The sequence below is a fragment of the Nicotiana tabacum genome, chromosome 22, assembly GCF_000715075.1.
Source record: "Nicotiana tabacum cultivar K326 chromosome 22, ASM71507v2, whole genome shotgun sequence".
Lineage (NCBI taxonomy): Eukaryota > Viridiplantae > Streptophyta > Magnoliopsida > Solanales > Solanaceae > Nicotiana > Nicotiana tabacum.
In genome coordinates, this window is record NC_134101.1 from 7264498 (window position 1) to 7408101 (window position 143604).

Genomic DNA, 143604 nt, shown 5'->3' on the forward strand with positions numbered 1-143604 from the left:
AAATAACGCATAGAACTACGAATCAGACACAAAATCAAAGGAAATTTTCAAGAAAGCTTTAAAACTTCTATTTTCACAACCGAACATCCGAATCACGTCAAATCAACTCCGTTTCACACCAAATTCGACAGACAAGTCATAAATATTATAGTGGACCTGTACCGGGCTCCAAAACCAAAATACAGACCCGGTATTAACAAAACCAAACCTCGTTTAATTCTTAAAAACCGTTAAACTTTTAGACTTTCAATTTTTAACAAAATATCATAACCCGAGCTAGGGACCTCCGAATTTGATTCCGGGCATACGCCAAGGTCCCAAATTACGATACGGACCCACCGGGACCGTCAAAATACGGATCTGGGTCTGTTTACTCAAAATGTTGACCAAAGTCAACTCAAATAAATTTCTCAATTTTTAACATAAAAACTTTCCGGAAAGATGCCCGGACTGCGCACGCAAACCGAAGAAGGCTCAAACATGATTTTTAAGGCTTCGAATCACAAAATTAGATTCTAAAATATAAGATAACATATCGGATCATCACATATCATTTTATTTGTTACGCGGCTTGGGTAGTTCTTTTTTGAGAGTTCGTTCTTTCTTATGTGCCATATTCAAGTTGTAGCTTGTTGACGCATCGATGGTGTCATACGGGATCTTGGTCAATGTTTGAGGTGGCTTATTTTTTGAGCAGCTTGTACTAGGTGAGACGAGGTTATTGGGCCTGAAATCGGTACAATCAAATTTGTGTAAGGTGTATTAAAGAAAAAGTATATCTATTCAGTTCAGAATGAGGTAATGGTTCTTGTCAAGCGGATGAGTCCTGTGAGTTATTGATTTGACGGGTAGTTACGAGTTCCTGTGTATCTATTTCATCGTTACAGTATTATGAGGATTGAAATCGGGCTTATATGTGTTATGAGGTATACTACGGGCGTCGAATCGGTGAATTTGCAGTTGTTGTGCCTGGAGGAGGTTGCCTTTTGCAAGTAAGTATGTAGTGCATTGCCTGATGTCATCACGGGTGCATGATCATGTGTGGGTTCAACGTGTGGAGATTTATACGATGTTCGTATGTTAAAATATAGTCTTGCTGGGAAATTCAGAGGTTGGAATTTGGTTCTAAGGCTTATTGACTAAATAAAAGGGAGGATCTTCAGTATTGCTCGAGCTAATGTGCTTATCTAGGTTGTGGTGGCACGGGCAGGTGCACGAGGTGTTAAATAATGATTTTGGACAACTTCGGAGCAGTTCTTGGCACGTTCGAGGACGAATGTATGTTTAAGTGGACGAGAATAAAATGACCTGACCGGTCATTTTGAGCTCTAGCGCGTCGTTCGGCAGTATGAGGCCTTGAGTAGCTTCAATTCAGGCATTATGACTGGTGCGTGTGGTCGGAATTGAATTTTGGGAAGTTCAGAGTTGATTCAGATGGAAAATTCTAATTTCGGAAGCTTTAAGTTGGAAGAATTGATCAAGGTTTGACTTTTGAGTAAACGACCTAGGAATAATGATTTGAAGGTTTCAATAGGTTCGTATGATAATTTCGGACTTGGGCATATGTTCGGGTTGAGTATCGGGTCGCTCGGGAGCATTTCAGTGCTTATTATGGAAGGTTGGCATTCTAAAAGTATTAGGATTTCATAAGTTTGGTTTGAAATGGATTTTGATTTTATCGATATCCGTTTGGATTACGAGACTTGAATAGGTTTGTATCGTGATTTGTGACTTGTACGCAAGATTTGGCGTCATTCCGGGATGTTTAAGTATGATTCGGATGCGTTCATCGAAGTTTGAATGTTGAAGTTTTAAAGAAGGATTTTGATCGTCGATTAGTAGTTTTGATGTTGTTTGGTATGATTTGAGTCCTCGAGCAGGTTCATTTCATGTGATGGAACTGATTGGTGTGATTGAACGGGGCCTGGGGTGTGATTCAGAGTGGTTTCAGACTATTTTTTCTTGTTATGCAACTGTTGGCGCTGGTGTCTAGTGTTGTTCTTCGCAAACATGAAGGGTATCTCGCGTTCGCGAAGAAGAATTTTAGGCTGAGGTATTTTTGTTCTACGCGAATGTGACACAGGGGTCGCGAACGCAGAAGAGGATTGGACCATGCCTACGCAAACGCGACACAGTGGTTGCGAACGCGAAAAAGGAAGGGAGATGGGGGGCTGGAAGTGTTTAGCTTTCGCGAACGCGGTTGTGTGACCGCAAACGCGAAGACGAATTTTGAGAGGCAATATTTTTAGCCTTCGCGATCGCGAAGGTATTCCCGCGATTGCGAAGAAGGACGAGCCTGGGCAGATTGTTTTAAGTTCGAATTTTTGCTCATTTCACTCATTTCTCTCTTGGTTTGGGCGATTTTTGGAAAGCTTCAAGGGGAGATTTTCATCATCTATTGCAAGGTAACTAATTCCCGTATATTATAAGTTAATTACACGGATTCTTTAAGGATTTAACATGAAAATTTATGAAAAATTATGGAATTTTGAAGAAACCCTAGAATTTGGTAATTTTGAATTTTGACCACGAAATTGGAATAAATCATATATTTGAGTTCGTATTGTTATGGGTAATGTTTATCTTCGAAATATTTTGGAATCCGGGCACGTGGGCCCGAGGGTTGACTTTATCGACTTTTCGAGCGGAGTTGAAAATTGTTTAAATTGATTAATTGTGGGTATTAGAGTATATTTTAATTGGTTTGCATATTGTTTAACTAGTTTTGAAATGATAGCCATCGGTTTGAGGTGTTAGAGAGATGTTGGAGCCGGTTATGGAGTTTCGGAGCGAGGTAAGTCTCATGTCTAACTTGTGAGGGGGAAACTACCCCTAGGTGATGTATTTGTTATATGCTACTTGTTGCGGGGGCTACGTACGCACAAGGTGACGAGAGTCCTTACGTAGCTAGATTTATGTTATGTTCGGGTAGACTTAGGTTCTCGCCATTCTATAATTGTACTATTGGAGTTATCTTTGCTCGCTTAATTCCTTTATTTTACGTTACAACTTGAGATTAGACTTGCGTAGAGTATTAGACTTGCTATTGTAGAGATTTAATGTGCTACTTGATTTAGCCGCGAATAATTGTGCTCCCTTTATGAATTTCTCCCACGTTGTGCATTTTCATTGAAAAGTTTCCTTAAAGTTCATAACTCACATATTTATTCGTGAATGGGGTCAATAACCCATTAAAGCTTCTTATTCTAATGGGAGTCGGGTCGTTAGATGCATCTGGTTCGTGTCGTTCGACCATCGGTAGTGCACATTATGATGGGGTTGGGTCGTTCGCCTCCACAGGATTATGTATCACACTCTCATGGGAGCGGGTCGTTCGCTTCGGCAGTATAATAGATGTATCTATGGCTCGTGTCGTTTGACCCTCGGCAGTGCACACATTATAATGGGATAGGGTCATACGCCTTGGCATTTCTATAAAACACTCTTATGGAATCGTGCGTAATACCTGATAAGAAACCAGTGTATCTATGAGTTTTCCTGATCTGAACTGTAATGACCTATCTGGTGAGGTCCATTATGTACATACACTCCGGTTGAGGAGGTAACTACTAATCGAGAGTTTGAGTTCATTGTTGAGAGGAGGATTGTACCACGTATTTATACTTGTTTATTTCGTTTATTTACTCTTCCTCATACTTGTTTACTTCTTACTATACATGATTTATTGGACTACTAGTAAGTGTCGATGTCGACCCCTCGTCACTACTTCTTCAGGGTTAGGCTAGATACTTATTGGTTACGTGTTGATTTACGTACCCATGTTGCACTTATTGTGCAGGTACATATATGTCTGGTGGTCTTTTGGGCGCAAAGGCGCAGCTATTGCAGGGACTTTACGTTGAGTTGCATTCCATGTTACGATCCGCAGCATACAGAGTCTCCATCAGAGTTATTTATTTTCTCCCTGTAATTAAATTGATCAATCACCGTTGGCTTATCTGACGGCGGTGTTAGGTGCCATCACGATTTATAGTGAATTTTGGGTCGTGACATATATCATCTCCTTAAAAATAAAATAGAAAATCTAAGGTTCTTTTTTTGTACATATAAGAAAATGACATTATATTTTAGACCGTCTAAGAAAAAAAAGAGTGTCACAAATAAAGCTAGATCGAGATCGCGACTCACTTTGTTTAACAAAACAAAACAAAATAAAAAGCATATTCAGATATTCTATACAGCCAAGTCAGTACTGTGCATATCAACTCCTAATCACACATAAATACTTAAAATAAGACACGTAAGCATTCTTTGAATGTATAATGTGATTCAGGTATCGAATGCCAAGTGTGTTAATATTTTGACATCAGAATCGTGAAGATAGTAGAAAACATAAGCAGATCAATTAGCCCTTTCTTTTTACCTACTTCACTCAAAATTAACAGCTAGCTACTACTAAAATGTAACTCTCCTTGCAATTTACACCAATTAAACAATCTCAGTATTTAATAGTATTTCTCTTCTTCAGTATCAATATTAAAACTGCAATTTCTCTTCTTTACGATCTATATTTGTATGCTAATTCTATTTGTCAATATCCATGATCAGAATTGCCTTTTACCTCTATCAGCTCCAGCTCCAGGTAATTGATAATCTTTATCAGACTCATTAGTGTTATCTTCAGTATCAACATTGTCACTTTCACTATCAGCAATTGTCCTTTTTTCAGTACTTCCAAATTATCAAAATAAGGTCATATTTCCCTTTTTGGCCTCGGCTCATTAATCACGATTCCATTACGTTTTCCTTCACTGCCATATTTGCTTCCGGTTCCTGTACTATCAATTTTCTTACTTCCAGATCCTGCTAAGAAGGAATTTTTGAGTATTATCTTTGGCTTTTGTGCCGGCTTGTGCTGTTTCACTTCCTGTGGTTGTTGCACAGTTAAGGGCGTTGGATTTTCCCCACCTATAGCTATTTGACCTAATAATCTGTTCATGTACTTTTGCTGGCAAAATTAAGAACTCATCAGATTTAATTTTGGGCTTGTTTGGTTAATACATGTATATAATAGTTGCCCAGATTATGAGATAGTGAAAAGATCTAGCCTTGCATTTTAAAGAATCAAAGTATAATTCTTGAAAGAAATGTGCATACCCTCTGCCAGCAATTGATGATCTCTTCTCCTCAATTACATCATAGAATCCTGAAGGAGGAATCTTAAAAGGTATTCTTTTCATAGAAACCAGTCTATGCAACATTTCTAGTTGCTTTTCTCTAGCCACTCGTTTATCCATCTTGCGTTGTCCATTGGCTATCTCAGCCCGTGCTTGATGATAAAGTTCATTCTGAGAATCAAGGTCATACTTCCAATCTTTAGCTGAATTGTGAAGAAGTTCCTCCTCAGCAGCAGGGCTACACTTCATAAGTATATTATAACGCTCCATACATTCAGATGCTCCACGATGCATCACTTCTTCAACTGTTCCCCATAGTGGGGTAAGGGCCCTTCCAAATTTTATTAGTTTACCATAGTAGGGTAAGGGCCCTTGAAGGAAATGTACGTACCTTTTGTCAGTATATGATGATGATCTCTGTGGCTTCATGTTTAAGGACGCTGGATTTTCTCCACCTATTGGACATGATAAATCTATTCCTGCACTTTTGCTGCCAAAATCAGAATCCAAGAACTCATCATATTTAATTTAGGGCTTGTTTGGTTGCATGTATTACATATAATACTTGCACAGAATTCAAAATTTCAATATGTACACTATTTGGTTATCAATTTTGTTGTACAAGTAATATTACATGCATAATATATCCCTCAAGGTGTAAAAACAACTTTTTGAAAAAAGTAAATAGAAGACATATATTTTAATCCTACATACGTACAATTAGTGCTCTCTTCTCTCTCTTCGCTCTTCCACTAACGGTCACCATCCACCTACCCGCCAGTGCTCGCACCACCACCGGCGGCCGCCGAAAAATACAGGTAATTAACCCTACACTCTTTTTTTCTCTCTCTCATCCTTTCTTCCGCCCTCCTTCCCCTGTTCCTCTTTTCCGTCCTCACTGCCTTTCTGCCCCAAACCCAAAGCCGCTTGTGTTTCTTCCTCTCCCTCTCTCTTTTTCCATCTTTTGTCTTCCCCACCCTATCTCCCTTGTTCTCCATCTGTTTTTTCCCTCTTTCCCGTCCTTTTAAGAAAATCACCGCCACTCAGATCTGAGCCGAGGAGCATCGCCGCTGCTCTCCATATCTTATCCTTCAAGTGTGGCAGGTTATCAAATTGCTGGCGAATATCAGCAAAGAGGCGAGTGGAACACTCGTGCTAGCAAAGAATAGCAAATAACAGCGGCCGCAGAGGCTTGTGGGAGTGCGTAGAAGGTCAGTATTATAGCAACGCCTCGACATCCAATTGGTGATCCAGGTTCTATCCACCCAGAGTTGGTACATCCGGATCTCCTGTCTCCTTTTGTCTTTCATTCTTGCGAGTTGCAGAATTGCTTTAATTAACAGTATATATTTGTTTGTTTTTAGTTTCGCGCATTAGTCCTAGTGGAGTACTTATCTGCTTGCTTGTAGTATCGACGGGGTGTCTTAGTTTAAATATTTTACATTGCATACTAGCTTGTCGTTGCTTTATTCTTAGTGTGTTCTTGTTTTATTACATTCTGTGCACCTGTTATTTTATTGTTAAATCTTATTACTAATACATTTCGTTCACCTGTTACTTTGCTATTAATCTATTTATCTCAATAGTATCTTTCGGGTACTTAATCTCACATACCTTGCTGCTACTATCATTCCTAGTTTAATAGTCCTACTTCTGTGCCTTTTAGCTTATTAGTTTGCCGTTTCTTCCATGGTAGTTCCTGCTTAGAATGTATTAGATTATAATGGTTGTACTAAACGATGGCAGGGTAAGGTCAAGTCCTCGGGGGTGGGAGGGGGGTCCTCAGGGGGGTGGAGGGGTAGGGGAAAGTGGGTAAGGATAGTAAGGATGCCTCGAGTTTGCGAGTTGGGTCTTGGATTATGGGGACTTTGACGAGAAATTCTGCAGAGTTATCGAAGATTTTTCATAAGAGGAAGATAAATATAGCTTGTTTGCATAAGACTAGATGGGTGAGAGATATGGTACGGAATGTAGATAGGTTTAAGTTTTGGTACTCTGGATACATGGGGGGCAAGAACGGGGTAGGTATTTTGGTTGATAGGGATCTTCGGGAGCTAGTGGTGGAGGTTAGGAGGGTGAACGACAGGTTGATGAGTAAGCTAGTTGTTTGGGGTTTTAGTCTAAACGTGATTAGTACGTACGCATCTCAAGTGGGCTTGGACGAGGAGGTCAAAAGATGTTTTTGAGAGGATTTTGATGAGGTTGTACGTGGTATTTCGCACACTGAGAAGATTTTCTTAAGAGGAGATTTTAATGGCCACATTAGGGCGATGTGAGGAGGCTACGATGATGTGTATGGCAGTTTTGGTTTCGAAGTTAGAAACAAAGGTGGTACGACCCTACTGGATTTTGCTAAGGCTTTTGATTTGGTGATAGCTAACTCTAGTTTCCCGAAGAAGGAGGTGCATTTGGTCACCTTTCAGAGTTCGGTGACCAGGACCCAGATTGATTATCTACTTTTTAGGATAACTGATAAAGGTATGTGCGGGGACTGTAAGGTCATCCCGAGTAAGAACCTCACGACTCAGCAAAAGGCTTATGGTCATGGACTTGGAGATCATGAGGAAGCGAAGAAAAAGGGCTGTGTTTGGTTTACCTAGGATCAAGCGGGTAGCTTTGACAAAAGTTAGAGCACATGAGTTGGGGAGATAAGTTATTGGCTATAGTATCATGGAGGAGGAGTGCGGACGCGAGTAGTATATGGACCGCGACTGCAAATTGCATTAGGGAGGCTGCTACTGCTAGAGAGGAATTGGGGGTCTCGAAGGGCTCATCTAGCCATAAAGGGGATTGGTGGTAGAGTATTGAGATTCAAGGTAAAGTGGAGGCCAATAAAGCGGCATATCTGAAGCTTCTGGAGAGCGTGGACGAGGAGGCGAAGAGGACGAATAGGGAGCAGTATAGGATGGCTAAGAAGAAAGCGAAGTTAGCAGTTACTGCGACCAAGACTATTGTGTTTGACATTTGTATGAAGAACTCAGAGGTAGAGGAGGGGATAAGAAGTTGTACAGGCTAGCCAAGGTGCGAGAAAGGAAGGCCGGTGACTGGACCAAGTGAAATGCATCAAGGACAAGGACGGCAAAGTTTTTTTCGATGTGGCACTTATTCGACGTAGATGGTAGACTAACTTCCATAAACTCTTAACGACGAGGGGATAGGAACATTGAGCTAAGCGACTTAGAACACTTTGAGTGTTATCGGGACTTTGGTTATTGTAGGCGTATAAGAGTCGAGAAGGTTGAGGGGGCTATGCTTAAGATGGGCAGGGGGAGTGTGACCGGCCCTGAAGAGATCCCGGTAAAATTTTGGAAGAGTATGGTTAGGTGCAACCGACAACGCTATACCCATTTGAATTATTGTTATGTCAGTTAAATGCAGGAGACTTATTTATGGGCCCACAAAATGGGCATAACGCGTTTATATACCGCGCTATGCACCTGTATAGTGTGGTTTACAGTGGCGTTATATACTTTAACAGCCAAAACTCCGTTAAAGTATAACACTCTTTAAAAGAGCACTATATATAGAAAGGTCACTCGTTTTTTTAAACACACATTTCCGTCACATTTGTTTAAACGAAACACAAATGGATTTTGGACTCCGTGGGAGAGGGGGTTAGATGATAGGGAATAACTGATGCGTCTGTATTTGTTTCCTATTAAATGCATTAATATAGTAACGATAACAATAACAAACTTACAAGTACAAGTGGGGTTCCTAAGAGGTTGTTTGGTATAATGGTAACATTAATTATGAGATAGTATAAAGATCAGCCATGCATTTTAAAGAATCAAAGTATAATTCTTAAAAGGGGTGTGCGTACCCTCTGTTAGCAAATGATGATCTCTTCTTGAACGGTAGAGGACTACTTGCTTCAATAGTCACTTGAGTATTTTGACTCTTTATTCCGCAGCTAATAGCTAAATCAAGAAAATTATTATTTTTCTAACTCACTCATAAATCAAACTACAGAATACTACTAGTAATATTTAACACATCCAATATTATCAAGAAAAATTAAGCTTTAATTCCTCTTCTCCCTTCATTGTCTTGAGTTCTTTTTTCAATATACTAATGAGGGAAGTTGGAGAAAGTCATGAGTGGCTCTAGGGTAAGGCCACTAAAGCTTATGCTTTAGGCCCCCAAGAGTCAAAAGGCGCCCCAAAATCTTTTCTATTAATTATAATTATTTATATTAGTGAGATTTTTTTTAAGTTAACAAAACATTAACATTTTGTTTTAATACACTAAGTTGGTTCTCGTTATCAAATATGTTATTAGTAAATATGAATATTTGAATAATTTAACTCAAAAATTTAAAATATTAGACAATGTTATACTGTGAAATACTTAAAAGAAAACTTAAAACCTTTGAAAAAAAATTTGTTAAGACTATACAGTTTTTTCTTAGTTATCTAAATTAATCGTGTCTATTTGTCCAACCGTTGTCACATTACTAATGTTATTTCCTCGCATATTCTTAAGTTTTGGCTTTAGACCTCCGATTTTATTGAGCTGACCCTGAGAAAGTTACAAGAAAGTATGGTAAAAAGAAAATTGGAATCACATATCATGAGTCATGAATAAGCAAAATTAATAGCTTCGCTATAGAGGTCCTGGGTTTTCTTGTGAAATTCTGAGATAAGCAATGCCGAAGTTCTTTTATTCTCTTCTTCTTCTTTTCCAGATTCTGAGTTCATCTTTGCGTTTATCTTGATCAGACATTTTGATGAGTTTCTTGATAAATCCGGGTTGAAGAAGTTCTTATGAATTAGATGATGAAGAAATGAAGACGCATAGAACAAGAAAGAAAGAAAGAGAGAGAGAGAGAGAGAGAAATGGAACTGTTATTTGTACGAATATTTATAAGTAGTGGAGTAACTACTTTTCGTGGACGGTAGTAGTATTTGATTGCGTGCTGCATTATGAACTTATGATCACTTATTTATAATTTTTATTTTCTTTTTCTTCTTCTTTTTATTTTTATTGGTTTATTTGTAGTTTTATTTTAAACTCATATAGAACAAAAGAAGTTCAGCGATAGTAAGATTTCTTGCCTTATTTTTTCCCCCTATAATTTCTATTGCTTTCTAATCATGATTTGGCCAGTGGTACTAAAGATTAGCCGGTAGAAATGACACTAGGTTGTCACTTTTTTTAAGTCTGATATTTAAAATATATCAATAACTTATAATGTATTTAAAAATTAGTCATTTCGTCAAAATTAAAAGGCTAAGTATTCTGAATTTTTGCATCTTAAATTTTTGAGCTGCTATTTTTTGAAATTCAAGATTTAGTGTCCTAAATTTTTTGAGCTGCTAATTTAAAATTCAGGATTAAGAGTCCTGAATTTTTTAACTGCTAATTTAAAATTTATGATAAAAGATTCGAATTTTTGGACATAATTTTTGAACTTTAGGACACGATATTCTAAAGTTTAAACCTTAAGGTTTATATTTCACGACATTGTGTCCTAATATATGAGCAAATTAGCTAATATTTAAATACATTGTAAATTGTGGATATATTTTAAACAAAATGGAAGCAAAACTAGGCATTCGGAATTTATTTTTCAATTGGAAGTTGTACATCTAATGAATAATACCTGAGTCACAACTACGACGTCAGAGGCAAACTAAGGACAACAACTTTGCGATATTGTGTCAATTCTAATTTATTTTTTTTTTGGTAAGTAAATTTTTTTATTACCGAGTATAATTATGTACAAGGCTCAAATTAGAACATCAACAAAAAAAAACTCTGGCAAATTGGACATGAAGTCTCAACTGCCAGGCTCTTCGGACTTCCCTACTACTTTTTAATCCACTAAACTAAAGATAAAAGTTTAACCCCTTGAGAGTTGAGTCTACTGGCTATCTTGAGTTTTCTGGTGCCTCTGCAGAACATAACTAGCACGACTAATCTAAGTATCCCATCCACAGTCCTCTGCTTGTCTTGGAATAATCTAAAGTTTCTCTGTAATATATACAGCCTACTAGTGACATTCTATAAATTTTTGTTATAGCCTGCTTCCCCTTCATTTCTTTGTTTGCCCAGTCAATCTCTTCTTTCCATTTCATTACTGGCCTTATTTACCTTTGCCACTGTAATAATCTTTCCCAAATTTCTTTATACATCCTGCACTCAAAAGATAGATGTGTGACAGATCTATTCTCCTCATTACATAAGCCACAGACTTGATCAATTGTCATACCCCATCCAGCTAGCTTATCTTTGGTGTTGATCTTTCCCTGCATTACAAGGTTCATGATAAAGCACCATCTTTGGACAACATAATTATTGCATGTTAGTCTCTGTTGCGGAAGCCAAATGTATATAGTGTGAATGAGTCACAACTACTATACCAAAAATTATGACAATCACTAAATAATAAACAAGACAATAAGACAACAATAAAAGAACACCAGAATTTACGAGGTTCGGCCAATTTTGCCTACTTCCTCGGACACAATCAATATTTTATTCCACTCCAAAATTACAAGTGAAATAATACTAAAGAGAGAAGATACAAATGCCTTAAGAAGATAAAAAAGGCAAATGAGAGGTGTATCTAAATCCTAAACATTAGGCCTCCTTTTATAGGGTGAAATTCCCATTCAAAAGTGTCATCCACCGATGTGGGACTTTTGACAATTTCAACAAATCTCTACCTTGGCAAAATTCTACATCTTCAATTTTCTCTCAATAACAAATTTTGGTTGTGTCTTCATCTTCAATCTTTAGTGTTCAACAATGTTGATCAAATCCAAACAATGTTGAAACTTGACCGCAGTCACCACTTTTGTCAACATATCAGCAGGGTTCTCCGTAGTATGAATTTTCTTCACCGTGACTCCACCTTCTTCTATGATTTCTCGTACGAAATGATACCGAACATCAATGTGCTTTGTCCTTTCATGATAAACTTGGTTCTTCGCTAATTGAATAGCACTTTGACTATCACAAAAAATTATAATATTTTTTTTGTTCAATACCAAGCTCCTTTAGCAACCCCTGAAGCCAAATTGCCTCCTTCACAGCCTCTGTAATAGCCATGTACTCTGCCTCTGTTGTAGACAAAGCAACTGTTGACTGCAAAGTAGACTTCCAACTAACTGGTGCCTTTGCAAAAGTAAACACATAACCAGTAGTTGACCTTCGTTTGTCCAGATTACCCGCAAAATCTGAGTCACAATATCCAACTACAGACCGATTGCCTTCCTGCTCAAAAACTAACCCAACATCTACAGTACTATGAATATACCGTAGAATCCATTTCACAGCTTGCCAATGCTCCTTTCCTGGATTATGCATATATCTGCTAATAACTCCAACGGCTTGTGAAATGTCAGGTCTCGTACAAACCATTGCATACATCAAGCTACCAACAGCATTTGCGTATGGTACCCTTGACATATACTCCTGTTCAGTTTCATCCTTTGGCGACATAGTAGTACTTAGTTTAAAATGGGGAGCAAGTGGCGTACCAATTGGCTTAGTCTTCTTATCTATGCCAAAACGTTGTAGTACTCTCTTAAAATATTCTTTCTGAGATAAACAGAGTTTCTTTGAACGTCTATCTCTTATTATCTCCATGCCAAGAATTTTCTTTGCCTCACCCAGATCCTTCATCTCGAACTCCTCCTTCAGTTGAATCTTCAACTTATTAATTTCTTCCGAATTCTTGGAAGTTATCAATATATTATCAACATATAGGAGAAGATATACAAAGGAACCATCATTAAGTTTGCGCAAATACACACAATGATCGTATTTGCTTCTCTTGTACCCTTGCCGCAATATAAACTTGTCAAATCGCTTGTACCATTGTCTAGAAGATTGTTTCAATCCGTACAACGATTTTTCAAGTTTGCATACCATATTTTCTTTTCCAGCAACTTTGAATCCTTCTGGCTGAGTCATGTAGATTTTCTCCTCTAAGTTTCCATGTAAAAACGTAATTTTTACATCCATCTGAACTAGTTCCAAATCCAACTGTGCTACCAAAGCCAACATAATTCTAATGGAGGAATGTTTTACAACTGGAGAAAATACTTCATTGTAATCAATTCCCTCCTTTTGAGCATATCCTTTGGCCACCAATCTTGCTTTGTAGCGAACATCTTCTTGGTTAAGAAATCCTTCTTTCTTTGCAAATACCCATTTGCACCCAGTTGCTTTCTTTCCCTTCGGGAGATTGGCCAATTTCCATGTATGATTCTGATGAAGGGATTGCATTTCTTCATTCATGGCAATCCTCCACTTATCTTCTTCTGAACTTTGGATTGCGTCTTTATAAGTGGTAGGAACACCATCAGCTACAATTGAGGTTGCACAAGCAACCGTCTCTATGAGACGAACAGGTTTCGTTATTGTCCTTTTTGGCCTGCTGGTTGCTATTGATTCAAGTTGTTGTCGAGATTCCTGAGTTGGAATCTCCCTCTCTACTGGCTCTTCTTCCAGAGGGTAATCTTCATGAGTTTCCTCCTCTGCTTCTTGTGTAGGAAAAATAAATTTTCCCTCAAACTCCACCTGCTTTGATGCACCACCAGTTTGTTTGACATCTTCAACTGTCACCTTATCTGTTATGGCAGATTCATCAAAGGTAACATCTCTGCTGAATATAATATTCCTTGTCTCTGGACACCATAAGCGGTATCCTTTGACTCCAGAAGTAATCCCCATAAATATAGCCTTCTTTGCTCTCGGATCCAATTTTGACTCTTTCACATGATAGTATGCAATTGAGCCAAACACGTGCAAAGAGTCATAATCTACAGCAGGTTTTCCATACCATTTTTCAAATGGTGTCTTGCCATCAATAGCAGCAGATGGTAGACGATTAATGAGGTGGCATGCATATGTAATTGCCTCAGCCCAAAATTCTTTGCCCAAGCCAGCATTGGACAACATACACCGTACCTTCTCTAGTAAAGTCCGGTTCATACGTTCTGCCACTCCATTCTGTTGTGGTGTATGTCTGACAGTGAAGTGTCGGACGATGCCATCATTTTCACAGACCTTATTGAAATGATCATTTTTGTATTCACCTACATTGTCTGTGCGAATACACTTGATCCTCCTGCCTGTTTGATTCTCCACCATCGTCTTCCATTTGAGAAAAATTCCCAATACTTCATCTTTCCTCTTCATTGTATACACCCACACTCTTCGGGAAAAATTATCAATAAAGGTTACAAAATAGTGCTTCCCACCCAATGAAGGTGTTTTGGAAGAACCCCAAACATCAGAGTGTACATAATCCAAAATGCCTTTAGTATTATGGATCGCTGTACCAAATTTAACCCTTGTCTATTTCCCTTTGACACAATGCTCGCAAAACTCCAAGTTGCAAGTCTTTACACCTTTTAACAATTCTTGATCAGATAGAGCTTTCAAGGATTTCCCTCCAGCATGTCCCAAGCGCATGTGCCATAGCCTGGTTGCTTCTACCTCTTTGTCATCACTTGATGTCACTGTTGCTGTCCCAATAACTGTACTACCACGATAGCAGTACATGTTATTGTTCTTCCGATTGGCCTTCATTACCACTAGTGCACCGGAGCATATTCTCATCACTCCATTTTCTACAATGATTTTGAACCCTTTTGATTCTAGGGCTCTTACAGAGATGAGATTCTTCTTCAAACCCGGTACATATCGAACATCTGTTAATGTTCTGATCATTCCATCATGGCTCCTTAATCTTATTGAACCAATGCCATATGAGGTAAGAGGGCTGTTATCCGCTGTGTGGATGACTCCATATTCTCCTTCTTGAAAATTCACGAACCAGTCCTTGTTGGGACACATATGATAGCTACAAGCCGAGTCCATCAACCATATGTCTGATGATGTTGATAACTCTGTTGTAACTAATGAGAAGTCTGAATCATCACAATCAGCTACATTTGAATCCATAATGGCCTTTCTATTGTTATGTCTGGCCTTATTCTTCAACTTCGGACAGTCTTTCTTCCAATGCCCCTTTTCTCGACAAAAGGCACATTTATCTTTGCTGGGTCTAGATCTCAACTTGGATCTTCCCTTCTTAGTCCTCGTTTGATTTTGAGGACGACCCCTCACAATTAGTGCTTCTCCTTCTCCGCCCTTATGTTTTTCTCCCTTTCTTTGTTCATAGCTGTACAAAGCCGAACAAACTTCTCTGAGAGAAATTTTGTCATTTCTATGGAGTAGAGTAGTTTCAAGGTACTCGTACTCATTAGGAAGTGACCCCAACAACATCAAGGCCAAGTCACCATCATCAAAAGTTGCATCCATATTTTACAAATCTGTGACCAACTTATTGAAACTGGTGATATGTTCATTCATTGTGGTACCAGGAACATAGGTGAAGCGAAACAGTCTCTTCTTCATATACAATTTATTTTGACTGTTTTTCTTCAAAAATTTATCCTCCAGTGCTTTTCATAATTTACTTGCAGAAGTTTCCTTTGTGTATGGATATTTCTGCTCTCTAGCAAGGTAGGATCGAATGGTACCGCAAGCAACACGATTGATAATTTTCCAATCTTCTTCTCCAATAACATCTGGCTTCTTTTCTTCAATGGCAAGATCTAGCCCTTGTTGAAAAAGAACATCTAGAACCTCGCCTTGCCACATTCCAAAATGTCCTGACCCGTCAAAAATTTCTACCGCAAATTTCGCATTTGACACAATTCTTGTCATAAGCGAAGATGCCAACGATGACGTATTATTGACACTTGATGTAGATTCTTCTTGTTTACTGTCTCCCATTTTGACACAAATATTATTTAGTAGCTGACGACACAAATCAAGATTATTTCCTTTCTGGTGTGGAAGATCAGACTAAGCTGCAACCACAGAGCATACTCAGACAGAACCTTGACTCAGTTACCAAGATAGATCTTTTCTGATGTGGAAGATCAGACTATGCTGCAACCACAGAGCATACTTAGACAGTACCTTGGCTCTGATACCAATTGTTGCGGAAGCCAAATGTATATAGTTAACTCCCAACCGATGTGGGACTTTGGCATTTTTTCAACAGTCTCCTCCATGGGACCTTTGGAAAATTCCCTCTCAATTTCTGAAACATCTTTTTAATGGAAAAAGAGGCTATCTGTACTAGGTCATTGATCTCCATTCTAGGACTTTCCACATAGTTTTTAGCTTTTAAGATCTTGCTTAGTACCCATGATCCTTGTTTTGCTTCTACTTCCCATATTTGTTTTCCTTTCTCATAGTATATATGAACCCATCTCACCCAGAGTTCATCTTTTTTGGTATACAGATTCCACAATAGCTTTGTCACTGCTGTTATTCCAAGTCCCTACATGTAATACATTGAAGCCTCTAGTTGTTCTAGGCTAGCAAACTTTATCCTATATTAGTAATACCCTCTTAGATACCTCAGTTGTACTAGTCCATAGGAACCTTCTACATGTACCTTCAATCAGTTGCACAATTGTTTTGGGAGGACAAATATTTGGGACCAAAATACTTGGATAGAAAATTATATGTTCTTGATCAACTGAAGTCTACCAGCATACGACAAGTATTTGGTAGCCATGATGTTAATCTACCTAGTATCTTCTCAATAAGAGGATAGCATTGTATCAAAGATAATCTCTTAGAGCTCAAAGGTACACCGAGGAACCTGATGGGGGCTTTCCCTTTTGTAAATCCCAAGGTACTCAGAATTTCCTCTTGAACTTCTCTGCCAACTCCCCCAAAAATAATGGAACCTTTATTATTGTTAGCAATCATGCCATAGCAATTAGAAAAGTTAGTGAAGCATTTGAGTAATAACTAAGCATATACCACATATCCTCTACTAAAAAAAGTAGCAGATCATCCACAAATCCAAGTTGAATTATTTGTAGTTTGGAGCATTTGGGATAGAAGTTGAAATTGGGATTGTGCCTCAATGTTTTCAATTGCTTGTTCAGGTACTCTATAGCAATCACAAATAAGAATAGAGATAGTGAGTCTCCTTGTCCCAAGCCTTTTTTGCCTGGAAATGGAGAACTAGGTTTCCTGTTGATAATAATAGAATAAGAAACATTGCTAATACATTTCATGATCCAGTCCACAATCATAGCAGGAAAGTTAAGATTTGTTAGAACTTGTTCTAGGAAAGGCCACTCCACAGAGTCATATACCTTTTGCGTATCCACTTTAATCATGCACCTAAGTGAAACTCTTTTTCTTACATAGCCCTTAACTAGTTTATGGCTTATTATGATATTGTCGGAGATAATTCTGTCGGGAACAAAGGGTGACTGACTTTGTCAACTAAGTAACCCATAACACCTTGCATTCTCTTAGTTAGGACCTTAGAGATAATCTTATATAGTACTGTACAACAAGAGATAGGCCTAAATTGTTTAACTATGGATGGATTTTTCACCTTAGGGATTAGGGTAACACTGGTACAATTAATGGGTTGGTATAATTATCGTGCCTCGTTTTCTCGCAAAAGTGGGTTTCGAACAAAATAATTAAGATCTTATATGCATGATCTCTACCCATTCATGCAAGAGATAAATATCCTAGTTTCCCCCATTTTCACTAATCCTCAACTATTTGCTTACTGTTATAAAATAAAAGCAACTTAGTAAAACATGAACAAGACATGTTGTTATGAAATAAAAGCAATTTAGTAAAGCATGAACAAGAAATGGAGATAGAGAGAAGGAAGAGATTTTCTTCTTCAATTGTGTGTATTTTCCTATCTATTACAAGGCCTTTATATAGGCATAAAAAGTGAAGAAAAATATATCATTGAGTATGTCATTAAGCATAGAAATATGTCATTAAGCATTTGAGAAGATCATGGAGGAAGAGTAGACATCCACCATAATTTGATTTTTCTTATAACACTCCCCCTTGGATGTCCATAGATAATGTACCTCGTTAAAACCTTATTAGAAAAAAAAACCTATGGGAAAAAAAATCCTAGTGAGAGAAAAAGAGTACACATATTTAGAAATACGCCTTTTGGTTGCCTCGTTAAAAACCTTGCAAGGAAAACCCAGTGGGACAAAACCTTGTAAGGAAAAAAGAGTACAACGCGTATTAACTCCCCCTGATGAGAGCATCAATTCACATCCTTGAGCCTTCGCATCCCAATCTTGTACACTAGTTTCTTGAAGGTTGACGTCGGTAGAGATTTGGTGAACAAATCAGCCATATTATCACTTGAACGGATCTGTTGCACATTGATATCACCATTCTTTTGAAGATCATGTGTAAAAAATAACTTTGGTGAAATGTGCTTTGTCCTATCCCATTTTATGAATCCTCCCTTCAACTGGGATATGCATGCTGCATTGTCTTCATACAAAATTGTGGGTGGTTTGTCACACTTCAAACCATATTTGTCTCGAATAAGGTGTATTATAGACCTCAACCATACACATTCTCGATTTGCTTCATGAATAGCAATTATCTCATCATGATTAGATGAAGTAGTCATGATTGATTGCTTAGTCGATCTTCAAGATATGACAGTGCCTCCATATGTAAACGCATAGCCTGTTTGAGATCGAACCTTTTGTGGGTCATATAAATACCCAGCATCGGCATAACCAACAAGATCGGGACTGCAATCATTTCCATAAAATAATCCCATACCGATAGTCCTTTTTAGATACCGCAATATGTGTTTGATTCCATTCCAATGTCTCCTTGTAGGAGCAGAGCTATATCTTGTTAAGACATTAACTGAAAAAGTTATGTCAGACCTTGTAATGTTAGAAAGATACATTAGTGCACCAATTGCACTAAGATATGGTACGTCGGGACCAAGAAGCTCTTTATTATTTTCATGAGGTCGGAATGGATGTGCTTTATCCATATAAAATCGCTTTAAAATTATTTTAGTGTATGTTGATTGATGGACAAAAATTCCATCTTTCATATACTCAATTTGTAGACCAAGACAAAATTTTGTCTTTCCAAGATTTCATTACAAATTCTTTCTTTAGATAGTCTACTACTTTAGGAAGCTCTACTGCTTTAGGAAGCTCCCTAGGAGTTCCAATGATATTTAAATCATCAACATACACGGTGATTATAACAAATTTAGATCCAGATATTTTTATAAAGACACAAGGACAAATTGAATCATTATTGTACCCTTCTTTCAACAGGTACTCACTCAGACGATTATACCACATGTGCCCTAATTGTTTCAATCCGTATAAGGATTTTTGAAGCTTTATTTAATAAATTACTTGGAAACCTTAATATACTTCAGAACAATTTAAATCCTTCAATGATTTTCATTATACGCATATCACGTTTTTCTTCTATTGCCAGATTAAAACCTGAAATGGCGACATCCACCACAGGAGAACATGTCTCTATATAATCAATGCTAGTATATTTGCAAATCTTCTTGTGACACAAGTCGTCTTTATGTCTATCGACTTGACCTTCTTCTTTTTTCCGCACAAGAACACATTTATACCTCAACTGGCTTTATACTTTCAGGTGTTGGGACTATCCGTCCAACTTCATATTTTTCATGTGAAATCAATTTTTATTGCGTATTTTTTATTTGGCCAATTATTTATCTGTCCAAATTTCATGACAGATTTGAGCTCAAGATCCTCATCAATATTAATAATATTGAGCGCTACATTATATTAACAATATCATCGACGATCATTTTATATCGGTTCTACTATTATTCAATAAAGACATAACTTATTGAGATCTCTTTATCTTATTATTTTCAGGTACCTGAGCCTCTCCCATGAGGTCTTATGAAGTGTTATGTCGTGGTGCTCTTCTAGAGCACCTGCCTCCTTATTATGACCATCTTGAACATTTGCTCATCTCCTTCTTCAAGGAGTTTTATCTTTGGAACCGATTAGTCTATTATGCTTTATGCATGCCATGGACTCTATTCATTATGAACTTTATTTTATTTGGAGTATTAGCAGTTGAATATGACATTTAGCTTTGGGTCAGCAAATACGCCCGATAATATTTTGCAAATGAATTATCAATTGAACTTCAAGTTTATATTTTCTCGTACGAGGATCTCGATGTACTCATAATAATTCATTACATGCATTACTTTTTCAGCTGCCCATTTTCTCCCCCTATTGTTGGGATCACCAACACATATCCCTAGCCTTATTTGGGGATCCATCTTTGTGCACTGTGGTGGAACAATTAAATCATATAGCACATTCATATTTCTAGATGGAAATTATTTGGTTCCTGACCCTGAACCGATTGTGATAGGGAGAACTTATCATAACTTGGCTAGATGCTTACAAGTGCTGTTGTATATTAAATAATACATCAAATACCAAATTTTATTTTGGCAATTTTGTTCTCATAACTAATGGTTTAGATATAATTGGAAGCATACAATTTCTACTAAACCAACTTGGATTTAAACCAGTATTATCAAGATAAATCATCATAATTTATATTTTGGAACTGTGCTCTAATAATTTGAGCAATCAATCTTGCAAAAGCCTAACTACAAGTTGATAACAAATGCACATATGACCATAAAATAGATGCATCTATTAAAATCATATAATAGTAAACGGTACACATGGAAGGTGACTGGGCCCATATATTTATCACCTTTTATTCGTTCCAGAAATCAAGGGATTCAATCCCTAACCTTAACTGGTATATCATGAGAATAACCAGCACAAGAGAATTCTTGAAGAATCTTATATTTCTTCAATATATGCCAATGTAATTCTCAATTAATTTTTTCGCATCATAATTTAACCGAGATGGTTAACCGGTCATGCCAACTAATATTTATTTCAGTAAACTTCTAGTTTACTTGTGGCTTGTGATTGCATCATCATGCTTATACTTGTGTAGTACAAATAAAAGAAAAGTCAGGTAACCTTTCATATTTACCCGGTATGATTATAGTAATATAAAGATATTCAATCTTCTTTTCATTTATAGTCTCAATATGCCAACCATTTTGGCTAATATATTTGTAAATCAAAATATTTCTTTTGAGACTTACTACAATATTAATGTTATGAACAATTTCATTCATCCGGGTAGTAACAAATTAGTTCTTTCAGAGCTCTTAACTATTTTTGTACTACAAAATCTTTTGTCACACCATCCATATAAGGAATGTCTCCTTCAGAAAGAGAATCATATCATAATAATTGTAATGTTCAAAATCATCACAAGCAAAATAATTTCTTGCTTTAATTTTGCTTTTAATAACTTTCATAAGGCATGACAAAATATATTTTGGCGTATCATATGCATGCGACTAATGATATATTCATGTAACTACACAATAATATTCATTATCTTTCTTTGTCTCAAACCTCCCTTAGAGGCGAGTTGTAGTATTTATCCAACTATGCACAAGTACATTATTATGCATAATCTTTATCATATATATATATTTTCACATTCACTTTCAGGAATGAGTATGCAATCTCAATGTTTATCACAAGTCACATTCTCTTCAAAGAATTTCTCTCTTTTTATAATTACCATAGTGATAACTATTATTATTTTGGCCTTTCGCATGCCCACATTCATTGGTCAACTACTTTTCTTTATTTAGACTTATCATGCACTGCTATCACATTCACTTCAAGAATGGAGCAAATCAAGTGGGACAAGCTTCATGTTTTTTCATGAAAATTATATTATTTTTTCTTTAGTTATTATTATTATTATCAATATGGTGCATTAGGACTCAAACCCAATGCCTTACCCATATAAAGGCATGCTAGGCCATAATGCGTTGGAACTTGAATCCAACGTCTTTTCATCAACATAGTGCGTTGGGACTTGAATCCATTATCTTACCCTCAATCTTTGGCATAATGGGCCAAAATTCACTAGGACTCGCACTCGAGCCTTTAAAATATTATTACTTCATAATTATAGGCATAAGTAAATTAACTTTCAAGAAGACATATATAACTATTTCAATCTTGAAACAGTTCCTCTGCAACAAAAATGCTAGTTAGGATATATGCCATTTTTTTTCAAATGATACACTCACTTTTATATTTTAATAAATTAATTAAGGGAAAGGTGCAGATAACCTATAACTACTTATATTTCAAAGATTATAAGAACTTCACCAAAAAAATTCAATACGGAGGAATGAGCCTTATGTTTCCAGCAAAAATATTTAAGGCTTAATGCATAACTGTGACTATTATAAATTATAACTATAATGAGTTTATATTGATTGTATATTCGAATGCCAAATTTGCAAGGTACTGTAAAATTGCCTACATATTTGATAATTTTGCTTTCAATGAAATACATCATGTGATGGTAAAAATATTATTACTAAATTACCTTAATAATTATCTATCATAGTATGTAAAAGGTCAGAACATATATATATATACGTTAGAATATTATCTTTGTCCTAAAATAAAAGCAATTTAGTAAAGCATGAACAAGAAATGGAGATAGAGAGAAGGAAGAGATTTTCTTCTTCAATTGTGTGTATTTTCCTATCTATTATAAGGCCTTTATATAGGCATGAAAAGTGAAGAAAAATATGTCATTGAATATGTCATTAAGCATAGAAATATGTCATTAAGCATTTGAGAAGATCATGGAGGAAGAGTAGACATCCACCATAATTTGATTTTTCTTATAACACTTACAAGTTATTACAGGCCCAGGAAGAAATAATATAATATGACAGATTATATATTGAACAAATACAAGCCCAATGAAGCAATTATATGCCAATACGAAAATAACCCATGAATGTCCCTAGGCCTTCAATAATCTTACTGTTCGCGCAACAGCAGATCCAAAACCATTTGCTTACCAAAGTAACCTGAGTTCAATGCTCAAACCCAACATGTATGGCCCAACATCAGGCACAAAATGTGTGACTCACTTACCCAATTGGATGCCAATTTTAACCATACAAATGACAGACTACACAGAAAATTAATTAAGCAAACTTGAACTCCACACACACTTAATTCTTAAAACTGTAACCAACAACAATTCTCTCCAAGTCATATAGACAAGATCACATGAGGCATTCACAAGGAACACATAAGATGGGTTCATGCTTATATTTTCAGAAGCAAAATTAAAGTAACAGGAATAGTCATCACAGAATAGCAAAAACTACTTCAAATAAAGTTCCAAAACAAAGCATAGTCCAGAACTAGCCTAAAGAACTTTAGGCATGAGATTTAAATATGAAAATCTAGTAGAATCATAGACAACAACAAGTAGAGCACAACCTTTACATGGTATGTCTAATATGAAAGCCATAACAGAACAGGTTCACGGTCAAACAATTACTTAATTGAGCAGGGGAAACTTTAGCATGCTGAATACCAGTCACAATACAAGAGACATGTTAATTTTTAAAAGCAAGACAAGCAGGTATCAAACCTAGTACTAGTTGGCCACATATAGGAGAAAATGGCTAGTTATAAGGTTTATTCTAAAGATCTCAACTAATACTGAAGAACATAGAATTGAGCAAGTCAAAAGTACACAATAGAGTCATGAATAGCATGGGAACAGGTCATAACTAATAGTAGAACCCCAGAAAGATAGAAAGTTAGGCGTGAATGACTCAACAGGAATCAAAATACTTTCTGGGCGTGAGTTAGTTGACATAATAGTCCAGAACAAAGCAGAGAGGCAAACTCAGGACTAGCGTTAGATATCGGCATAAACACAGTAGACTAAACAAGTTAAAAGAGATAGAAATTGCCTATGTTAAATACACAAATAGCCATTCATAATTAGAAATTTAGGCAAGTTCATATGCTAAAGGTATAGAATCATAAGAGGTCTTCAGAGCAAGTAAGGTTATAAGCAAGGTAGCATAGTAGGATATTATTTCATAAAAGTTTCTGAGACATGCATACACAAAGCACAAAATATAAAGGAAGGCGAATGAAATTGCTATGGCCGAAGAGACTTACCAGTTGCAGATTGACAAACAAGCAAATAAGAAGAATAGTCACAGTAGTACTTCAATCGTCAATAGAAAAGAGAGCAATAGAATCCCTAAACTCAGTGCGTCATAGTTCCCAAGGGTTTCAGATAAACCCCGAGCAGTGCTCGCACTGAGAAGGTCAATTAAACGAATTCTGGTGGCCTTGGCTTTCAGACGGCCAAGAACCAAAGGTTTTAGAACAAAGTGAGTGAGTAAGTGAGGGAGTGATAATGATTCAAAGTCTGTCCGAAGGGGGAAATCGAGGTGGGGTTATATAATAGTCGATTTGAACAAACAAACATGGAAAAACAATCAATTATACATAAATAAGAAAAGAAAGATCACATGCAATCAGTGGCAGAGCCGACAAAGGAGGTGAAAAAATCAAATCCTAGTTGGGTCCAACGACTGTAAATCGAACCAGGAATACAATAATCGTTCATTGTAGAGTGTATATAGACGGAACATCTCTCAAATCTTCACAAAATCGAAGTCAATCAAGCTCGTTCTTGAAAGCTAGTTCTTGCAAAAAATTGGGCAAGAATTAAGTAACACCACAAACGCGTATACAGTAGCGAAGCATCACGAAATGGGTAAGTGAATCATGGAGAGAATCCATGATTTGATCGGATTCGAAGAAGTTTAGGGTGAGGCGGCTACTAGAGTTTCTCATAAGAGAAGGCGAGGAATTGAGAGTGTTTAGGGGCAACGGTCGGGTAGGAAATGGGATTAGGGGTAGGGTAATTAAAATTGGGGGCGGTTGTGGGTCGTTGATCTTGAGAGATCAACGGCCAGGATTTTAAAGAGTGGATGGGACGGGTCGCTCAACGGGTTTCGACCGGGTTAACTTAAAGAATCATTTGGTTTGAGCTGGGGGAATTGGGCTAGGGATTTTGGACATCCGGGCCAGCTTTGGTCCGGTTTGGCTCAATTTAAGCCCAGTTTTGGACTGGGTTTTAAAATACATGAAATTTATAAAAAATATAAATTATAAAAATAACTACTAAATAATAAAAATATTATTTAAGACATTAAATACTTAAAAACAATAATTCAGAGTTATAAAAATATAAAAATACTATTTTGACATCAATAATATAATAAAATATAATTATTATGAGAATATAGGCTATTATTGCAAATATTGTAAATAATAACAAAATTCCAAATATAATTATGTAAAATATAGAGTAAAATATTATAAAATGCGCATATGGGTATAAATAACTAATTTAAATCACTCAAAATAATTTGGATGAATAATTAGTAAATATTTAATAATTAAAAATACATGAAATTAATTTTAAAAGATTTAAAAAATTATAGAAAATACTGATATGACCCCTATAAATTGGGTAATAGTGCAGAATGATATTTTAAAAGTATATGGAATATTTTATAAAATATGAGTCAAAATTGGGTATCAACAATAACTCATTAATGTTAAAAAAAATAAAAAAACATCATCTGTTACCTCTCTCTTTTAAAAAATAGGGCATTAAAACCATCACATCCTGGTGCCATTTGGTCGTCAATATCCTCCAAAGCATCCTGTACTTTCAATCATGAAACTAGTTCAATCAGCGGTAACTGCATGTCTCTGGTCAAACATGGCTCGTCCTTCACTACTGTAGGATTAATTGCAGGTAAAGAGTTGGCATTAGAACCCAGTAAGTGTTTGTAGAATCTTATGATTTCTTCATTGATAGCTTTGTCAGTCTGCATCAGAACACCATTACCATCTATCAAATTTCTGATCTTGTTTTGTGAGATTCTATTTTTTATGGATGCAAATAAATAAGTTGTATTGGCATCTTCAAGTTGCAACCATTATTTTCTGGATTTTTGCTTTGCTATGCTCTCTTCAATAAGCACCCACTTTTCCAGGTCTCCTCTTGTCGACCAAAACACTTGATCTTCCTATCATCCTTAATTCCTCTTGTACTGTCAATAGTTGTTGCCTGAGTTTTTTAATCTTTTTCTCAAACTCCTGAATAATGAATACTATTGAATTGCTTAATTTCTTGCTTCACCATCTTCAATTCAGTTCAGATGTCACCCATAGTCCTTCCATTTCCTATGCTTTTCCATGCTTCCTGCACTTTCTGAAGAAATTAAGTCTTTATGCTCAACGATGAAGTTGAAAAATCTGAAAGATTTGCACCCCTTGCTTTGGTTGCCTTCCACTTTGATTGATAGAGGACAATGATCAGAAAAATATGGTTCCATAACTATCATATCTAGATGAGGAAAGTTGTTCATCCAGTCGGCATTAACCACCCCTCTATCAATTATGTTGCTTACTGTTTTATTTGACCATGTATATGTTCCCCCCAATGCTCCTCAATGCAACCATATTACAATCTTGTATGAATTCTTTGAAATTAATAATTTCTGCTTCTTGAATTTGGGATCCATTGATTCTATCTTCCACTATTAAAACTGCATTGAAATCCCCCATAGCTAGCCATGGTCCTTGCTGGACGCTATGCAATTGTTTCAATTCCTGCCATAAACTTTCTTTATCCCCAACGGTGTGCAGGACATATATTGCTGTAAAACTGAAATTCATTTTACTGTCAAGCACACAAACATAGGCCTTGTTCGCTGAATTCCCTCTCACCTTTGTCCACCCCTCCTCCTTAGATGTAGCTGCATCAGGTGTCTTGCTTTCTGGAATTGGAGTTTTTGTGCTTGTATCTCCTATGGGTATATTATGCTTTTCCTCAATTTGTATCACTCATTTAACTTGCCATGCCTGCTTCTGTTTAGTAAAGTTCTTCTTCACTTACTTTTGTGGTTCTTTTGGCTGTTCTTGATTCATCTTCTTTTGGCAAGAATGACTCAACTGTAAGCAAGTTGTGCAATACTCTGGACGTCAGTCATAGGACACCTCTTGCTCAAAACTTCTTCCATTGGGGTCTTTCACCATAATCTTGTCAAGCAATTCCCTAGTGATATCAATTTCCACAAGCACTCTGGCATAAGAGATTAGAAAGATGTGGAGGTCGAGAATTAGGGTTGTAGGTTGACAAATAGTAGTGTGTTTCTCCTAGGCTTACCAGTAGTACTAGGAATATTTTTGTATTATCTTATTCACGGTTCTTTACTAGTACATGTTGTGTCATTCGCGCCCGTTACCATAATATATTGTTGTTACTATTGTTTGCTACTTGTTGCTTTTCCACTGTTCCTTGAGCCGAGTGTATATCGAAAATAACCTCTCTATCTTTATAAGGTAGGGGTAAGGTCTGCGTATACACTACTCTTCTCACAACCCATTTATGGGTATACACTAAGTTTTTTGTTGATATAGTTGTTGTACTCTGGCATAAGACATTCTATCTGCTTTGGGGTGTAGTCGTCCGCATATAGTGGGATACCAAAACCACTTGCTATTCTACTCAAAGAAGATGTCACCCTCAGCAATTCAAGATGTCAATTCTAATTTTGATATGCCGATACTGCACACTTGTTTATAGCTTTCAATCAAAATAGACAACATCAAGAAGTTGAGATTAAAGTCTAGTTGTTGGAGACACTCAGATGAAATATTGAGCGAAAATACCAAAAATGTTATCACAAGATTAAAAATTTAAAAGTGTGGAAAAATTTCTTACTGTAAGTTAATACCCATAGACCAGTTTATTGTGCTTCTGCCAAATAAGTTGATTTTCATTCTTCCCTTAACTAAGCACATTTGCCTTAGCTCCACAATATGGAAAGTATGCACAGTTATCTTCACCCTAAAAGAGAGGGAGAGAGTAATAGTCCAGTTATTAGGATGGGAGGAATAGAGATAAAGAAAAATAAATTTGAATAGCTGTCTATTCAATTGTTTAAAATAAAAATATTTGGTAAATATATAACTTATGTTATATGTGTATAAGCATTTATAATTAGTTAAAGGACAATCACTACCTAATAAATATGTCCCCTAAATTAAAGAAAGCTATATACACAAAGCAAATCTACTCAAAATCTTATTCCATCCTAGTTTCAAACTTGGACCAAAATTAAAGTAAAAAAAGATTATCCATTAAACAATTTTTTTTACTGTGGGAACCTTTGCTGTTATAGAAGTTTATCTTCCTCTATACAATAAAAAAATACAGTAAACTAATCATTGTATACTATTAAAGAATGTTAATATTCGAAGTAAAATAATATATACACAATAAATATAAATAAAAGTATATTTGATTTGAATATTGTATTTCAAATTAGAATATTGTGGTATGTTTGGTTTGAATAGTATATTCCCAATTAGAATAATATGGTATATTTGATTTGTATACTATATTCCCAATTAGAATATTGCGATATGTTTGGTTTTGAACATTGTATTCATTATTAGAATATTATAGTGTGTTGGTTTGAATACTATATTCTTCATTAATCAATTGTAATTTGGTATGTTTGGTTTGGATAGTGTATCGCACACTAAAATATTTTGGTATGTTTGGTTTGAATATTGTATTCCAAATTAGAATAGTGTGGCGTGTTTGATTTAAATATTGTAATTTTAATTAGAATATTGTGGTGTATTGGTTTGAATAGTATATTCTAATATTTTTGTAGTTTAGATATTGTATTCCAAATTAAAATATGTTTACCTTATTTTAACTTTTCTTTTGATTACATAGATGTAAAAGAAAAACAAAAAAGAAGAAACACTTTATCTAACAAATAATGGTAAAGAGGTATTGTCTTGTACAAAACAAATGCTCCATTTTCATATTCTTCCTCCTTCTACACCCATATGCTATAGGAAAGAATAGAGAGGGTTATTTATTTGGAACAAGAAATCATTGGGGTTCATATGTTTAGGTGAAAATGTATAATCCTAATTCCTTGGGATGATGGAGTGTTTTAAGAGATTTATCAAGTTTGAGTGACACATAATCTAATCCCTTAAAAGGTGGAATTTGTTTAATGGCATATAATGATATTAAAGATATAAAAAGTAAATAAAGTTTTATAAAGTAGGTATAGAATGTAAAATAAATATTTTAAATGTATATGAAGTTAACTGGTGTTTTCAATAAGTATACCGCGTAGATTTCCTCTTCTTCAATAATCTATTTGATCCAATAATATGTGCAGAATCTCACTTCATAGCCCCGTCATGGGCCCTGAGAATCACTTTTCAATAGAAATAACACTAGGTAGCCACAAAGGGGCAAGTGCACATATAGCCATTCTCGATGATACTATTTAGGGATTAGCCAGTACTTATTTTGTCCTGAAATTTTAAACTAAAAATCTTAACTTCACGACAACTCAGGATATTTTTTTCATAAATAATTGAACTGAAAAACTAAAATTCAAGACGCACCGAATATCAGCCTTTTAGAGTGGCTACTTGTTGTCATTTCCACACTCTAAAGAGCTGCTATTTAGGAAAATTGAGTACAATTTTAGTTTTTCAATTCAATTTTTTGGAACACAAATATCCTGAAATTAAGATTTTTAGTTCAAAATTTTAAGATAAAATAAGTACTGACTAATTCATAAATAGCAACCCTAAAAATAATTACTTCCCCCACTTTTTCAGTAGTCCTAAACTCCTAATTAGTTTCATTATTACTGATTTCCCAAACAATTACTATAAATCAATAAAATCAATAAAGCACAATGCCGGTAATTACAAAACCCTGCATTGTGTATATGATTAATGAAAACACTGCACTCTTAACTCATAATAAGTCATAAATAAAGCTAGATCGAGATCGGGACCCACATTGCTTAACATATTGGGACCCACACCCAAACTCCACCGTCAAATCCGCCTTTCTTCTTCACTCGCCAATTGCCTCTCTCCAATTTCTTTATTCCTCCCCCAGTGTGAAATAATCACACACTCATAAATAAATATACAGATACCTTCTCAGAGATTTCTCACTCCAACGAAAAATGGCTCTCCGGAGCTCCTACCGAACTCCATTTTCCGATCGGAGCATCGCCGTTTCCGGCACCGGAATTCGGCTCACGTTCAAGCTCTTCGCCTCTTTTCTCTCTGTCGCTGTTTTCCTTTTATTAGCTCTCTCTTTCCTCTTCACTTCCTCCTCCGATCCCTCCGATCTCTCCGTCGTAAGTACTTTCCCTAACATTTCTCCTTTCTCACTTTATATATGAGCATTGATTTGCTGTCTGTTACCCTACAAAACTGTCGGTGGTCATGACAAACTCTTTATTCTGTAATTTTTTTTTTTTGTATTTTTTTTCTAATTAAGTAGTCACATTTCTCTAGTCACTAATAATTCAATCTGGACATTTAATATTTTGATTTTTTTTTATGAAACTCATTACTTAATATTTTTGTTACTTTCATCTCACTAAATATGCACATTTTATCAAGTTACTAAGATCTCAATCCTGGAAACCTTTGATAGATTAGCTTGTGAAACTCTTTACTCAATATTTTTGTGCTTATTTTCTTATTAAATCTCGAAGATCTCATTCTGGAAGCTTCGATTGTGATGTTTTCTGTATTTTTTCTGATTAGTTCTTATTGAGTAGTCACTTTATCTCAATCTGGAGATTTTTGATTGTGATACTTTGATGAAACTATTTACTCGGTATTTAGTCATTTTTTTTCTTATGAAGTACGCACTTTTTTTTTTCCAGTCTACCAGAAACAACCTCTCTACTCCATCGGGTAGGGGTAAGGTATGCGTACACCCGTGGGATTTTACTGGGTTGTTGTTGTTGTTGTTGTTGTTACATTTTTTTCAAGTTACTAAGATCTCAATCTAGAAAGCTTTAATTTTTTATTATCATTTCATGAATCACGAGTTACGTGTCTGTGATTCAAATAGGTCTTTATGATTTCTGAGTTTTATATGCCTTAATTGCATAATTTTTCATAGATCCTTCTTTATCCCTAAGTAGCTTTTGCCTTCTGATTTTGCATTAATGGCGTGGTTTATGGTTGAATAGGGAAATTCACATGATTTATATAGAGGTGGACTACGAAGGTCTGTTTTAGCTTTGAAATCCGATCCATTGAAGCCGAGGCTTGATCAGATTAAGAAGCAAGCAGATGATCACCGTGCATTGGCTCTAGCTTATGCTTCCTATGCTCGGAAGCTGAAGCTCGAGAACTCAAAGCTCGTTCGAGTTTTTGCTGAGTTATCTAGGAACTTTACAGATCTGATTTCAAAACCTTCATACCGCACACTATTTGATTCAGATGGGAACTCTATGAACGAGCCGGTGCTTAGGCAGTTTGAGAAAGAGGTGAAGGAACGGATTAAAGTCACGCGACAAGTTGTTGCTGAGGCAAAAGAGTCATTTGATAATCAATTAAAGATTCAGAAGCTGAAAGACACAATTTTTGCTGTCAATGAACAGCTAACGAAGGCGAAGAAGCAAGGTGCTTTCTCGAGCTTGATTGCTGCAAAGTCTATCCCAAAGAGCGTGCATTGTTTGGCAATGAAGTTAATGGAAGAGCGAATAGCTCATCCAGATAAGTATACTGATGATAGGAATACTCCACCAGAATTCGAGGATCCTAATCTTTATCATTATGCAATTTTCTCTGACAATGTGCTTGCTGCTTCAGTTGTGGTGAATTCGGCTGTTAAACACTCAAAAGACCCATCGAAGCATGTATTTCATGTGGTGACCGATAAAATGAATCTTGGGGCTATGCAAGTTATGTTCAAGATGAAAGATTATAATGGGGCTTTTATTGAAGTGAAGTCAGTCGAGGATTATAAGTTCCTGAATTCTTCTTATGTTCCAGTTCTTAAACAGCTTGAATCTGCAAAACTTCAGCAGTTTTACTTTGAGAATAAGCTCGAGAATGCAACAAAGGATGCAACTAATATGAAATTCAGGAACCCGAAGTATCTCTCAATATTGAACCACATTAGATTCTATTTACCAGAATTGTACCCCAAGTTGCACAGGATATTGTTCTTGGACGATGATATAGTTGTTCAGAAGGATTTGACAGGTCTATGGAAGATAGATATGGATGGTAAGGTGAATGGAGCTGTGGAGACATGTTTTGGTTCATTCCATCGTTATGCACAATACATGAATTTCTCACATCCTTTGATCAAGGAGAAGTTCAACCCCAAAGCTTGTGCATGGGCTTACGGAATGAACTTCTTTGACTTGGATGCTTGGAGGAGGGAGAAGCTCACTGAGGAATACCATTACTGGCAGAGTCTGGTAAGGTTTACTGCCTCCTTTTCATTTTATTTGGTGGTGTTTGACTAGGCACGAAGTTTAAGAAAGAAAAGAAGATTTTTGGGACCTGTAGTCTTAAACATACCATATTTATGTGGCTAAAACTGTATCATTAAGAGTAAAATGAGAAGTTTAAAGTTAAAATATAGGAAAGTATCATTCTTTTCGGATAAACTAAAAAGCAAAGAGTGCCTGTTAATTGGAACAGAGGGAGTAGTTATGCTTTATTCCAAAAATGTAGTTTACATGGTTAGTTCTTGTGTTACTTGGATTCTTGTCGTGCTCTCATGCAAATACATATGAACATGTGTACATTTTTTGTTTCATCTGCTTTTCTTCATATCTTGACTTAGTAACCCTCAGCAATTTAGGTGCTTGACATGATCTGTTTTGAGCTCTTCACAAACCATGTTCAGTAGTTATAGATCTGAAGAGGTTATTAAGCATGGTGTTTTGCTTCCGGTAGATTAAATCAGTGACAGATGCTAGCTTTTATTTCCATTAAAGCAAATTTTCCTATTTCTGAAGTGTCATGATGCACTGCATTTTTTCGCTTCGGTTGTCAGATCGGCTTGTTTGTTATTGCCCCTCCCCTTTTCCCTTCCTAACAGCATCTCGGAAACAGCCTCTCTGCCTTCTTAAAGGCAAGGGTAAGGTCTGCGTACACTCTACCCTCCCAAGACCCCACTTGTGGGATTATAGTGAGTTGTTGTTGTAGGCTAGTATAATTTGTATTACAAGTTTATACTATTTTAACTAATGGAGCTTCTAATCTTTGCAGAACGAAAACCGAACCTTATGGAAATTGGGTACACTTCCTCCTGGTTTAATCACATTTTATTCTACTACGAAGCCACTTGACAAATCTTGGCATGTGTTGGGGCTTGGCTACAATCCAAGCATAAGCATGGATGAGATCAATAATGCTGCAGTTGTCCACTTTAATGGGAATATGAAGCCATGGCTTGATATTGCAATGAACCAATTTCGGCCTCTTTGGACAAAGTATGTGGATTATGAAAATGAGTACGTGCAGGCATGTAATTTCGGTCTTTAAATAAATGAGGTCAGGTGGATTTATGCTTCATGGGTTTAATAAGCTATTCCTACAAGCATCCCTTAACATGACTTGCCGTTGCTCTCTCCCACGGAAAATTAGTGCTCATTTTTCTATGCCTTAGCTAGTAATTTGTCTATCCAGATCTTCGCGTTTTTATCAACAGTAGTTTGGTGTTTTAGTTTTCAATTGTCTATATGGTGTTGAATTTTTATGGATGGACCAGAAGTTAAAATAATATAGCAAGTTCTATTTAATTCAGAAGGCTACTGTCAGAGTTTAGATATTGGCAATTTTGTGGGTAGTAATTTACTTCAGAATTCATGATTAAGCAACATTATTTTTTCTGGTATTTAATTTCGTCACTCTGTGTAGTCTGTAGGTCAGCTGTGCCTTCATCTCGAGTATGGGATGCATTTCAAGTTGTTAGTGCATAGATTTATAGGTTCGTATATACAACCTTCTTGTTTGCAAGTGAACTCTCTCGTTCACAGTGAATAGTACCCCAAAACTGCTTAGTGATTTGCAGATTAACTCCTGAAGGCAGCAGCTTCAAATGTTTTCTTTCAGATTGCTTATGAAGTCATCGATCAGTAAGTGTGTAGTTAATTATCATATGCAACTGAGACCAGTTTAGATATTTTTCAGCCTGTATGCATTTATTATGTCGTACATGATTCTGATGGATATGGTGCTGTACGCCAACAAAATTCAGTTACATTCATTGTGAACTGGTACATAGATGAGCACCGGCACAATGGATGAAATTGTTGAGATGCGCGAGTTAATTGGACACCATCTTTATAAAAAACAAAATAACTAACTATTTCTTTCAATACTAGATAAAAGACAGACAACTGAGGGTTGTTTGTTTGGTATGAGGTATAAGAAGGTATAGTGCTGGTATAAAAATTTATTACTCCCTCTGTTTTAAATTAAATAAGTTACTTTCCTTTTTAGTCTATTTCAAAATAAATGACACATTTCTAAATTTGAAAATAATTTAACTTTAAACTCTTCATTTTACTTTTTTTACCCTTAATAAGAAGTTTTTATAACCGCACAAATGCAATAACCCTACAAAGCTTTTATCCCTTAAGTTTTTATGACCACAAACTTTAAGAGTTATTTTTTTGCTTAAACTCTGTACCGAGTCAAACTACCCCATCTAAATTGAAACGGAGGAAGTACCCTTAATACTTTGTTTGGTTAGCAAACCTGGTATAAATTATCCCGAAATTAAAATTAATACCGGGATAACTTATACCTTGTAAAGGGTGGGGTAGTTAAAACCAAACTTGTACCTTCTTAAAAATTATGCAATTATTATTTTTAATACAACATACCAAACAGTGAATAAAAAACAATATCAGAACAACTAATCCCTGCATAATCTATCACGGCATAAGACAAATTACGCTGCATCTGATCATAAAGCCACGCAAAATCACGGTTAAAATAAATAAATTTCCACGATCACAAGTAAAAAGCCCCAAACAATAATCCAATACAAAAAGGCCCAGAAAAGACGGGATAATCTCTTCCTAGGGCTCAGATATGCTACACAAAGGAATCTTCTAAGAACTCCATTCCTATCTCACCTATGATTAACAAAAAAATAATTAACTAGAAAAATTAGCAAATAGAGCTCTTGGGAAAACATCATTGCTCCTGACAAAATTTCTTTCCACCTCAACAGTTAATCATTTAAAAGTCAGATTCAAATAATAAGACCAACTCTCATTTCGCTCTAAGCTACTACTATTCAAGCTGTAGCAGAATAGCGGGGTGCCATGTTTTTAGCTGTTCCATTAGGCACCCCACCACCACGATTCATTCGCCCACCTGTGTTGTCAGTTCGCCGATATCCATCGCCTCCGCGGTTTGATGACCCCCCACGACTGCCACCCCTGTTGTTGAACTCATTTCTTCCATTGAAATCATCTCGACCATAGCCCCTGCCACCTCCATAATTTCCTCGTCCTCTTCCACCATCGTTCCTGAATCCAGCACCCCTTCCAGATTGAAACCTACCTCTGGTGTTACCTGCAATAGAGATAAGACAATTAAATTCATTGTAAAAAGGTAATAATGTTGCTACACTTTCTAGGAGTGATTCGTGAAGTCCAAATTTTAGACATTTTCCTTCTTAAGATCCGTAATAAAGCAGGGCAGCCCAGCGGCCCCTACCCGCTGCTCCATTATCCGCTTCGATATCCATTTCCCCTTTATATACATAAATGGATATCGCTTTATGTATAAATTAAAACCAAAACATCAACGGCCCCTCAAAAATGCCATTTCAGCTTCCTCTTTTCAAGAATGCTTTGCCATGAAAGCGGAAAAACAAGATAATACTCTCCTCAATCAGAAAGGACGCAGTAATTATAGAAACATGTCCTTTACTATACCCAACACAACACATGTCGAATATGCAATTATTTAAACTTTTCCTATTGGCTACGCATCTGTCATTCTAATCACTTCCAAAGGACAATCATTAAGCTTACCTCGAGAATTGGTAGACCTCTTCTCCTCGACCACAGCTTGCCACCCACCGATTAGAACTGGAGAAGCCTGAAGCAAAGGAAGCCCAAAAGAAAACTGAGTGGGGGCAAAGGAACAAATTGGATGAGGCATAACACAAGCAAGGAGTACTAGCATGCATACTAGCCTAAATGATAACCATACCAACATGACCCAAAGTGCATATTCAATAAAACCACCATCTGCCTCCGAGACCTACCACATGAAATCTTCCAAACCAGATTTAACAATTCTTGCCTCTAAAGTAATTTCCATTCCCTTGAACTGCACAGTTTAAAGCTTCTACAGGGAACAACTTGGAATGCATAGTATAGCCACATGTCAAATATACTCTTGTACCTTACAATCTGTTTTTTCATCTAGTGGGGTTTACAACAACTCATGACAAATATCAAATGGGAAAGAAGAAATCTAGTTTCTAAATCTACAAACATGTCAACCTCTTTTAGAGATGACAAAAAGGAAAATAGTGCAACATAAATGCAGAGGAGATAGTTTTATATTTGCAGAACTGGCTGAGGTGACGATAAGAATTGTTAATTAAGGCCAAATGTGATAGACCCACAAGAGTGCAAGCCGCCACACTTCAATGGGTTGTGTGCAAGGAACATTTACTTAACTTGGACAATACCAAATTTTACCCAGAAACATGTAATGTAATCCGACAGAATTTTTACGGGTTAGACAAGGAGTAAACTTCATTAATAGGCAGCACAAATCAACTGATGCAAAAGTTTAGGTCAATTAGGAATACCTTAATAGCCCAAATTAAATTGTAAAGAATTACCCAAATAAACTTAAAAAGGGGCATTCTGGTACCCTAAGCTCCCACTATGCGGGGAGTCCGGGGAAGGGCCAGACCACAAGGGTCTATAGTACGCAGCCTTACCCAAATAAACCTAATTGGCATAAATTTCATTCCAGCTGCGTAATTAGTGAAAATATTACATGGCATTGAATTCCAGATCATTTGCGGCAAGATGACGAAATTACAATGATGGAGACAGTCAATTTGGGGTTAAAAAGAAAATACCCAACTTCAATATTTAATCAAGACCTTAAAAACAGTACTTCCTCAATCCAGTGCCATCAATTTGCTGATGCTGGATAATGAGGGAAAAGACTTACTTGGACAAACTAGTCCACCAAGCGAAATAACTGCCATTCCATTTTATTGTTCTTTTGTTTTGGGAGAGAGGAGAATGTTTTGAGACATATGTAGCAGCTCAATTGTATAACTACATATTAAAAAGACCCGGTTTTGATTTGTAAAGGCCGGGCTATGACCCATTGTTTAGCCCATCATAACCCAAACAAATTTCAGGAGGTGGGGTCACAACTTGTTCATTGACTCAAACCTATTTCAACTCCTCCAAAATCTGATCCAACACACTCATTTGACAGATCGTACAAGATTAACATTCAAACTACTTCAAATTCAACAACTTTTATTTGAGAAACCTTCCAGCATAAAGCAGTCAAAATCAGTATGAGCTTTCATAGAGCTACTATGCAACAATAAGTTAGAAAAGTTACCAAGTCATTATTACTAGAAACATCAAACAATATAATGTAAAACTAAAACAGACATTGAAACAAAATCAATTAATTAGTTCCACAAAAGCAGTTTAAAGTAAAGCCGAAACGACAAAAAGCTCAACTTCAAAGAAAAGAACAGCTCACAGCAATATGGTTACTCAACACTACTAATAAAAGTAAGGCATATGGGTGCTCACTGACTTCTTATGCATTTCCCAAAGTACTTGTACTTGATGAAAGAAATTTTAGCAACTACTCCTCTCATCCACTCCAACTTAAAAAACATGACATGCATGGGGGGGGGGGGGGGGGAGTTCAACTGTTTTTCTCATCCTCTTCAACTTATAATACATGACATGCATGTGGGGGGTGAAGATGAGATACCTCGATTGCTTTTTGCACAGCACTCTCCACTTCAAATTCCACAAATCCAAAACAAAATCCCTGTTGCTGACTTAAATCAGTTTATTAATTAAAGAATTCGTAATTGCAAATGAGGAACTTATAGCAAAAGAATGCACATGCAGTTTTTTCTTTAATTAGCAGGAAAATAGCACAAACAGATACCCTGTTACTTCTGACTTGAATGCCTCCATTTTTGATAGGCCCAAACTTCTTGAACTCATCTCCAAGCAAGGCCACAGTCGCACTCATAGGCAAGCCTTTTATGTAGACTGAGTAGCCATCAGCTGCTGGAGGCAGTTTAATAAACACAAGAATGAGAAATCAACACAAATTATAGTGAAATATAATTTAAAATGCAACCAAAAAACTGGAAGCAAACTCTGCAGTTGCATACCTTCTCCTTCTGGGTCATTTATGTTATCAACACTATCTGAGCTGGAAACTGGGCCATCAGTTGCTGTTGTGGCTGGTTGATTCACTTGCTCAACCCTCTTTGCCATAGGCTTCCTAGAAGGTGCTGGAGGAGGGGAGAAAGTAGCAGCGCTTTCCTTGAGATGCATGACCTGAAACAAATTGCAAATTGTCTAACTAAGAAAACTTCAATAGACCTTTTCCTTCCCCAAATCATCTTTGAAAACCAATAAGACTTAGCAAATGCTCTAGTCCGTCTTAACTATATAAATATAGAGGTACTAATATTGCAAATTAACCCCTTGTAAGCATACACTAAGAAGAATATGCTTTCAGTTATTTGTTGCCCATGGCCACTTACAATTGAAGCATATGACTTCTTAGGAACTTCCCCAGTTTTGGTGTCAGATTCAACTACCACTTCAGAGCCATCTTGGACTTCATCAACAACCTCAGACACAGGCACTTCCTCTTCAACAATAGGCACATCACCATTCTCAGGTGGGTTGTAAACTTCTCCCACATCAGCTTCCTCCGCTGGCGGTGTGCTTTGCTCAGGAATGTGATTCTCCTGTACTGGAGGTGGATCTGCAACAACTTCAAAACAAATACTTCGTCAGTTGCTAATTAGGGTATTGCCGAAAGAACCAATCATTTGTTTCAATTACTTTGCTGTGGCGTGACAGGAGCCTCAGCATCAGTTACTGGAACCTGGACTGCATCATGCTGACGGACATTCTCTACGTATCGAAACATATCATTCAAGACAAAGTACCCTCTATCTTGCGGTGCTAGGAAGAACGTTTGACAGAAATTTAAGATCAAGTTATCTTTCCCAGTTAAATATCCAGTCACAAGGACATGCACCCCGCCATTGAAGGATTCTTGGGCATCCACAGACTTAATCTCTGCTCTGAAGTCTCCATAGTTAAGTGAGAGTATCTTATCATTGATTGCCTGCGTTTGACATGAAATGACAGAACATGAGCAACTTCAGCAGTGATCATTCAAAAGAGAAAACAGCACAGATCAGCAGAAAGTAAAAAATCTATCTCCCTATTATACCTAAACATGAGCCTCTCAATGTTGACCAGTTTTAAATTCATTGAAAGGCAATTAGATCTTCTCCAAACCCAAAACCTGCATAACAAATTCAAGTATGCATCCACATCTCTACAGCTAATATTCTCCAAATCGTACGACTTTTTCGCTCTGTATTATTCTACAAAAACTAATGTACTTGATATAGAACATGCTCTCTCAACTAATACCATATTATTCTGATCTTTAACTTTTCAATATAAGTGCAAAGTCAAATTAAGGCATTTAGTTTGAAACAGAGGGATTAAAACCATTCTTTTCCTGAGCGATATGTGTATATTAATTAGATAAATGTGATTTTTACATGTGATCATCTAACACTAATTATGATTTAATACATTTCTTCGTAAAAAATGTGATCTTTAACTGCAGAAATAAAAATCAAAATTCGACAAAACTCGACTCCCTTGTTCCTCATCTAATCAATCAACTATCTCTCAATTCTTATAGAATTTTCCAAGCAGCCAATAAAAAATTAAGAAACCACAATCATAAAAAAGGGCAGCCCGGTGCACTAAGCTCCCGCTATGTGCGGGGTCCGGGGAAGGGCCGGACCACAAGGGTCTATTGTACGCAGCCTTACCCTGCATTTCTACAAGAGGCTGTTTCCACGGCTTAAACATGTGACCTCAAGATCACATGGCAGCACAATCATAAAGGAACAAAATATTTAGGCACATTGCTCGCGAATTCCTAAAACTAAATAAATATTGGGGGAAGGCGCTTACTTGCATTGTGGTAGTGATGCCCATGGAGCCATCATCTTCGGGGCGTCCAAGCTTGCTTATATCCTGATAAAACCTAAATACAAGCCCAGGCGAATGGTGCAATATATGATAGTATTGCTGCACAAATGCATTAGCCACCTATATACAAACAAAAATAAACTCAAATGACTGTCTAACTAGACAAAGAAATACAGAACTGAGCTGAGAAAAATCGGGAACTAATATCAATACGCACAACTTGAGCAGAAACTGGTTGTGCTGCCGCTGCTGTTGCTACTGCCGCCATCCTCAATAAAGGCCTAAATACAAAATTAACCAGAAAAAATAACAAAAATAAAAGCTCAAAAAGTCAAAACCCTAGGCTCGTATTTTTTTATTCACATATCTATTAGTACATCACATATAGAGACGAATATAAACACGAAAAAACATGAAATGTATTAAATTAACCAAAAAAATAACAAAAAATGCTCAAAACCTTAGGCTCGTGATCATTTATTCACATATCTCACCACATCACATATAAAAACGAATATAAACACGTCAAAAAATGAACTTTATTAAATACAATGGAGGTCATGTACGGAAAAAGAGTAAGATTAATTTGATGTACCTGGATTTGTATTAGATCAGGGAAATGTGAGAGAGATTTGCTGGTATAATCTCTGAGCTTCTCTCTCTCCGCCTTTCTCTCTCTCTCTCTCTCTCTAAGAAGCTTTGAGTTCTAGGGTTTTGCTGTAGAGAGAGTGGTGGATCTCGAAGAGGCGCGAGTAGAGAGAGAAAAAGGGGAAAGGAGAGAGAAAGGTTCCACCGATGAATTTATACGGGAATTGTGGTGACTCGTGAGAGATAGATAATTAAACTTACTAAATTCTGTTTTTTTCCCTCAAACTTAGTAGTAAATAAATTCTGTTAATTAATCATGGTTTAGTTGCAACTTCCAGAATCTTCCTTTAATACTTCTCCTGTTCGCTTTCTATTTTTGTTTGTTGCTTCCATTTTACGCACATATTATGCTAATTTCAAATTTCAATAACACGATTTCATTATTTCCCTCGTAAAAGAATTACGTCACTCGATATGACATTTGTAGTTTTCATATTTTTGCAAATACTTCATTGTACTATGCTAGTTCTCATTTTTTTGGTCGGCCATAAGACATATTTTAGTTGACCTTAAGCTAACAGTGGAACCAAAATTTTAATCAAGTGAAATCAAAGTATATAAAAGTAAATATATACTATTAAATCAAAGAAAATCAAAATATATTATATATGGCTATAAAAATATTTTTTATCTATTTATATAGTGTATTTTTGGGTTTTTTAATCTCAGATTTTCTCGAATTTTTCGGGTTTTTGAGTTTTTTCGAATTTTTTCCCATAAAGTCTTCGTGGCACAAAACGTAAAATTTGTGTTCCAAATATTTCTTTAATCCTAGTAAGACAGAACTATATAAAGTGTTTTTCAATAAAATAATATAAATATGAGATGAGTCATGACATTGTATTGAAATATTCAACAATAAAGATAATAAAATTGCATAAAAATATTATTAATAAGCCATAATGAAAAAATATATAATTTAAAATTACGACTAATAAGTACTATTATTTATATGACTAACCACTAAAAGAAATATTGTCGAGTTGGGTTGGTTTCGTTTTGACTTTTTTTAGTTAAAACCAAACCAAATCAAACCGAATCATAGTCGATTTTTTTTTCTCGGTTTGACTCGGATTATCGGGTGGTGCAATTTATCGGTTTCATTTGTACACCCATAACCGTAGCTAATGTTATACCTAAGAATTAAATAAATCCAATGGCATATATAAGTCATGCATATGTTGATATACTGTGTATTATCTGTGTGAATAAATTTCTTCTTTTTTCCCTTGCCATTTTAAAGTTTTCTACAATTCCTTTGTTTCCAAGAAAACTATGCCTTGACAATTCCTTTTTACCATTAAGTGTAACATAATCAAGAAAATCGTACTTAGTAATAACCTGTTTGGCCAAACATCTCTAAATGCAAAAGCATTTTTTTTTTCAAAAGAAGTTTTTTTTTTTTTAAGTTGAAGTGTTTGACCAAGCTTTTAGAAGAAAAACAGTATTTTTTAGTAGAAGTAGAAAAAAATAGCTTCTCTCCAAAAACACTTTTGAAAAAAATATACTTAAAAGCAATTTTTAAAGTCTACCCAAACACTAATTGCTGCTCGAAAATGCTTTTCAATTAATTAGCCAAATTGATTCTCACCAAAATTACTTTTGAGAAAAGCACATTTAAAAAAAAAAAAAAAATTCAAAATAAGCTAATTTTTACGGCTTGGCCAAACAAGTTATAAATATATTATTATGCTTTAAATAGTAGTTTACACTTAAATTACTTTGCTACTGACCACTCGATTTCTTTTTTATTTGCTTGTACATTAATACCTTTTGGGTATAGTCCTAGCTAACGGCGAGCAAATTGGTTCTCAGGTCAATTTCAGAAATTCAATTTTTGGAAATAAGCATGCCATTGACAAGATTGAGAATGAAAATATAGAAAATACATAGATTTTTATCTGTTTATAACCCTCCACTTGCAACTATTTGGTAGTAACTCAAGTCATATTTGTGTTATCAACTTTTATTTTACATTTGTCGTCAACCAAAATAATATCATAAATACTTAAATAATATCGTAAATACTTCCTAGCACTCAGCATATTTTACGCCAAACCAATTAGTACGAACAAATGTCTTCTTTACACATCAACTACTCCAAATCCAACCATGTTTAAGTAATGAACATTACATTCTTAACTTAAATATAAACTCGATGCGGAAAATATAACCGTAATTAATTTATACCGTTTATTGTAATCCGTTAAGGTTAGGGATAGAAGAGAGCATACAATAACAAAGTCACCACCAAAGGATGTGGTGCAGTGAATGAGATTGTTCTTCCCTTAACCAAAGGTCTCGACTCTCGAGTTCGACCCCTGGGTTTGAAAAAATCCTTGTTAGGAAGCGCTGCCCCGAATAAGGCCCTACCCGGCGCGAATTCGGATATAGTCGGACTCAAATAGGGGTGTATACGGTCGAAATAGGTTTCGGCCTTAGCACGTCCGATCGAGTTCGAACGATGATCTATCGAAGTAAAACCCCGAAGGTGGAACAAACTAACCTCGAACCCGGGGAGGCCAATCCGTGTCGAGTTCGATATCATCATCAAAGCTCGAATCGAAATCGAACCATGATGCAGAGTAGATCTATCATGCTGATAATCCAGAGACCAATCAACATTGACCTCGAATCAATTCGAGGGCTCGAGCCAGGATCGGGCTCGAACCAAGATCACGAGTTCTAGCCAAAATTAAGCTCAAACCAAAATCGAGGGTTCTAAGCAAGATCGAGCTCGCAGACAAAAGCCGTTGCAATCCCACTAGAGAGAATCTTGGCAGAAATCATGGAAAAACTGAGTTATCATGGGTCTCTTATTGAATATTTATTTTATTATGCTTAGAATCAAATCCCTCCACTATAAGAGGGCTTGGTTACCATTTATGTAAAACAAGTTTTTTTCTCAGGCTTACATTATAATAAAAGTGCTATATTTTTCTACAGTAAAGAATTGTTCTTTCAAATTTTTTAGATTGATTCTATTTGTTGAATCCTAAGATTCATTGTTCCTGATAACCTTATCTATTTTGCATTCTTCGTAATCTATATTTATATTTCTATTTATCCTTACATTTTGTCTTAAGTTACGCCACATATCCTCGGAACTGCGTATAAATTCAACTCTATCGATTTTCGGGTAAATAGTTTGGCGCTCACCGTGGGGCCGAGGATAACAGTGGTTATTTGATACAAATCTGAAAAAATACGCCATTGTGCTTTGCACTTATTTCCGAAAACATCTTGAATTTCGAATCAGCTACGAATAACCACCAATCAAATAGCTTCGCCGATCAATTACGAAGCCGGCCTTCAAGATGAAACCAACAACTTGGCACCCGGGGCCGGAAGGCCAATTAATGATGGCACCGAGGCTCGAATCGAAGTACCTGAAATTCAAGCCGAAATACCATTGGATGTCAATTCACAAATAGCTTTGGAGGCTAATCAGCGTTCCGAACCGGAAAGAAGCATTCAGGGCGGTACTCGGTCCGTAGCCCGAGACACCCAAAACGCGGAAAAAATCGGGGCCAGCTTATATATGATCTTCGAGATGCTATAAGCCCAACAAGTAGCGATAGCTCAGCTACAGAGACAAACTCGTGCACAAAGCAGGCCGGATTCCAATCCACTCTGAGAACTCACCCCCAGAACAGAGCCCGTCATAGTGAAATCTAACGAGCAAGAATCGGGGACTACTCCCGGAATTACTAAATTGCTCGAGGAACTCACAAAATGAGTCGAAGCCAACGACAAGAGAGTGGAAACATACAATGCCAGGGTCGATCAAATCCTGGGGGCTCCACCAATGATAAAGGGGCTTGATTCGAAAAAATTCATACAAAAGCATTTTCCGTCGAGTGCGGCATCGAAGCCAATCCCCAAAAAATTCTGTATGCCCGAAATTCCTAAATATAACGGAACGACCGACCCTAACGAACATGTCACCTCTTACACATGTGCCATAAAAGGCAACGATTTGGAGGACGATGAGATCAAATCCGTGTTGTTGAAAAAGCTCGGGGAGACCCTCTTGAAGGGAGCGATGATCTGGTACCACAATTTACTGCCGAATTCCATCGATTCTTTTGCCATGTTAGCAGATTCGTTCGTAAAGGCGCATGCTGGTGCCATAAAGGTTGCAACAAGGAAATCAGACATCTTCAAAGTAAAGCAAAGGGAGAATGAAATGTGAGGGAATTCGTATCTCGGTTTCAAATGGAACGCATGGAATTACCCCTGGTCACGGATGATTGGGTCGTACAAGCTTTCACCCAAGGGTTGAACGAGCTAAGTTCGACATCATCACATCGGCTGAAACAAAATTTGATCGAGTATCTAGCGATAACTTGGGCAGATGTACACAACCGATACCAATCAAAAATTAGGGTCGAGGATGATCAGTTGGGAGCTCCGTACGGACCCGTTCATCAGAATAGGACAGTTACTAAAAACCAAAAGGAGACCGACAAAGAACAAAGGTCGAGCAGAGACCGATATCGACCGTACGTCGCAGATCGGGTGAACAACGGTTCACCATGCAATGCAGTTCGGAACAATCAAATGATTGATAGAGGACAAAATTCTCGGGGGCTTATGAGTAAGAGAGGCTTCGATAAATATGTTGATCCTATAGAAGCACCTCAATTATCAGAATATAACTTCAGCGTTGGTGCATCCGCTCTCGTATCAGCCATCGGACGCATTAAAGACACTAAATGGCCTCGACCCCTGCAGACCGATCCTGCCCGAAGAAATCCCAATCAGACGTGTGAATATCATGATACCCATGGCCACATAACGAAAGATTGCAAGCAACTAAGAGAGGAAATAGCTCACTTATTTAACAAAGGGCACCTTCATGAATTTCTGAGTGATAGGGCGAAGAACCATTTTAAAAGCAGGGATTTCAGCAAGCAAAACGAGCAAGAAGAACCGCAGCACGTCATCCATATGACCATCGGCGGCATCGATACCCCTCAGGGACCAGTGCTTAAACGCACTAAAACATCGATGGTGAGGGAAAAGCGATCTCGGACTCAAGATTACGCACCCATGTGGACTTTGTCCTTTGATGATTAAAATGCAGAGGGGGTCGCCCAACCTCATAACGACGCACTGGTAATATCCGTACTCATGAATAAAACTAAAATTAAGCGTGTGTTAATCGATCCAGGTAGCTCGCCCAACATCATTCGATTGAAGGTAGTAGAGCAGCTCGGCCTACATGATCAGATCGTACCCGCAACTCTGGTCCTAAACGGGTTCAATATGGCATGCGAAACCACCAAAGGTGAGATAATCCTACCAATAAACGTGGCCAGAACCATCCGAGAAACAAAGTTTCACGCGATCGAAGGCGATATGAGATATAACGCCCTTTTTCGGAAGGCCAGGGATCCACAACATGAGAGCTGTGCCTTCGGCCCTACACCATGCCCTCAAGTTCCCGACATCGGTAGGTGTCAAAACGGTGTACGGATAACAACCAGCTGCAAAGGAAATGTTCGCCGTCGACGAAGCTAAACCAATGTCCTCACATTCGTCGATAAACGAATTGGGCCCGAAAGGAGAACGGGACACCAAATAGCAATCACAGACATCAGCTCCAACCCAGCCAGACAACCATAAAATCAAAGAGGATGATGATCAAAGGGTCCCTCGATCTTTCGTGATTCCCGATGACTCCGACGCCACCAAATCAACAATCGAAGAGCTAGAACAAGTCACATTAATCGAGCACTAGCTCGAGCGAAAGGTATACTTGGGAACAGGGTTGAGCCTCGAACTCGGGAAGAAACTCGTCCAATTTCTTATCGATAACATCGATTGTTTTGCCTGGTCCCATTTAGATATAACACGGATTCCGCCGGACATAATGACGCATCGGCTAAGTTTGGACCCCAGGTTCAGATCGGTGAAGAAAAATAGAAGACCCCAGTCAGAGAGAAAGCACGCATTCATAAAGGACGAGGTAACCAAGCTTCTCAAAGTAGGGTCCATTCAGGAGGTGAAATATCCCGAATGGCTAGCCAACGTAGTTGTAGTCCCTAAAAAGGGGAACAAACTTAGAATGTATGTGGACTATAAGGATTTGAACTAAGCATGCCCCAAAGATTCCTTTCCGCTGCCCAACATCGATCGCATAATCGATGCCACGGCCGTCCACGAGATCCTCACTTTTCTCGATGCCTATTCCGGGTATAATCAAATCCAGATGAACCCGAAGGACCAGGAAAAGACTTCATTTGTCACCAAATATGGAGCGTATTGTTATAATGTGATATCCTTTGGGCTAAAAATGCAGGGGCTACTTACCAACGCCTAGTAAATAAAATGTTCGAAAAACAAATAGGAAAATCAATGGAAGTTTATATTGATGACATGTTAGTTAAGTCCTTGCGCGCAGAGGACCATTTGACTCATTTGCAGAAAACGTTTGAGATTTTAAGGAAATACAACATGAAGCTCAACCCCGAGAAATGTGCTTTCGGGGTCGGGTCGGGCAAGTTTCTCGACTTCATGGTGTCACATCGGGGAATAGAGATTAACCCCGATAAAATCAAGGCCATCAAAGACATCGTCATTGTGGACACCGTGAAGGCCGTACAAAGGCTAACGGGTCGGATTGCAGCCGTAAGTCGGTTCGTCTCAAGATCATCTGACCGAAGTCACAAATTTTTCTCTCTACTCAAAAAGAAGAACGATTTTGCTTGGACCCCGGAGTGCCAACAATCATTAGAGGAACTAAAGCGATATCTATCAAGCCCACCACTACTTCACACTCCAAAAACAGATAAAAAACTTTGTTTGTACTTGGCAGTATCGGAAGTCGCCGTAAGCGGTGTCCTAGTTCGAGAAGAGCAAGGTATGCAATTCCCCATTTATTATACGAGTCGAACCTTAGGAGAAGCGGAAACTAGATATCCGCTCCTAGAAAATTTGGCACTTGCATTGATAATCTCCTCAAGAAAGTTAAGGTCGTACTTTCAATTTCATCCTATATGTGTGTTAACCACTTACACACTTCGTAATATTTTGCACAAACCTGAATTATCAGGCCGACTGGCCAAATGGGCCGTCGAACTCAGTGGGTACGATATCGAATATCAACCCCACACGACCATCAAGTCTCAAATTTTAGCAGACTTCATGGCCGATTTCACGCCAACCCTCGCACCCGAAGTCGAAAAAGAACTATTGAAATCAGGTACATCATCGGGTGTATGGATCCTTTTTTCGGATGGGGCTTCGAACGTAAAGGGGTCCGGGCTGGGTATAGTTTTGAAACCGCCCACGGGTGGCATTATTAGACAATCTATTAAAACTATTAGATTGACTAACAACGAGGCCGAGTATGAAGCCATGATTGCAGGTCTCGAGCTAGCTAGAAAATTGGGAGCAGAAGTCATTGAAGCCAATTGCGACTCCTTGCTGGTGGTGAGTCAAGTAAACAAAAACTTCGAAGTTCGAGAAGGTAGAATGCAAAGGTATTTAGATAAACCGCTTGTCACTTTGCACCATTTCAAACAATGGACTTTACGGCATGTACCACGAGAACAGAATAATGAGGCCGATGCGTTTGCGAACTTGGGGTCGTCGGTCGAGGTAGATGATTCGGGCTCGGGGAATGTTGTTCAACTTTCGAGATCGGTAATCGAAGAAGGTCACGCCAAAATAAATTCTACAAGCTTAACCTGGGATTGGAGAAACAAATATATTGAATACTTGAACAGCGAAAAACTCCCATCGGACCCTAAAAATTCCAAAACCCTACGGACTAAAGCTGCTCGATTCACGTTGGCTTCAGATGGAACGATGTACCGAAGAACGTTCGATGAACCATTGGCAGTATGCTTGGGTCCAAGAGATACCAATTATATCCTACGGGAAGTGCATGAGGGTAGTGTGGGAATCACTCTGGAGCCGATACATTAGTTCGAAAAATAATCAGAGCAGGGTATTATTGGATCGATATGGGCAAAGATGCGAAGGAATTTGTTCGTAAATGTGACAAATGCCAAAGGTTCGCATCGATGATCCACCAACCCGGAGAGCAACTCCACTCAGTCCTATCCCCATGGCCATTCATGAAATGGGGAATGGATATCGTCGACCCTCTGCCATCAACCCCAGGTAAAGACAAATTCATTTTATTTATGACTGACTATTTTTCTAAATGGGTTGAAGCGCATGCGTTCGAGAAAATAAGAGAGAAAGAAGTTATAGACTTTATTTGGGATCATATCATATGTCGATTCGGGATACCCGCCGAAATAGCATGTGACAATGGAAAATAATTCGTTTGCAGCAAAGTAACAAGATTCCTCGAAGACCACAAGATAATGAGGATACTATCGACGCCATACCACCCCAGTGGGAATGGGCAGGCCGAATCAACGAACAAAACTGTCATTCAAAACTTAAAGAAGAGGTTAATCCTGCCCGAAGTCCTTTGGGCATATCGGACAACATCAAAAACCAGTACGGGGACGACCCCATTATCCTTAGTATATGGGTCCGAAGCATTGATACCATTCGAAGTTGGTAAACACAGTGCCAGATTTCGATTCGCGATGGAAGAATCAAATAACGAGGCTATGAATACCAGCCTCGAACTATCGGCCGAAAGACGAGAAGCTGCTCTCGTCCAATTGGCCGCCCAAAAGCAACGAATCGAAAGATATTATAATCGAAGAACCAAGCTCCGCCATTTCAAGCCTGTGGACTTAGTGTTAAGAAAAATTACCATCAATACCCGAATTCCGAACGAAGGGAAACTAGGACCGAATTGGGAAGGACCATATCAGGTGCTCGAGAACATCGGAAAGGGATCGTACATGCTCGGCATTATAAACGGCAAACAGCTATCAAGCAGCTGGAATGTATCACATCTAAAACGGTACTACTACTAAGGTACAACCTTTCCATATTATTTTATATTTCAAAACTGACCCCTGCAGAAGTCCGAACAAGGGCTAAGATGGATCTCTCGCTTGAAAGCACGCGTTACACTCTTTTTCCCTTAGACCGATTTTATCCCAAATGAGTTTTTCGGCAAGGTTTTTTGTCACGCCCCAAACCTGAAGAGGCGTGGCCGGCACCCGGTACCATACTCGGCCCGAGCGTACCACTCTGTAACTGTGAGCTCTAGAGGAGTAACCCTCAACCTAGGCCGATGAGGCCATATTCTGAATCATCTGAAAAATATCATCTCTCTCATCTGAGGGGTAAACATACCCAAAAACTCATATATATATATATATATATAAATGTGCAGGCTGACGAGGCCGCCATGAACATCTACTGATATACAAATTATACAAGACTTGTCTACAAGCCTCTAGAGATAGCTGAACTGTATCATGGTCGGGACAGGGCCTCGACATACCCATCAAACTTGTATATATAAAACGGACTCCAAGATCTAGACCTGGTAACTCCGGGGAAGTGGAGCTTACCAACCAAGCTGATATTTGGCTCTGTCTACTAGGAAGATCTATCCATCTGTCTATTAGGACCAGCAGGCATGAAATGCAGCGTCCCCAGCAAAGGGACGTTAGTACAAAATAATGTACTGAGTATGTAAGGCAACATAATAACTGAAAGGTGAAACTGAACTGATGATATAATAACTGAATGTAACTGGGAGTCAAAAATAATCTGAAGATATGCTTACCTACTGGTATTGACTCAACTCTCTCCATATAGTATGTAAAATAGTCGTCCGACCCTATAAGGCTCGGTATGTGTAACTGCCCTGCCGTAGTAGGCTCGCTCATAGGCGCTCGGCCATACTAGGCTCTGTATCTCGGCCATCATGGGCTTGCTCATAGGCGCTCGGCCACAGTAGGCTCGGTATATAACTTACCATCTGATCAGAGATTGCCCAATAGGGGCCTGCCCACCGATTATAGCTCGATGGTGGTGAAAATACTGTAATACTGTATATAATGTAATACTATATATATATATATACTCTCTGCTCTCTTGGCTGAAAGAAGACAATACTAAACTGAATATGAAGTCCCGATAAGGGAGAATACTGTAATTTCTGAGATACAAACTTCTCTTTATGCCTCGTTATCAAACTCATGTAGTTACGGGTTCATCCAAATTGAAGAAAGGTTTAGCCTTAACATACCTTATCACAATCTTTCCAATCACCAACTTGAACTCGCCTCTTCTCACCTTAATCTACAACAACGATAATAATACTATCATTAAGTTACGAAAGGTACAACTAACACACAACGAACGACAAGCTTATTTTGTATTAAAACAGAAAACATCTCCCCTATAATCCTTACTTCCTCCAAATTCAAGATAACACCAACAACACCAAAAACAACAATAAAACATATATACATTATTTTCCAGCCTTGTGTACACCACACAATACTACAAAATAGCCCAACACACTCCAATCTCTTCATACACAAAACGACCACCGTAGTAGTGTCAACAACCCGAAAATGTTATGACGAACGACCAGCCCAACATCCTGCATTTATGTGGTGTTTCTTCACACCCTTACTCCTCCAAAACTCCACAAAACAGTAGTAAAACATGTAGCCCAACAGCACCACAAAACAGTCCACTACAAGTGAATAACTCGAACTCACGGCTTTCGATCACCGTCCCGTTAGTTCTTACAAATATAGAACGACTTACTATGCATCTACAGTAGAAAAAAAGTGGATAAAAGAGAGCAGTAAACTTACCTTATTTGTTGGATAACTCGGCTCCTATCTTGGTTCTTCAAACTCTAGTCTTTACCTCCAATTACAACTTGAAAGGGAGAGAAAATAAATTGGGGTTTGTGGGAAATTTGTGGAGGAATTTTGCAGAGATTAAGTATGGTTATTTTTCCCTATTATAAGCCTAATATATGAAGGGGATAATCCTTTAAAAAGGTCTCTTTGAATGACCCGAACAAGCCCATTTTTGGACGACCCGAACATACCCAATTTTGGATTCTCGTTTAAGCAAGTAGGTGACAGTCTGCGCAGTCTCGCAAAAATGCCCATATCTCTCTACTTCGATATCGTATTGACAAACGGTTTAATGTGTTGGAAAATAGACGCATAGAGATTTCATTTGATGGGTGGAACACCCCATAACTCTACGTATATTGGGAGAAAATGGCAGTTACATTTGACCCAAAGTTTCAGTAAAACTTATGAACGTAACTTGTGATGACTTTCATCGACTTTTGTTCCACTACTCGCTTGACTTCAAAACATAACACATAACATCATACGAATAACATAACTCATAACATAACCTCCTTATCATGTTAAACACCCTAGTCTTACTCCAAAAGTACATGCTATAACATTCCCAATTTGTCGATTTTCGACGAAACATTATGTTTTTCAATTCCTTTAGCTTTTGAACCTTCCAACCATCTTTGTACTTGTTGTTCATGATCTTCAATATTTGTAACCTCCGAGGTAACATGATTAACTTACTTTGTAAACTTTCAAATATGATTTCATTTCTGAGCTTACATTAATTGACTTGCGACATACTCGTACGTACGAAAATATGTGTTGTAACATTTTTAATGAGGCAACCATTGATCGTGCAGCATTTACAACAATATCCGAGGCCTCGCAAGAAAGTTATTTCACAACAACAGGGTTCCAATAGGAAAAGTTATAAGAGCCAAATGGTCGAAGCGAACCATGCTCATATAGATTGGCCTGAGCCCGGGCGTGTAATAACGTACGAAGAAAGTTCTCTTCTTTATCGGCATCTTATATCCAAGGAAAATTCCTCTATTTTGAGATTTATTATGCAATCAGAATTAAGATAAACTCGACCACTAAGCCTACGGGCTACTTTTATTTCAAGTTCGAGCAAACACTCACTCGACCCTTACGCCTACGGGCTACATTACTTCGAGTTCGAATCATTCACTCGACTAAGCCTACGGGCTACTTTTATTTCGAGTTCGAGCAAATACTCACTCGACCATTACGCCTACGGGCTACATTACTTCGAGTTCGAATCATTCACTCGACTAAGCCTACGGGCTACTTTTATTTCGAGTTCGAGCAAACGCTCACTCGACCATTACGCCTACGGGCTACATTACTTCGAGTTCAGATCATTCACTCGACTAAGCCTACAGGCTATATCACTTCGAGTTCGAATCACTCACTCGACTAATAGACTACGAGCTATATTACTTCAAGTTTGAGCAATCACTCACTCGACTACTAAGCCTACGGGCTACCTTATTTCGAGTTTGAGCAAGCACTCACTCGGTTATAAAGGCTACAAGGTCCAAATACGATCAAATTTCCTAAAGCCTTATGAAAATCTTCATAAGGCATGAATGAAACAAAATCTTCACGAGGCAGAGAATAAAACATAGGGAAGTCGGGAAAAGAAAAGATCTTTATATATATACAAAAATGTTTACAATGTCCGAACAGGACCCAACACAAAAAACCAAAATGAAAGCTAAGGGCTAAGTTTCTTGGTTATCTACGGGGGCAGTCTCTTCTCTGTCGGATCAGGAGCGGTCTCTTCTTTATCAGGCTCCCCCCCCGTTTTCGGATCTGCTCTTGCTCCCATCGTCATCGTCATCGCCATAAAAAACCAGAGCTTCAGCATCGACTTCGAGTTCTTTGGCCTTTTTTATCTCTTCAGCGAGATCGAAACCACGAGCATGGATCTCCTCGAGAGTTTCCCTTTTGGATCGGCACTTAGCAAGTTCGGCGACCCAATCGAATATCGGCGGACTCGGGTGCCTCTCTTGCCTGGACTTGGGCAGCTTCAGCACCGGCCCGATAGACGGCCACGAGCGCATCCGCATCGGCCTTTGCCTTTTCGGCATCGGATTCGGCCTTGGCAAGTACAGAGGCCAACCGAGCTTCAAGCTCCTCAATTCTTCTTGCTTGAACCAAGCCTTTTTCCTTCATTTTCTGAAGTTGGGTTTCAGACGATGATAACTGGGCTCGAGCAGTCTCTTTTTCTGCAGCAACGCGGTCCATACATTCTTTCCACCACAAAGACTCCGTTCTTATCACGTCGACCTCCTCACGAAGCTTCCCGATCATCTCGATTTTTTGCTGCAGCTGCGAGACCGAAATGTTAGCTATCGTTCCGGTATCAAGCCCATATGCTTTCAAAAGCATTATTATCTGCTTAGACAAATCGGTCTGATCTCGATAAGCCTTGGCCAGCTCAGCTCGGAGGTCTTTTATTTCCTCTTCTCTCTACCTTAAGGAAAGTCTAAGGGAGTTCCTCTCGTCAGTAGCCCGTTGTAGGTCGGCCTCGAATCGATGCAGCTCATTCTGGGATCGAGAACATTGTTCTCGATGAACTGTCACTGCCTACAAAGAAACAAGAAGCGAAGTTAACGAAAAATGAACATAAAGATAGTACCGACAAAATAATTTTAAAAGCTCACCTGATTCAAAGCCTGCCGCAATCCGTGAAAAAGATTCGATTCATCACTAGCACCGGCAACGTCCTCAATGCTGGTAAATAGGTCACGAAAGGGATCTTCTTCATCGAGAGGCATGTCTAGATCGAGGGCTCCATAGCTTGAGCTTCCCGAATCACCCTTGCGGAAAAAGCGAGAAAGGTAGGCGAATCCTCGACTGCTGCTGCCCCAAATGAATCGCCTGGAGCGTTCTCCTCGGTTCGAAGGGGTTCGAGGGCCTCTTCGGTCATATCCCCTGCCGGTCGACTCCGATTAGATGCGTCTTCGATATCCGATAGTTCGGGGACTCTACCCGAATCCTTCTCCGGTATATCTTCAGTTCGAGGCGTAGCCTCATAGAGCATCATCAATCAAGCCGGCGATGAGGCATCGGTGGTTCTCTTCATTCGGACTGCCAGCGCGGACTCTTCTTCCTCTTCTTCTTCTTCTTCTTCTTCTTCTTCTTCTTCTTCTTCTTCTTCTTCTTCTTCTTCTTCTTCTTCTTCTCCTCCTCCTCCTCCTCCTCCTCCTCCTTCTCCTCTTCTTCTTCTTCTTAGACGCAGAACGGATTCCACGGTCAAAGGAATGACATTCTTATTCGGCTTACGAGCCATCCTCTTATTCGGTTTTGGATCTTCGGGAACCGAGGCTCTTTTCCTTTTATTTTCCTTCGCCGGCTTTGGGACAGAGGCCGAAATTTCATCCTCATTGGACAAGGGCCTCAAAACCGCGTCTTTACCCAAACCTGCATATGGAAAACCTTAATAAAATATTTTGAAAACCACCTCGTTCGGATCATCAAAGAGTCCGAGAAATGATCTTACCGTAATTTTTGGCCTCCCACCGACCCTTTGACAAATCACGCCATGAGCGTTCGGCGTATGTGGAGGTCGAAACAAGGGCTCGTACCCAGTTCTTGAGATTGGGAACTGCTCCGGGCATCTAGGGAACCGCTACATCACAAAAAGAGGAGTGTCGATGAGAGAGTAAATTAAAGAACAAAGTAGAAGTAACAGCAAGATCACACTTATGTTTCATATTCCACTCTTCGGGAAAGGGCATCTTTTCAGTCGGAATAAGGTCCGAAGTCCTTACTCGAACGAACCTGCCCATCCAACCCCGGTCCATGTCCTCGTCAATACTCGAGAACAGAGCCTTGGTAGCCCGACGCTGAAGTTTTATTAACCCTCCTCGTAAAAGTCAATGACGGTACAATCGGATAAGATCGTCGAGGGTGAACGGCATCCCCTCGATTTTGCTCACAAAATATCGGATCAGGATAACGATCCGCCACAAAGAAGGATGGACCTAGCCTAGGGTTATCTGGTATTGTCGACAGAAGTTAATAATAACGGAATCGAGGGGACCTAAAGTGAAAGGGTAAGTATATACATTCAAAAACCCTTTCACATAAGAAGTGATATCTTCGTTAGGGGTAGCAATTATTATTTCTTTTTCACCCCAATTGCAATCCTTCTTTAGCTGTTCGAGGTGCTTCTCGGTTATCGAACACATGTACCTCGATACCGGCTCATACCGGCCAGGGACCGATGAACCTTTATCGACCTTAAAATCTGAAGTAAGGACACACGCCCGGGGAACACACTCCTCAGGCCGTGGTTCTGCCGGTGTCTCATCGGCGGCACACTGTGAAGATGAAGCCTTCTCTTTCTGAGGAATGTTTTGCGATGTTTTCGCCATTTTCGAATTCAAAGGTGAGGAATAGAAGAAAGTGACAAAGATTTGGTAGAACTGAAGAGGGGCTTTTGCAGAAAGAAATCACAGATTTACTGGTAAGTTGGAGAGTACGAAGAAGAACTTGAGAAATTTGGAAGATAGAAGATGTAAAAGATAAAAGAAATGGTTATTTATAGGTTCAAGCGATGGCGGTTCAGTATCAGCAGTGGCCGACCACCGCCTGGCATACATTAAATGCCTTGAAAGACTAAACTGACGGGACAACTACTAGATGCGTCATGGTCGAACCCGATGAAAATAACAGGTTATAATCCGATCGAACTGTTAAAAAATCATATCGTTTCTCGCCACATTCTTTCTGAGAAATGAGGGAACTATATGTATACGGTCGAAATAGGTTTCAGCCTTAGCACGTCCGATCGAGTTCGAACGATAATCTATCGAAGTAAAACCCTGAAGGTGGAACAAACTAACCTCGAACCCGGGGAGGCCAATCCGTGTCGAGTTCGATATCATCATCAAGCTCGAATCGAAATCGAACCATGATGCAGAGTAGATCTATTATGCTGATAATCCAGAGACCAATCAACATTGACCTCGAATCAATTCGAGGGCTCGAGCCAGGATCGGGCTCGAACCAAGATCACGAGTTCGAGCCAAAATCAAGCTCAAACCAAAATCGAGGGTTCTAAGCAAGATCGAGCTCGCAGACAAAAGCCGTTGCAATCCCACTAGAGAGAATCTTGGCAGAAATCATGGAAAAACTGACTTATCATGGGTCTCCCACTGAATGTTTATTTTATTATGCTTAGAGCCAAATCCCTCCACTATAAAAGGGCTTGGTTACCATTTATGTAAAACAAATTTTTTTTCAGGCTTATATTGTAATAAAAGTGCTATATTTTTCTACAGTAAAGAATCGCTCTTTCAGATTTCTTAGATTGATTCTATTTGTTGAATTCTAAGATTCATTGTTCTGATAACCTTATCTATTTTGCATTCTTCGCAATCTATATTTACATTTCTATTTATCCTTACATTTTGTGTTAAGTTACGTTACAATTTCTCAGAACTGCGTATAAATTCAACTCTATTCATTTTTCGAGTAAATAAGGGGTACCGAACATGGGGTGTGGGATAAAAAAAAAGTCGGTCACGTGATGAACACCATAGCCCATACAACAAGTGGTACCAATGAGAACATTGGTATCTGGTGCTGATTATAGGGAACTAGCCATATACAGATTCTACCAATGAAATTATGAGAATATTACTTTCTGTTGATAAAAGTGTTTGTTTTTTGGCACGAATCTGGAAAAGGAAGTTCCTTACGTCGAAGACAATGACTAGTGACTAGTAACAAACACAGTATATGTTAGAAAAGTAATAAATTGTACTAGAAAAAATTTACGTAATTTGATAATTTTGCTTACTTGCGATCACGTAAAAAATAACTCTTAATTAATTGAAAAGAGAAAGAAGAAGTTAAGGGATAATTTACAAATAAAAAATACATACCCCTTTTATAGGTATTTGAATATCCTGTCGAGATAAGCGCTTACATCATAGAAATGTCGATGTAAGCGCTTACATCTTTTTGATTTTTCTTTCTTTTGTTTTTGTTCACTTTTCTTTCTTTCACATATAAGAACATTTCACATATAAGAACATATTTGATGCTACCCGTATATTCCGAAGTTTGTTTGTGTCGCCATTTTGAAGAGATACTTCAAAGTCCAACAAAAAAAAGAAGGTTCACACAATTCTTTTTCCAAGCCTCAGACCGAGCAAAATTTTTACACTTTAACAACCCCCAAGAGAATACTATGTAGGAAGATCTTGCTCCGCCTTACGAAGGTGGAGAAAGGTTTCACTCAACTCAAGCGAGCCAAAGAAACATAACTACGGCTCAAGCCAAGCAAGTATGGATATTCAGGTCTATGTCGCTTCATATAAATCCGTTTCGTCTTATAGCCGGTTTATCCGTTTCGACTTATAGCCGGTTTGATCAAGCTGTAAAAATACAGCTTATCAGATTTTTTTTTTTTCAAAAGTGCTTTTCTTAAAAGTAATTTTAATAAAAATTAATTTGTATTTGACTAATTAATTTAGTAAAAATTAATTTATATTTGACTAATTAATTTGAAAAACACTTCTGAGCAGCAATTAGTATTTGATCAAATTTTAAAAAAATACTTCTAAGTGTATTTTTTTCAAAAGTATTTTTAGTGAGAAGCAATAGCTTCTCCAAAACTGCTTCTATTTACCCTCAAAAGCACTTATTCCCCTTTCCAAAACTTTACCAAACACCTTACTTTAAGAAAAAAAACATTTTTGACAAAAAAAAGGAACACAAAAAACGGACAAAAAAATAAAAAAAAGCGCTTTTGACTCAAAAAAAAGTTTGGTCAAAACAGGCTATTAGTCCCCCAACAAAAAAAAAAAAGAGAAAAGAAAAAGAAAGGCAGAGAGGTTGAGGATGATTTAGCTTCAATCAAGAACAAGGGGGGATTACAGTGATATGCCTCAAAGGATGTGATACATCAACTCCACCAGCATGCTCCACAAATTCAGAAGGAGTAAATGATTTTCCATGGCAAACACAGATAATGCTAATCTCCGTTCTATTATTATACCTGTATAACAACCCCCTTATAGTCTTCCCATTTGGACCATTACCAGTGGTTGACACACACGGCATTCGAGAAAGCAATGAAATGCCACAATTCTTGATTTCAGACTTTGGAATCTGCTTCAAAGGAGAAGAAAATGGACCTACATTTGCTTGGTTTGTGGAATTGGGACCTACTTTAGCATCAAATTGCATTCTCTTCTCTGCATTTTGGTTCTGTTCCTCTTTGATAGGAATGACATTAGTTGTAAGTTGTTCAAACTGTGTATGCTTTCTCCCTGAAGTACTAGGCTGTATTCCTTGTGCATTATCACTACTGCTTCGACCTGCAAAGCCACCAACTTGTTAGGATCAAATGTATTCAATAAAAAGATAAAGCTGTTCACATTAATTTTTGATCCATGACATACGTATGTTTGCAGGGTAAAACGGGGTGTGAGAGTAAATGTAGCTAAATGTTCTTTAAACTTCCTCTGTTTTAGGAGGTGGCAGGAGGTGGTGATCAACTATATTGCACGGACTTTTCAAAATGCAGCCGCACCGTATCGGATCATCCATAAATACCGTACTTTTGAAGGATTCGATGGACACCCAATAATGACGTTTTTGTAAAGCCCGAGTAACATAGGTGATCAGGGCCAATGTTTATTCACATTGCTTTAACTTTTTTCCCCTTGTACTAGGCACATATTGTTTTTCCCCGGTTTTAAAATCCAACATGTGGAACCTATATATATATATATATATAACTTCAAATTAAAAGAACAAAGTATATTACCTTTAGGAGATGAACTTTGGCATTCTGAAATTGTCGAGGAACATCTTTCCGGAGAGCCATTTGACAACGTTTTGCAATTCTTAACACTGCTTTTGCTGGAGAAATTTCCCTCCGATTCACTACTCATACATTGGTTATAACTCATATTCCCACCCCTATTCTCATTATAACGCCTAAAACCCCGACAATCATCACCCTGTAGCACATTTTTCTTCATCAATTCCCTTTTCCCAGCATTCTGATCCCAAAATGGAACTTCAACATTCTGATTATTTACATTTGAATCTTGATTCAAAGAAAGATTCAAGCTTTTTGCAGCTTCATAGGTACCACATTCATTGCTAAAAGTACCAATTTCCCCTTTTCTACGAACTTTTTGCGCTGAAATTTGTTCTTCATTTTCCATCATTTCTCTATGTATTGCCCTCTTTTGTGACCTTTGGCACTCTATTAACATCTTATAATCTGATTTTTTTGTGCTATAACTTCCTCCAATGGATAATCCTAAACTCAATTCAATCCCATTATCATCTTCCTTCAAAAGCTCCAACATTTTACAATCCTTCGCCATTAACACAGTAAACATATATAATTAAAACTTCATAAAACGTTCAGCTAATTGATTTCTTGTAAAAGCTTTTATCTTTTGGAACAACGATGTTACTTTACTAATATTAAAGAGGATAGAAAAACAGAACTATTTAAGCAGTAAATGTAGAGTCAGAGAAAAGGCCGGGTAGAAAGCCACGTGGCAAGAAAAGAGACGATGAAGTGAGAGTTTCATGACACGTAAGATTAATTAGTCCAAAGCGTTTAATGAAGCAAAAGCGTTAATCCACCACCTCAAGACCTGCATGCTCTTTATCTGACACGTGGCTTTGAACTGTGGCACGTGCACTGAGGTTCTAGTTTCGCGACACGTGTCTGAACTTAGCAGAAGGGGCCATTAATGAATAGTACGACCAAGTGGGTGAAAAGATTTTGGTGTCTCCTAGGAATGTGTGGTTAACTTTACACGTGGCGAATAAGGACACACGTTGTTTATGTTCTGGTGGGCCCTTTTTGGAAAAGACTGGTGAACTTGACGCATGGTGGGGCCAGTTTCAAAGTACACGTCAGCTATCAGTTAGGTCATTAGGAATTTCTGTACGACGGGGCGTGAATGACCAACTAATCTCAAAGCACAATTAAAACTTGATTACTACATCAAATTAATAACACAAGGTCATTTGTTTGACAAGATACACAGTTTAAAAATTTTAAAAAAAGATTGATACATACTACGTCAAGGTGTTTCATTAAGTACTTAAATAATTAAACAAAGACTTTTACTATGTAAATCATACAGGAGTAATAAATAAAGTTTATTTTTCAATCAGTGACGGTAAGAATTTCACACATTTTTACGTTTTTTCTCTTTTGGATAAAAGAATGAATCTTTGCTATTATTTGGACATAAATTTAATTAAAACTTGAAAAATAAAATTTAAAAGTTGTGTTAAAAAATAATTTTTGAAAGTTAAAATTATATTTTAAAATATATTTTATTTAAAGAAAAATTAATAATTTTATAAGTGAAAGAAAAAATTTCACCAATTTTTAGAACTTGAATTTTTTTGAATTTTTTTACCAAAACACGATCATACTTTATAAACAAATAATATTTTCAATTTTTTTTTGTTTTTAAAAAAATAAAACCAAAATCTATGGTCAAACGAATCCTAACTAGTTTTCAAAAAGATAAAAACATTTTTTTTCTTTTAGATTGTATAAAAGAAGTGTATCCCATAAAAAGTACAGAGCAAAGTTCTGAAAATATTTCTTCTTCAATTTCCACCACACTTATGATATATAATCTCCTGTACTAGCGAAAGGGGGGGAAAAGAAAAGCAAAGATCTGTATAAGTTCTGATATCCTGATGCAGTGCACGATTAAATCCACCGTCCCTGAAACTTATGTGATTGAGATTTCAAATTCAGAAAATGCCAATCTCCAAAACAAAAACTTTTGCTTCTTTCTCAAAGAAAAGATAGGATGGAGAAACTGATTTCACATAATAACTTAAGAACTGACAAATGTTACAGTCTCTGTTAATATAGTCATTAGCATTTTACACCGGCGTTGGCAGGCGAACGATCAATTGGCCGCTCATAACACTGCAAATCACAAACGAGAACATATTAGATTTGCTAAAACTCGTGTATATGAAATTGGATTTACGATTGTAGTTGAACTACTCGGGCTAAATGACTCACCTTTTTACGTAATAATAACAGAAATCGGCCAAGATAAACGTTTGAACAATTTCTGCCAAAAAGACCATTGGTATCCAGAAGTAACCGCGTCCAGCCAAGTATATATATGCTCCAGCAGTGTCATAAACCTGTATAGGAATAGTTGCAATTCTTAAGTTTACATTATAGAGCTTGGACTCGCGTTGATAATGGACTAATGTGTAAGTTGCCATTTGGACCATATTATTTGCAAGGGCTAATTCAGAATTTAGAGTTAGTAGGTTATAAATGAGTGTGATCTTATTATATTTATAAATCTTAAAAAAATTTCACGAAGGTATACATAGTCCGAGCCAAAGATTCAGTTGAACCATAAGATCTGCCCTTGATCTGCCTCCCATTGTTCAAGAAGATATAGAGCAGAAGATAATACTATAAAACTAACCTGAATAATCCAATGAGCACAACCTAAGAATCTTGCAACACCCAGTGCAAAAACATAATGGGCTGAAAATGGTTCAATTATCTGAAATGCAACAATATAACATATTATTGGCTTTTTATTTAGGAAAGATAAGTTTAAGAAGAAGACGTGCTTTTTTCTCTCTATATATTTTGGAAAAGAAGAGATATGAACCTGAACATTCTGCATCAAGCGAAGCTGAGGAAGCACCGAGACAGATTCCAGGTACACACAAAAAGCCCAAAGCATCCGGTTGATGAGAATATGAGTTGTAGTAGGATGGACAAAGAAGGCTATAACCGCGGCAGGAACTATCTGTGCAAAGGAGTGGCGTAGTTCAAAAGCAATATCATGAAGCAATTCCATTTGCAAATAAATCATTTACAAAGCGCCATCTCATCGCATCCCTGGTTGGTTGGCCAGGGATTTGAGTTCCTTTTCTGTGAGTGCATATTTGTAATCTTTCTTTGTTAGTACTCGAACAACAAATATTAGACCTTCTTCCTTCTAATTTGTTTGTTCATTTGGTAACAATGTACATGCATCTAATAGAACTTATATAAGTCAAGATCATCACAAATGGGGGCAAGTGATCATGTTGGGGAGAAAAAACAATAAAAATAGAATAGCATTTTATCATTGACAGAGTAAATGGGATCACACATTTGGACATAGAAATAACACTTATACGAAAAGTATATGCACTAATATAAGCTTAAGAACTACTCAATGAATTAGCAGAAACCAGCGTTTAATTCAACAAAATCATACAGGAAAGAGTCGTGGAGTGGAATTGTATTTACCGGATAATATAAGGGCATGTTATCCAGATCTGCCATGTAGGATGACTTCAGCTTGAACTTCATCATATATATTACCCACAACGTTGCCACAAGGGTGATTAGATCTAGCACAGTGTGGATATCCGCTTCCATGATAAAACTACAGTATAACCTTACGGCCAAAAATATAGCTGTAAGCACTTGAGTCTTCAATGAAAGACCTAACAAAGCAGGAAAAGAAAGAACATCAGATAAATGGTGAAAAGGAATCTTTTTTTGGTACAGTAGAAAGAATTACTAAGCCTCAAATCGCAAATTCGTATAAATAGTAAATAATTTGACAAGTGCTACAAGTAAAAACAGCTCATGTTGGACTTCTTGCATTCTGCCTGTAATAACATGGTTCTGAAGTAGTACATTTTATACAACGGGAACACATTGGACAATCATTTTATCGAGGGATAATAGGGAATGTAAAAGATTTACACTGTCATAACGTTAAATTAGATTACAATGCCTTGAGCAAAATGAATCATCTTTTTGATGTCACCATGTAACTGTCTAAGAGCAAAATGAATCATCCTTTTGGACATATCATTTCTTGTAAGACAGCATGTCATTCAGCTTGACATACATAAATATGTTCCTGAATCCTAAGTTCCTGACTATCAAGAGTCCCCTCATGAAACAGATTTGATACACACTCTTACTTTAGCAATCGAATGATCTGTGACAATAACTCAAGTAGTCACATTCAACTGTATCATTTTTTTTATAAGGTATAGATGCAAGAGAATTCCTCATTGATGTCGGCATCACATGAGCCTGACCAACACAAAAGGTACAGCCAAGTCCAAGACGAGCATGACAGTCATTTTGTTGTTTTACCTTATTATTCAATCAGAAAATGACTGGCCTTGAAAGGGCCACATAATTGGACACTGTCTCATGACTCAAATAATTCAATAAATACCTAAAATCCACTTTTTCTTTTTCCTGTTTTTTCTTTGGTTTGGTTGTGGGTGGGTGGGTGGGGGGTTTGGGGGGAGGGGGGCTAAAGAGGTATACGAAAAAACTGATTTATAAATAGAATATCCCAAATTTAATGTCAGCAAAGTAAAGTGTAAAAGGAGAAAAAGGAACACAGAAAGGAGAACTCTTTTAGCTGCCACAGACAAACCGTGAATACAATAAACATTGACTCGTCTAAATTTATAAAGATGCCGAGAAAAAAAAAACATATCTATTTATCTAAAAGTGGATAAAAAATTATTTATAAAAGCAAATAATCAAAAATGAAAATTTCCCCACGGAGTCCAAATTTCACTTTGTCAGATAATGAAACAACTCAATCAAAAGGGAAACTACACAAAAAGCAATAAATTTGCACAGAGCAGACTAGCAGTAACAGAGTAACACGAAAGTTTCCAATTTTCTAGCTTGTATATCGAGAAAAAAGAGCAACATGCAAATAAAAATAAAAGAATTAATTTTTATTACCAAAAAAACAAAGATTTTACGACTGAAATTACCAGAGCAAGTTTTGAGAGTGGTCAATTTGTAAATCAAAACCAAAAGCCCAATCAAATGAATAGCTTCAGCCATAACAAAGAAGTAGTTGTGATCATGGACGACCAACTTGAGAGTAACCAATAACGTGAGCGCTGTGGTTAAACCCAAAAAGATTTTCACTTTCTTCGATTGTCTTCGAACCCATGAAAACAGTTTCTTCGCCGGCGATATAACCCCTTTTTGACCCATCTCCGTTACTGTCCGATCACCGGATTTTTTTTCTTTTTTTTCTGAGGATTTGTTGAAGGGTTTAACGTTTTTATTTGAGGAGCTTTTAATGCTTAGAAAATGGCGGAGTTTTTGTAGTGGAGTGGGAAGTGAGGCTGGTCTACGTAAGACTAACCAATGATAAATGGACACGTGGATAATTAAATATTTTCCCAATTAGGATTAGATTATTTTTAGGTGTAACAGATTACTTTAGGACATTAAGACAGCATACTTACCATAACGGGATTTGGTGGGTTTTGGTCATCTTCCAACATTCAGTTTCTTCTTTTTTTTCCTTTTTTTATTTATTTGGAGAGTTAATATTAATTTCAGAATATCATATTATTTTGTATTCAGTGTCTGATACTTTTATTAATTTTTCATTAGCCGGAATTGAGTCGTGTAAGTTTCTAAATCGAAAGCAATGTCTACTAATATTTTTTTTTTTTTAAAATCGAACTTGAGATATCTGATTAAGAATGTAGCGATCATATATGTATCACCGTTAATCCTAGTAGTAATCTCGTACCATCAATCTTATTATTATGATGGACATTCCAAGTGTAACAGTTTTCTATTAAAGAAGTATTGTTATTTAATGTTTAAAATGGTAAAACACAAGTCACATGTTCTGTTCTGTTAATGAGATATAAGAGTTGACTGTCTATCTAATACAGTACTGTCTTTTCTTTTCTTGGTTTAATGTATTACATTGAGTCAACTTTGACCAGGAAAGGATTAAATAATAATTATTGACTAGAAAAAGATTAAAGAATAATTAATAAACTGTTATGAAATATAGCTCAAAGTAACAATATAAAACAAGAAAAAACAAGCTAAGAGATATAGAGAGAAAGTGAGGAGAGATTTTTATTTCTTCTTCAATTGTGTGTATTTTCCTATTTATTACAAGGCCTTTATATAGGCATGAAAAGTGAAGAAAAATATGTCATTTAATATGTCATTAAGCATAGAAATATGTCATTGAATATGTCATTAATCATTTGAGAAATCATGGAGGAAGAGTACACATCCATTATAATTTGATTTTTCTTATAACACTCCCCCTTGGATGTCCATAGATAATGTGCCCGTTAAAATCTTATTAGGAAAAAAACCCTATGGGAAAAAAAATCCTAGTGAAGAAAAAAGAGTATACATGTTTAGAAATACGCCTTTTGGTTGCCTCGTTAAAAACCTTGCAAGGAAAACCCAATGGGACAAAATCTTATAAGGAAAAAAATTACAACGCGTATTAATTCCCCTAGTGAGAGCATCAGTTCACATCCTTGACAACCTCGATTAGTTGATGTGAATTTATAACTGATAACTTGTCGAATTCGTACCAGTTAAAAGTTAGCTAAAACCCAATTTCCGATTCTGGGTGTTCCTCAGTTCATCATATGGCTGCCAATTTCTGGACTTCATCTCAATAGTACGTCTAAAATCCTTATTTCTTAGTCTTTCTTGTTTTTTTTTTTTTTTTTTTTGTATAATATTTTCTCGTTGTTTGCAGCAAAGAACTTCTGGACCCTGAAGAAGTAGAGGTAGTGCATCATCTGGATAAAGATAGAGGAATCACTCTCGATGATTTCAAGCTCATCAAATTGCATATGTCTAATTGTAATTCCCATTATTTTTCTTTCTCTAGTGTTTTTCAATGTAGAGTTTACTAATTGGAATTGACATAAAGTATAGTTTTTATGGTTAATTTGGATTTGCAAGTATATCAGTAAGTTGCTGGAGTTTTCAGGCTATCATATTAAGCTTCAGCCTATGATGTTACTTCTTTCTTGATTTCTTTTTGCAACATTTTCTTATAATTTTCAATTAGTAAGTTTAATAAATTTAATGATCATGAAAAGAGCACCAAGCAACTGCATCCAAGTACAAAAAGGTAACAAATGCTGTTATTGCTGTGGATACTGTCATTGGATATATTTGTTTCAAAATTTCTTCATAAATAATAGCTAACAATACATGTCTTTTCTCCACCCTATCGGACCTTGGATGGTTGGATCTGTATAATAATTAATTTATTGTTCTGAAATGACGAATTTCTTTTCTTTTCAGCTATTTCTATTGGAATCAGTTGATTTCCTATCTTGAAAGAAATTAATAATATAGTTACTCGAGATCCAAAGACCAGAGATGGGAAATTTTATGTTATGTGATTCCCATTTGTTTCAGAATTTTCACTGGCCCTCGAACTGTACTACCTACACTCAACTGTCATCTAAGATTTATTGCTTGCTTAGAAATTACATTGAGGTTCGTTTGGAAGAATGAAACTTGTTGGTATTTGAGAGCTCAAAATATACTTTAGGAAAGCTGATGTGCATATTAATCGCAGTTTCAGTCAACAGAAACGGAAAAAGTTCTGGTTCACCTTATCTGTTGTAATGTCACAATGAAGTATTTGTAATAAAAACCCAACATAGCAAAAATATTTGTACAAAGTATGTAGTATAAACAAAATACTGTTACCTTATTAAAAAAATATTAAAAAATACTGTTCTTTTGGAAGTCAGTTTCTATATCAATCTTGTACTAAAAATATGCATCTTTCTACATGATATGGCAAATTTTGCTGATTTACACGCTGGTAATTACAGTTAAAATCATTTGTCTGGCATATGCTCACTTTACAGGAATAATTGAAACATTCAGCATACCTCTTGAGCACCACTTATTCTTTCTCGAACATATTTCGTATTTGCATACCAAACTTATTAGAATTTCTGCTTTACTCGTATCTCTTTTAATGTATATATGGCTGGTATCTTTGCCTGACTTGCAGTTCTTGTTGTGAATCATGATTTTGCACTTGATAACTTAAATAACTTTCTCCATCTCGTTTGATTTGTTAATTTCTCTGCTCTCTCACAGATGTTGCAAGATTGGCTCAAAATGTGAAAGTGAGACAAAGGTCTGTTTTCTATCCTCATCTGCTTATAAAGCGTTTCTTTTATAAGTAATGAACATTTCTTATGTTCTCTCATCAGCATAGTTTTCTCTTTACGAGCATAATTTTCTGTCTGAGGATCATAACCTTTAGCTGAAAGGTAGAAGAATCTACTAGTTGTAGCTAGTTAATAGTTAGAGCACTCGCTTGATGATAGAGGAACGTTAATGCTCTGATGCTACATAAGTGTGTCTTCTGCTCAATATATGGATCATAGGTTGTAGATTACCTATCGACACAGTTGTTTTTTTTCATTTTGTATCACAAACTTTTCAAGACTGCATTTTGGACCTGAGTGTTTATTATGTGTATCTCCTTAACTTTCACAGAAGATCACTGACAGAAATTTTACACTGTACTATGTTTCACCACTGAGTCAAGTGATTTACAATGTTCTCAAAAATTTGTAGAAAGATTCAACTATGCTATGTTTATACGGAGAAATTTTAGCAACAGATCAAAATAAGCATGAAACTGAATAATGAAACATTATATGAGTATACATACGCATATATTAAAGCTATGCTATGTTTATACGGAGAAATTTTAGCAACAGATCAAAATAAGCATGAAACTGAATAATGAAACATTATATGAGTATAAATACGCATATATTAAAGCACCTGTTTTTGCTACTTTCAGCAATCTTGGTATCTAATATGTGGTTATTTCCAGGGTTGTTGCCACTGCTATTACGTACATGAGACGCGTATATGTCAGGTATATCGTGTTATCTTTGATATTAGAAGGACAGTACACTATTCATTTTAAATTATTTACCTAATCAGAGAAGTACACTATGCACTGTACCTTCAGGGTGTTGGTGTGGAGGGTACGTTACTTTTAGGAACTTTTAACCCAAAAAGCCACCGCCAAAACATAAATCCATATTACTTTAAGCCAATGAGATTTTGATCACCTAATGGTTCTTAAAGATATTGCGTAAATTCTTTGGCTTGTTTAAATGGATCATAAAAGAGGAAAAGCGAATCAGCGCTGCGAACAAAATGTAGAACTGAATAGAAAAAAGATTGGTATTACTTGCTGTAAAGTTCTGATGCAGAACTGGCGGAGGAAATTCAGCTCTGTCAGTGAGAGAGTCTGAAGAGTCACTTCTCCAAAGGATTTCCTCACAGATATACGCAATCACCAGCTGCGGCCACTCAAATTGTGATTCACTATATTCTGTCAGAAACACATTATCAGAAAATGACTTTATATCATGAAGCAAATTAAGTAAAACAAATAAATAAGCTGATTCAGAAAGGTTATTGGATGAACCACTTTAGTTATTCGTACAAAAAATGGAAATATGTGTACAATACTTAAATATGTTACAAAAAAGTTCACTTAAAAAAGTTAAGAAAAAGAAAGAAAGAAGAAAGCACCCTCTGCTCTGATTGTTGGACCAATTGTTTGCTTGTATCTGGAAACCATGTGTTAACTGTTTTTTGGAATAGTAATCGTGGACAAAGTCATTCTAATTGAAAGGAGAATTCTCTAATTTGGACTTTATATATCCTTTCCGTTTCACAAAATTGAAACCTTTAAAGTCACACTTATGTTCTAGGGGGGCTACCATTGCTTCACCTTGAAACGTTCTACTTTACTGTTCTCTCTAGTCATCGTTTTTCTTGTCCGTAGGAGAAGTATGACCGAGTATGATCCTCGTCTGGTTGCTCCAACTTGCTTGTATTTGGCATCAAAAGCAGAAGAAAGCACTGTGCAGGCCCGAGTTCTTGTATTTTATATCAAGAAATTATGTAAGTACTTTGATTGCAATGACGAAGTACTTATTATGATATCCTATTGTTGCTACGTGGATTACATAATTTAGTTAATTTGTAATACAAGATGTTGATTTTTATGGGTTGGTTATGCAGATTCTGATGAGAAGTATAAGTATGAAATAAAAGACATACTTGACATGGAGATGAAAGTTTTGGAAGCCCTAAACTATTACTTAGTTGTATATCATCCATATCGTTCATTATCACAGTAAGTATCGTGGAGTATGCTTTGTCAGGCCAGCTCTCACCCTTATTCAGCAGAAATTATAGAATCTTAAAATTGGTTAATGCATTTTGAATTTTACTAATGAAGGAGTTCTGGATATGAATGACAAGACTGGAGTAGATAGTTGTGTGTTAGGTGTTTTTGCAGTCTCCAAGCAATCAAATTATAATATTCCTTATGTAGCTGATCAACAACAACAATCCAGTATAAATACACAACTTGAACTTTTAACTCAATTGGCAGGTTCCTTCAGGATGCTGGCATGAGCGATACAACTCAATTGACTTGGTAAGAAACTTTCAGAGGCCTTCATATCTTTGATTTTCAGTTATGAAATTTACCAGATAAATATGACGTCCCATAATAGGTATTTCCAAAATTATACATTCTTGTTTTGTTTTGATAAGTCTGGAATTCTACTTAAATTCCAGGGGACTTGTAAATGACACCTATAAGATGGACCTAATTCTTATACATCCGCCACATTTGATTGCTTTAGCCTGCATATATATTGCAAGTGTGCTGAAAGATAAAGAAACAACTGCCTGGTTTGAGGAGCTTCGAGTTGATATGAATGTGGTATGTATGCAAACTCAAATCTGTGCCTGTGATTTTGAAATATAACCAGGAAAGACCATCGTAGACTCTCTTAAAAATCAAATTCCTATATTACAAAGTTGATACGGATAACTTTTAGCTTAACTTGTCACTATTTTATTTTATTTTTTCATGATACGTGAACTGACATTATTTTCTACCCAGGTTTCATAGTTTACTTGTCATTTAGAGATGTAGTTTTGTCACTGTAAGGAAGATAGAGAGGATTGATTCTGCTCTATGTTGTTTTAGGATTTTCTCAACTCCTAGAACTTGCTTCATGTCATATGTACTTCGTTATGTCAAATGTGGGTGGTGAAATAAGTTGATAAGATAGTCTATGCTTAAATAAAACTTGATCTATCACACTTTTGGTCAAAATGATTTACATCAGGTGTATAGGTAAGTATGATGCAAAAGGTTTCACGAAAGCACCGATTCAAGATATGATAATCAGATTGTTGCTCAAACAACCTGCCATGTTCCAACGGGGTTTAAACAGCTTGGAGCATTGACTATCCTAGATGAAGTTTCTTCCTAGCATCATCTTTTAACTAATTTCTCATTATTGACAGGTGAAAAATATAGCAATGGAGATACTAGATTTTTATGACAGCCATAAATCGATCTCAGATGAGAGGGTAAATGCTGCAATGAGCAAGCTAGCTGGAAGGTAGTTGCTACCGTGGCAGTGACTTGGCCTCCCGTTATCTCAACTTTGTTGTCTCAGATCTCTTATGAACAACTTGTTTTCTTTTTGCGAGCCAGGTGTTAAACAATTGCACAATGGCCAACAGCTTCCAATGCTACTTCCAATTAAGAGATTCAAGAGTGGGAAGTCAAGCATCGGCATTGTTAAATGACAAGCTTGATTACAGAGGCAAATTCAGTGGGTTCAAAATTAGTGTGATCTTATTTTATATGTATCCTTTTTTTTTTCTTCCCCATATGTATACATAGTTGAGGTGGAAGCAATGGGTTAAGTGGAACTCACAAAATCCGCCCAAAACTCACCCCTGCAGGATTGCCCGAGGAGACGAAAAGGAAAGAAGGTGTGGCAGCTTTGGACCAGCAACCGCGTGTAATAGGAATAAGTCGGATTTGATGTAACACCACCTTAAGGTAAAAGGCATGAAAATGTTAAACTCAGTAATGTGTATTACTTGACCTGTATGACATCTTTAGTTCCTTTAAAGAATAGACAACATTTCCAGTTTAAAGTTCAGCACCTTTTTCGGAGACACAAGCACTCGGCTATTCATAATTTTGTCAATGTTTAAAGTTGAAAAATATTTGGAAGAAATGGTGGCTTCTTGCTATGTTGTTTTAGTGTTGTGGATAATTAAAACCTAAGCAAAAATTTGTAAATAGCTCTGGGATGAAAGCAATTGCGACTAACAACAAATATGAAAAGGTACCTCAATCAAGGAAGTCATGATAATATTCCTTAAAAGGCACAATTACAAGGATGATAACAATCGAGAAATGCATATTACATCAGCTTCGGGCTGCCTCTCCAGGTGATAGTCAATTAAACATTTTCTCAAGGCAAGACACAATTCTTGAGACTTAGAATCAAAATATCTTGACGTTTACTCTGAAAACTACAAAAAGGCTTATCCCGGTTGTATGTAATGTGCATCATAATGGAAGGCCTTTTTCATTGCTCATTCTCGGACTTGACCTCTGGACATACAGCAGATTCGATCTTCACTTTACAATCAGTCGCTGGTGCTGGTGTGTTCCCATCAGTGTTCTTACTCTTCGCTTTCTTCTTAGCTTGCTTTTTTGCTGCATATCAATCAAATACATTAGTCAACTAATTACCTCTAGCGCAAGTAGAACAGCTAAAAGGGAAGGGGTATAATCATCACCTAGTCTCCTTTTAGCTTCAGATTTAGCAAAGAAATCCCTCCATTCATCTGTAAGGACAAACATAGGCTCGTCCTCTTCATCTTCTAAGTCCTGATCTTCGTCTTGCATCATTCTTCAGATGAAAAGCGACAGAATTAGTTAAAAACTACAGGGTGAAACTAAAAGCCTTGAAATTGACAGCTCTAAGACAACATTAACATCTCAAAATCAAAGTTTCAAATGGATACAAGAAAGGGATCGTGCCACTGATGCCAGTGAGGTTTAGGCTCACTGTCTACAACACCTACTTGATTCAAAAAACTTTCACCCCTTTTTCAAGAATAAAACTGAAGACACAGAAAAGTTGGATCGTGTAGTACTTCTCAGTGTTTAGGATGGACAAACTCCCCTTCTTCAAGAGTTTCTTAAGATAACAGAGGTTGAACAGATATCACTATTCGGCAGCATAGTTTACACACATGCACCTCTTCCTTGATAGTCAATCACCATATTCAGCCCAAATCAACTCAAGATTACCAAATGCAGCCACCCTGAGCATGTGCAATTCTGAAGTTGATAGAACTTTTTTGAAACTTAGAATGGACTTTAAGATGTTCTATTAAGGGGAGGAGAAAATTAAGTTCGCTTGGAGATGGCTGCATTCTGTAGGACGATGTAGGACTCCAGGAGAGTTTATACATAAAGAAGAATGATTTAGCGGGTGATAGAGCGGATGAGGGCCTGAGCCAAGAAATTGAGTATGGGAGTGGAAAGGGACAAGTGGAAAGACTCTTCAGGACAATGGAAGAGGAACAGGGGAAGCCAGAGGGGGAGGACAGCAAGCACAGTTTGAAGGCAGACGTGTGATGTATATGGCTGGAGGGAGCAGTTGTCCAGTTGATGCTCCTACATATCTCTTCTTTTTTCATCTGAGATCTCCACAAAAACAATTCCATGTTTGGAGAAAAATGTATCCAACACTTTTAGACTCTTCCTACTAAAGGTAGCCATGAAACATCTCAACTTTTAGTCTCTAAACAACATTGCATATACAGTAGTACTCATGTTTAAAACTTGTGGTATAAATAAACTCGTGATTAAATGAGGTAAAAACACTACCAATTAGCAGAGGCGAAACCAAGACTTCAAGCTTATGGGTTCGGGAGTCTAATCATTTTAAGTTGCTGGGTTCTAAATTAATAGTTTATACATATTCAATGGACTTTTAAGACAAAAACAATGTTCGAATTCAAAGCCGACACTCTAGCTCCGCGCCTGCCAATTAGTAAACTTATTATCAATATATAATACTAATAGCATTACTAAGATAATCACAATATAGTACAATGTGTAGCAACTACTACTTCAGTAGCACCATCAGAAACACAGACAACTTAATTTCCTGCCGTGAAAAAAAAAAATCAATCTTCAGATTAGCTCAATTTTAATCAGAGAAACAACGAAGCATTAAATTCATCATTGAAGAACAAAAGGACATAGGGGAAAAGTAACCTCGAGTCAGTAAAATTTCCATTAGGCTCAGAAATCTGCGGATTCAAATCGTCCGGCAAAATAGCAGGTGAAATCTGTTGAGGGTTTTGCGGAAAAGGAGTGAAAAGTGGGCATGTTGGAATATGATTGTTCCGCTGCAACATGTGGCTGTGTAATGGACAACTATGTAATATCTGAAAGTGATGATGATGATGATGAAGCGGATGATGACTCCATGGCTTGGGGACGACTGAAGAATTTTTCTCCATTAATGGCTTGGTGCTGTACTCCGCTATGCTTCTTCCTTATTTCGGGTCAAGGTATTGGGCGCAGTGACTGGGCTACACAACCAAAGCCCAACTATACTGAGGTCTTACCGGAGATTTGCAGTCGTACCCCTATTTTTAAAAATTATTGATTTGATAGCCACCTGACAAAAATTCCATAATAATATGACAATTATGCTCCTGATAAAATATATAAAACCTGCATCACGCATTAATCGTGTGATCTACAACCTTATTCGTGAAAATTTTCACATTTAAGCTAAAATTTCATGTTAGTGCATGCTTAAGTTATTTATCATGCAGTCTATAATTTTGTCATGAGTTTTATCTAGAAACTTCAATCTAAACATGCTGAAGTTTTTTAGTTCATTTGCTAAAATTTCAGACTAAATATACTTAAGATTTTGTCCCGCAGTATATAATTTTCTAATGAGTTTTTGCTAATACATGTTGAAGTTATTTAGTTCATTTGCTAAAATTTCATACCAAACCATGTCGAAGTTTTGTCCTGCAGTCTACAGTTTTGTCATGAGTTTTATCCGAAACTTCAGTCTAAACAAACTGAAGTTTTTTAGTTCATTTGCTAAAAATTCAGACTAAACATGCTTAAGTTTTTGTCTTGCAGTATGTAGTTTTCTAATGAGTTTTTACTAATGCATGCTGAAGTTATTTAGTTCATTTGCTATAATTTCATACCAAAACATGTTGAAGTTCTATCTTGCAGTCTACAGTTTTATCACGATTTTTATCCGAAATTTCAGTCTAAACAAGCTGAAGTTTTTTAGTTCATTTACTAAATTTTCAGACTAAACATGCATAAATTTTTGTCTTGCAGTATGTAATTTTCTAATGAGTTTTTGCTAATGCATAATGAGATTATTTAATTTATTTGCTAAAATTTCATACCAAAACATGTTGACATTTTGTCCCGTAGTCTACAGTTCTGCCAATAGTCTTTAATTATCGTCTTTTTAAAACGCTTTTAACAAAACAAAAAAAAAAGCGGGTACGAATGCAAATTGAAAAATAAAACGGATACAAGTTAAAAGGGACGAACAAATAGGGCGCCCCATACAATTTTTACGGTCTTACTCTCGACTAGACCAACTCTTCAACGGTTTGGCCCGCATGAGAAATGCACTACCCAATTCGGGTGAAGTACACGAATAGTATGGTCTTGAATTTTTGTTCTCGCTTGGCTCATGAACAGAACTTCAATAAGTGTTGCCCCTCGCTTGCCTCATGGGCAACACTTTTAATTTTTAACTTTGACGTTTTGTCCACCAGCAAAGCGAGGGTAAAAGATAAAGACTACACAAAAATATTCACATTTCTATATTTTTTTTACGTCATTGGTCTTAATAAAATATTGCAAGGGCTACCCATTTTTCGTGCTAATTTTTGAGAAGTAGTGTTTGAAAGTTCGTTGAAAAGTAACCATTTTTCGAAAATATCATGACCGTGTTATGAATTTATAACAGTGAAAAATCCAGAATAACGTACTGAATTTTGAAATTCACGACAGTGTTATGAATTTCAAACTTAAAAAAAGTAAAACTCTATGACAATCTCTTGGATTTTGTCCAAGATACAGTCGCGGAGTTTCACCTTTAAAAGTTCGAAATGCGAAAAATGGTCAAAAATGTTCTTGAACTATTTAAAATAGTTCAAAAATATCCTTCGTTTATTTTTGGTAGAAAAAATAACTCTCTTGTCTATGTTTTGGACCACAAATACCCCTTAAACCGTTAGTCTTGCCATTGAAGCTGACATGGCAGTCCAACTGGGTTAGATTTGCTTATATGGTCATCCACCTAAGCAATCCAGTATGACAAAATTATTTTCCGAAAATTTTTATTTAAATACAAAATCAACACTTATTCCGAAAAAAGTAAAAAATTTCCGGAAAAATTATTTATTTCGGAATTTTTTATTAAAACACAAAATCAACACTTATTCCGAAAAAAGTAAAAAATTTCCGAAAAATTATAAGAATTTCGAATGAACCAATTGATACTTACAGTAGAGGTGTACTTTTTGTGAACCTATAACAGATAAGCATCTAAAAATTTAGATCAAACTAATCATAAATTCACAAAAGAGAACAATGGAGTTTTTTAATCAAATCATAAACCACAATCAAGAATAATTTTTTCGGAAATTTTTTACTTTTTTCGGAATAAGTGTTGATTTTGTATTATAATAAAAAAAATCCGACATAAATATTTTTTCCGAATTTTTTTTACTATTTTCGGAATAAGTGTTGATTTGTATTTTAATAAAAATTTTCGAAAAAATAATTTTGCCATGCTGGATTGCTTGGGTGGATGGCCATGTAAGCAAATCTAACCCAGTTGGACTGCCATGTCAGCTTCAATGGCAAGACTAACGGTTTAAGGGCATTTGTGGTCCAAAATGTAGACGGCAGGAATATTTTTGGTACCAAAAATAAACGGAGGGCATTTTTGAGCTATTCCAAATAGTTCAAGGACATTTTTGTCCATTTTCGTTGTTTTAATGATTGACAAAGGAACTCAAGCATGAACCAGGTCCGTACACAGTGTATTAAAGTACTCCATATTAACCCTAAATGCTTAGTTAATTATCTTACGCCAAGCAATTTTATTTATTTTTTTTATTTTTTTTTTGCGTCATTTCTCGTAGATTTTTTTTTTCTTCCTTCTCTTTTTGTTATTTTAGTCATTTCCCTTTCATAATCAGCTAGCATCATACCATCTCTGCCAAACTCTTTGGAGTTTGGTGAAGCGTTGGGTAGGTGAAAAATCTCCTTTTCTAGTTCTACTTACAGCAAATTGAAGTTGTCTTTCTTTGACTGAAACAATTCTTAATAAAGTTAAATCCTGGAATATAATATCAACATAAGCAAGATTAACTTTAAACAACATGGACAGCACATACTTTGCCCTTACTCTTTAATTTGATATTCAATTGACTGTAATAATAATTAAAGAGAAAGTACAAATAAAACTATAACCACTATGGCTGATATTTCATTGGTAATTAAACTTATTGTAATAGTTAGTAATCATGTTTGAATAAACTCTCTAGTAAAGAAAAGTTAAGTTAGAGATATTCAGAGGGTCCATTTGAATCTCATTGACGAAGCTTAAAACAAATACAATGATAAGTTAAATGTCCATTTTCATATTTTGATGATCTAACAAACTTTATGATAAGAATCAGATCGGGAACCTGTTATACATCCTTAAGGTTCCAAAGCACAATAAATCTCAAATCGAGCACAAGTTCCAACAGCTAGAGTCAAAGAGACGACAGAGGGAACAAATGAACATTAGTTCCCTTGCTGACTGTATCAGTCAACTTCTCACAGTTGTAAAGTCACTGCAACTGTTCCTCTGCACACACGCAACAGTGTGAACAGTGCAACAATCACTTTATGAAGAATGCCTTGTACCAGATATTTGCTTGCATCATCCAAGTGACATCACTTGGATATTATTAACATGAAGCAATGAAGAAAACATACACTTGCACATCCAAGAATTAATTAAGTTTTCTCTCAAGTGTGTTGCCATCTTGCAAGTGACGTCCAGACTTCACGAACAAAAAATAACATAACGAAGGACCAGTTTCCAGCATTGTATTATTATATATCCTTAGATGGGTTGCACCTTTGTCAGAGTGATTTACGTGTAATTCCTACTTAGCTTAGCTATAAGCATTGTGTAGGAAACCATTTGTAAAATCATAAACCTTGTGTTTGGGTCTTGGCTAGAGTTAATCGAGTTGTTAGCATTGTAATAGAGTTATTACAAAGAGATTATTACAAGTGAATGAGGGATTATGAGTTTAATTCCTAGGTTATAATAGGCTGTAATCTAAAAGTTGTTCGGTTGATGAAGTTAAAATCATACGAGGGTAGGTCGTGGTTTTTAATCCCATGAGTTGGAAGTTTTTCACGTAAAATTCTGCCGTATCATTTACTTATCTTTTATTGTGTGTATTATGTGGGAACTGAGTTTCTCTATAGAGTATGGTGGACCCTAAGTTTCTATCATACAAGCTGAACATATTTGGTTTTGAAACCAAATCGAATTAAATTTAGAAACTAAAACCAAACTAATGTTATTATTTACGAGCTCAAGGTACATGTTTGGTATTATTATGTTCATAGTCCACCAAACCCTACAGAAGGTTGACAATTTCTGTTTTCTGATGGATTTGTTAAGAATTCTTATACTACCAAGTTATCTAAATCAGCTGTAACATATAATTTATATTTTTAGGTTACTAATTTCATTTATTATGTACGATAATCTATAATTGTATTTTAGGTGATTTAATAATATAAAAAATATATAAAAATTATTGTATAAAAGAGTTTAACTCTACATGTGTAAGTTTGCTCAAATTGCTAATTCTAAACCCGGAAAAGGGAAAGTTGCGATATGTCCCAGCCGGTGCAGAATTTGGTAAATCATGACGAATTCCCATAAATTTTGACTGAGGCATAGTTGTGTACTAAGCAAACTCTAAAAAAGGTTAAGTGTGTAAGATGATTTTTATCCTTACAAAATGTATAACAAGGATTTGATCTATGGTTCGAGTAATATAATTTAACTTATTTATTATATTACATGAAAGAGTTTAATTTATCTACTTATGCTTTGAGAGATGCCATATTAGTAGCCCGTTTGGATTGGCTTAAAAATAATTTTTCAGCGCTTTTAAATCAAAAATAATAAGTTGGGGTTGCCCAGCTTGTTGTTTTTGGCTTGTTTAAAGCAATCTTTAACTTATTTTAAATATTTTTTTTTGACTTTATTATACATTAAAAAAAGCTAAAAAAGCAAATCAAAACACCCTTTAGTTTTACTAGGTTGAAATTTTCCAAGTGTAAGCAAAAGGCAAAATGATGAGTTAGTTAGTGGTCACTTGCTAGTGGCATCTCAATTCCCACCAACTTCTGTTATATATAACAAAGAGGTCCTACCAATACCAAATTCAACTGTAACAAATGCACCACCCACCGCGCAATAAAATAAAAACGAATTTACAAGTTTTATTGGTTGAGTTTATGATTTCTGAACTTATATTTGAATTTATAGTTCGTAATAAAAATTTATATTTGAATTCATAATTTATTTTAGTTATCAGGTTCGTAATAAAATATTTAATATATATTTTATGAATTTATTAATACAAATATAAAATTTAAGCAAAAATTATTATTCGTTTAAACACGCAGATAAAATACTGTAGCTCCGCCCATTTACGGTTTGACGGCGCATGAATATATCCTTGTTTTTGTGTCCACCAACCAACTAGGGCTCGTAAAAAAATCCATGTATTAAGATCTAAACATAGAAGCAGGAGTAGCACATGCTTGTTATTTTAGTTTGTATTTGCTGTGTTTGAAATATCTCGCGCGTATCTCGATAAGCATTTGTTTAGCTAACTCGAACAACCAAGGGCTATAGAGTTTGACCTTTCCCCGCGGATCATAAATTTATACGTAAAAATTCATTAAAATTATAATAAGTGATAGGTCTGAACCCATAACTTTAAAAATTTAATGAGCTCAATGCTAAAAAAATTTAAAAGTGAACTCATATAATTTAAATTCTGAATTTGCCTCTAGGACAGTTTACCAAAGTGATCCTGGACACTAGCTTGGAGTAAATGTAGTCATATTTTCCTTTGTTTGATAATTAAGGTGTTCGGGCCAATTTATACGTCTTTTAATTAATTTACGAGATATCTATTCCTCCTTATCAGTAGAAATATGGAATAATTCTGCCCATCAAATATTATAACCAAATTTAGAACTTGAGATGTCCAAATGAGTAATACCACTCGTTAACCACTACTGGGTTATTTCATGGAAAACTATTAAAAGATTATTGTGAACTTGTGAAACTATTACTATGTAAATGTTATAAGAAATATCAAATTATAGTGGATGTCTACTCTTCCTTCATGATCTTCATCTCAAATGCTTAATGACATATTCAATGACATATTTTTTATGTTTAATGACATATTCAATGACATATTTTCTTCACTTTTCATGCCTATATAAAGGCATTGTAATAGATATGAAAATATACATAATTGAAGAAGAAATAAGAATCTCTTCTCTCTTTCTATATATATCTCTTAACTTATTTTTCCTTATTCCATATTGTTACTTTGAGTTATATTTTATAACACGTTATAAGCACGAGACTCTACTGTCTCAAGAAGCTCTTTTAGAAGACTAAGGTATACATTTTCTCCTCTTTTAATTATGACTGATATTATAAAAAGAAAGTTCGTTGCCCTTGAGATTTTAGGCAAGAACTATATGACATGAGTGTTGGATGCTGAAATCCATTTAGATGCAATGGGTCTTGGAGACGCCATTAAAGACAAAAATAAAGTATCTACCCAAGACTGTGCTAAGGCCTTGATTTTCTTGCGCCATCACCTTGATAAAGGGTTGAAGATAGAATATCTCACAGTCAAAGATCCACTTGTTTTGTGGAATGGCTTAAAGGAAAGATATGACAACTTAAAGTTGGTAACTCTTCCACAAGCACGATATGATTGGGCTCATCTGAGGCTCCAAGACTTTAAGTCTGTTTCTGAATATAATTTCGCGATGTTCAGAATTACTTCTAAATTGAAACTCTGTGGAGATACTATCACTGACTATGATACGCTTGAAAAAACATTCACAACGTTTCATGCCTCCAATATGATCTTGCAACAACAGTACCGAGAGAAAGGTTTCAAGAAGTAATCTGAGTTGATTTCTCTTCTCCTTGTGGTTGAACGAAATAATGACTTGCTCATGAGAAATCACAAAAATCGACCCACTGGGTCTACACCATTTCCTGAAGTGAATGGGGATGTATTCCCATTATTCTAAGCGTGGAAAAGGTCGTGGCCCTGTTCGTGGTCGTGGCCGTGGCCAAGGAAGAAATTTTTCTGCTGTTAATCACCCCCCAAAGAAAAATAACCACCAAAAGTGGAAAGGGCCAAAGGCAAATGGTTCAGAAACTGAATATTATCGTTGTGGTGGAAAAGGGCATTGGGCAAATATTTGTCGCATACCAAAATATTTGGTTGAGCTTTATCAAGCATCTCTAAAGAATAAAGGCCATGAAGCTAATTTTGTCTATGACAATGAATTTGACATCACCCACTTGGATGTGGCAGATTTTTTTTAGCACTCTGATGAAAAAATAAACCACTCGATCGGTGATAGATCTGTGGTTAAAGAGGATTGAGCAGTTTGATTTTTATGTTTTCCTATTCATAGTATCTAATGAATAAACATCTTGTAATTTTTATTGCACTTAATATCACTTCTTATGTAGTTCTTAAAAATATATGTATTTCTGAAATTTCATAAATTTCACAAACACGGAGTAATATCTAAGTAATTAGTGTCCTAGTCTAAGTGATCTTTTAACGCTTTTGATTTTCCTTTACGTTATTTTAATTCTCTTTAAGAAAAGGTTTACAAGCATCCTGGAACAACTTTTGTTACTTCATCCTCAATTTGTTTCATGTACATAGATGAAATATTATGAATAAAGAAAAGAGAAGCAGCTAAGTATATTCTTTTCTTACACGGATCAATTATTTTTCATACAATGTGTAGAAAAATACAAATAACTTATACATGCAAATAAATTTATTGTAGTTGTATTATTCATATGTGTAATGTACTTACAATTATATTATTTTTGCTGCGTAATTATTTGTATAATAATTAGAACCAGAAAATGCATTAAAAGGTCACTATTGAATTATTGGTTTAACTTTATTTCTTTTCCTTTTTCACTAAAAATACTAATATTTATTCATATACTTATTTTGTATGTCAAACCATGGGAAGCAAAATATGGATATCTTTCAAAGCAAACTTGGATCAAAGTTCAATTGTAAAAATATTTACTTAATTGATTCATGTACAACACATACAATATTCAAATAGAAGAAATATTTCTCTCATTTAAGTATGTGTAAGGCAAATGTTACTACAATATCTGGTAGTAGTAATCTAATTGAAGGATCTGGAAGAGCTAATATAACTCTTCCTAAGGGAACAATACTTATCATAGAGAATGCAATGTTCTCCTCCAAGTCCAAAAGGAACTTGTTGAGTTTTAAAGATATCCGTTGAAATGGATTTCATATTGAGACAATAGATGAGAATAATCTCGAATATCTCATCGTTACCAAGAATGTCTATGGCCAGAAAAGGGTTATTGAGAAGTTTACATCTTTATCTTGTGGCCCGTATTGGACAAGAATTAGTGCAATTGAGGCACATTCTATCGTAAACCAAAAGGTTTCTAATTCCAATACATTTATACTTTGGCATGATCGATTGGGACATCTTGGATCAATTATGATGAGACGGATTATAGAAAACTCAAATGGGCATCCATTAAAGAATTTAAAGATTTTTTTAAATAATAAATTTTCTTGCACTTCTTGTTATCAAGGCAAGTTGATTATTAGACCATCACCAACAAAGGTTGGATTGAGTCCCCTGCGTTTTTGGAACGTATACAAGGGGATATTTGCGGACCTATTCACCCACTTAGTAGGTCGTTTAGATATTTTATGGTCTTAATAGATGCATCTTCTAGATGGTCTCATGTATGCCTATTGTCATCTTGTAACCTGATATTTGCAAAATTAATGGCACAAGTAATCAGATTAGGGGCACAATTTTCCAATGATCCAATTAAGTCTATTAGGCTTGATAATTCCACTGAGTTTTCATCCCAAGCATTTAATGATCGTTGTTTATCAATTGAGATAAAAGTGGAACATTCTGTAGCTCATGTTCACACTCGAAATGGCCTTGCAGAGTCTTTGATTAAACGTCTGCAACTGATAGCAAGATCATTACTCATGAAAACCAAGTTACCCACTTCAGTTTGGATCATGCCATTTTGTATGCAGCAATGCTAATTCGTCTCAAACCGATAAATTATCATAAATATTCCTCGTTGCAATTAGTTTTGGGTCATGAACCTAATATATCCCATCTAAGAATTTTTGGATGCGCTGTATATGTGCCTGTAGCACCGCCATATCGCACCAAAATGGGTCCCCAAAGAAGGTTAGGAATATATGTTGGGTTTGAATCGCCCTCCATTATTCGCTACCTCGAAACATTAACCGAAGATTTGTTCACTGCTTGATTTGCAGATTGTCGATTCGATGAGGCATTTTTTCCAAATTTAGGGGGAGAAATTGGTGAAATAAAACGAAAAATTTCATGAAAAAAATCCATTATTGTATCATCTTGATCCACGTGCCTCTATTTGTAAAAAAGAGGTACAAAAAATAATCCATTTGCAGAAAATAGCAAATCAAATGCGAGATGCATTTACGGATATGAAAAGGATAATGAAATCACATATCACTGCAGAGAATGTTCCAATATATATTGATGTCCCTGTTGGACAGTCTTCTAGTGTCATAGCTAATGAGTCAAAAGCACGCCTAAAGCGTGGCAGACCATTGGGTTCTAAGGATCGAAATCCTAGAAAAAGTAAAATAAATGATCAAGATGATACTACGAAAGAGTCTCATAAAGAAACCCATGATTTAACCAATCCTGAGATTCATGAGGATATCGATGAGCCTGCGACTCAAGAAAATAAGAAACTAATAATAAATCCAATCGATATTGAGATAAATTTGAATCGATTGAATATAGTGGTAGATTATGTCTTTGCATATAATGTTGCATCTAGCATTATGCAAGATAATGAGGATCTTGAACCTCAATCTGTTAGAGAATGTCGACAAAGACGTGATTGGCCAAAATGGCAAGAAGCAATCCAATCTGAGTTGGATTCACTTGCGGAACGTGAAGATTTTGGGTATGTAGTCCAAACACCTAATGATGTTAAACATGTTGGCTATAAATGATCTTTGTACGTAAAAGGAATGAGAAAAATAAGGTACAAAGATATAAGGCACGCCTTGTTGTACAAGGATTTTTACAAAGACCTGGTGTCGATTATGAAGAGATGTATTCTCCTGTTATGGATGCTATAACATTCCGCTATCTCATTAGTCTTGATGTCGATAAAAAGCTTGACATGCATTTAATGAATGTGGTTACAACCTACCTTTAAGCCTCACTTGATAATGAGATATACATGAAAATTTCCGAGGGATTTAAAATGTCTGACACACATAATTCAAAGTCCAGGAAAATGTTTTCAATCAAATTGCAAAGATTTTTGTATGATCTAAGCAATCAGGAAGAATGTGGTATAACCGCCTTAGTGAATATTTATTAAATGAAGGTTATATAAATGATGTCATTTGTCCATGTATTTTTATAAAGAAAACAACATCGGAGTTTGTTGTACTTGCCGTATATGTTGATGACATAAACCTTATTGGAACTCCTAGAGAACTCCAAAAGGCAATTGATTATTTAAATAAGGAATTGGAGATGAAAGATCTCGGAAAGATAAAATTATGTCTTGGTTTGCAAATTGAACATTTGGCAAACGAGATTTTTGTTCATCAATCTGCCTACATAGAAAAGGTATTAAAACAGTTTTACATGGATGGAACACATCCATTAAGTACTCCGATGGTTGTTTGATTACTTGATGTGAATAAGGACCCGTTCCGACCTCAAGAAAAGAATGAAGGGTTTTTTGGTCCCGAAGTACCATATCTTAGTGTAATTGGTGCACTAATGTATCTTGCTAATACTACAAGGCCTGGCATAACTTTTTCAGTTAATGTCTTAGCAAGATATAGCTCTGCTCCTACAAGGAGATATTAGAATGGAATCAAACACATATTGCAATATCTAAAATGGACTACTGATATGGGCTTATTTTATGGCAATGATTGCAGTCCCGATCTTGTTGGTTATGCCGATGCTGGGTATTTATTTGACCTATACAAGGCTCGATCTCAAATAGGCTATGCATTTACATGTGGAGGCACTGCAATATCTTGGCGATCGACTAAGCAATCAATCGTGACTACTTCATCTAATCATGTTGAGATAATTGCTATTCATGAAGCAAGTCAAGAATGTGTATGGTTGAGGTCTATAATACACCTTATTCGAGACAAATGTGGTTTGAAGTGTGACAAACTACCCAGAATTTTGTATGAAGACAATACAACGCGCATAGCTCAATTGAAGGGAGGATTCATAAAAGGACATAGAACAAAACACATTTCACCAAAGTTATTTTTCACACATGATCTTCAAAAGAACGGTGATAACAATGTGCATCATATCCGTTTAAGTGATAATATGGCTGATTTGTTCACCAAATCTCTACCGACGTCAACCTTCAAGAAACTAGTGTACAAGATTGAGATGCGAAGGCTCAAGGATGTGAATTGATGCTCTCATGAGGGGGAGTTAATACGCAGTGCTCTTTTTCCCTTACAAGATTTTGTTCCACTGGGTTTTCCTTGCAAGGTTTTTAATGAGGCAACCAAAAAGCGTATTTCTAAACATGTGTACTCTTTTTCCTTCACTAGGATTTTTTTCTAATAAGGTTTTAACGAGGCACATTATCTATGGACATCCAAGGGGGAGCGTTATAAGAAATATCAAATTATGGTGGATGTCTACTCTTCCTCCATGATCTTCATCTCAAATGCTTAATGACATATTTTCTATGTTTAATGACATATTCAATTACATATTTTCTTCACTTTTCATGCTTATATAAAGGTCTTGTAATAGATAGAAAAATACACACAATTGAAGAAAAAATAAAAATCTCTTCTCTCTTTCTCTATATATCTCTTAATTTGTTTTTTCTTGTTCCATATTGTTACTTTGAGTTATATTTTATAACAGTAAATAAGATATGCTGAGAGTTTTAGTTGCAATTAACTTAGAAGTATGTAGTTTTCATGAGTTCAAGTCTCATCATCAACGGTACTTCCCTCCGTCCCACTTTATATGGTATGATTTAGAGTGGGAAGATCAAACAATTTAATTTTAGGTTGAATTCAAACACAGAATTTAAAAAAAATTAAAATAAAATTTATATATTTAAAAACTACATAAAAGATACTATAAATTATAATAATTAACATTTTAAAATATTTTAAAAGCATATAAAAATCATGGTAATTTTTATTCTGACTCTTTAAATACTAACTATACAGTGGGACAAAGAAAGTAGTATATTGTTATTATTTATTCCCTTTTTTAAACGAAAATTGTTATGGTTTCTTCCCCTTTTTAAAAGAGAATTCCTCTCTTCCCTTTTACTGTTGGCGAATATATTTGGATATACCAGATCACTTGACCGACCCAGATCTTGATATAATGACAGAAATAGGTGTGGCCTTCCACACATTCCAATATCAACTGTAACCTTACGTTTTTTTTTTTCCCTTCAAAATTTTATATATATATTTTTAAAATTGCTGGAAAGTTTTTGTAGTAACACACACATCTCGTCCTCATTCATCTCTTCTATTTCTATTCTCAAAATAAGAGCCCTACACTTCCCATTCATCCGTATCTCTTTATTGAATTTTTGGTCAAATTTTCCTCATTTGAGTGTCTCAAATTTGGAATCTTTGGCTAAAATCCTTTCTTCATTTTTCTCTTTTTATTCCTTTCTTCATCACGTGTGATTCAGGTGGTTAATTGTGTATTAAGATCTGCTATATTTTTATTTATCTCTGTGTTCAATGGGCGCATTAGATGAAGGGCACTATCATTCAGAAATAGAGAATGAAGTAAATCTTGAGCTTGGGTTTGAGGTTCAGCCTGAAACTGTTGCTATTAAGGATGCTGTAAAAGTCCTTTTGCAAGGTTTGGGTGAAGATATTAATAGGGAAGGCATTAAAAAAACTCCTTTTCGTGTTGCTAAGGCTCTTCGTGAAGGAGCTAGAGGTGATTTTTTTTTTTACACCCTTTTGGATTTTTAACGTTTTAATATGCTCAAGATTTGATTTTTATTAGCTTTGGCTCGAATTCACTATATATGTTAAAAATTCACTAATTAAGTACAAACAATAGATTTGAATCCAGTAAATCAAATGGGCTCGGGTCCCGAGCTTGAACTCATAATGTTCAAATCCTGACTCTTTATGGATCTGCTTCATTTTTGCTCTTCATGAGATCTGGGGAAAGTGGAGTATGTGCATCTAGCTTGTTAGTTTGGATTTGGATTTTCAAAGTCTTTTTTTGAAGACAAACGATAATAAATTACTATTAGCAAGTACTACTGAAATAGTATAAATGCATTTAGCAAGTGTTAGCCTCTCTACCTTTAAGGTAGGGTAAGGTCTAATTACACACTGCTCTCCCCAGACCCCACTTGTGGGATTACACTATATTTTTTTTTTGTTGTTGTTGCTGCTGCTGCATTTAGCAAGTGTTGGACATTTTTAACTCATACTGTTTGTTTCTGTGTGGCCCTTGTAGGAAAATGCCCAAAGATACAATTTTTAGCTGAACGTTTATTAAGTTTGGCAACCAATAGTGATGGGGTATCTTGAATTTACTAAATTGATCTTTTTTTTTTGTTTGTTTTTTCTTAAGCGAAGATTCTGCAATCATGAACCCTTTGTCCCTGTATGTATGAAAGGAAGGACAAGGGGTAGGGTGGTGGAATTAGCTTTACCAGACAAACGAGCTTTGTCATTTTCTAGGAGTAGCTATTTCAGTTAAACGACATCTTTTATACCATTAGATACTTCATCAAAAGTTATATAGATGGACACTTGGGGGAAAGAGAGACAAATTAAGTTTTGAAAGTACTTACAGGTATGCATTTCTTCATTACACCAGATAATTATTTTCGTTTTGTAACTAGAATACGGAGAACTGAAGCAATGACTGCTTCAAACTTCAAAAAGATTTCAGGTTAGGGATGGTTGTTTCCAATCCCTCAAAACATCTCAAGTTCTTGTCCCTCCAGATGGCCCCATAAATGCAGCTTCGGATGGTTTGCCATAACTTCTGATCGATCACTTTCCAGCTTTCCACTGTCCCCTTTATTCACTAGTTTCCTACGCAACTGTTAGTTGGCTTTGCATTTAGTGAAGCATGAGTCGGCGAAGCTTCCAGGAAAAAGGTTGTCTTTGAATGCCAGACATGAGCTTTCTCTATTTTATATTTTCTAGATGGGTTCAGCGCTGCACTTTTTGAAGTTCCAAAAAGTGGCTCAAATTTTCCGGCCTTGAGGTTATTTTTGGCCATTCTGGTGCTTCCACCAGTGTGGAGGTTGGGGATACATGTGAGAGGAAGTAAACATGAAAGATAGAACTTTTCCATCTTGCACATGGAACTCTTGCATTACTGACTTGTAGGAATTGGAAGTTAATATTTTAATGTGGGAAGGGGGCTTAAGCTAAAGTATGATATCAGGTGTTTTTTTTGCAGTCAAGAGAAGCATCTCTAGAAACAACTTTTTTTCTACCGCAGTAAGGAATTTCATCTTGTCTGCTCAAAGAAACAGTGTTTCTTATCCATTATTCCTTTCTGCATTTTACATTCAAATGCTTGATTGCTAGTTAGTGCTGGATTTCTGTTTTAGGTTGAAACAACTTATCATTGTCTCATAAGTCAAAACTGTGCCTCATGTTTGCTTCCTGAGGACTTGAAGAGCTCTCTTTGTTGAAAAATTCTTGACACCAAGAACTTGTTAACATTTTAACAAAGCGGTCTTAGTGGCTTTCTATTTTATGCTAGTTTACTGTGGATCTCAACATTCTGTATTCGTAGGAAATTTACATCTTCTAATAGCACGAACTTGCTGATATTTTCAATTTTACCTGGGTTGGTGGATTGATGTTTTGATCTACTGTTTGACTCTAGTCTTTCATCTTTTATGTTGAATGAAGGTTACAAACAAAAAGTGAATGATATTGTTCATGGCGCTTTATTCCCTGAAGCTGGATTGGAAGGTGGAAGCGGTCAGGCTGGAGGAGTTGGTGGGCTTGTGATTGTTCGAGATCTTGATCTCTTCTCATACTGTGAGTCTTGCTTGCTCCCGTTCCAGGTCAAGTGTCATGTAGGTTATGTTCCATCCGGACAAAGGGTTGTAGGACTAAGCAAGCTCTCTCGGGTGGCTGATATTTTTGCCAAACGGCTCCAAAGTCCACAGCGTCTTGCCGATGAAATTTGCGCTGCTTTGCAGCATGGAATTAAGCCAACAGGTGTTGCTGTGGTTCTACAGTGTTCACATATTCATTTCCCAAATTTCGAAACAGCCTTTCTCAACTCGACTCCCCAAGGATGGGTAAAGATATTAGTCACCTCAGGTTCTGGTGTTTTTGAGGATGAAAAAGCTGATGTTTGGACTGATTTTTTAAGTCTTCTGAAATTCAGAGGTATAAGCATAGAAAGTGCCCACCCAATGCTCTCCGACCAATCATGGTGCCCGTCTCAATCTTTTGGCAGGTTGGGACAAGCAAATTCAGCTATGACAAATGCAGTGCTTTCGATACTTAAGTCTCTGGGTGAGGACACGTCGAGGGAAGAGCTTGTAGGAACACCATCTCGGTTCGTCAAGTGGTTCATGAACTTTAGTAATTCTAATCTGGAGATGAAACTGAGTGGCTTTGTTCGAAATAGAATAGATACTCGAAGTCATTCTGGTCAGGTTGGTAGTTTCAAAGATGGTATCTGCTCTGAGCTCAATTTATCGTTCTGGTCTCAGTGCGAACATCATCTACTTCCTTTCCAAGGTGTTGTGCACATTGGTTATTACTCTTTGGACGGACTGAATCCAGTTGGAAGAGCGCTATTGCAATCAGTAGTACACTTTTATGGCTTTAAACTCCAAGTACAGGAAAGACTTACCAGGCAGATAGCTGAGACTGTTTCGTCGCTCTTAGGTGAAGACATAATAGTAGTCGTGGAAGCAAATCACACCTGTATGATATCTAGAGGAATTGAGAAGTTTGGAAGCAACACGGCCACATTTGCTGTGTTGGGTCGATTTTCCACTGATCCTGCTGCAAGAGCAAAGTTTTTGCAGAGCCTCCCAGATTCTTGTTCTGCAGGAAAATGATGTCGTGACTGAAGGGAAACATATAGGTTGCATCAAGTAAACTTGCACTGAATTCGCGAACATAGGTCCTTTGCTCGGAATGCAAGGTCCTGTTTTTGACTTCTATACCGTAGTGATAAATGAGGTGATGAATTTTTATCCATGTTTTCCATCCATATATTCTGTAGCATGAGCGAGGGTGAATACCAGCAACTTCCAAAGTTGCCCTTGATTCTTTTTTCTAATGCAGTTGCCCTTGATTGAAGTGTTATACTTGGCACATTGTGCCATATAGCTTATACATGATGTTTTCCTATGTTTTCTGCAACATTAATGTTACTGAAGTCCTGTTTGAATTCATTCAGTATGATGTTTTTGATAAGGCATTTCAGTATGATGTGTATCAGAGTTTTTCCTTGTCTACTGAGCTAATACTTTCTTTAAAATGTCTAATACTAGAGGTATCTGCTTCCCGAACTATCATTGCAACTTAGTATGCCAAATCAGAAGATGGTGCATTTTTAACTGTATGAGCAGAGGCGGAACAAGGATTTTAAGGTTATGGATTCTGATCTTGTCATCAAATCCTAGCTCGTTTTAGTTACTGGATTCACAATTAAATATTTTTACATATTTAATAATTTTTTTCAATACAAATAAAGAGTTTAAGCAACAGCCGCATGGTTAGACCGAACCCAGATGGTGTCATATTACGCGACCATATTCTGGAGAAAAGTTTCTACACAAAAGCAAATGTTATGAGCGGCTTGTGACGGACGAGATTTTTTTGATCTTAACAATCTTTTTCTCTAAAAAGGTTTCTCTTTTCAAAATCCTTTTTCGTCCAAAGATTTTATAATGTTTTTCCTTGCCCAAAGGTTTGTGAGTGCTTTGCTCCTAAAATTAGGACTTTCCAGCACGAGTCCGAATGGGCTGAGCCCCAAAACGGGTATTGAGCACTTGGGAAACCCAAAAAGAAAAATCCTATAACGCCACAGCCTGTCTCTCTCCCTGCTCTCCTTGTGAATGTTAAAATGCTAACGAGCTTTTGCCTAACCCTTCTATTTGCTGACCCAACAAATTATAAGCCAAACACACACACGTAATGCCAAAACGAATGTCGCTTCTCTTGGTGAGACTATTTACGCTGAATGGTCACATATGCAACAATAATAAAACAGCACAGTTACTTAACACACGTAATGATCAACTTTACGAAGATTTCCTAAAGATTGTCATTCCTCCAAGTAAGAGAATTGCTGCTAAAAGTTCCTATATACAAGGAGAGCAAAACAACTTACCCTGTTTATACATTTAAAAAGTTATGCATTCTCGAAACGTAACAGCTATAGATAAATGCATCCATTTCCATACATCCAAGCTCATCAGTAAACTTAGTCAAATCAGAAGTGTCGGATTGCACCCCAATCTATGTATACATCTGATTGGGGAGATTCAGAGTGAATATGGCGAACAGAATCAACCCCACTTTCATGTGGTTGCAATTCCTCATGCTGAAGATTGGTAGTCGCATTCCAATCGATGCTTACATGCGATTGTGATACCTGTAGATTGGGAACAGAATCAACTGAAATTGCATTTCAATCTATGATTTACATGTGAGTTACCTCACGGCGAAGATTGGGAAAAGACTCAACCTTGTCATGAAATTAAACATATTGATTACGGACGGTTCAAAACCGAACCGTAACCGATAATCCAATCGCAAAATTGGTCTATTGGCTTATTGGTGTCGGGGTTATTAGATTAAAGATTGGTGAACGGATTGAAAGTTTATAGTTTAACGGTTTACCAATTCGGGAATAAATTACTCAATTTCCTTATTGGATAAACCGTTAACCCGTTAAAAAGTATTATATTTATATTTCTACCCCCCTATGTATATAAAGTATCTATTATTAATTATAGGAAATAACTAGCAGCCATATCACTGCTCGTTGAAATTCAATGTAATCGTGGATGCACTTTAGTGAGCTACGGTCGGTTACTTTCATGGTTTCTTGATTAGTCTTCAATTCCCAAACTTCTTGCCTTTTTTGCTTCCCCCTTTTTTTTGGAAACCAATATTGTCTCCAGGGATGAAATGCAATCAAGAGCCAGTTGCAGCAGATAGTCGGGGCAATGTACAATAGCTTTCCTCTTCACGGCCCATTATTAGTATCTACAATCTGGAATGATGCTGATTTAAGGACACAATAGCTCTCCTTAATTTTTTATTGCCTTCTCTTAAATTTAGCCAATAAACCACCCAATAACCGCTCGATAATTGCTAATCCAATAACAAACCGCCCGATATCTTATTGGTGGGCTAATGAATTAGTACATTTAAAAACCGAAAACCGATAAGCCGAACCGTTAAGCATGACTATACCTTTGATCCGCCTGATAAGCAGCCTTAATTACAGGTATTGCACTAGAAACGCACATGCCAGTATAAATAATACAAGAATCGCCAAGACATCCTACAAAAGAAAATGTAACATGTTTTACAATTGCACGATAGGTAGTAATTTAAATTGAAGAGCACATGTAGATGCAGAGTATGGTACAATTTACAACAAGCACAAATCAAATTTCATCTATAAAACTATGAACACGTGCATTGTACTTTTTTCTATCCATGTCATAATACAGCTGAATGTTATACCTAAAATGAACAGTGCACGCAAATGCAGCCCTATGAACTAGAAATAGCAATGCAATAACTGGATCTTAGTAGGTTGTCAATTTTGATCCATGAAATGTAAGCCACCAAAATTCAAAAGGCTAGGCGGGAGACATTCATGCAAGTGGCAAACAGGAGTAGCCCCAATCAATATTCCAACAGCTTGGGCTACATTAATATCAGCGGTTACAAAATTTTGTCAAAAAGTAGAAATGAAAAGAAAAAAAAAAAAAACTAGTACTAATTGCTCTTGCATATGGCATTTTTATTTTATTGCACAGTGAATAACTTTTAACAACTCTACTGCATACAGGCAGAAAAATAAAACAAACGGAAAAGTGAAATTCGAATGGCTGGAACATGACTCTATTTACTCAAACCCATTTTAACCCGCGTAAATTTGACCCTACCTGAACATGTGACACCCTAGACCTAGTCAAGAGACGAAGCATAAAAGGGGGGAGTGACCAACATCAAGGACTGCATAAAAATATGCATTACTGCACTATTTAACTAAAATGATTGTTCCCGGAAGACTATAGCTAGAAGGTCTAAGTGTTGAATGAAAACATCCATCAACTCATGGTGCAACCATGGAGATGATGGCATGTACACCATACAAGTTTAAATCGGTCTTTACAGAGATGAAATTTGTGAAGTCCCTAACAAAGAAAGTGAAACTAACTAAAATAAGAATCAACCATATAAGTTAAGTTCATCTACCAATAAAGTCACCTCGCAGCTAAATGGGCCTTTGAAAGGTAGGTCATTTTTGAAAGGTAGTTTTTTATCAGCGTGCTCGAGGCAATAACGAAGCATGTTAAGTATAGTCAACTTAGTTCCTGAATCATCGCTTTCTGAAAACACAAGACCAAAAAGAGAAAAGAAAAAGGGAGGAAAAAGATTAGAGTTCAACTAAAGAAATTCATGTTACAGCAGGCTAACTTATCTTGATGCCACCTGGGATGTCAAAAATTTGTTTCTTTGGATGAATACCGAGCAGCTGTCCCAAATGCATGCGGATTCGTGTACGATCAGAAAGGGAAAGTAAATCACCATGTGTGAGCACAACAACAGGCTTGTCATCTGAGATAGCGAGAGTGAGCAAACTGAAAGAACCATAATATGCTCCAACAATGAGAAAGAGAAAATGGGATGATTAAATACTGAAATATTGACAAACTTAGCATCAATCTGACGCTTGTTTTTGAATGGAATAAGGATTTCCTCTCCTTTTTTCTTGTTACTTCCAATGTTTTTTTTGGAAATCCAAGATGAACTCCGCACGTTCATCAAGGAAGCTTCAATCAACATTAATCGTTATCTAGGAGAACAACTAAAATTTTGTTTCTACCTATAAATTTTTTTAGTACTCACAAAATGCCTAAATTTTTTTAATCAACTACACTGATCTTACCAAGCTAAAAGACTGATTGAAGTGATATATTAAGTTAAAAGAAAGTAAATTAATACCTTCGAATGACAAAAGAGGGTCGTTGAAAGTTGTAGCAACAGCTTGAGTTTTTTGTCTCTTGGTTTCATCATCACCGTCCATCAATTCCAGAATTGAGACCGCATTGACAACTAATATGACAAAATTAACCATCTTGGCCTCAATGACATACAAACTATTTCGGCGAGCTTTAGACTTCATTTTGGATTTCAGATGTACATCATCAGAATCCCTGCCAAAGGGAGCATTTAAGAAAGTCCAGGTACACAAAGTAAGGTTTTGTTGAAGGAAATTCAAGGAAAAAACAATGATATAGACCTCTTTATTAGCTCCCCATGACGAACACCCTTTGTCATCCATTGCTTCACCATTTTCTTATTTTCAGTCAAGTCATCTGATAAACTACGTGTGTCATACAAACAAAAAGAACTTGAACCTCTTGGTATCGTGTACTCTTGGAGAAAATATGTCCCATCTCCAACAGAAGAATCTGGTAATCCATAGGTTCAAGAACAACGATGCTGTTATGCCTGCATTAATTATCTGACAACTAGTATTTAAAGAAATAAACTATCTAATCACATTAGTATCTACGACAAATAGAGCACGCATGACAAACATATTCTTTGTGGTTAACTTTTATCAAATTTCACTTATTTCATGTGAAAAGGAGAGAGAACATACACGATACTGGGGCCCTTTCTGGTGTAAAGGGATCATCCTCAAGCACCATCGAGATCTTGTTAACAAGACTGCTTTTTCCAGAAGCTTTTGGACCAATCAACAAGAGTGTCGTCTTTTTTGGTATATTATAATCGCTCTTTTTCATGCCACCCACCTCCTCAATCCATGATCCAGGGGTGTATCTGCAGTGGTTCATTTATAATGTGTCTCAACAGATGCATAGTAGTTACAAGTAAACAAGACAAAGAATATGCTACAATAGATTCTACCATGTACAGTTAGAAACTGAATAACTGCCAGAATGAAAATAAGATAAGGTTATGCAAAAATACAACTAGCTAATGTGAAAGAAATGGTAACGCATTTCATCACAGGGCACTAATCTAAATGCAGCTGGCTCTAGGCCGTCAAGTGAATGAACAGTAGTTGCAAAACAAGCTGAACTGTATCTACTCACATAAACTAGACTTGAATTAGCTTTTCCAGTGACATGGTTAAAGACAGCATCAGTGTGTGTTGAGCACCTCGATAACATTTTAGCTAATGTAAACAATATGTTCATTATGTTACTCCTATACCATAGCAAATAGCTTTTACACTTACGATGAACTTGATACTCATTTTCCCACTCAACATTGTTGCAAGAAAAAAATAGAAGCACAGGGACAGAGAAGACAAGGAAGGCACACACATCATGAAATTGTATGACGAGGAGACATCAGAGTAGTAAACTTGAATAAAAAGGTACTCAGTAAATACAACAACAATGTAAACAACTACACTTCCAACTCAAATTAAAACCAGATTAATGCTAATACCTTAGAAGTAGGGTCACTTCAAGCAACAACGAGATGGAATTAATATCACACCTTCACTAGACACCACGTGATTTCCAACTCTTACCCTGCTACACATTTCTCTCATTTTATTTGTGTGAATATCTTCGCAGAGTTGAGATAAATGCCTTAAAGCAGCGGAATGAGAGCACTGATTAAAGAAGGGGAATTACAACTACCAAATAGAGCACGCAAGAAAACAACCTAAACATCTGAAAAGAGTAAAGAGTGAGCATTGTACAGAGAGGAATGCTAGTGCTAAGACTAAGATCTATGCTGAAGAAGAGGAAAAGTGAAATATCTCAAAAGTGGTCGTCCTTCTGTGGACGTAAGGTAAATGTCTCTAAGTAAGGACCTCAAGTGTGTCTTAGATGCATAAACTTGTCATGTGAACAAGGGACCAGAAAATGCTGGGAAAATTGTGGGAAATAGGTTATATGTCAAATTGAAATATACTCAGCATTTTATATGAAATCGAAGTCATTATCTAGAAGGGCTCTAGCATTGCGAAATTCCGTTCCTAACCATAAAGTCACACTACCTGTGGAATCCCACAGAGGAAGAGGATCTCTCAAGACTATGTTTCAGAATTTAATTCTGGTTCGATATGCATATTGTATTATGATGCTTGTAGAGCATACTTATTACAATGCACAAACACTGAACTCACGGTGAGAATAAAGGACTTGCTTAACCAATAGATAGTGATGCTAGTCAAACAAAGGTCAGTAAATATTAGGGTTAAATGGAATCTTTTGACAAATGCTGAACTTAGATAGGACATGGAGCACGCTACTTACTGGTACCACCTTAACGGAAAATTTCTTTTAGCACGGAGCATGGATTATCGGGACCAACGTTTTTAAGGAGGATGGTGTCAAGTATGTGGCAATAAGTAACACAAGGTTTCATAAAGGGTGAGACCAAATACTCTCCACCTCACCACTGGAAAAAGGATTCAGTTAAAACTTGGGACAAAGGTCCTGGATAATTTTTCCTAGTTCAAAACCCAAATTCCTCCTTTCTGGCGCTTAGCAGATCATCCAGTATCAAAACACAAAATGTAACATTTAATCCAAACATCTTGACATAGAGGAGGAGAAATCAAACAAGGCCATGAAACAAACAGCACCCCATAAATAAATAAGTAGAACAAATACGAGGAGCATTGTTAAATTATCATATCTAGTTACTTATCCCCGAGAATAAAAGAACAAAAATAGCAAACAAATGACTATAAATTACAGTACCTCAAGATTTTACTTTTGGCTTCTTTCAAACGGTCTTTATGAAGGTGCAGTTCATCATAGCTCTTGAGAACATCCATGTACACATTCCTTTCCCGCTTTCGATTAACCTCATCCAAGGAAATTGAAGAAGCTCGAACGAATTCCTCAGAATCCATAAAACCTAGTCCAGCTTTTCCATTCTCCATTTCTGAGCCAAAATGATCACCACCACTGCACATATTCCAATAACCAACCACTAGTATTACACACACACAGTCACACACACTGTAGAGAGTCAATCTTTGTAGAAAATCAGGAACCAGGTTATAGTAAATACCTGAGAAAAGTACGCGAGCCTAGTGAATTTTCAGGGAAGTTTCGATCAAGAGATGATTCTTCTGCAAGTAGCAAAAATTCAATCTTTCTCAGTGTTGTCAGAATATTGAGTCTACATTTTAAAATATACTTTTTATGCAAGATGTAAATTAATCAATCGATTTAATCAACAATGAGAAGAACTACTTTTATTTTTTAGCTGAGACTAACAGTCAACCTACTGCAATACCTCATTATTTATCCGAATTTAAAAAGGACTATACTTTAGAAACATAAATAGGAAAATAATGCAAGAAATTTGAATAATGTACCAGTGGAATAGATGAGAGGGGAATCAAGGGTTGTAGTATCTCCACCCATAGCTGCTCACTATACTGAAAAGTGAAAACTTCTGTAATTTTAGGTTTTTGAAAGTTTACTCTCTAATACGGTGATGTTGAAATTGGAAGTTCAATTACTTAGCAAAGAAGAGTTGAAGTTGAAGAAGCAAAAAGAAGATTTTGAAGCAGGGTGACATGTGCTCGGTTATTTTTGGATGATTATCACGGGCTTCTGCCACGTGGCATCTGATTTGGCTGTAATTGATTGGTTCTTGGAGTCTCCGCTCTCCCGTACTATTATGCTTTCTCTAATTAATTAATTAATAATTAATAATGAGGTTACGTTTCAATTGGCTAAAATTAATGAGGTTGAACACGTTTGGTCCTTTGAACTGCTCTTCAGATTTTTCAAGAATTTAATTATTTTTACCAACTTGATTTAATCCCGTTAGTTGTAATTTGGCATTTCAGGGTCATAAAACTGAAATTTACTCGATTCGCAGATTTTTGTGTGCTATAGCTCATGCCATCTGCAAAGGTCCGGGCGCCGGGACAGAATCGCCTAAAATTTAGCCGGCCCATCAAAAACGACCTAAGAAACATTAGTTATCGTGTAGCCATAATCGTTCCTCAACTTTTGGCATTTTAGAACCATAAAATTGAAATTTCGCCTGATTCTCATATTTTCGTGTGCTATAGCCCACGTCATCTGCATGGGTCTGGGCGCCAGGACCGAATAACCTAAAACTTAGTCAGCCCATAAAAAATGACCTAATGAACATTAATCATCGCATCGCCATGAATGTTCCTCATTTTCTGGTATTTTAGGGCCATAAAATAGATTTAGCATTTCAAGAAAAAAAATAATGTTCAGAAAGTTAGTTGGGCAAAGATCTAAAAGTGAAAGTTTTGGGAGAAAAAAATCCTCTTTCTTTCACGAAACTTGTAACGATTAAAACCCGATTCTCATATTTCGTGTGCTATATCCTACGCTATCTGCATTGGTCCGGCGTTCGGGGACGAATTGCGTAAAATTTAGCCCGCCCATAAAAAACGACCTAAGGAACATTAGTCATCGTCTTTAGGGATGGGCATTCGGTACTTCGATACGGTATTTATAAATTACGGTTTGGTATTATGGTATATCAATTGTGTATACCAAATCTCTGTTTTAAAAGGCGTTTTTGGGGAGAGCCCCGGGGCGAGGCGTACCAAAAACGCCCCGGGGCGATGGTGTGGGGCGAAAGTCTCAAGAGGCGTACGCCCCGCAATTTGGGATGTACGTCCGGGCATTCGGGGCGCGTTTTTTTAGTAAGAAGTAAGCCCCAGAGACTTTTTCCAATTAAAACAAAATTTGTTGAATTAGTCCTTCATATAATACCCAAATTCTCAAAAATTAGTTTGGTAATTACTCAAAGGTTTAAAAAGGAACTCAAAAGTATTAAATTTAAAAGTAAAGACCTTTTTTATTGATTTAAGCCCTAATTCATGGTTTTCCCAATTTTTTATTTTGTTCGCTAGTCTGCTAATATCTCCCAAACGCAACGAATATTTAATTTTTTTTACAAATATAAAGAGAACTACATTTTTCTTCGTAGCAGCAAATTCAAAGTTCAAATTGCAGGTTAATCATCCTTTTTGTTTCTCCATATAGAAAACTTTATTCTTTTAGACTCAAATTACTTGTGCTTGTAAGTAACGTATAATAGATTGTTTTGATTAGTTTTTGTGGGGATGGAGCACACACATATATATAATTTTTTTCAATTTTTATGCAATTTTACATGTTTATAAATATTAACTGTCATTATATTATTTTATAATATATTAAAAATTAAATACCTATGGGGCTTACGCCCCGATGGGGCATATGTAAAACGCTCCGTCTTACGCCCATACCTTTTAAAATACTATACCAAATACCGTACCAAAATAATTCGGTACGGTTCGATATTTTTTTGTTTGATTCGTACGGTTTCGACATCGCATCGTCCCTATCTAGCGTGACAAGCAGGTCATTGGCCACTGGTGATTCGGTGAAGGAGTGAAATAAATCAATCCAACAAGTAAGAAGATCTTTTTAGAAAGAATGAAGTGTACAAGGAATCAACAAATTTTAGTTCAATCAAGACATAACAATATATAATAAAGATAAGTCTGAACTTTCAAAGTGGGTGTTGTGCAGATTGTTGGTACATTATATTTGGAACAGGAAAATATTGAAGCTTGAAAATTTCTAAGAAAAGATGTTTTACTTGCAGAAGATGACAACTTCACGACAATGATGGGAGAGACGATCTATGCATAATTTCAGTGTCATCTCTTTGTGGGTGTTGGGCTGGACCGAGTACCATACCAAAATATCGAAAAATCATAAAATCTATATTGAAGAATATCGAAATACCGAATAAATCAATACCGAAATATCAAATTAATTTGGTCCGGTTCGGAATTTGGTTTTTCAGATTTTATGCCCACCCCTAATTGCCTCACCATTACCGTTCCTCATTTTTTGGCGTTTTAAGGCCATAAAACTAAAATTCCGCCTGATTCTCATATTTTCCTGTGCTATAGCCCCGCCATCTACATGGGACCGGGCGCTCGGGCCCGAATCGCCTAAAATTTAGTCGGCCCATCAAAAGCGACCTAAGGAACATGTTTCTCATTTTTGGCGTTTTAGGACCATAAAACTGGAATACCGCCCGATTTCAAAATTTTCGTGTGCTATAACCCACGCCATCTGCATGGGTCTGGGAACCTAGGCCCGAATCGCCTAAACTTTAGTCACCCCATAAAAAATGACCAAATGAACATTAGTCATCCCCCTGTCATGACCGTTCCTCATTTTTTGGAGTTTTATAGCCATAAAACTGGAATTCCGTTCGATTTTCATTTTTCGTGTGATATAGCCCATGCCATTTGCATGGATCAAAGTGCCCGCGCCCGAATTGCCTAATATTTAGCTAGCCCATAAAAAATGATCTATGGAACATTAGTCATCGTCTCGCTATGACCGTTCCTCGTTCTGGCATTTTATGGCCATAAAATTGGAATTTCGCCCAATTTCTATATTTTCGTGTGCTATAGCCCACGCTATTTGCATGGGTCCGGGCAGTTAGGCCCGAATCGCCAAAAATTTAGTCGCCTCATAGAAAATGACCTAAGGAACATTAATCATCGCCTCGCCACGACCGTTCCTCGATGTATGGCATTTTAGTGACATAAAATTGGAATTCTGCCCGATTTCTATATTTTCGTATGCTATAACCCACACCATCTGCATGAGTTCGAGATATCGGGCCCGAATCGCCTAAAATTTATCCGGCCCATCAAAAATGACCTAAGGAACATTAGGCATCGCCTCTCCATAACCGTTTCTCGTTTTTTGGCATTTTAGGGCCATAAAACTAGAATTCCGCCTAATTCTCAGATTTTCGTGCCCGAATCGCCTTAAATTTAGCCAGCCCATAAAAAATGACCTAAGGAATATTAGTCATCGCCTCACCATGACCTTTTCTCATTTTTTGGCGTTTTAGGGTCATAAAACTAGAATTTCGTTTGATTCCTAGATTTTCGTGTGCTATATAGCCCACGCCATGTGCATGGGTCTGAGACCCCGGGCTCGAATCACCTAAAATTTAGCGGGCCCATAAAAAATAACCTAAGGAACATTAGTCATCGCCTCGTCATGACCGTTCCTCGTTTTTTGGCGTTTTAGGGCTATAAAATCGGAATTACGTCCGATTTTAAAATTTTCGCGTGCTATAACCCAGGTCATCTACATGGGTTCGGGCTCACAGGCCCAGATCGCCTAAAATTTAGTCGGCCCATAAAAAACGACCTAAGGAATATAATCATCGCCTCGCCATGACCGTTCCTCATTTTTTGGCGTTTTAGGACCATAAAACTTGAATTTCGCCCGATTCTTAGATTTTCGTGTGCTATAACCACGCCATCTACATGGGTCCGGAAGTCGGGGCCCGAACCGGCTAAAATTTAGCGGGCCCATAAAAAACGACCTAAGGAATATTAGTCATCGCCTCGTCATGATCGTTCCTCGTTTTTGGCGGTTTAGTGTTATAAAACCGAATTGCGTCCGATTTCAAAATTTTCGTGTGTTATACCCAGTCCATCTGCTTGGGTCCGGGCTCACAGGCCCGGATCGCCTAAAATTTAGCCGGCCGATAAAAAACGACCTAAGGAACATTAGTCATCGTCTCGCCATGACCGTTTCTCATTTTTTGGTGTTTTAGGGCCATAAAACTTAAATTCCGCCCGATTTTTAGATTTTCGTGTGCTATAACCTATATCATCTACATGGGGCCGGGAGTCAGGGCCCGAATCGCCTAAAATTTATCCGACCCATAAAAGATGACCTAAGGAACATTAATCATCGCCTCGCAATGACCGTTTCTCGTATTTTGGCCTTTTAAGGCCTTAAACTGGAATTGCGCCGGATTTTCATATTTTCGTGTGCTTATAGCCCACGTCATCTGCATGGGTCCTGGCGCTTGGGCCCGAATCGCCTAAAATTTAGCCGACCCATCAAAAATGACCTAAGGAACATTAGTCATCGCCTCGCCATGACCGTTCCTCATTTTTTGGCATTTTAGGGCCATAAAATTTGAATTCTGCCCGATTCTCATATTTTCGTGTGCTATTGCCCACGCTATCTGCATGGGTCCGAGCGCTCGAGCCCGAATTGCCCAAACTTTTGCCTGTCCTAAAAAACGACCTAAGGAATATTAGCTATCGCCTCGCCACGACTGTTCCTCATTTTTTTTTTTTGTGTTTTAGGACTATAAAACTAAAATTCCGCCCGATTTCAAGATTTTCGTGTGCTATATATCCCACTCCATCTGCATGGGTCGGGCGTTTGGACCCGAGTTGCCTAAAATTTAGCCGGCCTATCAAAACGACCTAAGAAACATTAGTCAACGCCTCGCCAAGACCGTTCCTCATTTCTTAACGATTTAGGGCTATAAGATTGAAATTTCGCCGATTCCCAAATGTTCATGTGCTATAACCCACACCATCTGCATGTGTCCATATGCTCGGGCCCGAATCGCCTAAAACTTAACCTGCCCATATAAAACGACCTAAGGAACATTAGTCATCTACTCGCCAAGATCGTTTCTCATTTTTTGACGTTTTAGGGCAATAAAATTAGAGTTCCGCCCGATATCCAGATTTTCGTGTGCTATAGCCCATGCCATCTGTATGGGTCCGAGCGCCCAAGTCCGAATCGCCTAAAATTTAGCCCACCTATCAAAAGCGACCTTAGAAACATTAGTCATCATCTCACCATGACTGTTCCTTATTTTTGGCATTTTAGGGCCATAAAATTGGAAATTCGCCTGATTCTTATATTTTCGTGTGCTATAGCCCACACCATCTCCATGGGTCTGACACCTAGGCCCGAATCGCCTAAAATTTAGCCGCCTCATAAAACTTAACCTAAGGAACATTAGTCATTGTCTCTCCATGACCGTTCCTCATTTTTTGGCATTTTAGTGACATAAAACTAGAATTTCGTCTGATTCCTAGATTTTCGTGTGCTATAGCCCACGCCATCTGCATGGGTCCAAGACCCAAGGCCCGAATCGCCTAAAATTTAGCCGTCCCATAAAAAATGACCTAAGGAACATTTGTCATCACCTCGCCGTGACCGTTCCTTATTTTTTGGCGTTTTAGGGCTATAAAATCAGAATTACGTCCGATTCAAAAATTTTGTTTGTTATAACCGAGGCCATCTGCATGGGTCCGGGTACCCAGGTCCGGGTCGCCTAAAATTTAGCCAGCCCATCAAAAATGACCTAAGGAACATTAGTCATCGCCTTTCCATGACCGTCCCTCATTTTTGGCGTTTTACGGCCATAAAACTAGAATTGAGCCCTATTATCAGATTTTCGTGCCCAAATCGCCTAAGATTTAGCTAGCCCGTAAAAAACGACCCAAGGAACATTAGTCATCGCCTCGCCATGGCCGTTCCTCATTTTTGAGAGTTTTAGGGCCATAAAACTAGAATTCTGTCTCATTCCTAGATTTTTTCGCGTGATATAGCCCACGTCATCTGCATGGCTCCGGATTTCCGGGCCCGAATTGTCTAAAATTTTGTCGGCCCATCAAAAACGACCTAAGGAACAGTCATCACCTCGCCATGACCATTCCTCATTTGTTGGCGTTTTAGGACCATAAAACTTGAATTCCGCCCGATTTTTAGATTTTCTTGTGATATAGCCCACGCCATCTCCATGGGTTCGGGCGTCCGGGCCCGAATTTCCTAAAATTGAGCCGGCCCATAAAATGATCTAAGGAACATTAGTCATCGCCTTGCCATAACCATTCCTCATTTTTTGGCGTTTTAGGGCCATAAAAATAGAATTCCACCAGATTTCCATATATTTTGCGTGCTTGTAGCCCACGCCATCAGCATGGGTTTGGGCACCTTTGACCGAATCGCCTAAAATTTAGCTGGCCCATAAAATATTACCTAAGGAACATTAGTTATCGCCTCGCCATGACCGTTTATCATTTTTTGGCATTTTAGGGCCATAAAATTTGAATTCCGTCTGATTCCCATATTTTCATTTGCTATAGCCAACACCATCTGCATGGGTCCCGACGCGCGGGCCCGAATCACCCAAACTTTTGTCTGCCTATAAAAAATGACCTAAGGAATATTAGTCATCACCTCACCACGACCGTCACTCATTGTTTTTGCGTTTTAGGAATATAAAACTGAAATTCCGCACGATTCCCAAATTTTTGTGTGCTATATAGCCCACTCCATCTGCATGGGTCGGACGCCTGCACCTGAATCGCCTAAAATTTAGCCGGCCTATCAAAAACGACCTAAGGAACATTAGTCAACGACTCGCCAGGACCGTTCCCCATTTTGTTTTAGTGATTTATGGCTATAAGACTGGAATTTCACCCGATTCCCAGATGTTCATGTGCTATAACCCATACCATCTACATGGGTCCATACCCGGGCCCAAATTACCTAAAATTTAACCGGCCCGTATAAAATGACCTAAGGAACATTAGTAATCGACTCGCCAAGACCTTCCTCATTTTTTGGCGTTCTAGGGCGATAAAACTAGAGTTCCGCCTGATACCTAGATTTTCATGTGCCATAGCCCATGCCATCTGCATGGGTCCGAGCGCCCGGGCCCGAATCGCCTAAAATTTAGCTGGCCCATCAAAAGCGACCTAAGGAACATTAGTCATCGTCTCGCCATGACCATTCCTTATTTTTGGTATTTTAGGGCCATAAAATTGAAAATCCGCCCGATTCTCATATTTTCCTGTGCTATAACCCACACCATCTGCATGGGTTCGGTACCGAGGCCCGAATCGCCTAAAATTTAACCGTCCCATAAAAATGACCTAAGGATCATTAGTCATCACCTCTCCATGATCGTTCCTCATTTTTTGACGTTTTAGTGACATAAAACTGGAATTCCGCCCGATTTCTATATTTGCATATGCTATATCTCACACCATCTGCATGGGTCCGAGACCCGGGCCCGAATCGCCTAAAATTTAGTTGTCCCATAAAAAACGACCTAAGGAACATTTGTCATCGCCTTTCCATGACCGCTCCTCATTTTTTGGCGTTTTAGGGCCATAAAACTGAAATTCTGCCCGATTATCAGATTTTTATACCCGAATCGCCTAAAATTTAGCCAGCCCGTAAAAAACGAACTAAGGAATATTAGTCATCGCCTCGCCATGACCGTTCCTAGTTTTTTTGGAGTTTTAGGGCCATAAAACTAGAATTCCGTCTCATTTCTAGATTTTCGCGTGATATAGCCCACGCCATGTGCATGGCTCCGGGTGTCTGGATCCGAATTAGCTAAAGTTTTGTCGGCCCTTAAAAAACGATCTAAGGAACATTAGTCATCACCTCGCCATGACCATTCCTCATTTTTTGGCATTTTAGGACCATTTAAATTCCGTCCGATTCCTAGATTTTCGTGTGCTATAGCCCACGCCATGTGCGTGGGTCCCGGCCCGAATCGCCTAAACTTTAGCCGGCCCATAAAAAATGACCTAAGGAACATTAGTCATCGCCTCGCCATGGCCGCTCCTCGTTTGTTTGGCGTTTTAGGGCCATAAAACTGAAATTCCGCCAAAATCTCATATTTTCGTGTGTTATAACCCACGCCATCTGCATGGGTCCAGCCACGTCCGGACCCCAATCACCTAAATTTGTCGTCCCATAGAAAATGACATAAGGAACATTAGTCATCGCCTCGTCATAACCGTTTCTCGATTTTTGGCCATAAAATTAGAATTTCACCCGATACCCATATTTTCGTGTGTTATAGCCCACGCCATGTGCATGGGTTCCGGCGCGCCCGGACCCGAGTCGCTTAAAATTTAGCCGGCCCATTAAAAACGACCTAAGGAACATTAGTCATCACATCGCCAAGACCGTTCCTTGTTTTTTGTTGTTTTAGGGTCATAAAACTGGAGTTCCGCCCGATACCATCTGCATGGGTCCGGGCGCCCGGTGCTTAATCGCCTAAAATTTAGCCGACCCATAAAAAACGACCTAAGAAACATTATTCATTGCCCCGTCATAACCGTTCCTCGTTTTTTGGCGCTTTAGGGCCATAAAATTTAAATTTCACCCGATTCCTAGATTTTTTGTATGCTATAGCCTACGCCATCTGCATAGGTCTCGGCGAGCCCGAATCGCCTAAAATTTAGCCGACCCATCAAAAATGATCTAAGGAACATTAGTCATCGTCTCGCCATGATCGATCCTCATTTTTTGACTTTGTAGGGGCATAAAACTCGAATTCCGCCCGACTTCCAAATTTTCGTGCCATCGGCATGACTCCGAGTGCCTGGGCCTAAATCGTATAAAATTTAGCCGGCTCATAAAAAACGACTTAAGTAACGTTAGTCATCGACTCGCCATGACCGTTCCTCGTTTTTTGGCGTTTTAGGGCCATAAAATTAAAATTTCTCCCCATTTTCATATTTTCGTGTGCTATAGCCCATGCCATCTCCATGAGTCCAGGGCCCGAATCGCCTAAAATTTAGTCAGTCCATCAAAAACTATCTAAGGAACATTAATCACCGCCTCGCCATGGCTGTTCCTTATTTTTCCGCGTTTTAGGGCCATAAAACTGAAATTCCACCCGATTCTCATATTTTCGTGTGCTATATGCCTATAATTTTATACTAAATTACATGAACTAGGAAAAGCACCAGTTAATTAACACTCGTAACCATGGGCAGAGCTAGAGGAGCATTAACCCCTTATCTTTTATTTATATATTGTAGATAGTAGATATTGAAACCCCTTGGATTCATCATATATTTACTTTTTATATTTTGAACCCTTAGTGAAAATCTTAGCTCCGCCACTGCTAGTAAACAAATGAATGTCACTTGTCCTAGTAAGAGAATTATTGCTGAAAGGTCCTACGTGCATGCAAGAAGAGTATTCTACATCTGCCGTTTATACAGAGAGAATGTTTCATTTGCGGAACATAACAGCTATAAACAAATGCATCAACCTCATATATCCGAGCTCATCGATGATGAACATTGCCGCCTGTAAGTGTCGAATTGCACACCAAATTGCACCTCACTCTATTCTGACATATGATTGCGACGCCTCAAGGCGAAGATCACGAACAGAATCAACACCATATGCATGATCACCTATGTTTACATGTGGTTGCAATACCTCAGGCTGAAGATTGAGTACAGAACCAACAGTAGTAGCATTCCAGTCTATGTTTACGTGTGATTGCAATGCCTGTAAAATGATCAACCGTGGTTGCATTAAAATCTATGTTTTACGTGTGATCATACCTCAGGGTTACAGAATCAACCTTGCTATGAAAATGAACATCCATCAAAATCAGCACCATTCCTACAAGTATTAATAGAATTGCTTGTGTCAGTAGAGGTAAAAGCATCTTACTCAAGGTATCCTAAAAGAGAGAACTGTAACATGGTTTGGAATTGCACATGTAGATGCAGGCAGAGCATGGTACAATTTACAACAAGCACAAATTAAATCTCATCTACAAAACTATGAATACGCGCAGTGTACTTTTTCCATCTATGTCATAATACCAGCTAGACGCTATACTTAAAATAAATCGTGCACGCAAATATAGTCCTATGAACTAGAAATAAGGATGGTCGTAGCTTCTTTGTTAAGGCAACATAGACTCTTTCTCTCTCTTGGGAACTTAGCCCAGACTCTTTCTCTTTCTTTGAACCATGTTCCGGCGTCTCTCTGTAATTTCTGTTCGTTTTTAACTTAGATCCCATGGAAAACAAGATCTTTTTTATCTCAGGTGAAAAGTCTTTCGAATTAATCGATTCTGGGGAAGGCTGATTTATTTTAATTGAGAGGGGCAGAAGATTCTTGACCATCAAAATAGATGAAGAGAACCTCCGACGGGTATGCGGTGCTTTCAGGCAAACCTCAGAAAGAACAGGGGATTGTTACAAGCGATGGGATGGAAATCACAAGCCTACACATACAGAGTGTACCTAAACTTCTATACTTATGGTAGATACAGTCGGATCGAGTCTTGGCTGGGGGATAGACAAAAATCAGTAATTATTCCTGAACCAGTCTACAATGGGGGATGAGGGGGCATAGCTGGGAAAATATTACATTTATTGGGAAGATACCATCTAATAGGTTCAGGCAGACCTTCACTTCTCAGAAAAGAACATATGTGGACACTGCCAAGTTCACTCAATGGCCAGAGACGGCAAAAGTCCCAGCTACAGTGGTTAACATGTAACACCCCTAAAATTTTTGAAGAACTTAAGTGTAAAGCCCGATAAAATTTGCAAAGAAAATAATGTTTCATGGTACCGGATTAGGCTTATGTGTTTGAGGATTATAGAAATTCTTCGGCTCGGACCTTTTGGGTTGAACAATACACGGAAAAGTAAAGAAATGTTTTTGGCGGAACTGTGCATTTCTGCGGTCCATTATGCTACCACATAATCACTCTGCGGACCGCATAATGGCCGCAGAGTGACGCAGTTATTTGGGTCTGTTGGAAGCAATTATGCGGTCGACTATGCGACCGCATAACTGTTATGCGGTGTACTATGCGATCGCATAACTGTTATGAGGACCGCATAGTGACCGCAGAATCAGGCAGAGTTTTGGTCATTTTGGACACCAATTATGCGACCGATATGCGGTCCACATAACCATTATGCGGTCGCATATGCGACCGCAGAACCTGTCCGGAGCTTCATTTTTGGGTTTTTAAAACCCACACTATTTCGTTAAATACACGCAAAAGGGTCATTTTTGAGAAAATATTCTAATGTTTTAGAGAGAAGGGAGGGTGTTTTAGAGAGAGAAAATCCTAGGCTAATTATTCATCAAGTCTTGCTCAAATCTTGGAAGATTAACAAGGGAAACCCACAAGTTCTTCATCTAAGAGGTAAGGTTCCATACCCTAATTTTTAATTTCGAATTTGGGTAGAAAACGGTTGATTAGGATTATGATTCATGGGTATGAGAGTATTATTTATACATGCATGTATCAATAAGAATTGTGGGAGGATTGTTGAACTTAAATAAGTAATGATTGGGTTGTGGAGTGAAGGAAATCTTGTAGAAGAACCTTGTGGTTAAATTTGCACACCTAGTGTTTGATAAAATGCTCAAATGAGCTGAGACCATGAATATCTTCCTAATTATGGTTCAATTTTTGTTATGTCTCAAAATAGATTGGGATTGCTAGAATTTCCGAAACGTTGTAGTAATTTAAGGAAAGCTCGATTGAGGTATGTTGGCTAAACTTTCTCTCTTGGAATTGAATTCCATAATGTTACCGTGAGTTTCAAAGTATGGGGTGCGTATTAAAATGTTATGGCTTTGAATCGTATTTCAAATAAAAGCTAGTATGCCAAATTGTGTGAGAAAATCTCAATATTCTTAAGACTCTTAATTGCTCATATGTGTACCTAAATTCTTGATTGGGAATGTCTGATTGTTGATAACCTATAAAGATGTTTGGAAGTGAAATCAGTGAATTGGGAATATAAAGTGTGGCCAACGTGCCAATAGTGAAAGGTATACTTGTGGCCAATGGTGCCGATGTAATGAAATAATGTGAGAAAGGTTATGAAATGAACTTTGACTCAACTATTCCAAAATTTAATTCGACAATATAATCGGCTAAAAGTTTATGAACTCAAGTGATGCCCATATGTGGCTGTTTTAGCTAATGCTATGCTTTGTAAGTAATTTTCAATGTGCTTTGTATTCTTACACATTCGTGAGTGAAAATTGTGTATGATTATAATTTGTGCTTCGATTGCCAATCATTTTACTCCATTTATTGGAAAGAAATCGATTATGTTTAAAGCTTTCATTACTAATGAACTTAAAGTTGTGATTTTCGGAATATTCTACTTGTTGATAATTATGATAATGATCTATGAAAGGGAAGAAATGAAAGTGTGGAATATAAAATACGGCCATTGTGCCATGAATAAAGAATCATATGTATGGCCAAGAGAGCCAATGCAATAATAATGTTGTAAGTGGTTGAAAGTACGGATTAGGTGATATGTGATGTGAAAGGTTATGAGATGTACGTATTTGTATTTTTGTTTCCAATGTGTTATGAAACCCTATGGGCGGTCTTTGAAACGCATAGGTATATTGTGTTATGAAACCCTATGGACGGTCTTTGAAACGCATAGGTATATTGTGTTATGAAACCCTATGGACGGTCTTTAAAACGCATAGGTACGCATAGGTACATTGTGTTATGAAATCCTGTGGACGGTCTATGAAACGCATAGGTACATTGTGTTATGAAACCCTGTGGACGGTCTATGAAACGCATAGGTACATTGTGTTATGAAATCCTGTGGACGGTCTATGAAACGCATATGTACATTGTGTTATGAAACCCCGTGGACGGTCTATAAAACGCATAGGTACATTGTGTTATGAAATCCATTTGTGATATGAAATCTTGTGGACGGTCTATGAAACGCATAAGTGCATTGTGTATAAGAGGTATAAATGTACGGTATGAATAAACACTGTGGACGGTCTATGAAACGCACAAGTGTATAATATGATAGATGAACACTAAGGACGGTCTAATGAGACACATTATTAATGCAGATAATAGGTGCCCCTTTTGTTGTCCTTGTTTATACATGTTGTTTCAATTACATTATATTATGTGATCCACGTATAGATCATATGGGCATTCCATTTTGAAAGAGGATTTCTAGCTATACATACTAGTGTTATTCGACAGTACTAACGTCCCTTTTGCCGGGGGCGCTGCATCTTTAATGGATGCAGGTGGTTCTACAGCATGTGGCATTCATCAGTGATAGCAGTGCACTCCTTTCAGCCGATTTGGTGAGCCCCACTTCATTTCGGGGTCATGTATCTTTTGTTTCTCATGTACTTTGTGGTTGAGGTATAGCCGGGGGCCTTGTTGCCGGCATTTCCATATTACTTTTCAGTTGTACTTAGAGGCTCCGTAGACAGGTTGTGGGTGGTATTTGATGTTGGGAATTAGATTAGAACTATTGGTATTTGGCAACATATTTTTCATTAAATCTATAAACTCGTACTATTTTAAAAATATTGAATAATGTTGTTAATGAGAATGAAATGGAAGCGGTCAATGAAATCTATTCGGTATTTGATTAACTGAGTACATCACCTCTTTATTCATGAATTAAATTTGGGTAGAAGGAATTTAACAGGCTTGCTCGGTCAGGTTCACTCGGTTAAGCGCCGGTCGCGCTCCTCGGTTTTAGGGCGTGACATAACAACATCATCAAAATCAGTGCAGACACAGATGAACGGAACCACCTATTTTTTTCAAGATGCTTGGTGGGAAACTTCAATGACTCTTTCAACTACAACCCAAACTAGGAGGTCATTCAAAAATGGTTTCTGAACAGGTGAAAAATCAGTGCTGGTATGAGGGTCATTCCTATCTCTCACAATCAATTTCTGTTTGAGTTACCATCAAAGCAAGAAGCGGCGCGAGTACATGCAGGCGAATGGTTTTGGAATGGCCGTCGTCTATCACTTGAATGGTGGTCTTTGGTGACAGGCACTGAACTGACTTGTCAGAGATCAGACCATAAATGGGTCAAGGCTTTTGGTATTCCTATCCATGCCTGGACTCTCGATACTTTCAGGATCATCAGCGATTTTTGTGACGGTTTCGTCGGGATAGACGAAGACATAACAGGAATCACTACATCTGGGCGAGAATTTGTGTCAATGCAACGGGATTTGAATGCCCAGGCAAAATCGAGTTGGATGTGGAATATTGGAGGTTTGCGATATCGATTCTTAAAGACGTTGCTGCAACTCCAAAACCAATCCCAGATAGATCTCAGAAAGCAACCGACGATGAAGGTCTGTTGAATCCGACTATGGCAGAGGTGAACTTTTTGGGGACTGCTGTGACAGAGAAAGTACAACCCAAGCACGTGGAGAGGGAATTGGCAAAGAGTCACTTTAATTCAAATCCACTGGACCCCATTCCAGAAATTTCTAAGTCATGGGTTAATTCTTCTGTGACCCAACCCAACAAAGCGAGTGGATCAGGAATTAAGAAGCCAGCATCTTTGGGCCTCAGTCTGAACCAGCAATACTACTCCAAAGGCCCAAGAAAGAAAGGCCCACCTACTCAAAAGACTTATTGGAGAGCAAGGGATGTTAATTCATACACGAGACCGGGAGAAAACACTTTCCCAAATCTAGAACCTCTGATGCCATCCGCTCCTTCTGTCCGACCAACACAACAGCTTGAAAGTACCTCCTTGCCGGAAAAAACAGTCGGAAGCAGATGACGAAGAGGAACCTTTACAAAGAATTGTCTCCCTACTTCGAAAACTTCAGCCAACACCAGAGAAATCTTTGGTAAGCCACTATGATATTGATTGCTCCTCCCACTCTTTCAACGAAACTCTCTCACTTCTATGGCATGAGGAAGGCTTTTCTTCCCATTCAATTCACACCCCGGTAGTGATAGAGACTTTACACTGGACCAAAATTCACATGACGAAGGCATGCAAGGCATTTGGAATCAACGTCATCGGATTCGACCATGAGCTGTTAGAAATGATAATGAGGATGGAGCAACAGAGGAGATTTCAGCTGCAACAAAAGGAGTCATGAAGTAAATCAAATGGGAAAACAAAATCAAAAACAGAAAAGGAGTTGGGAAAACTCAAATGTTTGATCAACTACGAGGGTGGATACAACCGAGAAGGGGACAGGTACTGCAAAACTCCTCCTAAATGAACCTAAATATTCTCAGTTGGAATGTGCGCTTGGGGGGGGGGGGCGGGGGTTAAATGAAAGTGAAAAAAAGGAAACAATAAAATCTCTCATTAGTGGCTGGAAAGTAGATATCATATGCCTTCAAGAAACCAAAATTGAGGACTGGACATCAATGCTAACCTATCAAGTTTGGGGCAATAGATGGTCAGGTTGAGTAGAACATAAGTCTATTAGAACTAGAGGAGGAATGGTAATTATGTGGGATAAAAGGAATTGGAACTGCACAGAAGTGAAACAGGGAGTTTACCCCCTCTCATGTTTCCTAGAAAGTAGACAGGAGAACTTTCGATGGGCCTTCACTGGGGTATATGGTCCCCATTCTAATCCAGAAAGGGAGGACTTTTGGCAAGAATTAGCTGCAGTAAGGGGCCTTTGGGGTGAGTCCTTGGTAGTAGGTGGAGACTTCAATGTTTGTAGATTCGAAAGTGAAAGGCTTAATTGCACACGCACGTCCAAGGCAATGAAAGATTTCTCTAAAGCAATAGAGGACTTGGGGATAATTAATCTTCCACTACATGGGGTAATCTACACCTGGACTAGAGGGGAAAATTCAGACCAGGCTTCAATAATAGACAGATTCTTGATCTCCCAAGAATGGAATGAAAGCTTCAAGGCAGTAAAACAACTGGCACTACCAAATGTGATATCTGATCACATGCCCTTGCTACTAGAGAGTGACCTAACACTTCCTACTTCAAGTTTGAGAACATGTGGCTTCATGCTGAGGGTTTCCTTGAGAATGTCAAAGATTGGTGGAATAGCTACTCAGTCAATGGGAGCCCTGACTTCATTTTAGTGCGGAAATTGAAGCTTCTCAAGAAAGATATCTCAATCTGGAATAAGGAAGTTTTTGGGAAGATTGAAGTGCTGAAACGCAAAGCTCTTGATGAACTAATGCAATTGGAGCAAGCTTCTGAAACAAGAACTTTATCATCAGCTAAGCTTACTAAGATGCTAGATCTAAAGATGGAGATCAAAAGAATTGCAAAGGCAGAAGAAACCTCATGGAGGCAGAAATCCAGGTGTTTATGTCTTAAAGAAGGAGATAGAAACACAAAATACTTCCAAAAAATAGCAAATTCTAATAAGAGGTACAATCGCATCAGCAAACTCAAAATTGGGAATGAAGTCATTGAAGAGAAGGAGCATATCAGAAAGGAAATCCTAGATTTCTATGGAAAGCTTTACACAGAGAATGAACATTGGAGGCCCACAACAAATTTTGAAAATTTGAGCACCATCACAGAGGACAGTAGGGAGCTGGAGAAGCCATTTGAGGAGGAAGAAATTCAGGAAACTATCAGGTCTTGTGCCCCTGATAAGGCACCTGGACCTAATGGTTACACCATGGCATTTTATCAGAAGGTGTGGGAGATCATCAAGGCTGATGTAATAAATTCCATGAATCACTTTCATCAGAATTGCCATATGGTTAAGTCCAGCAATGCCTCATTCATTGCTCTTATCCCCAAAAAGAAAGGAGCCATTCAAATTAAGGATTTTAGACCAATAAGCCTCATTGGTAGTGTCTACAAAATCACTTCAAAGCTACTAGCAGCGAGGATCAAAAAGGTAATTGGGAAGCTCATCTCCGGGCACCAAAATGCGTTCATAAAAGGGAGGCAAATCACAGATGCTTCTTTAATTGCAAATGAAGTACTAGATTGGAGGTTGAAGATTGGTGAATCTGGTATTCTCTGCAAGCTGGATATAGAAAAGGCATTTGACCAACTCAATTGGCAATATCTCATCACAATGCTAAGGAAAATGTGACTCGGACAAAAGTGGATTAGGTGGATGCAATTCTGTATCAAAACTGTCAAGTACTCAATTTTGATAAACTCAAGCCCAATCGGATTCTTCTCCCCCCAAAAAGGACTCAGTCAAGGGGATCCTCTCTCCCATTTTCTATTCATTTTGGCCATGGAAGGTCTAAAACCATCAATGGATAAGAGGGTTTGATGTGGGGAAAGATCCAGGGTATGTCATCACCGTTTCTTATTTGCTTTATACAGATGATACCCTTATATTCTGTGGAGCAGCAGAATCTCATGTGCTATACCCGAATCTAACACTTATTATGTTTCAGGTACTGTAAGGACTTCACATTAATATGCTGAAAAGCATAATTTATCCTGTCAACACAATGGACAATTTAGAGAATCTAGCAGGAATTTTTTGTTGCAGCACAGGATCCTTCCCAGCCACTTACCTGGGCCTTCCACTGGGTGCAAAGTTCAAATCCTCTGAAGTGTGGAATGGTATCATTGAAAAGGTTGAGAAAAAGCTGGCAGCTTGGCAAGTACAGTGACACTCATCAGTAGTGTCTTGGACAGTATCCCAACCTACACTATGTCTCCATACAATATCCCTAAGAAATTGCTGCAACATTTGGATAGGTTAAGGAGAAACTTCCTTTGGAAAGGTAATAGTGAAGATCACAAGTTTCATCTGGTTAAGTGGGCCAAGGTCACACAGTCTAAGACTATGGGTGGTCTAGGCATCAGAAACTTAGTTGTTCATGATAAAAGTATGTTGTTGAAATGGTTATGGAGATATAGTCAAGAAGGGCCAGCATTATGGAAGGAAGTAGTGACTGCAAAACATGGATCACTCAATCACTGGTGTACCAGAACCTCAAGAGCACCACATGGTGTTGGTCCTTGGAAGAACATCAACAAATTATGGGAAGAGTTCTCCAGAAATTGCAGCCTCATATTTGGGAATGGACAGCACATCAGATTCTGGAAGGATAAATGGCTTGGTGCCACACCATTACAGAAGGAATATCCTTACCTATTCCTTATATCTACCAACCAAGACTCCCTCATATCCCATTACAGAGAAGGAAACTCTTGGAACCCAACCTTCAGAAGAAACATGCAAGACTGGGAAATCGAAGAGCTACTCAACTTGATGGCTAGATTGGGAAGCATCACCTATAATGACCAAGCATCAGACACTTTGAGATGGGAGGTAGAACCAGATGGCCAATACTCAGTTAAATCAGGGTACTTATTCTATTGCGCTCAGAATGAAATGGTGGACAACTGGCCTTGGAAGCTTATATGGAGAACAAAAGCACCCCCAAAGGTGATTTGTTTCGGTTGGATTGCACTTTATGAAGCATGTTTGACCCAAGACAACTTAGCTAGAAGATCTTTCCACTTGGCAAATAGATGCCACATGTGCATGCAAAATGAAGAAATGACCAGTCACCTTCTACTACACTGCCCTGTTTCAGCAGATCTATGGAACATGTTTTTGTCTCTTTTTGGAATGGACTGGGTAATGCCTGGGAGTATAAAGGAATTGAACTGGAACAATTGGAAAGTTGGTACAACCATCAAGAAAATATGGAAACTAATCCCTTTCTATATTTTTTGGTGTATTTGGAATGAGAGGAATAGGAGATGTTTTGATGGAATAGCAACTCCAAACCACTTCCTTAAGGCTAAATGTCTTTTGCTTTTGTACAGTTGGAGTACCTTAACACCTGTAAACTCCCCTGATAATTTTTTGGACTTTGTTAGCTCGTTAACATTAGTATAGGACTTTTTGTACTGGAGCTAACAAATCTTTTGTATCTATATTTCTGCATCTTCTTGATGCCATTTATAATATCTCTTACTTTATCAAAAAAAGAAATAAGAATATAATAACTGCATCTTAGTAGGAGTGTCAATATTGAGCCATAAAGTGTAAGCCATCCAAATTTAACAGGTTAGGCAGGTAACATTCATCTAAGTGGCAAAATAAGAGCAGCACCAAATCAATCGTCCATATAGACTGGGCTACATTGCTAACTGTTGCAGAATTTTGTCAAATAGTAGATGATTACAATTATGTCTCAATCCCAAACAAGTTGGGGTCAGTAAATAGTAGATGACTCGTAAAAGGAAAAGGACAGCCAAAAATTTCGCCTATTGTAGTTTTACGTTATTGCAGAATGAACAATTTTTAACAACTCAACCGTATAGCTACAGAAAAGGAAAAAGAAAAAAAAACATGAAATGATTTCTGGCTGAACGGCTTGGACTAAGACTCCTTTCTCAACCAATTCATAAACTTTGAGACGTGCAACATGGCCCTTTATTTACTAACCCTTTTTAACTCGCCTAAGTTCGACACAACCAAAACACGTGACACCCTACATCTCCGTAGCAGTAGCATAATGGGTAACTCTTGCCAAGAAGCAAAGCGTACAAGTGAAAAATGCCCAACATCAAAGGCTGTGTAAAATTATGCATTACTGCTTCAATATTTAACTAAATTGATTGTTCCAAGAGACTGTAGCTAGAAGGATGAAATGTTGACTGAATAAACTAGGAAATGTCCATCAACTGATGGTGCTACCATGATGATGATGGCATGTACGCTGTACATGGCGAGTGCATTTTGGATGTCAAAGTAGAGATTGACGTTCATATGCCACCAGAGATCGAGAACCCGATACTGCTGGTCGAAGAAAGAAATGGGTGATTCCATTGTCTTTCGGAAGTCTAGGTCACTACTGAATGTGGTAATACGCCGATGAGTCGGATGGTCAAGAGAAGGCCATGTTTGCCAGGTCGTGCAACCAAGCGTGCCTCTGCACTTCACCTCATTTCGGTGTTCACTTGGAAAGTGCCTCCGCACTAGCACCCTCTGGTGTCTCACTTTGTAGTTGACCCACACTAGTCAACTACACCATGACCCTCACGGCCTTCATGTCCGTCTGAAGCTTTACCTTCACAGGTTAGCACATCAACGTGCTCTTTGGCGCGGCTCTAGTAGCTCAATCACTCACATAGCCTTCAAACGCCCTCTGGCATAGCTCCCGTAGCTTTTCCTTGCCCTCATTACCTTGAAGATGTGTTGGCTTCCGGACTCACGACTTCGCCCATATGCCTCTTGCATAGGCGGGATCCTCCCACACTAAATGTGGAGGATACATTTTAGCGCTGTCGTCCCACTCGACATTTGGCCAGCTCTTGGGACGACTCTTGGTGAGTACTACATTCTCAAAGTCATAGCATCGCCGCATTCCCGAACAAAGCTCTTTGTTTTCCAACTGTCACTTCCTCATCAAGTACCCAATGCTCCCGGTAGTATCTCAATACTCGCCCTATAGACAGGTACTCCCTTGATCCTGCTAGCACGGCTGGTCTCCTTCTAACATTCAGCAGCCCGCGGGGCTGGTCGTTCCACACATCGAGCCTCCAGCGCCACTTTGGTGCCCAACGCTAGCCCGAAGGCGTCGCGCCGTCCATAGAGTTCCCTTACTCGTATGGATACCTAGGACACTCCTTTGAGTCATCCAGGCAGGCCCTTGAGGTTGCCCCCAAGGTAGCTCGTTCAATACGGCTTGGTGGCAGCATGTATGGGGGAGGCAGGTCGGAGCTTTCATCACCTATACCCCCTTAAATATGCTTAAAATTAAAAATCACAACCCGCACCTTGGGGTTGTGACTTCGGCCAAGAACTGGTGAGAAAAAGGCTCTTTTGATTGTCTGACGTAGATCTGTCTACTCGGGTAACTTGGGCTTTTTAATTTTAAGCATATATAAGGGAGGTATAGGTGATGAAAGTTTCGACCTGCCTCCCCCATACGTGCTGCCACCAAGCCGTATTGAACGAGCTACCTTGGGGACAACCTCAAGGGCCTGCCTGGATGACTCAAAGGAGTGTCCTAGGTATCCATACGAGTTAGGGAACTCTATGGACGGTGCGACGCCTTCGGGCTAGCATTGGGCACCAAAGTGGCGATGTAGGCTCGATGTGTGGGACGGCCTCCGTGCCGATTGGATACTTGACGCACCTGTCATAAGGGCATCATGTGTCGACTTGTGAGCATGGCTTGGGTTCAACCATGCAAGCAAGGGTCCGTTGGCGTAAAGGTGTAGTTGTGGGGCGACACTGCACTATTCGGGATGGAAGCGTGTCACGAGGGCTATGTATGGGCATTGTACGAAAGACGCGCATGACAATGGCCAAGGATTAAAGGTTGCCTTACTCGGGCGAGATACGAGCTAGTTGCGGATGCACTAGGCGAGTGTCAAGCTTGAGGATTGGGCTGTGCACGCGGGAGCGATGCTCAGTCTTGGGACCAAACCCCAGTGAACAACTCCGGCAGAAACAGCCTCACGCGCCTCCACGCGCCACCAGAAGCTAACGCGCGTGAGCTCACGCGCCGGCGCGTACGACCACTTCCGGCCATTTTTTGAAAATCTTCCTTCAGAACAGTTGGGTCGCCTGGTAATTCCGATCCTACCTCTACTGTTTTCATTTTATTCCGACAACTTTGAGTTTTTTCCGGTAGCTACAGTACTATTCCGACAGCTACAGTAGATTCCGGCAGCTACAGTATTTCAGTATTCTGTTTCTGTGTTTCCGTACACTGTTTCAGTGGATTACAGTTGATTCTTTCTCCTATTTGGTAATAATTTGCAACAATGTCTTTGGGATTTGATGCTTTTGGGTCTAGAAACATGAGTTCTGGAAACTCTAGTGCTATTATTACCTCGGAACCTTTAATGGGAGGTTCAAACTACTTAGCTTGGGCTTCATCTGTCGAGTTATGGTGTAGAGGTCAAGGTGTTCAAGATCATCTAATCAAACAGTCTAGCGATGGAGATGAAAAGGCAATAGCACTTTGGGCAAAAATCGATGCTCAGTTATGTAGCATCTTGTGGCGATCTATTGATTCCAAGTTGATGCCCTTGTTTCGTCCATTCCAGACATGTTATTTGGTTTGGGCAAAGGCACGCACCTTATACACTAATGACATATCTCGCTTCTATGATGTGATATCACGGATGACAAACTTAAAGAAGCAGGAATTGGATATGTCTACTTACTTGGGTCAAGTACAGGCAGTCATGGAGGAATTTGAGAAGTTGATGCCAGTTTCGGCTAGTGTGGAAAAACAACAAGAGCAGCGACAGAAGATGTTTCTCGTTCTTACCCTCGCTGGACTTCCTAATGATCTTGATTCAGTACGCGACCAGATTTTGGCTAGTCCGTCTGTCCCGACAGTTGATGAATTATTCTCTCGATTACTCCGCCTTGCTGCAGCACCAAGTCCACCAGTGAGCTCATCACAGATACTTGATTCCTCTGTTCTTGTATCCCAGACAATGGATGTTCGGGCATCTCAAACTATGGAGCATAGACGAGGAGGAGGTCGTTTTGGAAGATCTAGACCCAAGTGTTCTTATTGTCACAAACTTGGACACACTCGTGAAATATGTTATTCCTTACATGGTCGTCCACCCAAAAATGCTTACATTGCTCAGACCGAGACTCCAGGTAACCAAGGATTTTCTTTATCTAAAGAAGAATATAATGAGCTCATTCAGTATCGAGCAAGTAAGCAGACATCTCCACAAGTAGCCTCAATTGCTCAGATTGATACTTCTGTTTCTGGTAATTCTTTTGCTTGTGTTTCCCAGTCTAGCACTCTTGGCCCATGGGTCATGGACTCCGGCGCTTCTGATCACATCTCTGGTAATATATCACTTTTGTCAAATATTGTATATTGACAGTCTCTTCCCACTGTTACTTTAGCCAATGGATGTCAAACTAAGGCAAAAGGAGTTGGACAAGCTAATCCCTTGTCTTCTATCACCTTAGATTCCGTTCTTTATGTCCCTGGCTGTCCTTTTAGTCTTGCATCTGTTAGTCGTTTGACTCGTGCCCTCCATTGTGGTATATACTTTATTGACGATTCTTTTATTATGCAGGACCGCAGTACAGGACAGACAATTGGTACAGGACGTGAATCAGAAGGCCTTTACTACCTTAACTCACTCAGTCCTTCCACAACATGTCTAGTTACAGATCCTCCAGATCTAATCCACAAGCGTTTAGGACATCCGAGTTTATCCAAACTTCAGAAGATGGTGCCTAGTTTATCTAGTTTGTCTACATTAGATTGTGAGTCGTGTCAACTTGGGAAACATACCCGAGCCTCCTTTTTGCGTAGTGTTGAGAGTCATGCATAGTCTGTCTTCTCCTTAGTTCATTCTGATATATGGGGTCCTAGTAGAGTCAGTTCATCCTTGGGATTTCGTTACTTTGTCAGTTTCATTGATGATTATTCAAGATGTACTTGGCTTTTCTTAATGAAAGATCGTTCTGAGTTATTTTCTATATTCCAGAGTTTCTGTGCTGAAATCAAAAATCAATTTGGTGTTTCTATTCGCATTTTTCGCAGTGATAATGCCTTAGAATATTTATCTTCTCAATTTCAGCAATTTATGACTTCTCAGGGAATTATTCATCAGACATCTTGTCCTTATACCCCTCAGCAAAATGGGGTTGCTGAGAGAAAGAATAGGCACCTTATTGAGACTGCTCGCACACTTCTAATTGAATCTCGTGTTCCGTTGCGTTTTTGGGGCGATGCAGTTCTCACAGCTTGTTATTTGATTAATCGGATGCCTTCATCTCCCATCAAGAATCAAATTCCGCATTCAGTATTGTTTCCCCAGTTACCCTTATACTCTCTTCCACCTCGTGTTTTTGGGAGCACGTGTTTTGTTCATAACTTAGCCCCTGGGAAAGATAAGTTAGCTCCCCGTGCTCTCAAGTGTGTCTTCCTTGGTTATTCTCGTATTCAGAAGGGATATCGTTGTTATTCTCCAGATCTTCGTAGGTACCTTATGTCAGCTGACGTCACATTTTTTGAGTCTAAACCTTTCTTTACCTCTGCTGACCATCATGATATATCTGAGGTCTTACCTATACCGACCTTTGAGGAGTTTACTATAACTCTTCCTCCACCTTCGACCACAGAGTTTTCATCCATACCAACCGTTGAGGAGTCTAGTGTTGTTCCCCCTAGTTCCCCGGCCACAGGAACACCACTCTTGACTTATCATCGTCGTTTGCGTCCTCCATCAGGCCCAACTGGTTCTCGTCCTGCACCTGACCCTGCTCCTGCTGCGGACCCTGCTCCTAGTACACCGATTGCACTTCGGAAAGGTATAAGGACCACACTTAACCCTAATCCTCATTATGTCGGTTTGAGCTATCATCGTCTGTCATCTCCCCATTATGCTTTTATATCTTCTTTGTCCTCAGTTTCCATACCTAAGTCTACAGGTGAAGCGTTGTCTCATCCAGGATGGCGCCAGGCTATGAGTGACGAGATGTCTGCTTTACATACAAGTGGTACTTGGGAGCTTGTTCCTCTTCCCTCAGGTAAATCTACTGTTGGTTGTCGTTGGGTTTATGCAGTCAAAGTTGGTCCCGATGGACAGATTGATCGACTTAAGGCCCGTCTTGTTGCCAAAGGATATACTCAGATATTTGGGCTCGATTACAGTGATACCTTCTCTCCCGTGGCTAAAGTGGCTTCAGTCCGCCTTTTTCTATCCATGGCTGCGGTTCGTCATTGGCCCCTCTATCAGCTGGACATTAAAAATGCCTTTCTTCACGGTGATCTTGAGGATGAGGTTTATATGGAGCAACCACCTGGTTTTGGTACTCAGGGGGAGTCTCGTGGCCTTGTATGTCGCTTGCGTCGGTCACTTTATGGTCTAAAGCAGTCTCCTCGAGCCTGGTTTGGTAAGTTCAGCACGGTTATCCAGGAGTTTGGCATGATTCGTAGTGAAGCTGATCACTCTGTGTTTTATCGGCACTCTGCTTCAAGTCTCTGTATTTATCTGGTAGTCTATGTTGATGATATTGTTATTACTGGCAATGATCAGGATGGTATTACCAACCTGAAACAGCATCTCTTCCAGCACTTCCAAACTAAGGATCTAGGCAGATTGAAGTACTTTCTGGGTATTGAGGTTGCCCAGTCTAGCTCAGGTATTGTTATTTCTCAAAGAAAATATGCTTTAGACATTCTTGAGGAGACGGGGATGATAGGTTGCAGACCTGTTGACACTCCGATGGATCCGAATTCTAAACTTATGCCAGGACGGGGGAGCCGCTTAGCGATCCTGCAAGCTATATGCGGCTGGTTGGAAAATTAAATTATCTCACAGTGACTAGACCCGACATTTCCTATCCTGTGAGTGTGGTAAGTCAGTTTATGAATTCTCCCTGTGATAGTCATTGGGATGCAGTTGTCCGCATTATTCGATATATAAAATCGGCTCCAGGCAAAGGGTTACTCTTTGAGGATCGAGGTCATGAGCAGATCATTGGATACTCAGATGCTGATTGGGCAGGATCACCTTCTGATAGACGTTCTACATCTGGATATTGTGTTTTAGTAGGAGGAAATTTGGTGTCCTGGAAGAGCAAGAAACAGAATGTAGTTGCTCGGTCTAGTGCAGAAGCAGAATATCGAGCAATGGCTATGGCAACATATGAACTAGTCTGGACCAAACAATTGCTCAAGAAGTTGAAATTTGGTGAAATCAGTCGGATGGAACTTGTGTGCGATAATCAAGCTGCCCTTCATATTGCATCAAATCCGGTGTTCCATGAGAGAACTAAACACATTGAGATTGATTGTCACTTCGTCAGATACTTTCAGGAGAGATTGCTACAAAGTTTGTGAGGTCAAATGATCAACTTGCAGATATCTTCACCAAGTCTCTCACTGGTCCTCGTATTAGTTATATATGTAACAAGCTCGGTACATATGATTTGTATGCACCGGCTTGAGGGGGAGTGTTAATTTACAGCATGTATATAGTGTAGTATTGTCCCACATTGGTAGAGGAGTAGTATGTCCTTGTATAGTATAGCTATAAATAAGGACCTCTTGTGTAGTATTATTCATTCATTCAATATATCAATAACATATTTTCTCCCGTGCCTTCTCACATGGTATCAGAGCAATTGTGAGAGACTTATCGCTGTGCATAAATTCCAGCGATTCCGGGAAAGAGAAATCAGTATTTTTTAAGGTTGTTTTCTATCTGCTTCATTTCTGTCAGTGTTGTGCAAAATCCAACACTACCACAAGAGTCGTCACTGTCCGGCGACCAAACCCCAGTGAACAACTCCGGCAGAAGCAGCCTCACGCGCCACCAGAAGCTCACGCGCGTGAGCTCACGCGCCGGCGCGTACGACCACTTCCGGCCATTTTTTGAAAATCTTCCTTCAGAACAGTTGGGTCGCCTGGTAATTCCGATCCTACCCCTACTGTTTTCATTTCATTCCGACAACTTTGAGTTTTTTCCGGTAGCTACAGTACTATTCCGACAGCTACAGTAAATTCCGGCAGCTACAGTATTTCAGTATTCTGTTTCTGTGTTTCCGTACACTGTTTCAGTGGATTACAGTTGATTCTTTCTCCTATTTGGTAATAATTTGCAACAATGTCTTTGGGATTTGATGCTTTTGGGTCTAGAAACATGAGTTCTGGAAACTCTAGTGCTATTATTACCTCGGAACCTTTAATAGGAGATTCAAACTACTTAGCTTGGGCTTCATCTGTCGAGTTATGGTGTAGAGGTCAAGGTGTTCAAGATCATCTAATCAAACAGTTTAGCGATGGAGATGAAAAGGCAATAGCACTTTGGGCAAAAATCGATGCTTAGTTATGTAGCATCTTGTGGCGATCTATTGATTCCAAGTTGATGCCCTTGTTTCGTCCATTCCAGACATGTTATTTGGTTTGGGCAAAGGCACGCACCTTATACACTAATGACATATCTCGCTTCTATGATGTGATATCACGGATGACAAACTTAAAGAAGCAGGAATTGGATATGTCTACTTCCTTGGGTCAAGTACAGACAGTCATGGAGGAATTTGAGAAGTTGATGCCAGTTTCGGCTAGTGTGAAAAAATAACAAGAGCAACGACAGAAGATGTTTCTCGTTCTTACCCTCGCTGGACTTCCTAATGATCTTGATTCAGTACGCGACCAGATTTTGGCTAGTCCGTCTGTCCCGACAGTTGATGAATTATTCTCTCGATTACTCCGCCTTGCTGCAGCACCAAGTCCACCAGTGAGCTCATCACAGATACTTGATTCCTCTGTTCTTGCATCCCAGACAATGGATGTTCGAGTGCAGAATTTGGATCACACTGACAACAAATATGACAAAATTAACAACCTTGGTCTCAGTGGCACGATAACTATTTCGGCGAACTTTAGACTTCATTTTGGATTTTATCAGAATCCCTGCCAAAAGGAACATTTCAGAAAATCCGGGACTCCGGGTAACCCCAACCAAGGTTTTGTTTGAGGAAATTCAAAAATAATCATATAGACCTCATTATTAGTTCCCTCACTTCCCCATGACGATCACCCTTTGTCATCCAGTGCTTCACCATTTTCTTATTTTCGGTCAAATCATCTGACAAACTACGTGTGTCATACAAACAGAAAGAACTTGAACCTCTTGGTAGTATCGTGTACTCTTGGAGAAAATATGTCTCATTTCCAACCGAAGAATCTGGTAACCCACAGATTCAAGTACGATGAAGCTGTTATGAAATGTTAATTATCTGACAACTAATACTTAAAGAAACAAACAACCTAATTATATTAGTCTAGGACAAACAAAGAAGACATGATAATCGCATTCTTCCTTATCAACTTTTATCAGAGTTTCACTTCTTACATGAGAAAAGGAGAAAGAGAACATACACGATACTAGAGCCATTTCTGGTGTAAAAGTATCATCCTCAAACACCATCAAGACCTTGTTAACAAGACTGCTTTTTCCAGATCCTCTCGGACCAATCAACAGGAGTGTCATCTTTTTGGTATATTGTAATCGCTCATTTTCGTGCCACCTACCTCCTCAATCCGTGATCCGGGGGAGTACCTTCAAGTGTTCATTTATTATGTGTATCTCAACAGATGCATATTACTTATAAGAAACCCAAGACAAACATTCATTAAATAAATAAGTTAAACCATTTGAGGAGCATTATTAAATTAGTATATATATAGTTACTTGTTCCTCCAGAGAAAAAGAACCAAAATAGAAAATAAATGCATACAAATCAAGGTACCTCAAGATTTTATTTTTGGCTTCCTTCAAATGGTCCTTATGAAACTGCAGTTCATCATAGTTATTGAGAACTTCCATATATACATTCCTTAAACGCTTTTTATTAACCTCATGCATAGAATTTGAAGAAGCTCAAATGAATTCCTTCAAATCCATAGAAACCTACTCCAACTTCTTCATTCTCTACTTCCGATCCAAAATAATTACCACCACTTCACACATTCCAATTTCCAACCACTAGTATTACATACATGTACACACATACACACACAGAGAGAGCATGTAGAGAGTCCATCTTTACAGGAAAAGCAAGAACAGTAAATACCTGAGAAAAGTTGGGAGCCTAGTGGATTTTCAGGGAAGTTTTGTTCAAGAGATGATTCTTCTCAAGTACTAAAAATTCAATCTTTTGCAGTTTTTCCAGTACAAAGAGTCTAGATCTTCAAAAAAAAATAAATTATGGAAGACACGAGAATCAATCAATCCACTATGTCTTAGTTCCAAATCAATTCCGTTGAGTTACTCCCTCTGTTCCATTGTACAGGACACTCTCCTCTTTCTAGTCTGTTCAAGAAAGAACAACATTTCTTTACCTTTGGAAGCTCATTAGCTTTAAACTTCCAAGTTTAAGTAAAATGGCATGTTGTTGTAACCACAAAAATGCCATGGCATGTTAGAAAATCAGAACTTCAAGTTCAAAAGGTACTTTTGGTATATGACAATAGTCTTTCTTTTCTTCTTAAACTCCATGCTCAATCAAACACCTTCATATAAAATAAAACAAAACCACCATATAAAATTAAATTAAAGACTATATGGGTAGAACTATTTTTTAACTAACTGTCAACCTACTGCAACACTTCATTCTGTACATAGGCAAAATTATGCAAGAAATGTGAATACAGAGCTATAAAGAAAAATTCATAAAATGTACCCATAGCTGCAAACTCTCTTTTTTTGGGCCAGAAAGAAGCAAACATTATATTAACATAAAGTAGTAGATATACAAGGAGCAGTAAACTGCAAAAGGGAAAGAACCATAGTTGGGTCATTACAAAAGGGAATGTTACACAATAATAATGATTAAGGTAAAATACCCAATTCACCCGATTGCTCTTCATCTTCAGTAATACCTTCCAATACCAAATACTGAAGAGCAATGGAATATTTTGCAGTTTTAGCCCTTGCAAAATTGTTACTGCTACTCCTAATAAGATATGATCCAAAGCCATCCGCTTTAATTGTGTAAATAGAGGAAACCCATCTTTTGTAAATATATAGCAACCTCGAGGAATCACCATGATAATGAGTATCAGAGAGTAGAAGCTGACATGGCAATGGCCCCTTTTGATTAGCATACATAATTGCATTTTTACATAGTGCTAATACTCGAACCATAGCCAAATCTTTTCCTCGAGTATTATTGTATCTCTCTTGGCATTTTCCTTCATTAAAAAAATCAGCAAAATCATCAATAATAACTGAAACTGGAGCAGGATTATTATGTAGTATATGAAAAGCAGCAAAGTATTTCTTAATTCCTTCTTCGTCCTCTATATATTTCATCTGAATACGTTCAAAAATAGCAGAGGATGGATCAATTCCCTTAGCAAGATAAGGGGGTTTTGTTTCCAACTTACGACGGTTGCAAATGAAGACCACATTACCCTCCCCACTCTCTTTTGCAGAGTTAATAGCAAACTGGAAAAGTAAAGAGGTTTTTCCTGATGAAGGAGGTCCAGAAAGGAGGAGAACTGGGTCGCTACTGCGAAGAATATCCAATCGCCCAACCGGTAAGAATTTCTCCACCATTTTTGTTGGAACTCAAGTGAATAGTACTACTTTATGGGTTTTAATTAAAAAAAGATAAAATAAAAATAAAAGAATAATTTTCAAAAACAATTATTGTTCAGGTGTTATTAAATAATTATAGCTATAATATACATAACTACTAATTATACTTAAGTCCGAGTTTTATTAGTGTGTAAATAAAAACACACTCTGAGGGTGGAGTGTGCTCGTTGTTTTGGATGATTATCATGGGCTTCTGCACGTGTCATCTGATTATGGTTAATTAGAGTTCTATTATGCTTTCTGTAATTAATGAGGTTACGTTTTAGTTAGAAAATAGTGATGACACTTTGATAATGCAGAAGTACATGTTATTGTCGGAAACAGTCTCACTGCTCTTCTCTGTCTTTCCAGGATAGGGGTTAAAGCTGCGTACATCTTACCCTCTCCAGACCCCACTTGTGATAAATTCATGGGTTTGTTGTTGTTGTAGCCTTGCATTAAACTCAATTAATCCAAGTAACACAAAACAAATAATAGAGCACAATAAAATGACATGTGACATTGTAAGATGAGAGGAATTTGTAAATTACTTATAGAGAAAGGGTTGAGATATTAAAAAAAAAAAATCTATGAAATAATGCAAGTTCTCTTTTTCCGTCTATGATGGTCGAATAATTACAGTAGTATCTTTCACTCATCTCTTATAGAGATGTTCCCACAAGGGCACCAACTATACCACGTAAAAGGGGCGTGGGTCACTTCATCTTTAGAAGAAAATCTTCCTGAGAATGAAAGAAGGGCTTATCGACTTATCATAGTCCTCGTGAATAAATATTAATCTATGATGATAATGACATTTACAAATTACAAGTAATTCCTACTAATCTCTTATTTACTCGAGTCGGCCCGTTGAATCAGTAGCTCAAAGGCATTGTCTCTGCTGGAAGGAGGATGACATAGCCAGAAAGGGTCGCTCCAAGAAGTTAGACTGCAAAGATGTCATGCCAAATCCAGTTGATTGTGGAACTCCAATATTTGAGTGTGGAATTGTGCTGCAGAGAAAAGCGAATTTTAATTTCATGCTGTCATACCGATTAACAGTTAAGTTCAATTTACTATACTAAGCACACTAATATAAACATAAGACATCATTCCACAAGCAGCTTCAGTTAATAGTTTGATGCAAAACAAAATAATTATATTTCTGATAACATGAGCCCACTTGCATTCCCAGTTACTGACTTGCAAAGTGCGACACACTTGGGTCTTTTTGGTGTTTGGTTTTCTCGAGGACATGTTTTTGAGGCTACCTGTTTAGCAGGGGGGATGGAGAGTTGGAAGATTAAGTTACGTTCAATCTCTAATAAGAGTGACCACATTATAATGGTTCAGATGTGTAACGAAATTCAGGGTAGAGAAATTTGTTACGGAAACTGGATAGCAGGATGATTCCATTTCTAATCTCCACAGGGAAATATAGTATACTCAACAACCCACCAAAACTTATGTCATTAACAGAAAGAAAATTTGATAAATGGATACTGACCTGAATGATAATGATAATGATGAGTCCACTGGAGTAGATATTTGATGGTGATCAGGAGGAAACAATGACCAGAAAACTGAAAAGGAGCAATCAAAACAAGCCATGACATCTCTAATAATATAGAAGATGAAGATTTCAACTAACTACATAAAATACCCAGAAAGAAGTAGAACCATAATATGCCTGACAAACCTTTCAGCATTCTAGGTTTCAAGAGTCTAACACAAGGCAATTATAGAACCCACCCCAGAACAAAAAGAAAAAAAAGTCCTATAAAATTGCAGAAATGGTTAATACGACAAGATATTACACTAAAAGGAAAAGTATATGAGCTACCTGATTGTTGTGAGTGATCCTGGTAACTAGGGCAGAACAGCATATCCTGCCAATGTTACCAAAACCCTTTTAGAAGAATATAGCCAAATCAGAGGTCTTATGAATAGAAATCTCTGAAAACAGTGACCCAAATCTAAAAAGAAAAGAAAACCTGAGACAACTCACCATTCCTGTACCTTGACTTTTACTTGCCATCTTTGCAGGAAAGAGATCTACATAATGAGGTAAAGGTAAATTGTTTCAGAAAGCTTCCTTAGAAAACGAGAACTTACAACAACAAAACAATAACTTGAAAAATTAAAGCAAGACATATATCAGGCAAGGACGTTTGTCTCATGTTCTTAAAACAAAAGTGATACTATGAATAAATGTTTTTTTGCGTTAAGAGTGTTTCATATGTAAGATCTAAGTGTCAGGCATGCTGTCTTTAGAACTCTGTTTCCCTGGGCATATTCGAGACATGTTTACACTTGGATTACCACCATATCAAGAATATAGATTTCCATTTTGGTGGATACAGCAGCGTAGGTATTGCTTCTACGAAACAAGATAGAGGAAGACATTAGGACAAACATGTCAGTTGTTAGGAGAGCCACAATTTGCATGAACAAAAAGCAATTGCTGCAACAGTTCTTTGATTGTTGCAACAAATTGAACCATAGACAATTCTGTATTGCAATCTAAAGTGGGTTTACATATGTATTACCACAGGAGACGAAAATAGGAAGCATGATGCATGGTGAAATAATAAAAAACTTAAAAATTCATACCCAGGCAAGAGGGACTCGGGTTCACAGCCAAAGTCAAACCAAGATAGCAGTCATCCTTTTCTGTCCCAAAATCCCACAGGTTCAACTCAAGATTAGGCTCAGGTCCTGCACAACAGGCTAGCTTCATGACTAAAAGGGAATAACGACACATGCTAAAAGTACTTTACGAGTTCTTACCAACATTACTCAAATCCATCTGCAACGGATCCCCTAGAGGACGAGGAATCCACATATCAACCTATTCATTAGCAAGTGGCCAATTATTCAAATATCTACGGAAGGATGCCAATTACAATTATAAGTTGAAGCAAAAAACAAATGACAGAAAATAGTTTACATGAAAAAATGGGTGCTGCAAGCATTGGTCAGCAGTTGGTCTCCTCAATGGGTCCCACGAACAGAGTTGCTATGGCAGGAAGGGAGGGATTGATCAGCTAAAAACCATTTCCTATTTCGTGCATAAAAAATGCCAACAATGTAAAGAAGCAGCTATAACAATACCTTGATCAAATCGATAGCTTCCAAGCTAGCACTTGGAATGACATCAGACATATTGGCTGGTTTAATCTATCAGAAACAAAAGAAAATAATAAAAGAACTGAATACATGATCATTCACATGTCTGTGATAAAGGTCAAAGGAAATTGGCAGGAAACTAACAAGAAGTTCATGCTGGACTTACATCAAGACAACTAAAATCAAATAACCGTGAAGCACTTCTCAGTTCTGGGAAGCTAGTCCAGTCTGGCGGTCCAAGAATACAGCATATCTTATACAACTGATCAATTTCACTGAACAAAGAAAAAGGAAGATTATTCTCAAAGAAATAGTTCTCCAAATAATTCAACTTAAGACCAATACGAGTCAAGATTCAATTTTCCACAGAATCCGGACAATATGCTCCCCAAGCTCTTGGAAATAACTATATCATCCAACTGTCAGTTTCATTTGAGGTCAAAGCAGTCTAGGTTCCAAGCTAGAAGAAGATAGTAGATCTTTTTCATGTAAGACAATCTGGGCTATGAAATCACCTTTCACCAGGGAAAATTGGGCAAAGAGTGAAAAGTTCAGCAAGTACCGCACCAACTGCCCACATATCTGTATTCATTCATAAATATGTTAAAGCAGCTGATAGTAAAGAAAAAGAGAATATAAGCAAGATTATGAAATATAAAAATACTATTCAAAATAAACAACTATGTATAACAATAGTTGGCTGTTTCTGCTCTCATTTGTAGACCTTATTCTCTTGACTCATGAGTCAAGAAACAGATTACTTGACCAACAAAAACAAACATGAAAGTTTATCCAAGAGTTCTTTGACGCATTGAACAATTTCAAAATTAAGGCCATCAAGCTTAAGACGGAGAACTTCTAAACAACACCAGTTCAAAGAGATATACTTTTTTGGATAGACCATAGAAGAACCTATTAAAGATCCAAAATAAAGCAATCTCACAAATGCAGTTGGAAAAAAAAAATTGACAAACCCAAGCATGTGAAGTAGACTAATACCGAATAAACATATGATAATTTTACGAATGAAAAAACAACCAAGTTATATTGGTCAACAATTTTCTAGTAACCCAAAGTTTGTTTTGTACATACATCTATCATGCTAGACAAATATGGAAAACACCTAAGGAAATACGAAGTTTCTAGCAGGAGAACAGCGGTAATGGTCTTCTCTCTAGTTTTACTATTGAATCAAGCCAGCAGTTTTGAAGTCAATACTTTGAGGCATGTGTTAGCATGGTGAACTTGGTCCAAGGCAATTCCTGTCACTCTCCTGTTTTCTTTCACACGACTTTCATAGAATCCATTCAAGGTTATAGTACCTTCAAAGAGCCAAGGCTTACCCTCAAAATTAACAGAAAACATTTCAAGAAAGTTATATTGTTTTTCCAGCGTAAAATATCAACAAACACGAAACATACTGCTCAGCTATGTACTTAGATTAATAAGTTTATTAGGACAAGTAGAAAACTAGCTGCCACAGTCGTCGAGATTCAAGAACAAATATTCAGGATTAGGTAATTCTTATCAAATCCTAGCTTCTAAACATACAGCAACTTATTGGTGTCAAATGAAAAATGATCCATTGTGTCCAAACAAGAAGCTTCTGAAATTGCAAGAACGTATTGACAGCGCATACCGATAGCAGGTGTGTATGATGAAGATTGCAACAAAACTTCTGGAGCTCGATACCTTTTAAAGACATTAGAACATCCTTCCATCAGAGGCAAATTATTCACTAGCACGTGGAGATAAATGATGCACCAAACAAGAGAAGACAACTCACCAACGAGTTGAAACATAATCAGTGAAAGGAGGTAATGAAGACACTTCTCTAGCCAACCCAAAGTCAGCAATTTTAATTATGTCATTTGTCACCAGCAAATTCTCTGAGGCAGAACATGGGTAACTTTAGTTTGCACTGCCATAAACAAAGATAGTAAATAAACCACATGACATTTCAATACCAGGTTTCAGGTCCCGATGAAAGTAACCATTTTTATGCATGTGGGCAAGTCCTTGCAACACCTGAGACATCAATCCTCGAATCTCTTCCTCAAGAAAAGGTCTTTGTCGTTCTTTCATTAGTTGGTACAAGTTATGTTCCTAGACACATTTAAGGAAATAATTTAGAGGTTCACCTTGACATAGTATATATTCTCAAACTAAAAGCAGTAATTGCCAGAGTGGCACAAACATACACTATGTTAACTGAATTAAAGATTCTACTGCACAGACAACGAGAAAGGTGCAACATCAAAGAGATCTAGCCAAAAGTCTTAAACTGGTACCATGTACTCGAGTATGAAGAATAGCTCATTGTTCTCCCTGACAATCTCCTTCAGTTTGATGATGTTAGGATGATTCAATTTACGGAGGGACTGCACAGAGAAGATTGGAAAACTTAGCTTGCGCCAAGTTATATATGTACAAGCAACTCAATTCTAACACGGTAATTTTTTCTGAATCAATGTGTTGAAATATTTCCTTTCAGACCATCAAATGTGAGACCAATTAAGAGGAAACCCACACACCTTTACTTCACGTAGATTAACACATTCTTCCCAAAAGTAGAACTTCCTCTTCATTTTCTTTACTGCAACCTGCAACACATGAAATAAATCTATAAGTACAATTTCAGCGAAGAATCAACATCCTGTGAGATGTCCAAGCACTGAGAAAAAAGTAACAAGTCTTCCAGTCAATTCCCTTCAAAGGAAACAAAGAAGAAAGTGAAAAGGTCAAATTTTATTATTCTTCATTTCTTGTAATAGCATAGGCGTGATTAAACACTAATCTCATGTCTCGCCTCAATGTGGCATGGATCTTTAACATGGTTATCACAAATTATTACGTATGGGACTAAACACAACATGTCCCCAGTCAACTCCCAAAAGGCACTTTTGGTTAGCTAGAGTCTACTTGAGATTTTTGGCAGATATTATTACTGTTGTGTAAGAAAGGCGCCAGTAACTTTCCATTACAAAGGAAACCAAGGAGCAAATCCAAGCATTACCATGTTGAGCTCTGGTAATTAGAACTAAAAGAGTTTATTAATTCAGATGCGCAACTCTTCAAACATGCAGCAGATCAAAATCTTTTCTGCTGCTGCCAAACACAAGCTTCCTACTCAAGTCTTAGATTTTGTAAACAGGATTTTGGAACGTCTCCTTATATCAACTAAATGAAAATAGCTGAAAAACATGTGTGGATATATAAAAGACAATTACTTACAATTTCAGATGTTTCTGTATTAATGGCCTTATATACATTACCGCAAGTTCCATCTCCAAGCTCCTTCAATATTCTATATCTGGAATTATAATGTCCCACCAAGAAGCACATAAGTTAGGATCATCAAAAGGAAAACCACCTTTTAATATCCACATAGGGTCTCAATAAGACTTACCTTTCCATTTTCGATTTACAATGACTGGTGGACCAACAATTTCTCAATGGACCTCTAACCTCCTGATAGAGGTTTCTACTCTGTAAAAATAGTGCTCATGTGGTTGTTGACATATATCACTCTTTATGTGCAGCATACGATACGGTAAATGGTAAAAAATCCACCTCTCATCACTAAAAAAACTGAAAATCAACTGAAAGACCATCAACATGCTTAAACGCAGCCTTCACGAGCTGCAATCAGTAGTTATCATCTAAAAGGCAGTCACTGATTTCTGTCAAATACTTGCTATATTGTGGATAAAATAAGAGTCAGTCATGTCAACAAGATATCAAACCACAGCACGTCTCTTTTCCATGAGCTTCAGTTATGTTTTATCTGTCAAAAAGTTTCAGAAAAAGTCAGAGACAACTGTAGAACATGAATAGCGCGTGCTACCTTCAGTGCTTTAAAGCATTGAAGAATCTGGATTGGAAATATAAATGGAAAAACATTAAAAGCAGAAAGCTCTCTGAGCTATGTGTCAAACAACCAGAGATGGATCCAATCTTTTTGTTTTTATCACTGATCCATCGCACATTCAAAATTATGGGTTCAAAATGTAATATTTATTGAAATTTTGGTGATCACACACACACACACATATATATATATATATATATATATATATATATATATATATATATATATATATATATATATATATATAAAAGCTTATATTTATATATAAGGTTCAGTTGAACCCGTAGCCTGTTAGCTATATCCGCCTTTGCAAACAGCCACCGAGAGAGAGGAGACACAGGATGAGATAAAAAGATCCAAAAATAGCTAACAGCATACGCAGGCTGCTATTCTGTGGAAGAGCAATCTCCATTCACTTTCTTATTTTGTCAATACCTATGGCTTTATATTCATGAACTATGTAGCAATTGGCATCACCTTTTTCTTGCTATAATTATAATTTTCTATATGACATCTGCATCTAAATAGGAAACTGATTCAGCTATAATTAAGTAAATTTCTATTTTTCTTTTTTTCATATTTGTTTAGACAAAGAAAAGTGTTTCAACGGAGAAATACAAATCACAGACTATTTAGTATAAGTGCCAATCCAATGACAGAGTAAATTTACTAAATGAATATATAAATACATGAGTACATAAACACGCTTGTTATGATCAATTCAAACAGCAATTTTGACCAAAAAATTTAATTTTTTTCCAGTAACTCTTCTAGTACCAATTCAAATCAATAGCACAAAAAGAAAATTGAATTTGAAGCAACAGGATAATAATGCGATTGAATTTATTCGTGATTTGCTGAGAAAAGCAGCAGAAATTGATTCTCCAGCTACTAGAAAAAAACGTGTAATAAGAACAATATTAGAGTAAATACAGAGAAATTTGAAGGAAAAAAATCGAGCTTACCGGTTAATGCTGGAGAAACAGTCAAACAAAAAACATCTAGAGAGAGAAAAAGGAAGATTTATAGAGAGAAGATGAATGTGCCGAATGCCGATCGATAATGTAACAGCAAAATCATTTGAAGAAGCGTTGGAGAAGAAACCAAATATATTTTTCGAAATATAAAAAGGAATAAAATATTAAAATAGTTTTTTAGATAAACAAGAGGATTTAAAAAGTAGCAAAAGATTAAATGAAATTTATTAATATTGCGAAAGATGCTTGGTGGTGGGAAAAGGGAGTGGTCCTCTTTTAAGTAAGTTTACATAAAAGCCCTTCCGCCAACTTGTTTCTTTCAACTTATCCTTGGTCGGTTACTTTATGACAACTTTGCCCTCTAATAGCTCGTAAATTTACCACCCTTTGCCATTTGGGCTTCTCATGGGATATGTGCTTGTGCTACAAAAGGCTTGAAATAGTGATCCGATCAAATTTAACTTGGGCTGGACTTGAAACAAGAAATTATCCACATGATCTGTTTGGATAACATTTGGTTAACAGTTAATGAAACGAGTATTTAAAGTTGATGTTGAAAAAGAATATTTGCAGTTAAAATTGTCTTTGGATATGAAATTTCACTTTGCAAATAAGTTATAATTCTGTAAATAAAAAATAATATTTCACTTGAAATCAGCTTCTCAACTTCAAATTTTCTACTTTAAGTTGAAGTTGAAATAGTTGAAAACTTGTAACATAAGTATTTACTTTCAAATACTATATTTCATTGTTTGCAATGAAAACTTGTACGAAATGTTTCGAAGGAGCTCGCTTTTACAAAATGGCCATTAAGAAGATAGCTCAACCGAAATCTAGGCCTAACCTAGCCTCCGGCCGTCACTAAGTTAAGAAGTTAGTTAAGAAGAATTAATCTAAGTAGTCTCTATATAGATGTCTTTCAACCGCTTAAACTAAAAATAAAAAGAAAATATATATATATATATATATATATATATATATATATATATATATAATTGTGTATAATCAGTATATATTTTCCGTTAAGAAAAAGTAAACAGTGAATTCTGTCGGCTATTTGTGTAAAGCTCCCTATTATTGTCTTAGGCCCAAGTCCATAGTATGAATGATCCATGTTCTAAATGTAGCCCGGCAATCTGAACATCACAGCAGCTTCAACCAAACACACCCTTGTCGCTTCTCTCCGGTACTGAAAATGCGGGTGTCCGTACGCCGGCCGATAGTCACATCTCTCTTCTCCTCCTCCCTATCTCTCCGCCCCATCTCCAGCTCCTCCGCCGCCGATCACCTTCCAGAAACCCTAACATCTCAATCGCCATCCTCCTCCGATGAACTCACAAACCCTACCCCTCGAACCCGAACCCGAACTCCAATGGAAAAACAGTTCGAATCATGGATTAACAATCTCAAACCCGGGTTTAAACCAGCTGACGTAAACGAAGCCTTGAGAGCTCAATCCGACCCGGACCTCGCCCTCGATATCTTCCGGTGGACCGGCCAACAGCGGAACTACAAGCACAACCACGTCACTTACTTAACCATGATTAACATCGCAGTCTCAAGTAAGCGTTACCGCGTCGGCGAAACACTAGTCGAGGAAGTCCTCGCCGGCGCTTGCCCGCCGAGCCTCCCACTGTACAATTCCATGATTAAATTTTGCTGCGGCCGTAAATTCTTATTTAACCGTGCATTTGATATTTACAAGAAAATGACAAAATGTGAAGAAGCTAAGCCTTCACTAGAGACTTACAATTTGTTACTGAATGCCCTTCTCAGTAAATTTAATAAGTTACATGTCTGTTACGTGTATTTACATTCTGTTCGATCGTTAGCTAAGCAAATGAAGTCCTTTGGGGTGATTCCAGATACATTTGCTTTGAATATGATAATCAAGGCTTACTCTAAGTGTCTTGAGGTTGATGAGGCTATTCGTGTTTATCGCGAAATGGGCTTGTATGGATGTGAGCCCGATGTATTTACCTACGGGTATATAGCTAAAGGGTTGTGCGAGAAGGGAAGAGTGAATCAGGGACTTGAATTTTTCAAGAAAATGAGGGATAAAGGATTTGTTCCGAAAGGAAGTACTTATATGATATTGGTTTGTAGTCTTGCTTTGGAGCGACGGTTTGAGGATGCTATTGAGGTGGTGTTTGATATGTTGGATAATTCGTTGTCGCCTGATCAGCTTACGTATAAAACTGTGTTGGAAGAATTGTGTAGAGAAGGGAGAGGAAATTATGCATTTGAAATTCTTGAAGAATTTAAGAAGAGGGATAGCTTAATGAATGAGAAGACTTACAAGTCTTTGTTGAATGGTTTATATTTTCTTAATCAGGACTAAGTGTATACTTTGATATGTTTATGTTGTCATTGTTGGTAGTTTGATGCTTCTAAGTATATATATTGCTCGTCCGATGAACGAGGAGTTATTTACCAGCAATTAGAATTACAGTGCAACTTGTGCAAGGAGAACCGCGTAACAGTGTATGACAGACTTGGTGTATGTTTCTTAACTTGTATGGGATTCAATAGGTTATGCCGCCAGATATATGAAGCAAGCGCTAAGCAATTGGCAATGTCAGCGGATGAAGAAAGTGAAAAAGAAGACGTGGAGGACCGTTCGTTTGCAAATATTTTGGAATGTTTGACTCGAGATGAACATGAGGTGTTTTGAGGAGAAGGAAGAGAACATCTCACTGCTGAAGAATAGATGCATCCATAGTTTAAAATTTTGGTGTAATGTTGATTTTTATAACGATCTTGACGTAATGCTGGATTTTTCTGAATCCTTAGAGAACTTCTATCTAAGTTTTTGTACCTTATTCATACCAGCTTGATGCCGAGCTTAAATTAATAATAATGCCTTTACTTATCAAAAGAATTAGAGTGCAAATCCAGATTTCTTGGTTTCTGCCCAGAGGCATCTTTTTCCGCCATGGCATATATGAGGTGAAGAAAATGGGAAAATACATAAGTTAAACTTGTCTGGAAAATTGAGTTGCACACTGCAACTTTACATACGATTATTTACCCACCTATTCTTGTTTAAAGTAAAATATATTACACCCCTTACCCTCCTATTCTTGTTTAAAGTGAAATATATAACACCCCAAATGCTGACGTAACGAAAAAGAAAAAGAAATAAAGGCGTGTAAATTCTAAATAAATAAAAAAAGAATGTGTGCCCGTTGATACGTGTATTATCCAATAAATAATAATAAATAAAAAACAAAGATAGCCCCTAGTCCTTTCTTTCCTCTCCTTCTTCCCCATCCTCTCAAGCTCGCCATATCTGCTCCTCAATCCTCACCCATTAAGAGTATGTAACATGTTCCTGTCTTTGTTTCAATTGCATTCAATCTCATCATCTTCTTTTTCTAATTTATTGCTTTCTTCTTTTAGATAAATTGAGGGCAAAGTCGGAGGGCCAAGCGGATGAAGCGACCGCCTTAGGCCCCACTATTACGTAGGGGTGTCAAAACCGACCGAAACCGACCGAACTGTATAACATCGAACTGATTTTTAGATTTTTTTAGTAAAATCGTAGATTTTTGTATAAATCTACAACTATACCGATAATTAGGGTAGATTTTTTATTTATGAAAATAAATCGAAAAAATATCAATCGTACCGAATAAATTTACATATGGAAGATATATTTATATATTAAGTTTAAAAATAATAAAGTGCTAAATTTTTCCTTGGGTCTTGAAATTATGAAAATGGTTACAAGCAAAGGCAACAAGTAACTAAGATCAAAATCCTAATTCCCAAACCTATTATGCTACTCCTACTGAAACTAAATTATTTCTAACATATTCACCAGTAAGACACAAAGTATTCTAACGATTATGAGTAGCAAACTACAATGTATTGAATATGTTTACTTTCATATGATTTAGATTTATCTTTTTGAATATTTAATCTTCTATAGACTTTATTCTTGAGTCCCAATTTGGTTAATATCTTTCTACTTGTGTGATTTATCTTTTTTTTTGTCTTTGCGTAGTTTCTTTTACGCAGCGGTATAGTAGTTGATGGATCTATACTTGTAACGACCCGACTGGTCGTTTTGAGCATCTGCACTTCGCTCGGTAGTAAGGGTGGTATGTGGGCCGGTTAAGACCGGGACCGGCCCAGGACCGCAAGCCCACATGGGCGGTGGGCCTAAACGGTCCTAACCGGATAGGACCGGGACCGTGGGGTGGTGGGCCGGGTAGTGTGCCGGTCTCATAGGGGAAGCCTGCGAGACCGGGACCGTTTAAGACCGGGACCGGCTGAGAAGTGGGCCGGTTCAAGCGGTCCTAAACGGGCCCAACCGATAATTTTTATTAAAAAAAAAAATTGACCGTTTGGCCATTTAAAAACTAGCCGTTTGGTCTGCCAAAATAGCCGTTGGCTATTTGCAAAATAGCCATTTAACCCCCTAAATTTTGTTTTAACTCCAAACTTTTTATAATTACACTTTTTTCCTATTTTCAACTATAAATACCCCCTCATTCTTTCATTTTTCTCACAAAATCATCAATCTCTCTCAATCTCTCTATAATATTCTTCTATAATTGCTTACTTAATTGTTACAATTTGTGCAAAATTGTGAAGTTGGTGAATTGAAGTCTTCAAGTCTTCAATGATAATTATTTTTCAACAAGTTGTTCGTCAATTCGGTAAACTCGTTCCAACTCTTAAGTTTTAATATTATAGTTTTGTTTGTTTTATTTACTTTGCTTGATTAATTAAGATGGCTTATTCCCTAAAAAAATATTTAGTAAAAATAAGGAAAAATCCAAGAGTGGTGAATCTAGTGGCCAATCTGTTCCTCTTCTACTTCCCCCGGCTCCCCGGTCGAAACCTGTTACCCGTCCTACACCTGATATTCTTGATAGCGATAATAGTTTATTACAATTTACCGAGAGTCAATTTTGCCATAATATTGCACCCGGTGAACAATTAAATCATAAATATATGAATGCTCTTTATGGTAATCTAACTATTGATGAAAATGATGATGAAGAAATAGATTTTGATGAAACGCAACCGGATGACGATACACCCACTAGTCCTGCTCCTGAAGTTAACCCAACTAATAATAATCCAAATGATCCCCCGTCTGACCCTCCTGTTACTGCCCCTACTTTTTCTAGACAACCTTCTAAACGGGCAGAAACATCTCTTGTTTGGCCATTTTTTACTCAACTAAGAGAAAAAAATAGGGCTAAGTGTAAAACTTGTGGCAAAGAGTTAGTTTTTAAATATGTTGGAAGTCGGGGGGGGGGGGGGAACGAAAAGTTTGACTAGACACATATTGCTACACCCTCAAGATAAAGCTAGATATTTTCGTATGAAAGCTTTAGCCGAGAGGACAAGTGCACCTAGTCAGGCTGACCTTAGTATCGGGTCAAATCAATTTCAATCGGGAATTAACACTATTACCGGTGGTATTTTATATTATGATCAAAAAAAGATCGGGAAGAATTGGCAAAAATGGTTATTGTTATGTGCTTACCATATAGTTTTTCTTCTAACTCTCATTTTGTGCATTATATTAGAAAAGTTTATAATCCTACTTATAAAGGTTTTCCTCGCACAACCGTAAAGAGTGATATTTATAAATATAAACATGAATCTGAACAATATTTGCGCTATTTATTTACTCATATAAATTGTCGTGTTGCTATTACAACTGATATTGGTAGAAGTGGTAATGACTGTGATTACCTTACTGTTAGCAGTCATTGGATTGATGAGGATTGGATAATGCAAAAGCGCATTATTGCTTATAGGGTGGAGAAAGTTTTAACTATTTTAACTATTCAAGCTTCAACAGTGGCATCAGAGAGCACTTTCAGTCAAGCAAGACTTCAACTCAGTGATTATAGAGCGTCTATGAGGGAGAGCTTGGAAAAATCAGTACTTTTCAGAGATTGGATCCGTTCGGAAAGAAGAAATTTTGGACTTGCTGAATCACAACCAGAGGTAGATGAAGCTTATGAAGAAATGCTAGCTGAACTTGCGGAGGATGATGCTTCGCCTGGAAGCGGTGATGACCAAGCTTCATTTCCGCCATCACCAACGGAAATTCCTCCGGACCTTGAAGGATTTATGAAATTTGTAAGAGATACCATGTAAATTAATATGTAACTTATATTTTGGCACATCTTGATTAGTTTCTTTTTCTTCTCAATGGTGGTATTAGTACCTTATTGTGCTCATTCCATAGGGGGGAGGAAGACTAAGAAAGATATTGTCATGATTTTTTAATGCTATAATAAAAATATAACGCATTGCTTTGAATATCTCTTTATAATATTTTTGTCTTTTTATATACCTTAAGCTATACATATAGTATAATATAGTATATACTATACTCTCTCTCTCTCTCTCTCTCTCTCTCTACATAGTATATAAGCCATATTTGATAGTATACATCTTACGATATACTATATATACATCTTAATATAGTAAGATGTATATTTAGTATATATATATATATATATATATATATATATATATATATATATATATATATATATATATATATATATATATATATATATATATATATATATATTTGATTTATATATATATATATATAAATCAAATATTAATGTATAAATCTTAAGATGTATATATAGTAAATCGAATATAGCTTATATATCTTAAGATGTATATATAGTATAGTATAGTATATATATTATAACGCATTGCTTTGAATATCTCTTTACAATATTTTTGTCTTTAAATTTGAATTAAAAAATTTAGGTGACAATTCTATAATATAATTTACTAGGAATTGCCTTAGATATTTTTATTACCATTTTTTTCTCTAAATTGTATAAAAATAATTTAAAAAATAGAAAGTTTCCGTTGGGCCCACTTGGGCCCGCTTAGGACCGTTTGGGCCCGCTTAGGCCCGGGACTGGCCCACTTAACACGGGACCGCTAGCTCGTGGTCCCGGTCCCGGACCGGTTCCAACGAGAAGCCCGCGAAGCCCAGGACCGCTTAGGACCGGCTCGCCTAGGACCGGCCCACTTAGGACCGGGCCCGCGAAGCCTACTTAGGACCGGGCCCGACCCACATGCCACCCCTACTCGGTAGTTTGAGGTCTCAGAATGGAGTTTCGTTAGTTCCGTTGGACGATTTTTGACTTAGGAGTGCATCCGAATTGTAATTTGGAGGTCCGTAGTCGAATTAGTCTTGGATTGGCGAAAGTTGAATTTTTGAGAAGTTTGATCGGGAGTGGACCTTTTGATATTGGGGCTGGACTCCGATTCCGGAAGTTGGAGTAGGTCCGTAATGGCAAATGTGACTTGTGTGCAAAATTTGAGGTCCATTGGGCGTGATTTGATAGGTTTCGCCATCGGTCGTAAAAGTTGAAGTTTCAAGGTTCATTGATTTTGACTTGAGGTGAGATTCGTCTTTTTGAGGTTTCTATACGTGATTTGAAGCTTCGAGTAGGTTCGTTTTGTCACATGGAACTTTTCTGCAAAATTTGGCGCCATTTGGAGTTGATTTGATATGGTTCGGACGTTTGCTTGCGATTCTAGAAGTTCTTGAGATTCCTTTGATCTTCATGCGTTTTGGCGTCCGATTCATGCTTTTAGAGGTTATTTTGATGATTTGATCGTGCGAGCGAGTTCGTGTTGTATTTATGGACCTACGTGCATGGTTTGTTTGGAGCCTTGGGGGCTCGGGTGAGTTCCGGATTGGTTTCGGAATGACTTTTCATGATTTTTGAGTGCTGGTACTGGTGTCATCGCATTTGCGATGTTTTGCTCGCAAATGCGACTATCGAATTTGCGAACCCGGGGGGCAGGAATTCGCTTTTGCGAAAAATTCCTCGCATTTATGATGGTCCTCCTTTTCGCATTTGCGAAGCATTTGGTCGCAAATGCGACATTAGCAGGAAAACCTCCAGTTCGCAGTTGTGAACCCCCTGTCGCAAATGCGACATCCGCAACCTGCTAAATGGTGAGAATTCCGAGATTTGGCTTCATTTTGTTATATTTTGAACCCTAGCTTCGATGGGAGACGATTTTAAGAAGGGATTTTCATACTAAATCATTGGGTAAGTATATCTAATCAATTCTCAACTACATTTCATGATTTTATATAAGATTTAACATCAAATTCATGAGAAATCTAGGGAAAATTTTGGGGATTTTGTCAAAACTTTGAAAATGAAAATTTAGGATTTGAGAGTCGAATAGGA

General features: G+C 37.5%; 11 protein-coding genes and 2 long non-coding RNA genes across 28 annotated transcripts; 6 read left to right on the forward strand and 7 right to left on the reverse strand.

Annotated features, from left to right (window-relative positions):
* Positions 1-5124: 5124 nt before the first annotated feature.
* Positions 5125-10111, forward strand: LOC107814031 (uncharacterized). Its single transcript, XR_001654469.2, has 2 exons — positions 5125-6412; positions 9860-10111. It is a non-coding gene; the product is annotated as an uncharacterized LOC107814031 (long non-coding RNA).
* Positions 10112-29873: 19762 nt separating this feature from the next.
* On the forward strand, positions 29874-33604 carry LOC107806026 (galacturonosyltransferase 8). The gene is made up of 3 exons (XM_016630139.2): positions 29874-30177; positions 31027-32268; positions 33068-33604. Exons 1-3 carry the CDS (start codon positions 30001-30003, stop codon positions 33341-33343), a joined length of 1695 nt encoding a protein of 564 aa, XP_016485625.2. The 5' UTR covers positions 29874-30000; the 3' UTR covers positions 33344-33604.
* A 112-nt stretch (positions 33605-33716) lies between these two features.
* On the forward strand, positions 33717-34159 carry LOC107764415 (uncharacterized). The gene is made up of 2 exons (XR_001643236.2): positions 33717-33788; positions 33873-34159. It is a non-coding gene; the product is annotated as an uncharacterized LOC107764415 (long non-coding RNA).
* A 610-nt stretch (positions 34160-34769) lies between these two features.
* Positions 34770-40897, reverse strand: LOC107808171 (nuclear transport factor 2). 8 transcript variants are annotated; one of them, XM_075243914.1, is made up of 10 exons: positions 40688-40897; positions 40310-40373; positions 40075-40212; positions 38914-39202; positions 38607-38842; positions 38229-38397; positions 37997-38118; positions 37814-37873; positions 35854-35920; positions 34770-35389 (listed from the first exon to the last, which is right to left on the reverse strand). In XM_075243914.1, exons 2-10 carry the CDS (start codon positions 40358-40360, stop codon positions 35109-35111), a joined length of 1413 nt encoding a protein of 470 aa, XP_075100015.1. In that variant the 5' UTR covers positions 40361-40373; positions 40688-40897; the 3' UTR covers positions 34770-35108. The 8 variants fall into 8 exon arrangements, with proteins under 8 accessions (XP_075100015.1, XP_075100013.1, XP_075100014.1 ...); XM_075243912.1 differs by having other exon boundaries at positions 37814-37879; XM_075243913.1 differs by having other exon boundaries at positions 37997-38121.
* Positions 40898-58362: 17465 nt separating this feature from the next.
* Positions 58363-59975, reverse strand: LOC107792595 (uncharacterized). The gene is made up of 2 exons (XM_016614826.2): positions 59290-59975; positions 58363-58837 (listed from the first exon to the last, which is right to left on the reverse strand). The coding sequence occupies exons 1-2, from the start codon at positions 59873-59875 to the stop codon at positions 58374-58376; spliced, it is 1050 nt and encodes a 349-aa protein (XP_016470312.1). The 5' UTR covers positions 59876-59975; the 3' UTR covers positions 58363-58373.
* Positions 59976-61234: 1259 nt separating this feature from the next.
* LOC107792602 (uncharacterized) lies at positions 61235-64622 on the reverse strand. The gene is made up of 6 exons (XM_016614837.2): positions 64302-64622; positions 62791-62990; positions 62162-62302; positions 61970-62050; positions 61546-61673; positions 61235-61446 (listed from the first exon to the last, which is right to left on the reverse strand). The coding sequence occupies exons 1-6, from the start codon at positions 64528-64530 to the stop codon at positions 61401-61403; spliced, it is 825 nt and encodes a 274-aa protein (XP_016470323.1). The 5' UTR covers positions 64531-64622; the 3' UTR covers positions 61235-61400.
* Positions 64623-65828: 1206 nt separating this feature from the next.
* LOC107792600 (cyclin-C1-2-like) lies at positions 65829-71354 on the forward strand. 3 transcript variants are annotated; one of them, XR_012705089.1, is made up of 11 exons: positions 65829-65986; positions 66068-66174; positions 67441-67480; positions 68192-68236; positions 69161-69279; positions 69400-69514; positions 69776-69820; positions 69964-70111; positions 70705-70805; positions 70898-71018; positions 71152-71354. XR_012705089.1 is itself a non-coding variant. In XM_016614835.2 (10 exons), exons 1-10 carry the CDS (start codon positions 65955-65957, stop codon positions 70902-70904), a joined length of 756 nt encoding a protein of 251 aa, XP_016470321.1. In that variant the 5' UTR covers positions 65829-65954; the 3' UTR covers positions 70905-71354. The 3 variants fall into 3 exon arrangements, 1 of the variants encoding a protein (XP_016470321.1); XR_001649580.2 differs by having other exon boundaries at positions 70705-70802; XM_016614835.2 differs by having other exon boundaries at positions 70705-70802; positions 70898-71354.
* Positions 71355-71517: 163 nt separating this feature from the next.
* LOC107792599 (uncharacterized) lies at positions 71518-73813 on the reverse strand. Its single transcript, XM_016614834.2, has 3 exons — positions 73496-73813; positions 72004-72116; positions 71518-71920 (listed from the first exon to the last, which is right to left on the reverse strand). Exons 1-3 carry the CDS (start codon positions 73741-73743, stop codon positions 71790-71792), a joined length of 492 nt encoding a protein of 163 aa, XP_016470320.1. The 5' UTR covers positions 73744-73813; the 3' UTR covers positions 71518-71789.
* A 12298-nt stretch (positions 73814-86111) lies between these two features.
* LOC107792598 (GTP cyclohydrolase 1) lies at positions 86112-90171 on the forward strand. Of its 3 annotated transcripts, XM_016614832.2 has the most exons (4): positions 86201-86662; positions 87319-87538; positions 87631-87848; positions 88618-90171. In XM_016614832.2, exons 3-4 carry the CDS (start codon positions 87821-87823, stop codon positions 89787-89789), a joined length of 1200 nt encoding a protein of 399 aa, XP_016470318.1. In that variant the 5' UTR covers positions 86201-86662; positions 87319-87538; positions 87631-87820; the 3' UTR covers positions 89790-90171. The 3 variants fall into 3 exon arrangements, with proteins under 3 accessions (XP_016470317.1, XP_016470318.1, XP_016470319.1); XM_016614833.2 differs by lacking the exon at positions 86201-86662 and having other exon boundaries at positions 87399-87538; positions 87638-87848; XM_016614831.2 differs by lacking the exons at positions 87319-87538; positions 87631-87848 and having other exon boundaries at positions 86112-86662.
* Positions 90172-90971: 800 nt separating this feature from the next.
* On the reverse strand, positions 90972-97487 carry LOC107792596 (uncharacterized). 5 transcript variants are annotated; one of them, XR_012705148.1, is made up of 10 exons: positions 97304-97487; positions 96994-97054; positions 96678-96887; positions 94592-94773; positions 94226-94397; positions 93928-94139; positions 93415-93563; positions 93178-93311; positions 92161-92251; positions 90972-91333 (listed from the first exon to the last, which is right to left on the reverse strand). XR_012705148.1 is itself a non-coding variant. In XM_016614828.2 (10 exons), the coding sequence occupies exons 1-9, from the start codon at positions 97350-97352 to the stop codon at positions 92189-92191; spliced, it is 1197 nt and encodes a 398-aa protein (XP_016470314.1). In that variant the 5' UTR covers positions 97353-97487; the 3' UTR covers positions 90972-91333; positions 92161-92188. The 5 variants fall into 5 exon arrangements, 3 of the variants coding, with proteins under 3 accessions (XP_016470314.1, XP_016470313.1, XP_016470315.1); XM_016614828.2 differs by having other exon boundaries at positions 93190-93311; positions 93415-93540; XM_016614827.2 differs by having other exon boundaries at positions 93415-93540.
* Positions 97488-126521: 29034 nt separating this feature from the next.
* LOC107762409 (uncharacterized) lies at positions 126522-127432 on the reverse strand. The gene has a single exon (XM_016580766.2). The coding sequence runs from the start codon at positions 127391-127393 to the stop codon at positions 126665-126667; it is 729 nt and encodes a 242-aa protein (XP_016436252.1). The 5' UTR covers positions 127394-127432; the 3' UTR covers positions 126522-126664.
* Positions 127433-127985: 553 nt separating this feature from the next.
* Positions 127986-135561, reverse strand: LOC107762407 (serine/threonine-protein kinase MHK). Its single transcript, XM_016580764.2, has 18 exons — positions 135380-135561; positions 133953-134330; positions 133778-133856; positions 133078-133146; positions 132835-132924; positions 132511-132649; positions 132330-132432; positions 132183-132235; positions 131059-131125; positions 130710-130818; positions 130529-130594; positions 130365-130433; positions 130205-130265; positions 130028-130132; positions 129423-129469; positions 129258-129303; positions 128922-128997; positions 127986-128427 (listed from the first exon to the last, which is right to left on the reverse strand). Exons 2-18 carry the CDS (start codon positions 133958-133960, stop codon positions 128298-128300), a joined length of 1317 nt encoding a protein of 438 aa, XP_016436250.1. The 5' UTR covers positions 133961-134330; positions 135380-135561; the 3' UTR covers positions 127986-128297.
* An 865-nt stretch (positions 135562-136426) lies between these two features.
* Positions 136427-138272, forward strand: LOC107762408 (pentatricopeptide repeat-containing protein At3g25210, mitochondrial-like). Its single transcript, XM_016580765.2, has one exon. The coding sequence runs from the start codon at positions 136497-136499 to the stop codon at positions 137730-137732; it is 1236 nt and encodes a 411-aa protein (XP_016436251.1). The 5' UTR covers positions 136427-136496; the 3' UTR covers positions 137733-138272.
* Positions 138273-143604: the final 5332 nt, after the last annotated feature.

Coding starts and splice junctions, on each gene's coding strand:
- LOC107792596 (XM_016614827.2), bottom strand. CDS start 97,352: ATGGGTGGAGATACTACAACCCTTGATTCCCCTCTCATCTATTCCACT. Junction 97,055..97,303: donor CCCTCTCATCTATTCCACTG/GTACATTATTCA, acceptor TGCTACTTGCAG/AAGAATCATCTCTTGATCGA. Junction 96,888..96,993: donor GGCTCGCGTACTTTTCTCAG/GTATTTACTATA, acceptor GAATATGTGCAG/TGGTGGTGATCATTTTGGCT.
- LOC107762407 (XM_016580764.2), bottom strand. Junction 132,433..132,510: donor TCATCGGGACCTGAAACCTG/GTATTGAAATGT, acceptor GTTCTGCCTCAG/AGAATTTGCTGGTGACAAAT. Junction 130,266..130,364: donor TGCAGCACCCATTTTTTCAT/GTAAACTATTTT, acceptor GCTAATGAATAG/GTTGATATGTGGATTCCTCG.
- LOC107762409 (XM_016580766.2), bottom strand. CDS start 127,393: ATGGTGGAGAAATTCTTACCGGTTGGGCGATTGGATATTCTTCGCAGT.
- LOC107792600 (XM_016614835.2), top strand. CDS start 65,955: ATGGCTGCCAATTTCTGGACTTCATCTCAATA. Junction 68,237..69,160: donor ATGAGACGCGTATATGTCAG/GTATATCGTGTT, acceptor TCTTGTCCGTAG/GAGAAGTATGACCGAGTATG. Junction 69,821..69,963: donor GATACAACTCAATTGACTTG/GTAAGAAACTTT, acceptor CTTAAATTCCAG/GGGACTTGTAAATGACACCT.
- LOC107792598 (XM_016614831.2), top strand. CDS start 86,458: ATGGGCGCATTAGATGAAGGGCACTATCATTCAGAAATAGAGAATGAA. Junction 86,663..88,617: donor TCTTCGTGAAGGAGCTAGAG/GTGATTTTTTTT, acceptor TGTTGAATGAAG/GTTACAAACAAAAAGTGAAT.
- LOC107762408 (XM_016580765.2), top strand. CDS start 136,497: ATGATCCATGTTCTAAATGTAGCCCGGCAATCTGAACATCACAGCAGC.
- LOC107792595 (XM_016614826.2), bottom strand. CDS start 59,875: ATGTTTACTGTGTTAATGGCGAAGGATTGTAAAATGTTGGAGCTTTTG. Junction 58,838..59,289: donor CCAAAGTTCATCTCCTAAAG/GTAATATACTTT, acceptor GTGGCTTTGCAG/GTCGAAGCAGTAGTGATAAT.
- LOC107806026 (XM_016630139.2), top strand. CDS start 30,001: ATGGCTCTCCGGAGCTCCTACCGAACTCCATTTTCCGATCGGAGCATC. Junction 30,178..31,026: donor ATCCCTCCGATCTCTCCGTC/GTAAGTACTTTC, acceptor ATGGTTGAATAG/GGAAATTCACATGATTTATA. Junction 32,269..33,067: donor ACCATTACTGGCAGAGTCTG/GTAAGGTTTACT, acceptor TAATCTTTGCAG/AACGAAAACCGAACCTTATG.
- LOC107792602 (XM_016614837.2), bottom strand. CDS start 64,530: ATGGGTCAAAAAGGGGTTATATCGCCGGCGAAGAAACTGTTTTCATGG. Junction 62,991..64,301: donor CACTCTCAAAACTTGCTCTG/GTAATTTCAGTC, acceptor CTGCTTTGTTAG/GTCTTTCATTGAAGACTCAA. Junction 61,674..61,969: donor GTGCTCATTGGATTATTCAG/GTTAGTTTTATA, acceptor ATTCCTATACAG/GTTTATGACACTGCTGGAGC.
- LOC107808171 (XM_075243911.1), bottom strand. CDS start 40,360: ATGGCGGCAGTAGCAACAGCAGCGGCAGCACAACCAGTTTCTGCTCAA. Junction 39,203..40,074: donor GCATCACTACCACAATGCAA/GTAAGCGCCTTC, acceptor TGTCAAACGCAG/GCAATCAATGATAAGATACT. Junction 35,921..37,813: donor CTGTGCAAAAAGCAATCGAG/GTATCTCATCTT, acceptor CCTTTGCTTCAG/GCTTCTCCAGTTCTAATCGG.
- LOC107792599 (XM_016614834.2), bottom strand. CDS start 73,743: ATGGAGAAAAATTCTTCAGTCGTCCCCAAGCCATGGAGTCATCATCCG. Junction 72,117..73,495: donor GGAAATTTTACTGACTCGAG/GTTACTTTTCCC, acceptor TTTCATCTGAAG/AATGATGCAAGACGAAGATC. Junction 71,921..72,003: donor TGAAGCTAAAAGGAGACTAG/GTGATGATTATA, acceptor ATTGATATGCAG/CAAAAAAGCAAGCTAAGAAG.